We start from the raw sequence: 125,307 nt of genomic DNA, 5'->3' as shown, positions 1-125,307 counted from the left end.
TGATCTAAGTTATTGATAAAAGGGAGAGAACTTAACCTTCTAGGACAGCATGAAAAAGATTCAAGGCCCCGCCATAAGCAGGTGTCTCTACTAGAAAACCAGTCAGACATCATTTTAAGCTGAGCAGACCAGTAGTAGAGCTGCAAATTGGGTAAAGATAAACCTCCCAACTGCTTGGGTTTAGTAAGAGTGGAGAACCTAATCCGTTGATGCTTATTGTTCCAAATAAAACGAGAAATATGAGAATTAAGGGATTTAAAGAATGTAAGGGACAAATAGCAAGGAAGGTTTTGAAACAGGTAGTTTAAGCGAGGGAGAATATTCATTTTTATTGTATTAACCCTACCGAGAAGTGATATAGGTAAAGTAGACCATTTCGACAGATCATTCTTAATGTTCTGAACTAGGGGGGAGTAGTTTGATGGGAATAGGTCTTTCAGATCAGGGGTAATAAAAATGCCCAAGTACTTGAAACCTCTTTTAGATGTATGAAAAATAGGTTGTAGCATCATATCTTGGGGGATATTGAAAGGAGAAGCGACAGACTTGCCTAAATTAATTTTATAACCCGAAAGAGCACCAAATTTATCTATGGAACTAAGTACAGCCGGGACCGATTTATTTGGGTTTTTCAGGTATAAAAGGACATCATCCGCAAAAAGAGAGATCACATGGTGATCTTCACCTATCCTAATTCCAGATATGTCTGGGTTAGATCTAATAGCCACAGCTAAAGGTTCAATGAACAACGTAAACAACAAAGGAGACAAGGGGCACCCCTGTCTACAACCCCTCTGAACAGAAAAGCTGTCTGACAGCAAACCGTTGGTATTTACCATGGCTACTGGACTGGAATAGAAGGCTTTAATCATGTTAATAAAATTAGGGCCCATGCCAAATTTCTGTAAAACTAGGAATAAAAAGGGCCATTCTACCCGATCAAAGGCCTTTTCTGCATCAAGAGAGATAAGCAAAGCAGGGTCTTTATGTTGATTAAGATAATGAATGACGTTTAGAGCACGACGCACATGGTCTGTTCCATATCTAGATTTTACAAAACCTGTCTGGTCGGGGTTTATTATCTTTGGAAGAATTTTTTCTAGTCTCCGCGCCAACACCTTAGCAACAATTTTGTAATCAACATTAAGGAGACTAATAGGTCTATAGGATGAGCAATCTAGGGGATTTTTATCTTTCTTCAACAACAAGCTAATAGAAGCAAAACTCCAAGACGGAGGCACACCTCCTGCTAAGATATCGTTTATAGCAGGTAAAAAGATGGGATGGATCTCGGGCCAGAACTTCTTAAAAAATTCCAGTGGAAATCCATCAGGACCAGGACATTTTCCATTTGGCATCGATTGGATTGCCACCCAAACCTCCTCAGGTGTAAAAGCAGCATCAAGGGCAGAGCGAGCCTCCTCTGAAATTGAGGGTAAGAGAACACCATCTAAATAGGAAACAATATCTGATTCTATTTTACCAGCCGTGTAAAGGGATTTATAAAAGTCTTTGAAAGTGTTATTAATAACAGATGGATCACAGGTAACATCCCCGTTGCAGGTTCTTATCATATTGATAGAGCGATCGTTGATTTGGTTCTTTAATTGATAGGCAAGCAGACGGCTTGACTTGTTACCGAACTCGTAATATTTCTGTTTAGTATAGAGTAACAGCTTCTGGGCATGGCGAGTATAGTCCATATTCAGCTTGGTCCTAGCAGCAACTAATGTCTTGAGATTCCCTGATGTAGGAAACTGTTTATGTATATGCTCCAACCTAGACACCTCATTCTCCAATTGTTTTCTGTTCTCCTCCAAAACTCTTTTCTGAAAAGAGCTATAGGAAATGAGCTGCCCTCTTAAAGTGGCCTTGGCCGCATCCCAAATCATGGCAGAAGAAACTGGAGAAGACTCATTATCAGACCAGTACTGTAAGAGATTATTCCTAACAAGGGTACAAAAAGAGTTGTTGTTCAAGAACGAGGTATTAAATCTCCAAATGGGAGTCCTCACAGTATTAAATGAAGATTCAAATTGTAAATAAATAGGGGCATGGTCTGAAAGGGCAATTGAACCCATAAAGCAAGACAGAACAGAATGTAGGTAGGATTTTGGGATAAAAAAATAATCAAGTCTAGAATATGAGTTATGAGGATGTGAATAAAAAGAGTAGTCCTTTACTTTGGGGTTCAGCTGACGCCACACATCGATCAACCCAATGTCTGAACACAATGCTTTAAGAGCAGATGAAGCTTTGGGGTTGGACACATGTGCCGCGGAAGATTTGTCTAAACCGGCATCCATTATACAATTGAAATCACCAGCCAGCAAGCCAAAACCGTCACAACACTGACTAAACAATAAAATTACTTGCGAAATGAAGTTAGGTGAATCATTATTAGGGGCATAGACATTGAGTATGGTTATAGATTGACCAGCAATTGAACCTTTAATCAGACTAAATCTACCTTCTGAATCGCTTTCCTCATGTAAGAGGGTAAAGGGGAGATTCTTGTTAATAAGGATGGCTGTGCCCTTTTTGTTCTGTGGATGAGAGGAAGAATAAACATTGCCCACCCAGTCTCTTTTGAGTTTCAGATGTTCTACCCTAGATAGCCTAGTCTCCTGAAGAAGAGCAATATCAGCTCCCTGCTTCCTCAAAAAAGTCAAAATTTTCTTCCTCTTGATTACATGGCCCAAACCCTGGACATTCCAGGAAATGAGATTAAGTGGCCGAGGCATACTGGCGTAAGGTATTATGAATGATGTTAGAAGGAGATGAATGAAATACTGAAATCAAAAAGAGACATGAGGAGGAGAAAACCAAAATTGTTGTGGAGTAACAAAACAAAAAAGAACAAGACAAAACCCCTTGACAAGCAGCACATACCCTCCCGACTCCTGCCCCCAATTGGCAGGAAAGAAACATCCCAAAAGAAGTCACCAAGAAGTCTAAATATAACTTCACAATACTGTATCTAAACAGTGTGATCACAGAAACAAACAGGACAACAAGAAACCGCATCGGTGCCCCTGGACGAAAATTGAACACCACCTACAATCCTCCCTCCATAGAAAATTGGAAAATATAAAATGTAATAATATTGGTAAAAAGTGAAATAATATTGATACATGAATAAGTGAATTACAGACCAATATTGGCATGCATTGCCTTGCTTATATTCGTTTCCGTTCTCTCTAATAGAAGAGAGAATGAATATTTAGATACAATACAATAGTTCAAGACACCTTTAAGTATACAAAATGAAATTGTTCGTAGTGTAGTCACGCTTTCATAGTCCAAAACTTGGCGTGAGAGGAACGAAACGGTCAGAAACGACTCGGAGAACAGTCAGACTCTCTACAGCGCCATCGAGAACAAAAACAACAGCAATGGAGAGCGAAAGAGATACCTCACTTTATAGAGTCCAAAAACACAGCAGCTGACTCCGGAGTGTCAAAAAGGTGAATCCGACCCTCATGCAGACAACGGAGGCGAGCTGGGTAAGCAAATCCACGATACTTGTTGAGCCGAGCCAGCGCTCTCCCCACAGCATCAAACTCTCGTCGCTTACGCAGGACCTCAGAGGACAAATCGGGGTAGAAGCGCAGCTGGAAGCCGCCATGTCGAATATCACGTTTCTTCAAAGCGGCCCTGAGCACAGCCTCCCGTTGAGAGAATCTTAAGAACCGAACCAGAACGCTCCTCGGAGGTTTGCCCGGATCGGGAGCGGGGGCCAAGGCTCGGTGAGCCCGCTCGATCTCCAGCGAAGGAAAATCGGCAGGAAGATCAACCAGAGCTGGAAGAGCGGACTGGAGAAAATCCACCAAAGAGGTAGAGCCCTCCGCCCCCTCGGGGAGATTGATGATTTTCAGATTGTTGCGGCGGCTGCGGTTCTCCAAGTCGTCAACTTTCAGTAGAAGACGCTCCACTGTTTTTTCCATGGCGGCTAAGCGAGAGCTGTGGTCCTCCGAACGGTCCTCCGCAGCGGAAATCCTCTCCTCGGCCTCCTCCGCTCGCTTCTCCAGCTGTGACGTTCGGTTGGACAGAGACGATAAGGATTCCTCCACAGAGGTAATGGATATCTTTATCTCACTCAAAGTGCCATCGATGCCATCTAGACGGGCACCGACAGATTCATCCATTCCATTTACCCGGGAGGCTACGGATTTTACCTCGGCCAAAATCTGCTCCATAGTAGCTTGGTTAGCTGCCGCTGGCTCCGAAGGGCCAGCAACAGTTAGCTCTGCTTCGCTAGCCGCACGTGTGTTCTGTTGAGTGGGTCTTTTTTTGCCCGTCGATGAAAAAATAGGGAATTCCTTGTCACGCTGCGACTTCGGCATCTCCAATGGACCGTTTAACAGACAGAATGCAGATGTCAAAAGTAGAAAGTTATAAAATTAATAAGGTCCTGGGGCAGAGCAAGCTCCTAAGCGTCCATACTGGTCCGGATCACGTGACCACTCCCCATGACAAGCATTTTTAAGTCTCTTCTGCAGCTATTGTCAGAAAACAGCTTCTGACTGTGTACTTGCTACAGACAAACCACTGATCGAAGCCCCTACAAGTTCCAGTTTTGTGTTATTGCGTCACAGATCAAAATCCAAAACCTCGTTGGCCTTATTAGACAGTGGAGAGCAAACCGGAGCTGACTTTTCTAGGTCAGCACTATGGTTTTCTTGGAGTTCAGATGAGTATCCCTTCGGTGTTCTACAGCTTTTCGAAGTCACTTTCTCGAGTCATTCTCGACATTTGCAAAACTGCAAGTGCATTTCTCAAAACGGTGCATAGACAAAACACCGTGGATTACCTGCAAAAGCCAGTCTCTCGCTTAAAATCCTTACTCAATAGTAAATATTGGTGTTGTTGAGCATGTCAGTGCCATTGGAATAACAAGTCCCTTGTGTAACAGTGTATGGATAAGACAGTCAAATTGCTTAGTCATGTTGGAGTACTGTGTACTTTGGAAGGGTGTGGTGCTGTAGATGCACTGGTGAGTAAGAAGACTAATTTTATACGGTATTCTGGCAGTGATTGGTAGCCAGTGAAGATGGTGCATTACAGGTGTAATTTCATCACAACTTTCAGTTTTTGCAACCAATTTAGCTGACATGTACATACTAAGGTTTCTGAAGCTTGCCGCTGGAAACACCAAAGAGTCAGTTGCAGTAACGTAGCCTTGAGGGAATGAATGCATGGAACAGTTTCTCAGCATTGGGGTGGGTGAGCAAACTACAGAACTTGCGATGTTTTTGAGATGTAAGAATGCAGATTTACAGACACGAGACATGAGAGTTAAATCTCACACTAAGGGTACACCTCGAGTTGAAGAAAACTTGCCATTTTCTGTGCCTTTATTGCCTGAAGGCGTGAAGTGAGGTTGGAGGTACTATCGGTGCTGGCGTTGAGATGCTGGAAGAGGCCGATGGTGAGTGGTTTAGATGTAGAGTTGGGTATCATCGGCATAACAGTGAATTGAGATTCCGTAGCCGGTGACCACATGTCCAAGTTGAAGCATTTAGAGCATGGGTCTGCAACTCCAGTTCTGCAACTTTTATATGTATCTCTACTTCGACACAACCACGTCAAGTAATTGGAATTTGGAGAACTTGAGTGCACACTGAGGAAGTGATTCAACCATTTGATTCAGGTGTGTTAGACCAGGGACACTACTAAAAGTTGTAGGACACCAGCCCTCGAGGACTGGAGTTGCAGATTCCTGGCGTAGAGTGAGACCAAACAGTGAGCTTTGAGGAACCGCACAAGAGCATTCCATTGGGATTCTCCAATTGAAACGTATTCAGTCCTTCTGGTAAGATAGGACTGATACCAGTCTAAGCATAAGGTACTGAAGACAGAGGAGGAGGACGTTGTGATCAGTCGTGTCAAATACAGCAGAGGGGTTGAGGAGGATGAGAGGGAACAGACAACATGAGTCATCTGCCATCAATGAATTGTTGGAGATCCAACGCAGAGCAGTTTCAGTCGAGGTTGTTGGCCTCAAGTCTAATCTGGAGCTTTTCAAACAGAAGGTTGGATTTGAGACGTTTCAGCAGTTGGACAGCTCTACTATCATTTTTGAGAGGAAAGGGCGACAGAAGAAGGTAGTTGGATCAAGTGTGGGTGTTTTAAGTAGAGGCAGATTTCAGATTGATTATGGTGGTAATCAGTGGAGAGATGGAGGAAATGTATTGCCTTAATCAGCATGGACTGAAAAAGCAGAATTTACTCCAAGGTTTTTTAAACGTATCAACTGGGGGTAATACGTCCCAAAATGAGTGCTTGTTCCCTGAGACTGTGCAGCACTCTGGAAATGAATGGACTCGTCTTGGGAACACTGTGATATCATTCTTCCTTAATGAAAGCCGCATTTCAGGGCTGTACTTCTCAACCAGAGTCATGCCTTAATATTAACAGCAAAGCAAGAATAATACTGGAAAGCGGAACCATGGTGGAAAGCTTGCTGAAGGACTTAATGGACGGATAATACAACAGCTGTGTTTTGTGACACTGTGGGAGAAGTTTTCCACTCCATTCATCAGCTGTGGAGGAAGAGAGACAAAGAAAATGTGAGACTACGATTTAATGAATGAAAAAGAAAAGGGATCTGTAAGAAATACGAAAACAAGAACAGATGAAAGACAAGGAGTAATAAAAGACAAGAGTCTGATTCAGAATTTCAAAGGGATGTGATTAATTTACCGGCACTGAGACCAAACCGAGGCTAATTCGCGTGGCTGTACGTGACCCTTTCTGGAGCATATCAGTGTGTGAGAGTGTGTCTATAGCTAGGGATGCAGTGAAGAAGACAGAGTGCTCTCTTTTTAGTAGACAACTGAGGTAGAGCAAGTCCTACTTTCACCTACAAAAAGCCCGACTAACACAAATTAATTTTCATTCACGCCTACACACACACACACACACACACTAAGACCTCTGTATCATTATCGTTGGAGGGGAAGATGATTGATGATCTTGCTGTTGTCTATTCTAGATAACTGCCTCATCATCAACCAAGCATGCCACCCAGCTGATGAATCATCTTAATGTAGGGAGATAGGCTTTGACTGTTTTAACCACCGCAGCATTGGTGACAATGATCGCTCCTTTTGGCTTTCTCAGAGCTCCTCCTCTGAATGTCATTGCATTCATGAATGCAGAAAGTCCCTAGCGCCTCAGAAATTATTTAAGTTACCTTAAAGAGTGATTATTCGGAGAGACAGTTGCAGCTACTGGTATTTTCTCCTCCCGTAGGGAATAGTAAATGCTTAATACTGCACATTAAAACCAGAATCAGAATGCTTTTTTGATTGTTGCTATACAGAAGCGCAAGATTCATTTCGGTTTTAAATAATTTCCACTTTAATAAGACATTTTTAAAGCGATTGCTTTGATTTTCTGCAGTAATGTTCCCTAGAGCAAGTAGTTTCCTTATCATAACCAGAACATTTCCATTATTATTTTATAGAAACTATGCAAAATCCCCAGAGCATGAGAAGACAAACTCTCCGTTTTAGCCAACCAATTTCGACGCAACGTGACATTTCCCAATAAACCGTTCAAAAATTGTTACTGGAATGCTACCAATCAAACCCTTCATTTACTTACTGACCACCTTTTTGCACGTTCCCACTGCTACTTTGACTGTTTAATGCTGGAAAAGAGCTGCAATTCTTTAAGGTTGAAAAAAAAATAGTTTGAACCATCACACTAAAGGGCACCAAAGGTTTATATTCATTAATTCCATGCAGATTTGGTGGAATATTAATTTGGCCTTAACATCTTTGGTGAGCCTCTCTCGTTGCATTGGTATTCAAGGCTCAAAATGTACCCGACAAGAAAATAATGAGATCATTTATGTCACATTTGCATATGAACTGCAGATGTTTGCAGTCATGTTGCATTTGGCCATTTGTATTGTTCCAGCAAGCTGATAAAAAAAAAAAACGAAAAGAGGTGGAGGGGTTGGCGGATTAATGGAGGCAACAATCCCCGGTGGCATTTTTGTGATACATGTTTGCGCCGAAGTCTCTGCACTCACCGTGGAGAAATAAACAAAAACACCTTAAATCAAAACATGTTAGGCCCATTAATTGGCGTTTTCCAAATGACGTCATTCAGATGAACTTACTAGCTGGTTTGCTGAGTGTATGCATGGAGAATTGTTAATGCAAAGATCTCACACGCACACACACAGCCACTCAGCCCCTTCCCTGAGTGTGATTTTTCTGTTTTTTTAACAGAGTGAATCACCAACCTGCCTCTCTTCCTCAGGGTCTCCATCCGGATGACTCATCCCTCATCAAACCATAGCCTGTAGGAAAAAAATCAGCACTCCCTCATCCCCCCACCCATACACACGCACACACACACACCCCCACACACACACACCTTCGGACGTCCACTCAGCCTGCAATGAACACAAACATTTTTAGCAGACATGCTAGAATAAACATGCACTCCCACGCAGGCAGATATGCAGGGTTTCCCTCTTTTTTTCTTTCATTCTTTCTTTTTTTGTTGTTGCTGGTTTTCTTCCAGCGATGTCTGTAAGCAGTGGCGTGCAGTGTTGTTGGGGAGGGAACCCCCGTGGCAGATAAATGGAGCCGTATGAGTGTGAGCGTGCATTAAGGAAAGGATCACACGCGCCATACGATGACTCATACACGGGCTGTTTTGCCAGGGAGCGGCTGGCTGGCTGACTGGCTGGTTGGAAGCTCTGAAGCAGGAAACTCATCAGCGATGCGCCGCTGAGCCCCAGACTCCAGCGAGACGAGTACAAGGCTCTCCCACTTTCTTGTTAACCGATGTTTGATTTCCACTCGGCCAGAAAATAGCTGCCTGTTTCATGTTTTTCGTGCTGCTCCGCTATGAGGTCAGTTGGGGTCGCGGACGTTTGTAACAGCCAGTTTCACATCTCATTAGCTCTTTTAATGCACTGCAAGACGGGTACAGACGGCTTTGGAAACCGGGCCCGTAACAAAAGACCCCGGCAAATGTCCCGCACGTGTGTGTGTGTGTGTGTGTGTGTGTGTGTGTGTGTGTGTGTGTGTGTGTGTGTGTGTGTGTGTGTGTGTGTGTGTGTGTGTGTGTGTGTGTGTGGGTGTGGGTGTGTGTGTGTGTGTGTGTGCGTGTGTGTGTGTGTGTGTGTGCGCCAGTGCCGTGTCCCTTCCTCTGCTCGGTCGGGGCGGAGGTTAGTGCTGTTGTAAGGGTGCGCATAATTTGTTTAATGACTTAAACGTGTCACAGTGGGTGCAGAAGGGAACACAGAGAGCAGACTCGCAAAAGGCAGGGAGGCAGTGAACATTAATGACTTGAATAATGATTGAAAACCACACAAAGCAAGGCAGGGAACTGGGCTGGTAAGAAAATGGGCATATGTCAAAATCATCATTGCTCCTGTTGAGTTCTCATCCTTCTTCTTCTTCTTCTTCTTCTTCTTCTTCTTCTTCTTCTTCAATAAACAGGGATTAATCGTACAACAAAGAGAGGAAAACAAACAGTTTCAGGCATAATTTAGCACAACAATTTCTGTATTTTTCCAAGAAAATGATCAACAATTAAATCTTTTGGATTTTCTATTAGTAGGCATAGAAAAGCCCTCACCATGATACATTCTTCTTAACCACTTACATTTAATTTCCCTCTATATTAGAAAAGAAAATAGCTGTGAAAAATATTCCTGGCGTGAGACGGTTTGCTTCTCATATCGCGTTTATCCTCTGTAAACCTTTGTTTCCCCCCCCCACCACATTTTATCATGTTCTAAACACAAAACACAAATTCAACGTATTTTATTCGACACAGCAACACCAAATAATGTAGAATCGTGAAGTGGAACGAAATTGATTCAGATAAAAATCTGAAAAGTGTGGCGTGCATTTGAATTCAGCCCACCCGAGTCAGCACTTTTGATTCAGGTGGTCTTCGAGACGGAGGCGACCTTTCAGTGAATTTACAGCTGCAATGGACAATCTGGAAGAGATTGGATGGAGAGCGTCAAAGCACATAACACAAGTACGTTTTAATATAAACCACTCCATTGCAAAAGGGTCATATGCTTAAGGTCGTTGCCGTGCTGGACGGTGAACCTCAGTTCCAGTCTCAAGTCTTTTTAATTCAAAACTATGCGCCACCCTGTGTTAGTCTATCAGATCAAATTTTGTGATGGCTGAGAAACTTTCAATTAAAAAAAAAGCAATAGAAACAATTGAAACGCACAATCTGGTGAATAACTGCACATGCACTGCAGTGCAGCAGCTACAAAATCATGAGACCACAATACGAAATCATCCAGTCTCTTGAAATGTGCTTTTAGGCCGTATCCATACATTTGTGTGTGGAATATATTAAGCCAGATGTAAGAAGAAAAAGAGAGAGAGAGAGATGGAAAGAGGGCAGGTAATGTATGCATGTCCATCTCAGTTAGGAAAAGATTGAAGAGATAAACAACCAGATGAAGCTGGCAGGATAGATAAATGGTCACGTTGAAGTGTGTGTGTGTGTGTGTGTGTGTGTGTGTGTGTGTGTGTGTGTGGGTGTGTGTGTGTATGTGCACCAGGCAAGCGCATAAAGAGCTGCCAGATGAGCGACTTTGATGAAACAGCTGCAGGCAGTGGCAGGAGAACAATGCGACACTGGGTCAGTCATCTCTTTGTTCTACCTTGCAACTTAGGGTGTGCACTTGTGTGTCATGTGGATTGCACTAGCTCCAACTTCCTAGAGATCAAATGGAGAAAAGAAAAGCAACAACCCTAGTGCAACTGCAAAGCAAACCTCCTCACTTCAAGTCGATACCCCGCTGCAGATCAGATCCGGTTCGGCTTGCTACGTTTGTTGTCCTCCTTCACTTCTCAGTCACTTTCTGGCCTTGCTTTCCACAGAGTCCTTGATATTCTGCTCTCCAGTGGCCTAGATAAGAGGGAATATTGCTGAGCACATCATCTATCTGATCGGTTGGACAAAATTGCAAGTAAAGCACATAAGCTACCTGATATTTAATGAGCCACAACGGTCCATATCCCACCGGCTGAAAGAAATATTCTTACTATCAGATGAGGAAAATAGACAATCTGACGGAGCCTTCAAAGTGCAACGTATAGTCCCCATCCCATCAATAAATATTTCAGTGCAAATTTGCCTGCGATTACAGTGAATTCTGCAGAAAGTGTGTGTGTATTCTTTTGTGTATATGTGTGTATAACTCTCTGTTCTCCCTCCCCCCCCCGCATTTCTGTTCCAGATGCAAAAGAGGATGTGCATGAGTCATAGCCCTGTGGTGTAGAGTATCAGTGATCCGACTGTCCCCTCAATGGAGAAGAAGAAAAAAAAACATAGAGAGAAAGAGAAAAAGAGAGAGATGTGGATAGAGGCTGTGACAAAAACTGCTTGGTTTCCATGACAACCGAGCTCTGCTGGTGTCACCGGGAACACAGCGTTTTCGCTCTAATGAGGCAAACTGGATCATTTTGTCCATTTACCTGTGTACCCAGCAGCCGCGCGCCGCTCCTCGTGTCTTTTATCACCCGTGCGCGTGGAGGAGAGGCTGGCGCCGCAGCCTGTGTGTTTACTTTGTTGCAGCGCTGAGAGGGTAAATTGCCTCTCTGTGCTCCGATGTGAGACTCGGCAGACAAATTTGGAAAAGATTGGCCGCCCCGACTTACTGATTTGCACTGCAGAGGGAAAGTCAAGGTGACCCCTCACACACACCCATCCCACAGAAACACAAACAGGTATGCAGTGGCACAATGACACCAACTGATGACTTCCCTTTTTTATTTGTTCCGGAGCAGATCCATGGATCTAGCTCCAAGGAATCATTTCCGACTTCGCAGCTGAGCTGTGAAGGTCTAAAAGAAACTGGAACCTGCAACAGTCAGAACAACCTGTGCCAAACTTACCAGGAGGCCAAGTACCCGACCTTTCTGAATCTTCCAGACACTCGTACCAAATCCTCCTCTGTGCATTGCTCGGCCAGAAGTGGTTTGCTTGCACCATATATTTTTTATGGATGTGCAGCACAGCTCTGAAACACAGTCACACTAAATGTTTTTGAATGTAAACACTGACATAACTTAATGTTACTTTTGTTTTTAAATTACTAAACTTTTCCTTTGACCAACACACTAAGGATGATACCTGATTATTATAAGGTGTAATTGATTTATGTTTTTGACTGATTGCTATTAAACTATTATTAGAGTATTCAAAAAAACTTGAAGAGTCTCTACAATTCCACCTGAAAACATAGCTATATGTTAAAATGCCCTAGTCAAAGTCCAGAACTCAATCTAATTTAGAATCGGTGGAGACATGTAAACACTATCATTCACAGATGCTCTCCATTCAATTTGACAAGGCTTGGTGAAAATTGTTGTCTTTAGACGTACAAATCTGGCAAAAGAGCAGGCATAATTTTAGGGAAAAGGCTGAATGCAAAAGTACCATTCACTTTTCTGATTTCTACTTGTACAAATTTTAAGTCCCATGCATCCTTTTTCATTCAAATCAAAATTACAGGCTTCTCTACTTTGTGTTGGTCACATAAAACACTAACAAAACTTATAGTAATGTAGCAAAATATGAAGAAAAACAATCAAGAGGTATTAATGTTTTTACACGCGGCCCCCGGCACCAAATGTTGGGGAAAAAAGTACTGATTTGATTCTGTTTACATTCCTCCCAAATCCATCACCTTTAGATCAACAAATTTCTTGTGCACAGTGCCGCTCCACTCCATCCTGTCTGACCAATTCCCATGCAGTTCAGGTAAAGACGGCAGCAGTTCAAGCAGAGCTACCAGAGCCTCCGTCCCTTTAGATCTGCAGCATCAGAGACATAATCTTCCGATCCTGTCCTGGATTTGCCCTCTGGTCATTTACTAGTCGAACATGCCTGCATCGAAGTTGAAAAAAGGTACTGTGGCAGTATTCTTGACAGATCCCCAAACCTTTTCCACTTGCTCCTTTTGACACAGAGGAGCCTCAGCTCTACTTTGTGAATCCTCTCCCCCCCCCAACAAATGATTTGACTGCGCATCGTATCTTCCGGGCAGAGCCCAGACACCCTGCCAAAGCTCATTTGTGTCAGCTCTCTAATTCCTCAGTCACTACTCACTGCTGACAGTGAAGGTTAGCATGAAAAATAGCCTTTAAAGTTACTTCTGTGCTAAACTTTCCCCCTCATTATGATATAACAGATTGGGCATTGCTGCAAAGGATGTAATCTCCTGTGCTGTTGACAGTCTGAACTTTTTCACCAACTGATATGGCAAAATAGCTTTTTGGTTTTGCACGGTGTGATATCAAACACTCCGCCAGATGCGTTTCTGTCACAAAGTATTGCAGAGCAGCTACTATTTCTATTTGCTAGACAAACTTCCCCCCCCAACCATCACCAATATTTTCCATAAACACCCAACATGTTTTAAACCCACGTTCACCTTGAATGTTGGGAACAGACACAATGTCCGGATCCTGCAGTGGCTGGGTTTTTCTTGTGTTGTTTTTTCCTTCTCTTGTCTTCCTTTTCTGTCCTGGCTATTTTTCTTGGAGTTAGGGGCAACACCTTCTGTGATTCACATCTACCCGTTTCCGATCACATCCTTAAATTACACATTATAAGCTAGGATTCCCCATCACTGCCATATTGTCCTAATTCCCAATTTCTTCTTCTTCTTCTTCTTTTCTATGCTGCTGTAGATCTTTGAGGATGCTTCTACCCTTCTGCACACTCACCTCTACCCCATCATCTCATGAAGCCACATCCTAAGAGAGCAAGTAGCACTCAACACCAATGTCAAAAATGCAACTTGGGAGTTTCCTTATGTCCTTGAACTACCAAGCCTCAGACTTTCTCATTGATCCTTTGTTTACTTCCTGGTTCTGACCATGACTCTAATGCTGCGTTTCACTTACCTCAGAAGTCGGAACGCTGCGCTGGGTTTAATGTCGGACCAGAGTGAACAGCGTTGTGATTACGAGGTCAGAATTTCAACATTTCATGACCCATGAAAACTGCCTGCAGTGCCTCTCACAAACATCATTTAAAGTCTTACTCTCCATAACCAAACATCACTTTTAATCGTGGTGCTTGCAGCCACTACATGTACCGGTAAATGATTTTTGATGCACTCTTACATGTGTGTCTTATAAAATAAAAATGTTTCCACCGCAGCTTACTACCATCGACGCAAGTAGCAGACACATTGAAACGCAAAGTTCGACTTCGCAGACAGATGGAACAAATGGAAATCAGCTGAGGTCTTTAGAGGCTAGGGCATCCAGAGACATTGGCTTTCCTTTTTGAGAATGTCAAAGAAAATTAGCAAGCTGCCGTTTGCGATTAAACTTAGAGACAAACCAAGTCTGCGGCCCACAACACTCTCTGTCCTGCAAAAACCCGCGCGTCTAATGATGGACGATGATCTCACCGTTATGCCCACGATGAATGCTGGATCATTCAATTAGAGAGCAACACAATGAATCATTCTCCTCCCCTCTGACAGTCTCCTCCACACTCAGCTCATCTGACACCACCAAACCACAGAAGATGGCCCTGTTATCTCTGTAATATGGATAAACAGTGACAGTCGTCTCAGACGGAAGACCATTTTGATGGGAGCAGATCAAATGGGAGCTCATTATGGAAAGAGTGACAAAGCATCCGAGGATTACAGTTTTGGGCTATGAAGAGATGCCAGTCCTTGCTGTGGCCCTGAAAAAAAACTCCTATTCATCCTGGTTGGGGCAAAATAAGTTCTGGTAACCTCAGTCAGCAGACAAAGCCGTACAATCGGTCAACCTTTTCAGTTTCTGTATGTCAGTGCAAGCTTGACAGGGAGTCGTTTACTTCCATCTTGTTCTTGGCGTGTCTTCGTCTATCAGCCTCAAACCTCCACACTGCTTGTCTTGTTTCACAGGAAATGTGTCAGTCACGGATCTCAAGGCGGGAATGGCCAGGAAAATCTTTTCCCTACACCCTCGTTTTCTTTTCCTCTCTCAACTCCATATTTGGACTTTTCCAGAGGGATTTATGGGAAGCAGAGTTCATACTGCGGGAGAAAAGGTGGTACTTCCATTAAGGCTTTGCTCCTTTGGATTATTTGGATCTGGTGGTAAGCCGTAAAGACTAAGATGGGACTGGATCGCAATTGTCTCAAAGCAGACGCTTGTCCGTGCTCACTAACTCAAATAAAATTCTGTAGCAGAAAAACAATACCAAATCTTTAAATTAAAGTGTGCATTTGTAAATCTATAATTCAAGAGCATCTTTAAGGTTTTGACTGTCTTTTCAGTATGAAACCTCCTTAATTTTCCACTAGGCAATCTAAACTCTAATCCACTATTGCCATAAATTCTTATTTTTATCTTAATGAAGGTACTAAAAATTAGATTTTCAACTTCAGGCTTGTTTCAGAGCCTACATGTGTTATCCCATTGACTTTTCTTCCAAGATTATCGATGATCTTTTTTAAAAATCAAACTTTATTTATATTTATGACTGATATAAATCACCTATCAGCCCCTTATTTTATGTTTGAGCAATTTAAGCTTATTAAAAACGTCATAGTGGCACTACTTAGCTCAGAGCATGCACACAATCTGCAGAAGCCACAGCCTTCGACACGGTTATCCTGTGTTCAATTTCCATTGTCAGGCCATTTGCTATACATCTTCTGACACTCTCTACCCAGTTTCTTGTCAACTTAATGTTAAATAAAGGCCAATAGTGCCAAAAAAAAGCTCCTTATAATATCTTGTAATGTCAGTTTCATGTTATAAAGTGACTTTATGCTGGAGATGTTGAGCCGGCCAGGCTGTATGTTTGGGCCCCACTTTGCAAAGGTATTTTCATATCTGCGGTTTCCTCTGTTTCTGGGAGGCTACCCAAAGAAAATGGACAAATGCAAAATTGAGAACGTCGACCTTTCGGAGGCAACCTTGAAGTTAATTTGACACTGTACATTTGACAGCCAATTGCATATTTGAAAGCCAATCTGTTTTCAACAGTTGTATCAACAAGCCCAGACCGGGCAGTGAGGTGCAGCCCTTACCAAGACGTTTATGTGGTTTATTTTACTGGGAGACTCTTTTCCCCATGACAAAAAATTTTTTAAATAAATAAAAATTAACCTGACTTAGAAATTCTTTTCAAATCACAAACCTCTTAAAGCCCTGGAACTGATCTGACCCAGCTCAAACCCAGACATATTAACAGGATATTCAATATGCCGTGGAGACCTTGTATGACGAAAGTGTTCAAAGAGACTGGAAGTCAATAAACAGTTACAAAGTTTGTTCTAGCTTGGTTGAACGATAAGTCCAATGCTTCATTACATTTGAATTGTTAAAAAAATATTTACTTCACAGGATGTATTATTTTAGTTGCGATTATACAACTGCGTTGTGGTACGCAGTTCCAATACAAGCAAAGTTGGGGGTATAATTCCCACTAGCATCATAGTGTTAGGTCATATAAGGCATAGACTCTTAAAGATCAGGTTGTGAAAACAAGGCATGTCAATGTTATGTCACTTAAACACTGTGTTGTGTGATGTAGAGTATGTACAGGATGTACTCTACATTCAGGATGTACCCTACATATACCCTGGAAGGATACGTGGGTAAGGACAAAGGATGGATGATGAGCAAACATCTTTCACCCAGATAAAATCCAAAATAGTTAGAAAAAAACGCGTTTTTGACAAATTACAACTTTGAACATGGCATACTGAAGACGGAGATTTTCCTTAGACTCCCTTTCATTCGATTTACATTTTTTAAGACCAGGAAACAAACAAATTTCTATAAATTCCAGTTCCTAAATCAAAATCTGTCACCTAAAAAGTTGTAACCCATCCACCCTTTGAGTGTTTTAATAAAATCCATTAGCACATTTCAAACTTGATTCTTTGAGTGAGTTGGGGGTTTTTTCCCAGGACATGTCAACAGATAAAACATTCATACAATATTCATCTTTTTCTAAAACTTTTTTTTGTTAGGATTTGAGATTAAAGAACAATTTTTTGGCTTGATTAAGCTAAAGATAATACTGACTATTTGCACTTTTTCGACGTTTAAGTTTCAGCACTGGGAATCAAGACAAAAGTGATGATGGGATAAACGCTTTCTTTGGAGCCAGCAGAATTTTAATACTTTATACTAATCCACCACATCTCACAGACTGCATCACATTTTGGTGAAGGGCCCGTTAAGGTTTTGGAATTTTGAAAAAGATAAAATAAAATAAAAAAATCTATAATTTGCTCTTTATATGACGCGCTGATGCAAATCCACACTCAGTCGGCCAAATCTTTACCCTCACAAAGTTGATGAGATGCATAGGACTGTAACTTTTCAGACCTCACGGGTATTGTAGAACTACAAAAAGCTTGTTTCATGTTTCACAAGTTTTGTTTTTTTTTCTGTGGGGGTACTACGTTTTGGAGATGCTTTTTACGAACTAGTGAGGTCCAGTCCTGTTGTAGGACGGAACCTACAAGGTGTTCTTTTAGTTATTACACAAGTCCTGGGCCTCTGCCATGTTGCACAACTCTGGCAAAATGTGAACCCAAAGTTGTTGTTTTTTGTTAACCTGCAGGACCATAAGGAACAATGAAGGATCACTCGTTTTCTAATAACAGGATGACCAGATTTGACCGTGTTTAATATGTACAAATTCTAGCACCCAAGGAATGCGGTCATTTCCTCTCCATTATAAATGTTACCCACCGGATAGACCTGAGCAGTCTGCTGTTGGGACCGCCAGTGCTTTCCGACGAGCTTCCTGTATGGGAACGCTTAGTGCGCTTACAGTACGTGTGTCTGTGTGTGGATGTGTGTTTGAGCGAACACAAGAAAAAGCGAGAAAAAAGAAGGAAGGGAGAGGCAGAGTGGGAGTCAGGCAAAGGCTGATATCCAAGGGGATTAAAACCTAAACCGCTGGATATTTCTGACCTTGAGGGCAAGTGGGTAAAAAACAAAAAGGAGCCAGGAAAGAGAAGGAGAAAAATAAAGAGATGGAAGGAGAAAGAGAGAGAGGGGAAAGAACAGAGCTTTCAGAGGGCAGCTGGAAAACCTCCAGAATCCTCTGCTCAAACCAACCATAAAATTCCAGCTGAAGCCACAAAACCAGGACGAGGACTGACAAGGGTGCCTCCTGCCCGCCGTGGATGTGTGTGTTCGCAAGACTGCGGTGTGTGCGCGCGCATATTTAGTTGTGAGAGTCGTTGCGTGTGCCAAATGTGATTAAAGGGTCCAGAGCAAGAGGAGGCCAAGAAGCAGACGAGTGATGCAATCCATGGAAGCAGGAGAGGAGAGGACACGAGGGCGGCAGGAAGGAAGGGAGGGAAGAGGGGAAGGAGGAATTGTTGCTTCTGGGGATCCAGCTCTCCAGGAATGTGCTGATGGTCAAATCCCACGCAATTTAGAAAAGTGCTGCGTTCTCAAAAACATGCCCCCCCACCCCATCCCAGGCCCCCTGCCTCCCGCCCTCAAGAAAAATAAAACTTTCGAAGAGGCGACACCTGTTTTAGATCGCCGCGGATGGCAAGCGCACGAATAACTCACACATCTCTAAAGGGGGGACAGACTCTGAGTCACCGCAGTCGATTTTCAGCGACACAACAGGCAGTTTTCCTGTTCAAACTGGTATTTCTCGCTACATGCTCGAATCCGCCCTCACACGACAGCAGCGAAGTCTATTTCAGTGCGAGCTACACAATGTCCACAGGCACCCACACAGGCTCAGTGGGTAAGGTGCTTGGTAAGCCTGGACAAATAGTCTATTTATGAGCATCACAAGAGTGGGCGGTAGTCCTTGAGCTGGTTTTCTGCCGTCTGAAGTGCTAAGTGCTGTATACAGTTACAATAGACAGAACATTCACAAGGACAAGTGAAGGTGGGGAGAGAAAGAGAGAGGTAAGGGGGGCCGAGTGGAGGAGAGGGGGGGAGACGGAGAGAGCACTGGGAATAGAGATGGTGAGTCAGAGGCCATTTGGAAAGTAATTTCATCTCTGAATGCTGTATATCTTTTCATCAATGAAAGGAAAGTATTTTCTAAACCAGGCAGGCAGAAGACAGAAGAAGAAGGAGAAGGAAAAAAAAAACACATCTCTGTTTTGTGAAACCAAGTCCATTCAGTGGGCGAAGAACAGATGCCATTCATAGGCTGTTCTTGCAGCTTATTTAGTCAATATTGATTAAATTGTTTGCTAAACCGCACCGCTCAGATAAGCTTACTAGCACAATTGCAAAGGTGCAATGCTAAAATTGCACTTACACTGGCTTACGTTGCGTTATCTTTCAAGTCTGACTCCGTCCGTCCGTCCATCCATCCATCCCTTCCTTCCTTCCACTTATCTCTGCTAAGTAGCAGTGATAGAATACGACAAAAAGGTAAAAATAAAAACAACAAAAAACTGGATTTTTTTATTGCTGGTTAGATGACTGGATGCCATATGAACTATGTGAGACAAACCATTTGAAATTTAAAGCAGCTGGATGAGGGACTAAACAGAGGAGGTGAAGCGATAAATAGATACGATCACAGGGAACTGAAACGAAAGGTTGTCACTGAACTCTAGATAACTAACTAGCTAACACTCTATTCTAAATCTAATAAAAATACTCAACAGAACACAAGAAGGAGCTAAAAATCACACTAAAACTGTCAAAAAACAACCTAAATCACTAAGTCACAAAACGAGAAGCCCTACAGTTCCTAACAACTTGAGCAAACCTAATAGCTTGACAGATACAGCAGCAAACACTGCAACAAGTAGTCCTGTTTAGATATATCCAAGGTATGCCGTTAACTATGTGGCTATAGATAGACAGAAAAAAGAAGATATTCAGCTAAATAGCAAACAAATTGCATCAGGAATACATCTTGCTATTAAAGAGAGCCGCTCAGCTGTTGCTATCCTACCAAAAGGTTTTCCATAGATAATCTTAACTCAATAAAACGTTGAACTACAATATCTGGGATTCTCATGCAAATACACTGAATGGAAGACACTGATGTGCACCACCCTCAACGTGTTATACAACTTTTATTCTGCTGAATAATGCATTCCTCTAATGCTCTTCTTACACTCAGAAACTCTTGCTATTACTGCTTCTACTTTGTATCTTATCACTACATCACTTTATGCAATCCAAAGCACACAGGTTTTTGCTATGCATTAGCCAAATGCAATTGTTGGCTTAAAAACACATGTTCACTACGAAAAATAAATAAATCTGATTTAATAAATGCATCAAAATGTTCTGTGGTGACCTGAAGATAGATGGTGGTTTAAACTTGTATTGTTTTTATCTTTGATCTAATGTACGTACCATGCGTCAGCCCGTATGTTTAAACTGCACCACAGCTCACATAACAATGAACAAGTTCAACTTTTTGGATTTGGTTGCTTAGAAAAAAAACAAACAAAAAACTTATTTCCCCTTTCTTCACCCTTTCACCTTTACTTTCTTTATTATTTATAGCTTCCAGTTGAAAATATGAAGTTGGGATTGAATACCACACAAAGTCAACGCAGAGAAAATTGGGCCTCGCTCCAGCCTCTACAAAATTTTATTGGTCAAAAGGTTCTTTGCCATCGATGGAGTCACCGAGCGCGCATATGGAAGCTTTTGCAAATTTTTTTTTTTTTTTGGCAAATCGTTGGTTTATTGCATTTCCATGAGGTTTCATGGATTCCACCAGTAGTTTGGACTGGTCTGCTGTGGCGAGGCATGGAGCCAGCTTCAAAATGAAAGCGAACATAGGAAAAAAGTTAGTGTGTTAAGTTGGAGAGGTTCAGGATATACATTTATAGACACACCTGGGATCCTCTGTGTAATCTGGCAAAATAAACTTGACCTCCACTGGAGTGCATAAACAAGTGTTAATATTTGAATCCTTTTTTCCCCCTTTCTTTTTTTCTCTCCTCTCCTCCTTAAGTAAATATAAGTGGAGATTTTATTTTTCCTTTCGTAAAACAACGGAAACCACTCTCCGGTTCTGGACCAAATGAAAACCGGAGCACTTCGTTAACAACAAGAAAAACACTGATGTCTGTTGAAACAAGTCAGAACGCATTAAATGTGTTTTTCTGCTAACAGGGTTCACAGAGTGAACTGGGGATGGGATGGATACCACAGAGTGCTGCGTTGGACTGCAGCGCGATGGTCTGGCAGCGACCGTGCTGTGATTTGGGGCAAGCACAAAGAGGAGACTGAGGTTATTCTTGGGCCTCCACTGTCCAAACTTCCATAAAATGTGCTGGTGTTTACTGGTCGAGTTTGTCTGCCGCGACTAGGAGCCAGTCCTGTTCAAGAGCTGCCGAGAGGTCCTGTTAGGACACCGACCGTCAAGCCTACCCTCACTGCAATCATGTAGGAGTGTTTTCTTTTGTTGGTGGTGGTGTAAAAAAAAAAAAAAAAACAGTCTGGACACAAACTCAAGCCAAGACACAATCACCAGAAAAAAAAACCATATTGCGTTTTTTCCTTGCTTTTCGTAGCTTCAATTTAATCTGCAGCTTTTCAATTGCAGCTTTTGTTCTGCTGTTTGTGCGACGATATTTTTCAGTAGACCGGATGATTCCGGCAGAGCAAAAGGACGAGAAAAACGCTTCGCCTTCACCTCACCTTGCAGCACGCATTTACTCGCCGCCTCCGTCACATGGCAAACCTCGCGACGAATACCTGGGAATTTATTGGCCCGCTCACACACTCGACTGGTTTCACATATCAAGGGAATATATGTCAAAACCTTGACTTTCACAAGCCAACTCACCTTTGAGTGACCAAAAAGAAAAAAGTCAGCTAATACCACTGCCGAAAGTAAATTAGAAGGGCCTGTTCCTGAAATGACTGTTTGACCTTTTGTTCTCTCAGCGATAAGGCATTATGTTTATCCCCTTGATTACACATGTCAGGCAGCGATGAACAGAGCCGCTTCCTGTCTGTTGTTTTCATTCTGACGATGCACACTGACTACACTGCGGACAGCAAATCCTGAACCAAGATGACTAAATGAGTTGCCTCTGACATTTTCAGGAAGCAGGAGAAGACCTTTTATGTGTTGACAAAAATTGCAAAAGCAAAACCAGTTACTCAGAGCGAAGCACATTTGTTTCGTATTTCACTGTTTTATCGAATAAAGACCCTTCCTAGACAGACTCCCGCCGGCGGTCTGCACCCCATTCACATCCAACGAGAGACACCATAATTCGGAACTTCATAAAATTTGTGTCTGGAGTTATTGCCCAGGAAACGAGGCTCTCTAGTGACCAGCTAGTAAGCTAAGTGTCATCCGTACAAAAATATGTGTGGCATTGGAGTATTCTAATAAACTCTAGTTGCACATGATGTTCCAGGTCAGAGCTAAAGTCAGTACATAGTTGGTCCGGGGAGAAGCATGACTCACCAGAACAGAGCATATTGAGAGTTTGCAGAATTCATTGGGACAAATGGAAAGTATATGGATATCCTGAGGAAAAAAACCACACACACACACACACACTTGGCAGCTCCCAAGCCATTCCCCAGGGACTTCCCCAAGTAGCTTTCCATACACCTTTGGAATGACAGCATCATTTGCAACTCTGCAGATGATATATCTTGGTCTGAAAATATGTTGCCCAATTTAAGTTTGTATTACCGTTGCACTCCCAGTCAGTTGACAACACTGTAACTAGAGTACTTTCGGTGTCGATTTATTATCGTCTTCGTTAGTAAAAACATGTGCTTTCTGTTTGTGCTTTATAGAGTTAATCGTGTTACAACCGGAATGCCCACTGAAGCCAGCATTTTGACTTGGAAAGTCAACCTAAATCTCAAAATTCAGCATGGCCGTCATGCATGCAAGGGTCATAACTGCAGAAATGAACTGTTTTACTGTTCTTCTAAAGTTTTATGCCTCGTTAAATCACTTGCCTACAGTAAAACCTCGCCTAGGTAATGTTTCTACGGTTTAAATGCATAAAAGGCTGAGAAATACACTGGTTTTATAGCATCTCAGAAAAGTATACCTTTTAAAACTTTTTTTTTCTCCTCTCAGACATTAAATCACCCTAAACTTTTCCCTTTTTTTTTGTTTTAGATCAGTAGGGATGACCAAAAGCATTTCCATTTGCAAAATTTCCAAATGATGAGTTTTTAAAAACATTTCCTTTTTTTTGTTTTTTATTTTCTTCAAATACGAGGTTGTCATTGTGTGCTGTAGAATTTGGGGGAATTGCATTTTAAACCAGGCAGAACTGTTGTAGCCGAGTCAAGTTTGTACTCCGCCTTCTTCACACACATACACACACACACTTTTTACCTTTGTGACTTCTCCTCTGAAGCAATAACTGCGTTCCCCCTTAAGCCATGTATTAACAAATTTGGTGGTATGACAGATCGCATATTTAGATCCATCAGCCCTCGAGCATCATCTTCCTCGCTCATGTCTTGAGATGCTCGCTTTAATAATTTCCCATAATGTTCTCTCCTCGAGAGGTTGTGTATTTCGTAAAGTTCACTGGCTCCTCTTGCAACCTCACCCCCCACAAAAACCAACAGCTACATCATGTCATCATTCTTGTCCTTCGCAGATGGAATGCTGTTCTCCGATTTTGCAATTTTAGTTCAATAGAACTAAAACTGACAAAGCCTTTGTCACAGAATGCATTTGTAAACTGCTTATGGTTATTTTCAACGCAAGTGGCCTTTCCATCCACGTTGGGACCGAACTTTTTTCTCAGTGCATGACGACACTCCTACAGCTTCAGGCTGCCTCTTTACAACCGGTTCTATACACGGGCCAACGGGGCCCAGTGCCCCTGTAGAACTAGTTCTGCTCCCTGTGCTGAAGAGATAATACCAAAATCAATTTCTTAAGGTGATATGCGCTGGCTGTCCCAGAAACTGTAACAGAACCATTAGGGAAAAAAATAATTATTGTTACAACAACTTTAGCTTGATGCATATTGATATGAGATCCAGATTGGTTTGCATTAGCTAAATCAGGGATCAGCAACCTCACTTACTATATTAAAAGGATGAAATAGTCCATTTTGTCGTGGCTGTTGTTCTGTGACACTATGAAAAAAATTTTTTGACCCTGTGGTAAATTTGTCCTGTAAACCACAGTTTACAAAGTCTATTGCTTCTATTCTGTGATTACTTTACACACTTTGGACTAACGCTCATCTATCGAACCCAGTTCTTCCTGGCCAATTTAAACAGTTTAAACAGATTAACGCTGCACCTTCATCTGAAAATGGCACCCAATGAGGAAGCATTTTTGTGGAGGTTCAGAACTATCTTCCTCCTATTTAGTCTGATTTATTTGCTTCTTTGGTGACATTCCAGAAGGAAGCAGTGGCTTTTGAGGTGCAAACTGTGCCGCCGTTTCACTCAAAATGTTATAAAATCAGAAGGTGAAGTAGTGGCATAGTCATCTTGGCTTTTCCTGATGTTGTTAGTATAAACCATTACTTTCTTCTAAATGTGAAGAAAGGTTTTGTTTTTACTCTCAGTCTGGAATGTTGGCAAACCAAACCAGACCTGGCTTATCATCAAAATTTCAAAGATCTCAGATGAGGTGCTGAGGAGAAATTCACCAAACGGATCTGACTTAATAGGATTTTAAGTTAAAGGAGGATGGGAACTCGAGAGCAACACAGGTGAGTTTGACGCAGAAGATGAGAGATAAAAAATGACACAGAAGGCACGCGGAACCAGCAGAGAACAATGAAAGCCGAGGAGCTTAAATACTGAAGAGGAGTGGCGGCATTGAAACCAGGTGAGTTAATCAGAGGGACGCAGACACACATGGGGGAGAATACAAAGCATGAACGCCGAGGGAAGCGGACTAATTAACACAGAGTTGAACCAAACACAGAAGGATCTACAAACCCAAAGGGGAAAAGACTTATGCTAACATAAGAGTCTAATCCAGAATACAAAATGAATAGAACAAAAGTAATAACCGAGCAACTCAACAGAAAGGAATTTACTAAATATGGTAAGACCTTAACAACAACAATAAACAACCCAGAAATGTTTAGAGTGCAAGCACAGGCGAAAAGCCAAGTGCAAACATCAGTGGATCAGGACATCTTAAATTGGAGATGGGATCAAACTTTTAGATTCAACAATGATGCAACACACACACACACACACACACATATGCCTAAGAGCAATTAAGAAAAGAATAATTAACCAATCCACATAACATGTGTTTTTGAAGTTGGACTAGGCACCCTTTGCATAGGTTTCTGGAAGAGCAACTCATGTCATGTAAAGAAAAAAAAACTTTATGCTACATTATTTATTTTTTGTTCTTTTTTGCATAAACATGTAACTTACTGAGAAACATAAAAGCATAATGATAAATAACTTGATTTTATTCAAGTTTTATAGCTTTTGAAAAGTAGAGTTTGAACGCAAAAATAAATCGCTGCTCTATAATAATTCCCATGAATGGTTCTCACTCGTCTTCGCTGGTCATTAAGGCATGAGACAGCCTCTCTGCGCAATGCCGCCATCGTGTGGACACTGGGGAGCACTACGTGAAAAACGCCGCAATTTTCCTGTTGTTTGCGTTGAACGTTACGGTAATATCACCTTACTCATAAATTGTTCTTAAAACAGCTGCCGCAATAGTCGGCGCTTCTCTCCTAATCGCCGTCCAAACACGCTTAATAACGACTAGTACTGAAACAAAACGCAATCACATGAAAGAAACGCCGAATTTCTGCACAATTAATTAATTCGACACGAGGCCGAAGATTATTGTATCGCCAAACAACTACAGCTCGTTATTACACGCGCTCGTTTTATTCCGGTTACGAAACGCCATCATCGTAATCGACATATTATATTTTAAAATCAAGCGAAGGAAGCTTTTGTAGTCGGTTAAAACAAAGGACTAATCCAAAACCGGCGACTATGCCACCGGATGTCACTGCTGTGAAAAGCCTGGAGCGGTCTCTTTGTGAGGGACTTCAGCAGGAAGTGCCTTCCGCTGTGGAAGTGAAGGGGCTGCCATTTTACCGAGCTTACGGTAAGAAAACCTAACTCGCGTTGCATGGTTTTGCTGGATGCCACACGGTCGCCGTGTGAGCAGTGTACCGTGGAGTCGGTTGGCGCAACAGCCTACACGTACATTCATTTGGAGCCGAGTGTTGCTTTTGGATCTGATTTAGCTATTGTCTGCGATGCTAGTGCTAGCATTTACCTGGAGCTGCTGTCAATGGTGTCAACTCAGAGTGATGGATTATGAGTGTTTTGCTCATGTGACGATACACCTCGCAGCGAGAGACACAAAATGCCATGAGGAAGGCAACTTTACGGAAATATTTGGCAACCTTTTGCACTTTAAGATACGTCTATTGTTTAGCCGGATTCCTGTTGTGCACGTAAAAGTGTCGAAAGCGTCACTAAAAACGTGTCATCCTTCGAGGAAGTGTGATTTTCTTATGTGCTTGTTTAATAATGTAAAAAAACAAAAACTGGAAAAGTTGAGGATTAATAAAATATAATCAAATTGAGAAGTGTTTGTAAAAACATATATATATATATAAAAAAAAAAGATTCAGCAAAGACCAGAAACGGATAAGAAAAGATTCAGTACTTCACAAAGTGTTCATACCCTTGATATTTTTTCACATTTTGCAGTTTTACAGCCACAAAGTTTAAGTATTTTATTTACCTCCACTCATCTTCCCATCTAGCCATATTTCCTGTCCTTGTTAAAGCAGAGCATCCCCTCAGCATGATGATGCCACCACCATGTTTAGCCATTGTGATGGTAATATTGGAAAATCACTTCCAAACTCGTGTTAAACCTCTCCATGATTTAATCCCTGCTCTGTTTGCTGTGTCCCTTTGTCTTCTTGATGCTCTTGCTTCTTTCATGCGTGTGGAGTGCTTTGGATCAGTATTATGTGGTTTGTCAAATGAAAAAAAAAAAAAAGAAGCCAATGTCACAAGAAAGACTTCAAGAAGTGTAAATACAGAAGTTATTTCTTGTTAAAACATGACCTGAAACTCTGATTTATGGAAATAAAATAAGAAACTTTTCAAGAGTGCTCTTCAACATTTAAATTAGAACAAAACAAAATCTCCCTCTGAAATAATTTAATGCTTTAACATCATTCACTAAAACCTTCTGATTATGATTCTCCAAACTCCCCTTTTGAATTATTTGTAAGTTTGTCTTTGGTATTTTTTACATTCTATCTGAAGAAAAGAAAATTCAGCGTAGATTCCCCCAAACTGGGGACTACTATTGGTATCAGACACTTGGGGGGACACGCATTTCAAAACAAAAAACATACTGTAGATCTTATAGGACATCTTTAGAGTAACAACATGTCCCATATTTGTGTTTTCCCCAGTGCCAGAAGTGATAAATGGGGATCAAGGTGATCCAGCTCACCTCAAAGTCTCACCATGAAAACCTTCTGGCTTCCCTGCATCAAATGAGGATGCAGGGGCAACTGTGTGACGTAACGGTCCAAGTGAACTACCAGGAAGAGGTAGAGGAGTTTCAAGCCCACCAGCTGATTCTGGCTGCGTCCAGCGGGTATTTTCAGAAGATTCTCCTCTCTCAGGACGCAAACCAAGCCAAGTTACAGCTCTCAAACATGCACTCGAGTGACTTCACAAAGTATCTGGAGTTCGTCTACACAGGTAAGATAGAGGTCGCCAGGAATAAGATCGGCGACGTTCAGGAAGTGGCGCGATTACTGGATTGCGAGGGCCTGTCGGTGGTTTGCAGCGACGCCTTGAGCGCTGGAGTTCTGGAAAGGCCCAAAAGGAAATCCTGCGACTCCAAAATCAAAGACGGAGGAGGAGAATTACCCAGCGCTGAAAAGGTCGATGCAAAGAAGCAACCCCTTAAGCGGCAGCTTTCATCGCAGAGCCCCGAGAAACAAGACTGTAAAAAGAAGCAGAAGGCAAAAACCTTTCAAAGGAAAACGACCAAGCAAGTAAAAAAGGTGAAACTGAAGCTGGCGGGCCGCAAGGTGCTCCAGAGGTGCTTGCGTTACTCTTTGAAAGAGGATCCTAAAGATAAAAACCAAACGAATGAATCTGAGGACAGAACCGGAGAAGATTCTGAACCAGAGAATGAAGAAGACTTAAATGAGGAACAGGAGAATATCGAGGACAAAGCCTCAGATGAGGCGCAGGACTTGGATTTTGAGGAAGATGCACAGAGTAACGATCCTCAAGACTCGTTGTATGTGGACGAAGAGGAGGAGGATGACGAAGATGAGGAAGGACAGTCTGGGGAGGAAGTTAAAAGGATATCCAAGGCCCAGTTCAGCTGTAACAAGTGCCAGCGGACTTTCCATTATGAGAAAAGCTACTTGAAGCACATCAGGTAACTTGATTGCGGTCTTGTGTCCTATTAACCTTCACCAAAGTTCCCTTTGGAACTTTGAGCTATGAGCTGAACTGTTCCTTCCCCTAGCACATACCATGGAGTGAAAGCACACGTCATCCACCGCTGTGAGACTTGCATGCAGACCTTCGCCAACAGCAGCAATCTGAAGATCCACGAGAAGCACGTCCACAGCAACGAGAGGCTCTTCGCCTGCGATTCTTGCAGCAAGACCTTCAAACGGAAGAAGGACGTCGTCCGCCATAAACGACAGGTGAGGAGTGACAAAACCTTGCGTTCCCCCTCTTTTTTTTTTTTTTTCTGTCTGCATAATAAGCTCAACATTTCCTGTTGTGTCTCAGGTACACGAAAGGAACATGAGGCATGTGTGCTCCGAATGTGGGAAGTCCCTCAGCTCCAGAGCGGCCTTGTTGCTTCACGAGAGGACGCACACGGGCTTGAAGCCCTACGAGTGCACCGTCTGCGGGGCCAAGTTTACCCAGAACTCTGCCCTCAAGATGCATCACAGGTAGCAGTTTTGACCTCTTTCCAGCTCATATGTAGGATTCCAGCCTCAAAATGTGACTTCTGTTTATCTTTGCGTTGTACTTTAAAGTTACTTGGAGGTATTTGTGCCCATTTCCTAAAGTCTCCTTGAAGGGTTTTGATGAAGTGGATCAGATCACATTTTGCAAGCCCAGTGTAGGTTGGAATCATGAATAAGTGCAACAGACTAGTGTTCAGTAAGTGTGTTCATGTGTGTGTAGGACTCATACAGGGGAGAAGCCCTATGCATGTGATTTGTGTGACGCCCGGTTCTCTCAAAGGCACATGTTGGCCTATCACAAGAGATCACACACAGGTAAAAGAAAAGAAAATAAAAGCATTTAACAAACATTTTTCCAGATTTGAGTTTGACTTTGAACAAAGACGGCTGATTAAACAAATCCTCTGTTGCTTTAGGGGAAAAACCTTTCATGTGTGAATCCTGTGGTAAAAGCTTTGCATCCAAAGAGTACCTGAGGCATCACTCTAACATCCACACGGGCTCCAAGCCGTACAAGTGTGAGCACTGTGGCAGAGGCTTCGCCCAGAGGAACTCTCTCAACCAGCATTTAAAAATTCACACAGGTATAGTTCCTCAGACACATTTGGAGTACAAGGAATTGTTTTTGATCACCCCGATTCATTTTCAAAATTTTGCTGCTCAGGTGAGCGTCCGTACAGCTGCAAGTCCTGTGATAAACACTTCACTCAGCTCAACGCGCTGCAGAGGCACCAGCGGATTCATACGGGAGAGAAGCCCTACATGTGTGGGCTCTGCAAACGCACCTTTACTGACAAGTCCACCCTGCGCAGGCACACTATGGTGAGTATGGCTTCTCTGACCAAACGGCAAAAAAAGAAGCATCGGTGTTTAAGGGGGGAGCATTGATTCTTTTGTTCGGGTTGCTGAAACAGATCCATGGCTCGGATGCGCCGTGGAAGACCTACCTGGTTGTGCTGGAAGGAAACGTGGAAGAGAAGAAGCCCAAGTCTCCTACAAAAGAAAAGGGAGGATCGGAGGAGAAAAGGAGCACGGCCAACAGAAGCTCTTCCTCCGCAGTTGCCACCGTTCACGCCATTGACGATGAAGACAAAAGCAGCACAGAAACCGTGGTGGTTCCGACTGAGCCGGTGACTCTCTCAGCTGACTGGGCCAGGCACGGAGCAATCACTCTGGTCAGCCACGGCGGCGGCGGCACCATCGCCGTCATCCACACTGAGGTCCCGCCGGGGACGCAGATCCAGCCCATCGTGGCCACCGGGAGCACAAACGCCATCACGTTAGACGGTTCGGCCATCACCGTGCCTTTTTCCATCCCGGTATCCGTAGCTCAGACGTTGTCCTCTGAAGCTCCGTCCGGCTCTCTGTCTCTTCCCACGCTCTCCGTCCCCGTTTCTGAGACCTTGTTGGCGTCAGACATCTCCACTGTCTCTGCGACGTCTCTGCTGGAAGCAGCTGCCGCACAGACGGTTTTAGCCCCACCTTTGGAAAACAAGCCAACCTCCGAGAGCGACAAGTTGCTCCCGGATATAGAGACTGTGATCGTTGGGGAGGGGATTCGTGGAAAAGAACAGGAACAACTCCTGGACGATGGACAGAACAAGACAGCAGATTAGCAGAAACCACCAAAGATCAAAGCTCTGTGTAGAAGAAACTTTCTTTGTGCTGCGATTAAGGATTTTGCAGCAATATGACGTAAAGGCTTATGTAAAGCTTTTGGTGTCATTTAAAATCAATATTGTACTGATAACAGCTGTGTATTATTACAATTTATTCTTACTACTTATCAGACTGTAATAGTGGTCAGGTAGCAGGTGACGCTTTGTTCTTTTGGTCCTGGTTTATTTGCCCTTTGTGCAAACTTTTACCTGATTTGTACATATACATTACCATTTCCTCTCCTTATTGTCATATCTTACCTATGTACTTAAACAAATTTCTCTTGGTAGGTAAGTATTTTAGTGAATTATGACGATACATATTTAAAATTGCTTACATTTCATGTATAATTTAATTGTGAGAGCTGACGCAACAATTTGGCCCCAACATTCAAAGGCGATGAAGAATGTGTATCGCGAGGGACCAAAATGTATGTCTGGATTTTAAAACAAAATAAACAGGTGACTGACATGGAAGCTCACAAACACCACAGTATTGAACTTATCTTTATTATTCTTAATTTTAACAGGCATACATTTCATAGCCACAGCCTATTGTTGTTCCACATGGAAGAAGGTAAATACAGAGTTTCTGATTCTTTTTCTATTTCATTTGTAAAAACTTTGGTTTTGCTAACACTAGTGAATGTACACAACACAATGACATGCTAAGCAACCGGATGTTCGGAAGGTGCACTACATCAAAATACACATTCAAGTGACTTAAGGAGGAAGGGGCCTCGTGCCGGTGCTCTTTATTAAAACGTAAGGAATGCTTTTTACATTCAAACTATATATCTTACAGGTGCAAGCAAAGTCTCGTCACAGCAAATACATCCTAGAGTTTTAAGACAACGTAATAAAATCATAATTCCATTTGTTCAGACACAAATGTATAACAGTCAAAACTTGCGCATATCGTTGCCAAGTTTCAAGAGAAGTCACTCCGTTGTGGTGGGGGAGAAAACATGGAAACGGCTTCGATGCATTATTCAGTACTGAGAGCGTGGGTTTGATCGTCTCCTGTAGCGCTATGTAACAAAGGATTCCTGAAAATGATCACAAACTGGCCCGTTGCATAAATCAAACAGGTTTGCACGCCGACATGGATTTAAATACAAAAAGCTTCGTCCGACTAAGAAAGAAACGGTAGAAAACATGCAGAGCCTCCTGTCAGTACTAGCATCGGACTCTGAAAGCCCCTCCAGGAGGATTTCAGCTGAGAAAGGTATGCAGCAATCCTCTGTTCAGAGGTGAGGGCGAGAGGATTTACATTCTGACTGGATTTGGATAAGCTGGTAACAAAAACAACATGTAGTGCTTCTTACAACAGTGAGCAGTGGAAAGGTTTTTAAAAAAAAATGTCAGCGGACGCTCCTGAACCAGTACGGCAACAGCGAGGGGAGTTTGAAAGAGTGCTCTGCAGTGTGTATGTGTGTGTGTGAAAGCATGCGTGATGGAGCCATCCCCTCCATGCTGCAACCCTACCCTGAGTTTTTTTTTTTTTCATTTCAGATCCCCTTCATCGCCCTGGATGGTCTTTTTGATGCGCAATAGGAGGGTGGTGTGCCACTGGTCTAGACGGGAGATCGAGTCAAACTCCTTCACCTGCAAACAGGTTAAGATGAGGCACACAATAACCCACAGTGCCTTCAAAAATCATTCCCAACCCTTTCGAATTAAAGAAGTGAGTGTTTCATTGGGATTTTGCGTGACAAATCCACAAAAACGTAGCAACAACTCTGAAATAGAAATATATCAATGAGGAAATAAAATCTAATTGTCTTGCAAATACAAATGTAAATGCGCAGAGCTGAAATTGCCAAATTGTGATTGTAACGTGACAATATGTAAATTTAAAAAACTGGTTAAAATAGGGAATGCGCGGACTCACCGCTTCTGTAAAGGCCTCACTGTTCTGTTCCTCGTGAGCCTCAAGAAGTTTCTGTTCAGCCGAACACAAGAAGGAAGTTACTATCAGAAGTTGACCAGATAATTCCCTTTGGGATCAGGAAAGTAGTTTTGAATTTGAATCCTTCAGAGGTTTAACTCAAGAGTTACCTTCAACAACTTGCATTCTCTGGAGTCTGAGAAAGCAGGGAACATCTCCTCATATTTTTCGACGGCAATCTGTTCGGGCAGAATGCACATAGCAGCCTCGGCAACACAGTCCCCAAACCAACAGTGAACCTCAGAGGCGTGGACTTACCTTGGCGTTGAGCTCGTCAACAATGAAATGACACAGGGAGGCTTTGAAGAAATACTCTTTGGCGCTGTATTTCAGCAGCGGGTTGTCCATCGTGTTGGCTCCGACCTTGATAGCGTTCAGATCAGACAAACCTCAGCAGAATCGAGGGGAAACAAAGGGAGGAATGTGAAGTACACACCTGCTCATAGATCTCTATGGCCTTCTGGTATTGTTCCAGCTGAGCGCAGTAAGCTCCCACTTTCAGCAGACACTTGTTTGCAGAACTACAAAGAGAGGCGTCACCGATACGTGATCGATTACATAAAGTAGCAGAGTCTAAGTTTGAAAAATCAACTGTTTCACATTGACTGTTTAGACTGTGTTTGACCCCAATGAAAGAATTCAGTTTAAATAAAAAGATCTACAATAAGAAACAGTACCTGTTTGACTCCTCTCCTTTGTAGTAGTCTGCTGCTTGCTCATAATGAGCAATAGCCTGTAAAGAAAAAGAAGAAAAAATAAAAGAATTTACAGCAGATGTATTAAAATGGCTGCCAGAATTTTTTTCCCACATCACTACCACTGACTGCATTACCTTTTCGATATCCACCAGCTCAGACTCAAAGATTTCTGCGATACTGATGTGATGTTTGGCAGCGATGGTAAATCTTCCCTGGAGGAGCATGAGGAGGAAGAGCGAAAACCATTACAGACCAGATCTATCGGGCGACGCCACACCAATCAATGGAAGAGTTCCACGCTTAATCCAGGGCATCATCGGGCAGCAGTAGCTTGTGACTTTGCAGTTACAAACTTTTCTGCATTCTTAACATTGCGAAATAAAAAGCTCAGAGCAATCAGATCCAGATTTTTGGCAGAGACGATAGCCAGGCTGCATGAAAAAAAAAATCTTTTGTGTCAGCATCTGTGAACTTCGAGGTGACGTCACACACAGCGCCGTTTACACAAAGGAAATTACAGGCGACATCCAGAGACCGAAACGTCAAACACACGGAGACGAAGCAGAAACACCGATGGTCACGTTCTAAGTGAATCTTACCATGTCTGTGTATATATCGATGGCAGCATTTAAACACTTGATTGCCTCTTAGCAGCATAAAGGAAAGAGGAGGGAAGTGTTAGACAGTACATTACAGCTCTTCTGGGTGAAATAAGAAAAACTGTTACATATGAATGAAATGGGGTGAATATTTGAAAATCGGATATTTTCAGATATATTAAGAGTTACTTTTTTTGCTTTTGAGATATGTAGGAGAATTAAAGCATGACGTTAATGTTGGCCTTTATCAGCTGAATTATCAAAGTAGACTTTAAAGGACCTCTGATGCTCAATAAGCTGAAAACAGCAACTAGAGCAGTTCTTAAACGTTTTGACTCCACCAATTCAGACTGACAGAATCAGAATTATCGAATTACAGACGCAAAGAAAATCAATGCGCACATATCCGGATTACAATTCTACTGCTGTTCAGTCAGATGTTTTGTGCAGAAAGTTAAAGTTGTTTTATTACTTGTTTCACTTTTAGGAAACGGCTTTGATGCGTTAGTCAGTACTGAGAGCGTGGGTTTGAGATCGACTCTTGACAATTTTCTAAAAAATGGATATATCAACATGAGAGCATCAGGATAATAAAGACTAACAGCTATTATAGCTAGAAAAAGTCTTTTTTTAATACTTTGATATGTTGCAAAGAGTGTAAGAGTTCATCACAGGGGTACAGAGTCAGAGCAGATTTAAAAAAAAAAAAAGAATGTCAGCAAGGTTTCCTCCATGCTCACATCACATGTGGACGTATTCACATCTTACCATTAGGGTCAGACTTCTTGTAAGCATTTCCTGCATCAATGAAACTGGTGGCGCAGTCATGTTTGTTCTGCAGCTGCATATGCAGACGGGCAGCCTTGCAGAAGGCATCTCCAGCAGCTGAAAAAATAGCAAGAATTGGCATTCAAACTGACACACTATAATATCTAGCTTACTCTCTGACTTTGGCATGCAGTTTCTTGGATCTTGACCAGACAAATGTCACATTTATGCCACACCCTTCTAAAGAATGCTTAAAATTGTTATGTTGGAAATCCATTTACCGCTCCAGTTCTTGGCCATCTTGAACATGTTGGCAGCTCTGCAGTACATCTCGCACGCCTCCTCCACTTTGTGAGGTCCTCTAGGGAAATGAAAAGGAAGAGGAAAGCAAATACTGTTACTGTTTATATGCAAGGAGGAGTAAATTTGACATAATTTCCAACCTGCCCCCTGAGACAATCGCAGAACATTGTACGTCTGGAGACAAAAAAGAAGTGTGCCCAAACTGCATGTATTTTGCTAAATAGCACAAGCTTGGATAGGTTGAATGGATAACATAATTGAAAAGCAATTTTCCAATCTGTTCCAACAAGGTTTCTTCAAGGATGGAATTTTACATAGCAATTTTTGCATGTTTTCTGAATGTCTTGCATGGCTTGTAGCAAACTTTATACAGGATTTCTTGTAGCTCTCTTCTAGGCCAGATTTGTGAAATGCAAGGCTAACGGTTGTTGCAACAGATTCTCCCCTCTGATCAGTGGATTTTTGTAGTCCCTCCATAGTTCCTATGGTCTGCTTCTCTGATTAATGTTATTCTCATCTGACCTTTCAGCGTACATGGGCGGTCATGTCTTTGTAGTTTTGCGCTTTCGCCATTCTTAAATACCTACATAGCCTAAACCTGCTTTAAAATTTGAGTGGTGATATTTGAAGGCAGGTGGTTTTTCGTTTGTTCCTTTGTTTGTTTCGAAAAACCCTTTGGACGCCTCATATTATTTTCTCTGGAAGAGAATCTGCTGTTGTGCAGGGTGATGTCTTTATAGCACCTCTAGGGATTAACACACCTTTTGTTTAATCAACTGCTTTAGATGTACACATCCGGGGATCATCTGGGTCTTAAACTGTGCAAGAATTATTTTTTATATATAGATTTAGGATAATGGCTTGCATTTAAAGGCGTTTTATTTTAAAATATCAGCTAATGTAGAGAGAAGCTGCTTAAATGTGAACGTAACTCATTCATTAGTGCTTTTTTTAAACGACTTATTTACATAATAGAGAATATTCCAGCTAAATTATAGCACACTATAACCCTCTGAGGCTATATGATGAGTCTGCTGCGCATAATGCAATAGAAAGTCTTGCTTTACTGCTTTGTTTACATTGATAACAGCTAACTTAGCAAGCTGATTTACGGGGCTTTTCACAATTAAAGTCATATGTCACCTTCTTAGTTGAACAAATTAGTACAATATTTCATTATTAATATTATAATTTGGCCTTATAGACTCTTAAAGGTAGATTTGGGCTTCGTGCCAAGTTTGCTGCTGACACTTGCTAGCTGTTCTTTGGTGCAGTGCTGTCTTACCCTCCAAACATCCCTCCCAAAAAGGAGCCGGAGGACTTGACTTTTTTGTCAGCGTCCGCCATTAGCTGAATGGCTTCCTTTTCTTTGCCCGAGTTGTCCATTTCTTTAGCCTATTTAGAGGAAAACTTGTAGCCGCAGGAAAAATTGAAAATACCCGCAGAGGATTCAGTTGTGTACAGTAAGGATTACAGTCGATTTAGCGTAGGCGTAACCCAGTTTGTGGCTTTGGGAAGCGTGGCATCATGGGAGCTTGAGTTCTCGACAAACCAACAGTGCTTGTGGCCATTGTGACAGAAACTACGACTCCCAATGGAAAAGAATCTGGATTTTTAATCACACCCCGTGTTACGTAACACGTCGGGCAGTTCCTAGTATAGAAATTTCTTACAGTAGTATGAATAATATTTAGGCGTATATATTAATGGTGTGTTTTGAATTTCTCCACAAATAAAGACAACATTTATGGATATCTGGACTTTAAAAAAAAAGGCACAGCTGGCAGTTTTGCAAGTGGTTTATTTGTCAGCAGAGGGCGCTAAAACACCATTAGAGACTTTTGTTTCTGACGTAATGAATCTCAACAGCCTTCGGGTATTTATACACATTTAACTGTTATCAATTTTAATAGCCACCATAATTGCCCGTGTTTAAACTAGTGGCATAAGAATATCCTAATTTTAAGGATTTGGATTTTGATCAATCATCTAACTGCCTGCAGCAAGCCTAAATTGCCATGTGAAATCTGTTTACTACAGACATTTTCAGCATAAATTTGGCTTATTTTGCTCCTCAGTTACACATTATTGGAAACCTTTTCTTCTGGCCTCCATGTACCAGTGCATATTTTTCCTGTTTGCTCTTTTATATTGTAAGTAGGACTATGAAATTGCGAACGTCTGCAATTAAACAGCTGGCATTCCCACTCTACGCATCCCAATATCAATATAACATTTAGTTCATGACTTTGAAATGGCCCGTCTACCATGTGTACAAGAGTAAATCATTACATTTTTTACTGCACATCGGTAGTAAAGTGTAAGTGGTTAGTGCTCCAGGGGATGTTATGACTAATTAAAATAGTGCATTCAGGTGAACAAAGTCTGATGCCATTTCAGATTTTTCAGTACCTGGCAACACAAACATTGACACAATTGTCACAGGAGATAGTGGTTTCGCATGGCTTAAAGACTTCAGGAAATGAAAGCAACCAAGCTGTTTCAATTAGTTAATGGCGCTAGTACTCACATTTTGTGCCACTTTCTTAGCATGCACTGTGATATGTTTAGTTGCATTTGAAAGTTCATTTCTCTCTGCAAACTGGAGATACATGGTGACTATGTTCTTCACATGCTTGATAAAACAGTAAAGCTGGTAGATGTGACCTCATTACAGAGAATTTGCCTAACCATAAACTCTGTCATCTAGATATATGCATTACTGTGGGGGAGGTTTAAACCCCAGGGTTCTCAAACTGCGGTCCATGTGTCACTGTTAGCACTCGTAACGTTGTACTCACATTAGAGTTGCAACATCAAATATCAATATGTGTGCAATGGATTGTGTGGATGCAATATCTGTGAGACTATTGAATTTCAAGTGTCGAGCATTCACACTCGACAGTTATGCAGTTATCCACCGATGCCCACACTCGGTATCGGATTTTGTGACCAGGATCCTAAGATTACAGAGCCTGAAGGTGACAGGAGGATGGTGAATGTTTGACCAGTTATAAATAATGTTTACCAATTATATCAAAATACGTGCTCTTAAAATCAAGCATGAATAATTCATGTAAAATGTCAGTTTTTGTTACTTACAAGGTAAGAACCAAGCAAGTTGATCTGTCCCAGTAAAAAAAATATGCAATTATTTGCATTCAGATACCTGTTTGCATGGCTCCTGCAGATTTTAAAAAAAGTTAGAAATCTAATATTGATCCAAACTTTCCAGAGTTCCCAATCCTTCACATACATTTTGAAATGAAAAATAGTAAATATTGCTTTGGGTTAATGCCAGATATTTCTATTGTGGGAAGGGTTTAGAAAACAGAAAAAAAAAACACCAGAAACTAGAAACAAGTTAAACAGGGAAGATTAACAGAAAGCAAGGAAGAGAATAAATGGAAAAGAAGAAATTAAGAAAGTAAAAAATTAAGGACCCAAGGGAAGGACAGAAAGATCAATAAGAAGAGATAGAACTCAAACATGAAATAACAGAATGAGACAATGATGGAAATGATTAAGAATTCAAGAATAAAGAGATCTGAAAAGGAAAATAGGTTGATGCTGGCCAAATGGGTAGTTCAGTTTTTTTTAATTTCCTTTATTTAACCAGGTAAAAGCCCATTGAGATCTAGATCTCATTTTCAAGAGGGAAATAGGTTTTTAATCAAGATCTTGGCTGAAGATGGGGATTTGTGAAAAAAAAAAAAAATTACATTAGAGAATATTTTGGACTTGGGTAGCTCCTTATGCAGCATCTCTGAAATCTTTAAAGAACCTGAAAATATTGAAAGGTGCAACACAGAACAGAAATGTAACTCAAGTTATGTCTCATTGTTATTGGGAGTTTTTTAGAAAGTGTAGTGTCAGCAGTGTCTGGTATGTGGTTAAGTGCATTCAACATTCAGTTTTTGATTGCACAATGAATTATGCAGCCCAAGTCTGGTTTTAAAACACCCGATGCTTGAAGGGATTACATTTTCAGTGTAAAGAAATTGTAAAAAGAGCGACTGAAAGTCTTGCAAAAACACCTGCAGACATATATTGCTTAAATTAAACCACTTTAAAAACTGTACATGCACAAAACAAACATGCTGGCTCTAGCTTTGCGTTTGCAATTCGCACGTTTAGCGCGAGGACAAGATGGGCTGAATCAGCAGGGAGACCAGAAATGAGGAAATGTGCGAGTTTATTTACATTCCATGTGTTAGTATTGTACACATGGCTCAGTTATTCATCCATATTCAAGTACATATACATTCAAGGAAAGCATTTGGCAGTCTTCACACTGTAGATTAGAGATGAGGTGGATAAGACGGGTACTGTACAAAACATATTACAAAGTTGTGTAAGCCCAAGCAGAGAATATCGGTGCAGAAGTGAAACAGATTCACCAGGAAGTGGGAATGACGATCCAAACTTCTATTTTTTTTTTTTTTTTTTTTTTACACAAGTCTATTTGAAATGACAAAGAGACAGATTGCTCATGCCAAAAAATCCCCCGTAAGGCTGTGGTTTACATGTGCACTGTTGCAAAACATTCATCTGCTTACCTCAAGTAAATGTGAAGCGAAATCATACAGCATATACAATGTGCAATGCAGAATAATAATAACTGAAGTCAACAGAAGCTTAAAGTCACTGAAAAAGGTGGAACAAGTGATTTCAATCACACTTTATTAAGAGGAATTTAATTATTCCTACGGTGGTTTTTTAAAGTGCATCAAGTTGCTCCACTAGAAGTAAAAAAATGGGTATTAAATATTGGCAACCAGCACTGTTTGCAGAATGCTAATGCGACCTGTCACTCCACTGATTTCTAAAAACACATTGTCACATTTTTTTATTCTATTGCTCAAACGATGACGGCTCCGTGCCCGTAAATAGCAAAAAAGAAAATCTTTCAGCATGTAAAGTCTCATCTGCATCATATTTCACTTCGATCCACCACAAACTTGTACACCTGCATGGACTGTTGACGTTTTTTTTGGGCTAAATTTCCAAACGTGGCTCCGTTTATCTCCAGGGCCGTAAAAACAGAAGAATAAATCTGGCCAACAATTGTGATGTGTTTTTTTTTTTGAGCAAACGCCAAGGTTCATTTTTATCAACCAATCACATTTTGGTCATTTCTCAACGGACATGTGCAAAGACGATGTGGTTGGGTTTCTATGAGGAGCTGAGCCCGGAATCGGACTCCACACTTCCGTGGTGGATCTCGGGGGCGACGCACGGCACGGCGGAGCAGGGAATGGAGTAACAGGAACAGGCAGAGCTCTTTAGGGTCTCCTCTGTAATGACCTCTTGCAGGGAGTGCTGCTCTTCTACCTGGAAGATGTTTGGCTGCTCTCCTTGAGCATCACAGATGCTGGAAAGGGGGAAGAAAAGGAAACAATTGCGGAGTTAGGATCGATTCCCAATCATTCCCGACATCCAGAGCCTAAGAAAATCCTCATGAATATGTTGTGCTACATAAAATAGTTTCGCTTTAGATTATTAGGAAAACACAATACTGTTGTTATACATACATTCATCTAAGTATTGGTGAAATTTGCAACTTGTGAATCTACACTGTTGCTAGGCAGATTTAATAACTATATAAAAAGGCAAGCTGGCCAGTTTGACAATCGTCTTATATTTTCTGCAAAAACTGATTGTAAATCATCCATCATTTCTCATGCAGAGTCGAGTTAAAACAGGTGAATGATTGCACTGGTTGCTGTTCTGCCTGCAGGAATGAATGACAACCTTTAATAGCATTCCGGGATTAGTAGGTTTGCTTTGGGCTAAGTGCAATCTTACGTCTGTGTTTTTTTTGGTTGATTAGCTTTTTTACAACCTGCTATTAAGCAGATAAAGTCCTGCAGATGCATCTGAGGGAATCAACGTTTGACTAACAAGGAAAAAAAAACAAAAACCCCTGCAAGTTAAGGCACGCCTATTATAGATGGTTATTGCTCCATTAAAGAGTGAAAAAGCTCAACAAACAAGAGCAGACAGTCCAGAGATTCCAGTGAAATCACCACTTAGTTCAAAGTAGGGCATGGGCCGGTATGAGGTTGTCATGGTATAACAATCTTGCACAAAAGTACAGCAATTTCATGGAATTAACACAAATATTTGAAAATAAGGAACAGCTCAGAATGATCTAATCAATTCATCACAACTCCAACATTTGTCAATTTGGTTTTGTTACAGATTTAAGCCAAAGTAATGAATAAGCATAAGATTCAGTGATTTAAGATGTAGTTGGCACTGCATTAATCTACACCAGCGGTGCTCCGCTCCACTGTTTGAGTCCAGCATTGGTTTAACTTCAAACCCGTAACCGGCTGATGCCTAATTTCGAGAACTCAAACCGTTTTTGAAACGAGTACAGGCAGATCACCCAACTGCTTTGGAACATTTTCGCCAACATAAACCATACGCTCCGACATCAAATCGACTTTCCAGAGGTCGCATTTCATGCGAGAAATAAATGCTTTTGGATCAAGCCAGCTTGACCAGTTGCAAGTTAGCACAAATAGTTTGCTGCACCAATGCTTGTGCAAGTCTGCTTTCTGCAAATCCGATTACAAGCAGCACTCCGTCATTCAGAATCTTTAGTCTCATGCAAATAAAAAGCCATTCGCTCTCTGTGCCACTTTTAGATACAAATCCAAACTGAAAAATCATGACAAACGGCAGCGAGAATAAAAACGGGCGAACTTAAAAGCATTCTCAAGCAGATGTGACAGTAACAGGAAGGGTCCTTGTGATTATTAAAAAAAAAAAGAAACACAAAAGCTCAAAATGATAACCATGGCAGCTGACCAATCAAAGACAACACAGGTGTTGTCTTTGATACAGACAACACTTGTTTTTCAGACTGTGAAGAAGAGTTTTTCAGATATATAATCTTCAAAGGCCTTAAGAAATACGATAAGTCAACCGCCTCATGTATCATTGTCAAGAAACACTGCTGTGCTGCGGCAACATTCGGTGAGCAGGATTCACTCGGGTAGCATGTAGGACGGGCGACCGAAGAGAAGCGGAGCAACGTGAGTAAATTAAAAAAAAACAAAACAAAAACAGAGGAACCAGAGAAACATTACAGGAATCTGGAGAACTTGAGTCAAAATATGGCAGCAAGCTTTCACAAATTCTGTAAAAAAAAGAGGCACAGTTATCACAACGACGTAAGAGACGTTTTTTTTTTTTTTGCTGTAACACATGAAAACGTGCCGGTTCCTACAATTCCCTTTGTTTTTTTTGCAAAGGTCTGCAAACGTCTGGGCCAAAGTGCAGACATAAATATAGAGCAAATGTCACAGCACGAGAGATACAGAGAAGTAAAACTGTCTAGCGAGCGGGCTCTGCTGATGATGCAGTTCTCCCCAGAGGCAGAGGAATCTGTTCAACTCAGATACTTTACATAACAGTCCTGGCACATCGTGTTCGTTCACTTCACGCTATAACTGCTCAATAAACAATCAAGTCTTTCACTCAAAGAGACAAACAGGTGCCAAATGATCCAAAACACTGCCAATGGATTACATAGTTATGTAATCCCTGAAAAAGAAGCTAATGAACAACCCTGCTTGCATAAACCAGGATGAATGGGAGCAGCCACTTGGATGTTGGCTGCTTAGCAACAGGATTTTTCTTAACCTACATTTAAAAAAAATAAATGTGGCACAGGACGCTTTGCTACTCAAGCGATTCTGGATTTTTTTTTTTTTAAATGGGAAATTTGAAACATTGGGAGCAGCCCGTAGCATATAAAGTGGCTTTATGAATATGAGAGTAATCTATTAGTATAACAGTAAAATCTAATTACGTAAAGAAAAATCTATAACTACCAACTAAATGGGAAAAGGTTCATTACTTGATTTTGGAAAAGTGCATACATTTGTAAGGTGTTTAACATTGGAAATAAAGTATAAATGTTCAAATAACAGCTTATATCAAGGAATACCTACTGGAAAAGCGTTCATGGCTGGTCTGACAAACTATGCATATAATTTTTCCTGTGCTGTCGTGCTACATAGAATAACTTTGCAATCTGGCAGAGTTGGAGCCGTGTGGAGTTCTTTCTTGAACTCATCGTTCCTGGGTGGAGACGGTGATCTCAACAACTCACGCCAACACAGCAGTGACTCACCATCTGAATCTTATCTTCATAAAAACAATAAACAAACTGTGATCTTTGCTAATCGTCAACATGTAGTAAAGGAATTATTTTATGATGGAGCATTGCAGGATAATGACTGAGTTCAACAAATATAACTGAAACTGGTTATCTGTAATATAAGAAACCAGATAATCACAGATTAATAGTCAGAAACATTTATTTTCCCCATATTTTGTTGAGTATTCAGTGGGGCGAGAGGAAAGTCCGTGTTCATAAATTATTTTTAACAAAAAAAAATCATTGGTGGCACAAACTTTGGTACACCTAAAAAAAAAAAAAAAATCCTAACAATAAATGTAACTGAAGATTATTTTTATCATCTATAATTTTCTAAGAACTTCTAATTGGTATAAAGGAATGAAAACTGCAGAAGCATCATCTTGGGGTAAACTTTGTCTCCATAACAACCAGTAGACACAATGTACGTGTCAAGTGGCTGTTTGAAGTGTCAAAAAAACCTTTTTTTTTGTATCAGCACAGAAAGGCAACTGTGCTGAATTAGCTAAGTGCTATTGGGACTTTTAACAAAAAAAACAAAGCAAAACAAAAACATCTGCTATCGTCAGATGTGACAGACTTGGGGAAAACAACTCATGCACTATTAAACAGAGAGCATTAACTCATCCTCTAGATGCCGTTTAAGAGTGCATGGCATAAACATTTGATGTGCCCGTTTTAAATAAACTCCAGTGTACCTCAGTTTTTAGACACAGCAGCTGAAGGGAAGCAAGAATCCTAAATAATTGACAGATAGTGTTTCAAATAAGTTGTAATAACTGTGAATAACTCACTATATAAGATTAGCTTTACCATCTGATCTGTAGCATTCTGTGTTTACAGTCTGCAGCATGTAAAATGACGCTGCGTGTTAAACTTTAACCTCACCTGTCATAAATGAGCCCGTCGATTCCCTGCTCCCTCAGCTTCCTTCTGTTTTCATGCTCGTTGTTGTCGTCTCCCCAGCTGAACACCACCAGGCCTTTGGACCGGGCCTCGCCGATGTAGTTAAGGTGCTTCAGCAGCTCCTCGGTGTGAGCGCTGATTCCCTGTCAGGGCAAAACGCCAAAGTCCAAATGCAATCACCAAATAAGAAGATTGCATTTCCCCTTCAGTATATTATTGAATGTACAACCTCCAGAGAATAAAACCCCTCACCAGAATGTTCTCGCTTTGAGCGAAGCTGATGGCGATTTGCGTCGTTTGACAGCGCACGTCCATCAGCTCGGGATACTTTTCTGAAATGCCCTGAGTCAGGAAAAGGATGGGGTACTTGTTCTGCTTGAGTCGCACCCTGTAAACCAGATTACACGGACAGTTTAGCATTTTAAATCGGTCCTTCAGAGGTGCCACTGAAGGGAAAAAAAACCCCAAACATATACTTTAAGTGCCTCTGCTTTTACAGTGATCCTTACGAGACGCAATATTTCAACTGTAAACACGAATGGCGACGCTGTGCACTTACATTGTGCAGATATCTGGGTCGAAACACGAGAAGATGATCCGCCTTTTCCCAGCCTTCTGCAGAACACAGGTAAGAATAATGTCCAGGAAGGTATTCATGTTGAAATACGACGACAAGTTCCCGTCCCACGTTCCGTCCTGTGAGAACAGAGCAATGAGATACGTCAGCTTACATCAACGATAACACTTTGTTTCAAAGTCTGGTTCAAAAGACGTACTTTCATTTGGCTGATCCATTTCAGTTCAATGTTAAAACCAACACTTTCCGGAACAGCTTGGAAAATCTTTGGAGAAGCGCACGGAGAAAGGTGATTACTTTCAGCTGCGGGCTGCCTTTAGGTCAAAGTGATCATTACAACATTCCTTACCTGTGATAGTGAGGGGAACGGCTGATGTTCATCGACTTCATCCTCATCCTCCAGGAGATCTTAAGAAACAAACAGAACGGGGGAAACGTTCACACGTCGTCCAAATTATCTGCTGATCCGATTTCACAATATCGGCCGTTCCACCTCCATGTGATGCAAGGCCACTTAAACAAAGCAGCCTTTGACCAGAAGTGAATTTGGGTCACTACAAAGGGGGATTTTTTTCCCCACCACGTTTTTGTGAGGTATGCACAATCAAATGTTTTCCCAAGCTAAAAGCTCCAGACGTTTGTGATGGGGTCAGTATTGCGGTGTTGAAATAGATTCGATCATTTTTCCTCTAAATCTTTTATCCAGATTTAAGCCCATGGATTTTGCTGTAATCCTGAAAGTAGCATTAAAGACTACTCTAAAACAGATTACCATAAACGTGTGAAAAAAAAAAAAATATATATATATATATATATATATATATATTCAGTCTTCAAACACAGGTGCATTTAAATTTAAAATAGATCTCAGGTTGCCGTATGTTGACCTCTGCACAGTAAAATCACCTCCTATGACACAGGGCTACCAGCCCAACTATTATGTAAACAGCATTATGTTGATAAGCTAACCAAATCTTTTCTGGTTACAAAAAAAAAAAAAAAGTGGTAAGGAACTGCTTACCTTTGTGATCACTTCCTGTCATCGCAGCGACATGGGCCAGCTGGGCAAGAAACAAATATATCCATGTTTTACTGTTACAGAAAGAAGCAACATATTACTCATGTCATCAATGATCCACGAGGCCGTTTCCACTGTCGATATTGTCATCTGATCTGCCCAGAACTCATCAAATAACCCACCTGGTTCAAATGTAGCACCTTTTTCTAATCAACCATTGATCGTATAATCCAAAAAAAAAGAAGTCATTAGATCAGTCCTTAGCTGTGTTGATGTTAAGTCAAGCAGAAAGGGCTGAGGTTTTCACCTGCTGATGTTGGAAGAGGTTTTTTTTTTTTTAAGCTGCAAGTGCATCTTTGCAACAAATTATCAAGGTTACTCTACAGCAGGGGTGTCAAACTCCAGTCCTCAAGGGCCGGTGTCCTGCAGTTTTTAGATGTGCCACAGGTACAAAACACTGGAATGAAATGACTTAATTGCCTCCTCCTTGTGTAGATCAGTTCTCCAGAGCCTTGCTAATGACCTAATTATTCCATTCAGGTGTAGTGCAGCAGAGGCACATCTAAAAGTTGCAGGACAGCGGCCCTCGAGGACTGGAGTTTGACACCCCTGCTCTACAGGAATATGTTGTTGGATTTTAGGTAATAAAATGCTTATTCTCTTATTTTAAAAATTAGGTTTCCTTGTTTATTTGCATCTTATAAAGTATTTCTAATACTGTATTAAAAAAAGGCTCAAGTAGTTAAATGAAAAATCTACAGAATGTAGCAATATTTTTTTTTAAATCTGACTAATCGTCAGAATAATTGATCAAATAAATCGATTACTAAAACAATTGTTAGTTGCCGACCTACAGAGAATTGTTAATCGAACATTACTGTAATAGTCCTAACCACTTCCTACTGACCATTTCCTGATCATCATAAGACCAATGATTAAATCAGCTGATAAACACACACACACGCATATAAAAAAAAAAGAAAACAATTCCAGTGCACAAAGCAGCACAACTTAAAATACCTTAACCATATCTTAACATGACAATAATTGTTGAGTCGATGGTTCCTGCTTCATTACTTGAAGAAAAATCACTAAAACTGAATTCAAAAGGATTGTATGAAGGCGTCTGGGTGCTATAGATTTTCTGTCAGACCCAGTCTGGTGACCTTCCAGCAGGCTGAGCAAATATTGTTTAAAGAACAGGGTCAGTCTGGGTCGACTACCCAAACACAGGAAGAGCTAAAATCACAATAAAACCTCGAATAACCTCTAAACCTACAAGTTGTTAGACAACAGATGTTCATCAAGAAAAAGATAGTTTTTAAATACAGCTCCTTTAAGTGCATTTATCTTCTCAATCAGAAATTCACTTCAACAATCATCCAGACATTAAACAGAATGATGGTGGCACAATGACTACAGGCAGTCTCAACAAACTAGTCTAGCTAGAGCAGAGTTTACCTTCAATAGCTGCAGCTGATCAAATGTCAGGTCTTTGACAGGGACCTCAATGAGCTCCAGAGTCTGGTCATTTTTCTACCAAGTCAGAAACAGGACAGTTAGCGTCACACAGGCTACCGCGACCGTGGAAAAAAAAAAGTTTAACGGACCTTCTTGGTGGAGATGCAACATGTTAGATCGTGGTATACGATTGGCACGGAATCCTTGGAGAGATGAACGTCGAACTCCACAAAAGCTGCACCCTGCGCGTTCAAACACGTTGAGGCAAAATGTTCTGCAAACGGCTGGATTTCTTCAGATATTCGTCTCATTGACTTACATGGTTGGCAGCACTTTTGAAAGAAGCAATTGTGTTTTCCCGGACTTTGTGGTATCTGTCAAATAAGAACAGGAGCAACTGAAAAGACATCTGAACTCATGGATTTTTCCACATTACCCTGCTGAAAATCCTAAAGAGACTCCTCCTCACTTTGTAGCATGCCATAAATTATGCGTTTAAAAGTAGCAAATTGAATGGATTTGAAATATTGTTTTGCTGCAAAAACTACTTCAGCTGTCGGGAAAGATTGACGGATGGTCTCACTTGGCAGCGCGTGTGCTTCCAGCTCCTCGGTGACCCACGTCCACCGTGCTTCTTTTTCTCCAGTGCTTTGTGTACGAGGAGCTCATGTTGCACTGCAGCTTCTGGATAGGGCGGATCACCAGGTAATCCACTGAAGGCATAAGCTGCAGTCAACAAGGCTGGACTCGGCAAAATCAGGATACGCATCATATTCTAAGTACTTTCAAAGAAACGTCACCTCTGACTTTCCCGATCGTCTGCCTGGAGTTTCGGCCCATGATGGGAAGCGTGACTACGCCTGTGTCATTGCCGTTCTCCAAGAACGAGGAAGACAGGAGGCAGGCTGTCCCGACATGTCCGGGATGGATGTCTCCCTGGACCACGTGCTCGCCCAGATCCTCCTGTAATCACAATCCGGATCACTATACGCGTTACAGCACATTTTGATGACTTTTCGCGGAGGCAGAAAGACCTCAAAAAACTCAAAAGTGAGCTCCAGGTTGTCTGGGTCCATGGTGTGGATGCTGTACTCGGTCCACCGAGAGGGCTCCAGGGCGTAGCCGCACTCTGGCTGAGAGTGGCGTGACTTGTAGTCGTTGGCAGTGATTAAACTGATTTCCAGAGTTGTGGTCATCTTGTGCCAAGAGGAAGGGCTGAGTTCCTGTTCTTCCTCTTCCTCCTCTTCCTCTTCAACACCCTCTAACGTAAGTTTAATCCTACATGCAAAATTAAGACAGTCAAAATACAGTCATACTCTGAATCACAAAAAAAAAAAAAAAAAATCAAAACCTGACAAAGTGTTGCTTTACTTTAAATATAACTACATGCACATCCTGTTAGGCTTATGTAAAAGGTCAGTTGTATGAAACATCTCATGATGTACTCAAGTTAAATTTGAACTCTGTGGCATCCTCACCTGAAGCGTGACTTCTTGAATTTCTTCTTGGTGATGGACACCGGAGGCCTCTTGGAATAGTGCAAGCGAAGTCGAATGTCCGTCTGGCATGTCAGCCATCCTGAGTCAACGCATTTCACCCCATCTGCACAAAGAGACGGCCTGTAACTGAGGCAGCTCACTGACTTCCTCCATCGTGAACGAAGCTTTTCCTCATCTCGTCACAAAACAACCAAAAATCCCAAGTTTCATTGGGCGGTACTTGCGTTGGACTTACAAAAGGTAGTTCATAATTGTAAAATTGAAGCAAGATTATACGTAGTTTTGTAGTACAAGCTTGAAAAGTGTCTCCTTTGATTGTATACAGCTCCCTTTACTGTAATACTCAAAAATCAAAGTCAGCAGACTTACTGTGAAATCCAAATTCCCCATCGTCAATGTTCTGCTGTGCAACTGAAATTGAACGAAAGAATTTTTTTTTTAGCGTCTTGCAATACCACATCAGTTGAGGTCATCAAACCAGAGCAATCTTGGTAGTTACAGAAAAAAAAAGAAACAACTTATTTTTGAACTCTTAACGTCAGATTCAATCGCTCTGCATTTGAGTTGCCTCAACTTCACCAAAGCTAACTTAAAAATATATATATATTTATGTTAATAAGAACTTCTATATTTAAAGTCAGCATGGGGTAGAGGATGCTGTAGGACTAACAGAAAAAAAATCAAATAAAGCACATCAGTGATGATACTCAATAGACACTGAACAGAGTGTGGATGTGGCGGCAGCTACTCTTCCTATCTTGCTCATGTTCAAATAGCTTTGTTTGCATAAAACCCAACATAATGGCTGGCTAACTAAAAAGATCTGGAATAACAGGCCATGGATTCTGCTGCTCTGCAGTGTTTCTTCTGTGGCTGTAGATTAGTGCGCTTACTCGCAAAGCATCCACACAGCATGTAAAAAAAAAAAAAAAAAAACAAGAGAGCTGGGAATTACAATGAGCATTTTTTTTTTTAGAGGAAACACTGCAGTTCATTGAAACTTTAACCAAAAAAAACAAAACAAACTTCCTGAGTGGATTAAGCTACAGTGGATCGGGAATTAGAGGTTTGAGTACAGCAGACTTTGCCAACCCAAACCAAATTTATTTTTGTTGTTGTTGGTTTATACCTGTGGGGCTCATCGTGCGAGGCTGATGATGGGTCTCCCACAAATTGACTATCACTTGACATGGGCCACCCGCACTCTGCAATTCCAATGTTGGGTACAATGTTAGGATTTTCAAATCAGATACACATGAACTACCATTCAAGCTGGTCGCAAAGACGTCTTTGGACCAGAGAGTCAGAAAGCAGTTAAGAGCTCGTATAGCCGCCGACCCGCCAGCTGGATCAGGCGCAGACTGCGGATTGAAATCTGAAAGGTGGATTTGTTAGTGAAAGGATACCAAAAAATGTAAAAAATTGTACAAAATCCAAGCATTGAATCTTTGTTCAGATTATGTTTTTCTTTATGTACTTAATCAACAATAGTGCAGGTATATGGATATTATTTTCAGCCACTAGTTTTACAAGTTAAAAAATTATAGGTTCTTTAAAAAAGAAAATGCATCTGCAACCATAAATGTATAGAAAAAGTGACTTCACCCTCCTGTACTGCTGGACAAAGTCACCAGAAACTGAAAGAATCTTCAAATGCATCCGACTTGTTTACGTCCAGTCTAGGGGGAGTACCATGTTCTTCACCCAAAAGTGAAGATCATGCAAAAAGAGGCTTTCGCTAAAGGCTGGGCGAGGCTCCGCATGACAGATTAAAGCAAAGCAGCTGGTCAGCCTGTGGCTGGACCTTCCAAATAACTGACCACAAGCTGTTTCACTTCACATCCCACATGGCTAGATCACAGGGCAGCTCCCAGCATGACACTGCGTTTCATACAACTGATCTGTCAAATCCTACAGATAATAGCTGCATACTGACAGACAGCCAACACAAAGAAGGAATCAACAAAAGGGAAAAAAAAAAAAAAAAGGGCTCGTCTGAGGCTTTGTGGATACGCTCTATCAACTAAAAGTTGCTTTACTGGCTGTTCTGAAAGAGCATGCCATGTACATTTCCACCAGAGCAAAACAAAACATTGAAAGTTATATATCTCGCTCTGTAAGCCTTGCTGTGGAATTAAACACAGAGGGAGGATGAGGTTTTTGGTTAATCTTACAATGCAATGCCTCTCAGCTCCGGTGCAGCTGGTGTTCTGCTGTTTAAACTGCTTTCGGGGCTCAACACTGCCACGTGTGATATAAAAGGATTTGACAACAATCCTACCACCTTACATCGTTTCATTCCAAGTCAGGAGGAATCCATTTCGAGTCAGTGGTGACTTTGAGCAAATCAATCAAAACATTTGACATACAGTAGTAATAAAATATTGCCTTTATCTCTGTTGATGGTCTGCCAAAGTAGAAATTATGTCATGAAGTCATACCGAATTGAATATAATGGAGTTTACATAGAAATGTAAACCTCGTCAGCTACTTTTTTCCCCCCCAAAATTTTTGAAAAGCATCACAATGACGACGACTATAAAAGCGTACATGTACTTGACAAAACAAACAAACAAACAAACAAACAAAAAAAACTCTAAAGAAAGCGAACTCACCTTTGATTCCAGGAAGAAGCCCTTAAAATAGCGATACGTGGAAACAACCCCCCGGGGTACAGAGATCGTCACTGCCCATGTGTGCCTGTGATTAAATCAAGACAACAAAGTTAAGCTAAATACAATATACATACTATTAACTAACTTCAAAGTGAATCAAGATGTAGGTGATATGTAATGTTTCACATACCTTTCGTCACCAATAGGATGTAGAGTCACAGCTTTCTGGTAGCTCCAGTTTCCCAGAGCCTCACAGCTGCCGACAACAGCAATCACCTCACCTAGGAATGGGCAAAAAGACGTGCAGGTTGTCATGACTGCTGATGGATGCCATTATGTTTATTACTTTCTCAATATAACTTTCTCACTTTGTACTAAAAGTTCTTCATGACTGCAGAGTCGGGCGATATGGCTTAAAAATTATATCTCAGATTCTTTCATACCAGATCCGATTTCAATTATTAATTTATTTATTTTTTGCTCGCTTTTCTCTTCTGTAAAGGAAATTACAAATCACAAAAAATATCTCTAAAAAAAGTCTTTACATTTCAGTCATCCCTTCTGTGAGACATACGACAGAGTATAAGGGCACAGATATGAGAATTGTTGTTTGATTACAGCAATATAGTCAAAAGGTCTTAAAATTACAAGAAAAAAGTTGTTTCAAGGAGAACAAAGCTCAAGAATTATCAGGAGGTGACGCGACCAGCTCAGTCTGTGTAGTTATTTTTTCAAAATAGACACTTGTTTGCACAATCATTTCAAAGTCCTGCATTTTAATTTATTTTTCATGTTGGGAGTTCTTATAAAATTACTACTTCATTCTCCTAATGTAATAACTTTTCTTGGATATTATTATGAGTTTATTCTAGAAATGTAAAAAAAAAAAGAAAGAAAGAAAAAAGACTTAGCCTGGCCCTAATATTACATCACAGACTAGACCTGAATTTAAAGTCCACATAAATAGAAGCTTTAAAACACATTTGTCAAGGGAGATAATAGGCCTTAGGCGTGGTGACGGCACTCCCAAAATGAAATTTTCAAAAAAAAAAAAAACCTAAAGAGTTAATCGCCCAGTCCCACAGGATTACCATTTTCTCAGAAAACAAAAAGGTTTTATTCAGACGATCTGTTGAGGAGCAGGGAGTGTTCAAAAATAAGATTACTAAAGGAAAATTCAAAATATTCCTATACGACCTGGGATTCTGTCCTTAAATATTTGCTTCTTCCTTCCTTGTATCCTTTCGTTGATTTTGCTCAATTATTCCTTTTAGTCTCTTCGTCCCCTATTGTGTTGGAGCTATGAAGTTTTAAAAACAACAAAAACCCTGCAGGTTTTCAAATGTAGATTTTTTTTTTTTTTACCTGTTTGAAATACCAGAGTAAATTCAGACATACCCGGAGTGGTCTCTCCCCTGATAGTTAAGTTCACCTGGCTGGTCTCCATAGTTTAAACAGGCAAACACAGACAATGGCGATGCAAAAAAGGCTGCAAGACAAGAAGAGGGTTGAAGTAAAACCACCCCGGCTTTCTTCCCCAGTAAGACCACCGAGCTCTGAGAGGACAGAGATGTTGCAACGCCGGCCACGTGTCTACTGCAGGCTGAAAACAACAGCTCTTCTAGTAATTATGTTCATGACAGCTTAACTCCTTCGACAGCTTCAGACAAACACCTCGCATCCAAACTGTACAGTTATACACAATACCAAATGAGGCGAAAATAGAAACGGCTAGAAAAATACATTACAGAGAGCTTTGCAAGGGGGGGAAGAACCCGGATGTATCGATTACCTTCTTAATTCCTAAAGCTCCGGCCCGGTTCTTGGCACTGTTGAGGGACTTCGCGGCAAACCCCGGTTCTACTATCCAGCAGAGTAGCATCGGTCTGGACCAGCTGCCTCGACCACAGCCATCGCCGTTTCAGTTCATCATCCTTTCAATTCAAGACGGCTTTAACCGAAAACAAATAAAGATATTCTGAGAGCAGATTTGAGCCCCGGAAATGATGACGCCTAATCAAAACCTTGCATCCCCCACGTTTATCCCCGGCACTGGAGCGAAGATACGAAACCAACCGCTTCTTCTTCGAGGAGTTTGCGATAAACATCATCTATTACGTTCAACAATTGAGCCGAGTCGAACAACAAACTTCCGGTGAATGAATTTCAACTTAAAATCTAGCCAAATGGTCACAAATGTGTTTCTGCACTACATGAACGTTGTGTTTATCAAGACGGCGTATAAATATTTTAAAGTAATTTCAAAGCCCATTGAAGACTTTTTTTTCTAGAGAGGAAGGAAATTATCCCGGTGCCTACCTCCAACTCTTATTGACGGGAAACGAGGCAGAGACACACAAACCAAACAAACATTAACCCCCACACTCATATCTAACGAAATTTTAGCAAGAAATATAATAAAATAAAATGAATGTAATGTTTTGAATCCATTCGACTAAACAGAAATATTTTTACTTTTTACGTTACTTTTACTTTGAAAGCATTATCTACACTTTCGATGTTGCTTCCGCTGCGTACTTGAACTGGTTCATACCGCCCTGCTCCGGATCTGCGGCGTTTCCCTATGATGCATTCAAGTTCCTTTACAATAATATGTATGTATCTCAAACAGGATAGTGGTAACACAGAGAAACATACTTTTTTGTTATAAAGGATGGGCATTTTTCCCAACCAGAAATATTGCATTTTCCCCAAAAACGTTCCGCGATATATCCTCTTTTAATAGCATTCGTAACAGTATTTAGGTGTGGACTTCAGATGGCAAGACGGACAAATTAAAATCATGGTTTGGTCTGCAGCACCCCCTAGTGTTTAGACGAAGTTTACACACCATACAACACACTGCAGCATAAATGTAAAATAATCTCTCTTCCAGAGCTTAAGTTTGCTTACAATTTCAATCATTATCTGAAATATAGTTTTTTGGTTTTTTTGCCAACACAATATCTTGCAAAAATTATTAATGGTAATGCAATTGAAAGAAAGTCATAGAAGTTTCATTCACAGATTCTAACAGGCCAGGCAGAAGAACATAAAACAAACTATTTTTGTTAGCTGAGACCCAAACTGACCGTGTTGGCTTGTACACAAAATACTATCTATGGCGGAAAAACAGCCTGTTAGAAGCTGCAAAACATTTGAGACAGGGGGAGAAAAGTTACTTAAATACAAAGTCAAAGCTCACCGAGTAGCTTGGATCAAAGTATTTTCACGTGTTATTATGGCCAAGTCAAAACCCACAATAATTCAAAATGCAACTCGTGGCATTTAGAATGTTTAAGCTGGAGACATAATATTACTGGGACTGATATACCAGCGGTTTAAAGGATCCCTTATGACCTCTTGTGGACAACAGGAGTAAATATCTGCAACAGTGGAGAGTTTCACCTGCAAACTGCAGTATCACAAGAGTCCCAAATATCAGCTTTAAATTCCACAACGATAGATGCGTCTGGGAAAACGTTTACTTAAAACCTTTTCTTCATATTAATGCTACAAAACGTTTGGTCTTCTGTGACCTGTAAATGAAAAACAGGAACAAAAATGCATGAATAATAAAATGCCAGCTCTTGAAAGTATTATGAGGCCAGTACAGTGCTTCTCCAGGCGGATGGGAGTTTTCAAATACAAATCTGCCACATCAGCATTTACACAGATCATAAATAAGACAGAATATGATTACTTTCATGTCCTGGTTGCTGTTTGCAGAGTTTAATTAGAGTTGTGTGGCTCATTAGAGTGCAATGTGGTTCCCGCGGATGATTCAACACTCTGCCTTTTTTGCCAAACAGATATGACTGGTATTTGTTGTTGTTTTTGCCTGTCCACAACTGGTCTGTCTCAGGGCTTCAAAGCCAGCAAGGGAGTGAATAGAATGCGGAGGCTGAACGAGAAAAATAAAATCAGTTCCTGTTTCAGGCAGAAAGACCATTTGTGATATAATAAATTAAAGCTCTCCCAGATTAGCAGGACTCACTTTCTTCATCTCTTTCATTTGAAATGCAAATAGTCGAGTGTTACGTAAAACCCTGCTGAGAATCCTGTTTCCAGAACATCAGCAGGCACAATTTTATATGCTGTAAAATGTTCTCACTGAGATATGAAGCTCGTTACGAAATGATTCTCGCTCCTTACATTTGGTCACATCTGGACACATTACAACCATAAAATACATTGTATGTTGTTAGGATGATAGATCACCGTAAAATTGTGAAATGGATATAATAAAAAAATGGTTGTTTTTTTGACCTTTATTTCCTTTTTAATCTGAAATATGTTGTGTTTTTGTATTCGGAACCTTTGAATACAAAAAGGTGCTTTTGTACCAGAACCATTTTTAAATAGGAACATGTTTAGATGTAAAGTGCGCCGTTGTATGTTCTGGTCGTAGTTGTAGCGTAAAGTGACATTTCATAGCTATCCATCGTGTGAGATCCCGATAAAAAAAAAAAAAAAAAAAAGAAAGGAAAGTTTGTGTTAACAAGATAATAAAATATGAACAACTTTAAGCGATGTCAACGTTTTTGCAAGGTACTGTATGCAGACACATCTGCAGTTCCCCGGTGGTACCACATGATCCAGAAATAACATTATAGAGTGGGCAGTGAACCACTGACCAATAGTCAAAACACACCCTCAGGGGATGTGCATGGCCTCTGGTCCAAACACTACACCATCTCCCACCTGCCTGTCAGATGGGAGATGATGTTCATTTAGACAGAGGAAATGAAAGCAGAGACAAAGAGCTGACAGTGTGGAAGGTAAACAGCAGAGATGGAGATGATGTGTTATCTGTGTTTGCAGAGGAAATACAATGACATTTCGAGCGCTGATGCTGCTGCTTTAGGTTTTTTTAGCAGCTGTCTGTATGTGGAGATGAGGATGTGTGATAATAAATATATCCTCAGGCCGTATTTAATTTCCTTTCCAAGGGGAAACGGAGGAGCACCCTGTTATGCTGTTCTGTTTCAGCACCATGACTTATTTGAAGGAAAATGAAAAAATGGCGCATCACTTTAACACTTTAATCAATCAGTAGTTCACTTTTTTTTTTTTTAAAGTGTTGACAGAGGCTGTCACATCTGCTCCATGTGGAACAGAAACATTATCAAGCTGTCATTTCTTCAAAAATAAACACTGTGATGGTTTCTGGACATTTTAACTTAAACGCAATAAGGACACCATTCACGATTTTACTCAGAACGACATCAACAGCAATTTACAATCAATCAAAGGTGTTATAATTGTAATATACTGCATATGTATACACAACAATCAATGCTCAATGAAAAGTGAAACCACATGAATTATTTCAAATTAAAATGTTTTTTTTATTATTATTTTAAAACCATGATTTTTAAAATTTTTTTTTAAAGTTTAAACTCTTGTCATTTGCTCAGTCCCCTCGCTCTGTGGCATGCCGTCCCCTGACTCAGGTTCGTTCGGTGGGCAAAAGGGGATGTAGCGGACCCAGGACTGCTTTTGAAGGCACGTAGTTATCCCAAACGGGAGACTGTAAACCTCTTCTGACGCCAAGTCGTTACTGGAGTCTTCGGGATGTCCTGCGTTCCAGGTGAGAATGCCACGTTCACGCTTGGTCCCTGAATGAGGTGAAATATATGCTTATGCAGAGTGGCTTACAGTTTTACGTTGATGATTTCAGTAGCACTAAAAGTATACGATGTGCGGTGGGAATGAATTCTAGTCAAGCAATCTTAATCAGAATATTGAAAAAAAAAAAAATAAATAATATATATATATATATATATATATATATATATACACCCCAAACTTCAAATCTCAGTGTGTTTTATGTGAATGTGTGTGATACATTAACACAAAGCAGCATGCAGTTGTAAAGATGAAGAAAAGTCATAATTGGGTTTAATTTCTTTCTTTCTTTTTATTTTTTGCTAAAGAAAATTTGAAATGTGTGGCATGCCCCTAAACACCCCTAAATGAAATCCATCACAAGTAAGTGCCTTCAGAAGGAACTGAATTAGTAGATATGGAGGAGTTGCACAAATAGAATATCTATTTGGTGGAAAACAAACACTTCTCTAGTTATCCCCAAAGTAAAACACGGTGGTGGGAGCATAATGCGCTGGAAGTTTTTTTTTTTTCTTTCTTTTTTTAGCAGAAGCTCAAAAGATGATCAGATATGATGATCAGATGGATGAAGGGAAATGGTTCACCTATCAATCGGACAATAATCCTCAACTATAGTTAATTAGTTAGATCAAGGCATATTTATGTGTTAGAATGACCAAGACAAAGGTCAAGATCATAATACTTGAATGTGCTGATGCCCTCCATACCTTTTTGAGCCGTTTTGGAAGGAACGGTGGAAAAAAATAAGTTTCCATGTATAAAACCGATAGAGTCATATCCCAATAGACTTATCGCAAAAAAAAAAAAAAAAAATTAAAAATTGGGGCTGCTAAATATTTGCCAATGGGCACTGAATGTCCCACTTTTCAGATTTTTTGATTTTTGTAAAAAAAACTTATTTCTATCTCTTTTTTCTTTCATTGTTTCATTTCTGTATTATGCAGTACTTTGTGTTGATTCATTACATAAAACCCTTAAAAAATACAAAGAGATTTGTAGTAATGTGAGAATATGTGGGGGAAAAAACCATTATTACGCTAAGCAATAGCAATGAGGCAACCTACGCTTTCTCCATTAGAGCTTTGCTCTCTCATTGTGATTGAATGTATCAGTGCTGAAAATCAAAGAAAGAAAGAAAGTCATTGTAACTCAGCAACAGCTCTCCACCTCAGCTTACCAGGAATCGTGTTATCTAAGAAGCAGCCGAGGAACCCTCCTACAAACATATGGGTGGTGAACAATACATGCAGAACTTGGTCCACCTCTTTGACACCTGAGTCATACGCACAGAAGACATGACAGTGAAATAACAGCTTGCTTTTGGGAAAAACCTGCTCACTGTTTCCCTGCTGAAAGCAGAAACAGCGAGCCGCATCGTAATCCAAGGTTAAAGCAGCAGCGCATGAACAGTACCTGTCTCTAGAACGCCGGGATTCTTCATGATCCAGTTTGGGATGACAAGTGCCGAAAACATCGAGAACCCAAACACAAAGATATTCCGAGAAGAATTCATGTCTGTAAACTGTCCAAAACGAAGGATTACCAAAAAAAGAAAAAAACCCCGCCACGATTGGAGAAATTTGTCAGCAACAAAAAAAAAAAAAAAATATATATATATATATATATATATATATATATATATATATATATATATATATATATATATATATATATATATATATATATATATATATGTGTATATACAGACTTGTCTATTCACCTGCAAATTGGAAATCCCAGCAGCACATATGACACCAAACATGATCAGAAACATCCCTCCGATGACAGGAGTGGGAATGGTGGTGAAGATGGCTCCAATTTTGCCCACCACTCCCATCAGAATCATGAGAAATCCACTCAGGAGAATCACAGTCCGACTACCCACCTGCCATCAGGGGATTATTTTAAAACTACTTTGCAAAAGCACCCAATCAGCGTTTTTTTTTTTGGTTTGTTTTTTTTGCACTTACCCTGGTGATACCGAGAGCCGCCACGTTCTCGCTGAAAGACGTGGTGCCGTTGCCCGTCCCGAAGGCCCCCGCCAGTAAAGAGCCGATCCCTTCCACGCCGATGCCCCTGCTGATGGCGTGCTTCGGCGGAGGAGGGGCCCCTGACAACCTGGCGCAGGCATGGTAGTCGCCCACAGACTCTGCCATGGAGCAGATTATTCCAGCCAGGATCCCAACCACAGCTGCCAGGTTCACAGTTGGAACCCCCCACCTGCCTGAACGACAAGTCAAACTGCTGATCACTGAATTGGTCTTTTAAATCAATCGACCGATCAAACTGTGTGGGGTTTTTTTGTTAGTAAACCTACGCACCGGGGTATGGCAGTGTGAACCAAGAAGCCTTGCTCACCACATTTCCCTTCACATCAGTGCGGGCCAGGTAGCCGTAGTGAGCAGAACCAGACGGCAGGACATCAAATATGGTGAGGAGATAACAGACAAGCCACGAGATGGCGATGCCCAGCAGAATCTAATTGACATCCAAAATTAGTATGGATAAGAGCTCAGATGTCGACATTTTAGCTTCAAACGACACGCAAACCACAGCAGAAGACATCATACGGGCATGGTTTGGAAGATGTAAAACTTTGAGGTTTTCCTTTTCTTGGTTTTGCAGCACGAGGGAACGGGAATCGGTATGAGACGGAGGTACTGAGAGAACACAATGATCAACCCCGTCGTCCTGTGAGTACGACAAAGGAACAGAGTAACATTCAAACTAAAAACCAGTCCCGAGACAAGCAGATGCTGCTCTAAGTAGCAAACACACATCTTGAAGAGAGATGTCATATTCTGTTTTTAAAATCCGAGCTCTTGAATTAAAACTGGAGCTTATCGGCGTCCTTTGCGAGGAGCTACTTACAAAGCAGAAATGCCCCAGTGGCTGCCAGCTTTTACTCCAGCCGAGTCAAACAGAGCCAGGCCTATCAGAGACACAGTGGGGGCAATGGTTAGGGGGCCAATGAAGCGCATGAGGAACCCGATGAGGCCAGAGAAACCAACAAGAATCTGGAGGACAGAGGCCACCATGATAGAGCCCTGCAGCTGTGGACAGAAACACAAGAACCAGAAGCATGAGCGCTGATGTTTCACTCTTAATAATGGCCACGACTTGTTATAGTTCCCCAGAACCGGCAACATATTCAGTGCCACGAAAGAGTACTCGTCTTTCTTGCTTTGTTTTCACATTTTGTCAGTTTAAACCCACAAAAGTAATCATATTTCATTTAGACTGATGTGACAGACCGACACAGAGCAGCACATCATTATGAAGGTGGAGGAAAAGAATGATTTTTAAATAGCTTTGCAGTGCAATTCTGAAAAGTGTGGTGTGCACATGCATTTAATCCCCTGCTAGTAAATAAAATCCACCTGCAACGGAGTTGGTTGCATCAAAATATGTTACTGAGAGAATCTGTGACTAGACTTGGAAATACTGTATTCTAAATGCATAAATTGCCAGCTAAGCAGGCGGCGTTTCTGTGTTAGAGAATGAAATTGTTGGCGTTGGCTCACTGTTCTCATGCGGCCCTGCCACTCTTCGATAAAAGCAGGGGAGGAGGTGTTGACCAAACTGGCATTCTGCGTCCAAGCCGGGCACTTCCACTCTGGCATCGATAACACGGCCATGGCTGGAGTCACCAAGGCAAACGTGCCTCCCTGCAGGATGGGAAGTCTCCAAGTTTGACGAAGAAAACAAAAACAAATGAAAAGCAATGCAGCCTGCAGTAAAAGTCAAATAGGTCACAACACTACAAAAGAACAAGGTGTCATTTCCAACTTAAATCATTTCCAACTTATGGATTTTATTTTTTTAGGAAAATTTGCATTTAGTTTATTAAAAAGTGGGTCAGCACACTGTTGTCCTGCTTAGCATGGACCTTTAACTATCTTTGGCATAAACTCATTCTATTGCAAACTTACAGGCTTACGCCATCTGGACAAAAACAGATGCAGATGAGCTGCAATTTAACTACAAAATGTTCGAACACTTTGGACCTTTTCCCTCCCAAACCAGGAGTTCTCACCTGACACCAAAGGTGACCTGCAGAACGGTGCAGAGGCCCGAAACAAAGAATATGGTGTTGATCAGAAGCCCCTGGGTCAGGGTGTCATGCTGCAGACACAGACCCTCGGAGAGGATGAGGGGGATGGAAATGATCCCACCAAATGCTGTCAGGTAGTGCTGTGGAGGAGATAAACATGCCCTTTTACAAACGTGACACGCAAACAGAGCCAAACATCGAGTTGGTTTTCAATAAATATCAAGGCTAGCTTTCCACTGTCTACGTTTTTCATTTTTCCTCCAAGCGTATTTTAGCTTGACACACCTGCTGCCCTCCGTCCTTTTCCCGTCATGCATTCATCTCGCCTAGCAACCACGTAACGAACCTCCCTAGCCTAAATACATTCAGTTCATGAGAAATCACTCTGCTACTGTTTTCTGAGCCTCTGTCCAAGTAGCCTGTTGACATTTATGCTTCTTCTTTATTCAAATCTGTAATTATTATGGATCTTCCCGTCTTTATCTTCACAATTTGTTCCGCCAAAGCCAGCAAACACCAGCTTGCGGTTTGTTATGAGCGTCGCCTAACCACATCCAACCACTTTGGTTACCAGGTATTTTCTAAATTGCTGTTCCTCAAAAATAAAAGTATAGAAAGGAATAGCATGCATGAGTCAATGTTTTCATCTTTGCTTTAAATCCCTGAGTAGATTGCATTGAATTGATGAATAGCTGAACTGACCTGGAGCTCATCGCTGACTGAAAACGAGACTATTTTCCAGTAAATAGTTCACTCCACAAGAAGAAGGTTAGTAGCTGATTTACCTTAATTTTCATTAACTGCTATTGTAAACTGCCAACCAGAGTTAATAGCTAAACTACGCTGTTTTGGGGGGGGGGGGTTTACACACTTTGTTATAACATGAGTGGGAAGAATTTGGTTGTGGCATCAACCAGCACCATATGGGATCTGTTTGTCCCGAGAGAATTTTCTAATGCGATTCAAGTTCAGGGTTTGCTGCATAAAACAGTTTTCTTTGTCAGCATCCCCTGCCCTTTACTGCTGTCCTAAATTGTCTTAAACCTTGAAATTGAACCCTCATAATCAATCTTCCACTGGACATCAGACTGTTGATACGTTTTAGGGATTTAATTAAATTGATTCCGATAGAAAAAAAAAACCATCTCATGTTCCAGTTTAGTTAGACAGTATATAGTGTGTAGCTTAAAAGTGGACTTGTTATTTAATTTACTTAATCAATGATGAGGAGACACTAGCAAGTATTAGGGGTAAATTCCTTTCCACCTCTTTGTGAACTGTTACACATCCCAAGTGTTTGTTGTAGAAATAATTAATTTGACCTATTTAAGTTATAACTGATCAGATTTTTTTATATATATATATATACAGTGAGATTGGTTGTCTATGGTGCCCCACCTGAACAGCCAAGAAAATGCAAAGGTACCAAGGAGGGACATCAGTCACACAGTAGGTTGGTTTGTTTCTGTCCTCCTCTGCCACACAGTTGCTCCAGCTGGGGTTATCCACCTTTGTCTCAAGCTGATCATGGATTTGCTCCTGCAACTGTAGTGCAACATCCCCAAAACAAAAACAAAACAAAGCAAGCAAGCAGAATAAATTGTGAAGACTAAGAAATGACAATGAATCACTTTTAACCAAGTCAAACGATTACTCACCTGTCGACTCTGCACTAAATCTACATTACTGTCGATTTTTTATTATTATTTTTTAACACAAACAAGCGTCAAAGCTTACTTGGAGACTCGTACATATACACACGTTTACGGATATCTGCCCTAAATTTGTCACGACAGCACGTTACGTTTCCATGACCTGACAAAAACGGGCAAATCCTGCAGATGTACGTTCCCGTTATTATGCGCGACCGAATTCAGTGATGCCTCTTTCAATAAGTTTAAAGGAGTGAATAAGTTGTTTTTAAAGTTGAAAAAAAAAAACTTTAAAAAGTAGACTATTTGACTCAATAAATCCTTGTAGATTCTGAACATAGAGCATAATACATTTCTGAAGCTTTTGCATCACTAAAGTTTCCTTGAAGAGGTAAATATAACATCTATGGAGATATAAATCTTCATCTTTGTAAAGATATGCTCACAAACACATATGAAAAACTACATACATACATGTGAACAAAACCTCTTGGGTTTTACGTGAAGTAGTAATTGTACTCACATCAAATGCCAGGTTGTCATGTCCTTTGCTTTTCTTCACTGAATCCATTGCAATCGTACCATTAAGCCAAAAACTGTTGGAGGACGTAGTCAATAAAGTGATTCTGTGAAAAGAGAGTGTCCCTTCTGTTCTACACCATTCCCCAGGTGTTAATTAGCGTGCTCGCATCCCAGGAAAAACACACACTGACCACAGATCCTCAAAAATCATTAACAGATCCACCTCAGCTACATGATCTCAGAGGGACAAACCGGTGCAAGTCTCTCACCTTCCTTATCTCCTACCAATTCACAGGGAGGGACGGCGTTCCCATTCCAAACACAGCATGAAACACCGAGGTATGTAACGTAAAAGCAAGTTTAAACGTGGAACCATCTGAAAATAAATGTTAAATCTAAGCATTCGACTTCAAACCTCAAAAACTGCGGGATTTGTTTTGCTTTTCTGCAAAGAGATAACGTAAAACACCTGTGGTAACCTTTGACAGCATGAGGTTTATACGCTTGTGAGTCAACGGGGGGCGGGGGAGGATTTTGATATCACCGAGAGCTGTAAAGTTGTTTTTTAACTGGAACTTATGTTGGAATGATCCCAGGTTATGTTTTTTTTTTATCTTGGAGCTAAACTGTTACTCATTTTACAACCCTGTCAAATTCGCAAGACAGATTCTTGAGTCTGTTTTATGACCGCTGATAAGTTGTTAGAGGAAAATGAGGCACAGCTACAACACAGATTAGTTTTAATCACATTCGGATCTGATTAAAACTAATCAGATACGGTGAGCCCAAACATCACCCTGAAGCCACCGTCCCCATGGTAACACATTGTGGTGGCAGCATCATGCTGAAAACAAAAAATCAATAAGACAACAGTTCAATTCTTTTTAGTTTTAATTGCTGTAAAAGGTGATTTTATAACATATACATTCTGGGGAGCTGAACATGAATTCCTTTGAGTAACCTCAGATTGATCAGACCTGCTTCTATGGATGCAACATAAAAATGTAAAACCTTCCAAAACAGGCAGAACACTTTTCTTTGTAGGACATTGCGTGTTTAAATCGCAGATCTATGCTCTCGGCAACTTCCTGTGGGCACTTGGGTAAACTTCAGGTCAAAAATCCGACGCCTGGATGTTTTCTGAAGCATATTTCAGTGCAGTCCACGGGGGAGTCGTGCACACTCACCTTTTCTCCCTGATCTGAGTTAACAACAGTGGAAGACAGAATACCACGGGCTAAGAGCAGGTCAGAGTGACATGATTTATTCGGGCAGACGTGCAGCAACACACTTGTGACACCTACACTACTGAGTGCCTGGCAGCATTCTCTGCTCACATTAGCCCACCTATAGTTGTGTTTTTACTTACAAAATTCTTGTTGATCCTGCATGTTGAGAGTCATTAATATTCTAAGAGAAAGTCTTTGCAACACACTAAGCTCTAATGTCTCTCGCTGCACTGTAGCACATCATTAACTCTGGGCAACGTGTTTTTTTGTTTTTGTTTTAGACAATGTGGCCGCATCATTTCACAGCCAAACGGCAGCTTAGTTTGTCACGTTTAAGGTTTGTAGCAGTGTTCCAGTAAGAAGTGCTCTTTTTAAAGCAATTGTGTTCATTAAAACAAACTGCAGTGGGCCTGCTAATCTACTGTTTCCTGAACATTAAGAGTGGCAGTGTCTCCTGCTTGCGTGACAACAGAAAGTGCTTTTCTAATAACAAGGCGATTCTGCAGCACTTGGTGCTGCAGAGGTCTGTTAATCAGACCTCTGATTCAAGCCAGGTGTGTGGCAGAAGCTGAAGCATGCAGGGCATGGAGGCCTGAGGACCAGAATTGAGAAACTCTACCTTAACCTAAGCAATACCCAGACACACCTTTCCTTAAAGTACAGCTAATTTATAACTTTTCCTATGTTCTAAAGTCGGAAAATGTCACCGAAAGTCAAATAGTCAACTAAACACACAAAGGAGAGAAGCAACAGCTTCTCTCTAAAGGTAGAAAGGTAGGTGTAAATGTATGTAACTCTGGAAAGTATGCAAACCTCATTACATATGTTCAATTAACAAATAAAATTAATCAATTTAGGCCATTCTGTGAGTGCACTCGCCCACCACCAAGTATACTGAAGGTTAACAATGTAATTGTCACAAGAAAAAAAACAAAACATTCATTTTCAACTATTAGTCATCAGTTACACACTGAAGTGTTTTTTGTTGGCAAAGGACGCAAGGTCTGAACAGGTACAGATGGAAGTGTTACTCTGTTGTGTTACAATGAGATCCGGCAGACATAAAACTGGAGAAAACCCTGTAGGAGTCTCACCCGGCATATCGAACACGTCCTACGTTCTGGGGGTGTTTTCAAATGACTATAATCACACTGCAGCTCACCTGCAGAAGTCCTGGCCTAGAACAAAAGCAAAAATGAAGCAAGTACCTGGGAAGCATCAACCTATGCACCCCCAGGCAGAACACCTGTGGCTTTCCTGCTGAGGTATTCTGCACCGGCAGCACTTCTACTGCTGGATGAGTTCATTTTATTATTATTATTATTATTATTATTATTATTATTATTATTATTATTATTATTATTATTATTGTGTTTAGTAGTCCACTAAAATGTCCTAATAAAATCCACATGGTTGTGGGTGATACTTTGTCATTGCACTTTGATTACACAGAGAGAGACACGGTATTGATGATGCTATAATACTGTAATTTTGCACCTGGGGTTACATTTTTGAAGTGAGCAGACCTCGTCCTAGCATGTTTTTATTGATTTTTTTTTTTTTTCTCTCAGAAACCAACAGTAATCTGTCCCAGGTCACACATCTCAAACTGTGCTGAGCTCTCGTCATAATTACGATTGCAGAAAAAGCAGCGGTGCGCAGCACAAATCGCCATGCTTCAGCTTTATTGTGGTGTTTATGAGGATGCAGTCAGGTGTGGGCACAATTCAGAATGATGTGTGATTTTGTTCAAATGTGAATCATCAGCAGAGAGATTTATCACTGCCTTTGCATTGGTCCAAATTATTTGATCGCTCTCTTTCCTCTTCACTCAGGTAAGAATTCAAGTTAGTCACACATTGACATGAAGGATCAACCAGGGAAGTAGAACTAGGAGCTCCACATAATCAATAGCTCATATTTTCTTGAAACTTGGAGCTCACTTTTCCAAAATGTTCCAGGAACTTACCGGGTACATTCTTGGCACCTTTACCGTACCTAATGTGTATTTTCCTGAAGCTGAGGAGCTGAGCTGTGTCATGAGGGGAATTACCACTGGTGGTTTCCAGAAAAGTACCTGGTAAGTTCTAGGAAAATTCTCCATCAGCTCCTCTTTTGCGTTTTGGAAGCTCATCTCTAGGTTCTGGAACAGTCCCAACAACGTTCCAGAAAAATACGGTAAGCACTTTAAACCCAGTCAGTAAGTCCAATAGACGTTTCAGGAAAGTAACCCTCTGAGTTTCATACATGTACTATAAAGTTTTAAGATAATATAAGTTTTATCACAGCTGACACAAGGTTGTATGGGGCCATAAGCAGAATTTGACTCGCCGCCCTTCTTAAGAACATATGCACCACTAGTGTTTCATTACAGATCTGTTGAAATCTGGGAGAGCTGGGCAGGTTTCATTGACAAAGCTTAAAAGTGATAATTGGTTATAATGTGCTGAGACGTATTTAAGAACAAACTGAGCTCAAACATAAAGAAAAGACACACAATCCAATATTCCTTAGCGTTAGAAATCATGATGCTAAATCTATCCCAAAGAGTTTAATTACAGTTCTTGAAATTGTTCTGGCTTGCTACATTGCTACTGACTCTACGTCGTCATCTATCTTTTTATTACCCAACAACAGAAGGGTGGTCTCACATGACAGGATGTATACAAGTCTTTTGTATGAAGGAAGAAACTGTGGTAAATCAAATTTTAATGGGGTGCAGCAGCATATGCTTTCCTCTTCCCCGTTTTCATCATCAGCACGGAGATATATAGATATAAGAGCACTCATATCTATAAACGTGATGATTGCCCATCAAAGCTCCTCCTGTAGTTTTGATTTAACCATCATCTCTCATTAATTCACACTGCTACGTCGTACACTCCACGTGGTACAGTTGGTGACAGATTGTAAGAGTTGGTACTGAAATGAATGCGGACAGACCCAGAGATCCACATTTAACGTCTCCAGAAACAACATCTTTCTATCAGTCCTACTCTGCTTAATTTGCTCCTTCATTGCCTTCTATTGCTGCCTCATTGTACTTTGCTGCTGCCGCCGTCTGACAAAATTACTTCAATATGTCATTTAAAAAAAAAAACACATTTGGGAAAAGAGCATACATCTGGAACGGAAACAAGAGCACAAGACATCGAAGCTTCCTTCTGATAAACTAACCGTATTAACATGGCTATAATATGTTTTTATGCCTTTCAAAACATTAGGAGCGAGATCAATCTTCCAATATAACAATGGAGTATCTGATTGAAATTCGCAGTGCCTCACTATATTCTCAGGACGGCAAGGCCAGGCAGCTTGTGCTTTTGGCCCTGCCCTGTGGGAGTTTTTAGCTACAAATCAGGAACCAAAACCAATGAAGGTCGTAAAAAGAGGTAAGGCCAGAACAGGGAGCGGATGTCAAGGTTTGAGAGCTACAGGTGCCGGGGGCTAGCAGGGAGCTAGCTCTTTGTTTACTAGTGCAACTCTGACATTGCTGCAAGCAAGAGACATTTAACATGAACTTTCTTGTTTGTAGAAGTTGTCGACTTTTTCCACATCGTGCCACATTGCAACTGTAGTCAGCAATGTGTTTGTGTAAGATTTAATGTGATGGAACAACACAAAGTAGCCCATTATTCAGAAGTGGACTAAAACAGACTCATAAGTCTGATTTTTTTAGAAACATTTTTCGTTGACATTAATATCCAGAGTGTCACGATTTGTGGTGGTGAGGTGGTGATGTAAACACGGTGGACCCAGGTTATGGTGAGAAATTATGATTTACTGATAAGTAAGCACAATAATCCAAAGTCCAGGCAGCACAGAATGAGCCGAAGGCTAAGAGCTCATAACCGGTAGCACAAAATAGACATCTGACGACAGACGAGATGGTAGCATAGACAAGACGATACGAGGGCCGGACAAGGAAACAAGAGACACAGGTGGGTTTAAATACACAGGGAGACAATCAGGAGAAACAAGGAACAGGTGTGACCAATCAAGGGGTAGCCAGGACAACACTCAATTGACATAGAAATAAAAAATAAACGCAGAAAAAAACAAATCCTGTGTATTTTCCTACCGAAAACCCCCCAATTATTCTTTGTAAAGTAGCTTGACCTCCGTCTGATTGCATGGAGAGTGTCAGTAAACATAAATTTTTGAGTCTTGCTACAGATTTTCAGTTAAACTCAGGTTTGGACTTTGACTGGGCCACCCTAACGCATAAAAATGCTTTACTTTAAGTCCTTCCACTAAAACTCTAGTTGATTTCCAAGTGATCCTCCATCCCAATCTCAAGTTTTTAGCAGCCTTTAAATGTTTTATATACTGTATATATGTATATATATATATATATATATATAGCTATATTTATTTATTTATTTATTTTGTAGGATTGTCTCATATTTGGCTCCACCCATTAATAAACTCTGATCAGCTTCCCAGAGTCAGAATGGTAAGGAGGCAAAAGCTGGATTAATAGTTTATTTTTTTTTTTCTTCTCTTAAGCCTGCAAGTGTATATTAGGGTTGAATAAGCTTCTAATTTATATAGAAAAATGCATGTATAAATATCTTTTTTATGTTGAAGAATATATTTTAAATGGTCAAGTCTTATACTGAGTCTTAATCTAACACTTTAGTAGAGTTTGAATAAGAAAGCAGGGATCAGATGCAGAGTGCAAGTTTTCAGAGTAATAAAATATGTCCATTATTTTCAGAAAGATGTCTAAAAACGACATCTCGAAGGTCCGCAGCATTAAGATGACTAATTTTGCCCTAAAGTGCCTTCACTTCTGTGACCTTCTTGTTCTTGGTTTAATTGACACTGATGTTAAACGTTCCTCTCAGGAGTGATAACATTAAGTAGGCTGAAGTCAGCGCTCACGCAGCAGTGAGAGAGGAATTAAATTGTTTTGTCCGAGTTTGCCTTCGGGCTCAAAGGTTTAACTGTTGTCAATCGGTGTAAAGCTTCAAAGAGTCACACTGACCTCAGCTCACTCCCTTAGGGGGACTTCTCTCTTACTTTTAGCGTGGCATTCAGTGACACCTTTGGGTTTGACGTAAACTTCAAGCCTGGATTTCACGAATTCCATTTTTTACAAGTTTTCCAGAAACAAGATTGAATTTTTATTGGATGTGCTGCAGTGGTGTTGGGCTTGACTGCGTTCAGCATGGACATGGTGTCAAGAATATACACATAAAGGATTTTATCTTTTACCATTATGTTTTCCATGCCACATGTATATGTTCAAAGTGAAGAATAAGCTCACATTCTTCACTTCGAATGAAGAAATGTACCTTAGGAAATTTAAAAATGACTAAGATTTTAAATTTGAAGACAAAACTAGAAAATTTCGGAAGAAATTTAGCCGGGGCCTGCCAAGGCGCGGCCGTGGGGTTCGGGCCCGGCGTCGTCGCGCCACAAATCGGCGTCGACGCCAAAGAACGCCGCGACGTAAGCAGTGGCACGCGGAGAACCACAAGAACGTTAAGCGAGGCGGACGTGCACCGTTCGGTACGATTTAAAATGTTGTCGAGGCTTTTATTTTGGAAGTTTTGTTAAACTTCATTTCAAAGGGCCAAACTAATCCCATGCGTAATAGTCTTTGGGTTAAAATAGTTATATAATGCTCAAAACACAAGTAGCTGATGTAAAAATATTCAAGGCTTTTATTTTGAAATTTTCAGTATGCTTCATTTCAAAGGGCCAAACTAATACCACGTGTAACAGTGCTTTGGATGAAAAAGTCAAATAAAGCCAAAAAGAGCAATTACGTCATGTAAAATTATTCAAGGCTTTTATTTTGAAATTTTCAGTATGCTTCATTTCAAAGGGCCAAACTAATACCACGTGTAACAGTGCTTTGGATGAAAAAGTCAAATAAAGCCAAAAAGAGCAATTACCTGATGTAAAAATATTCAAGGCTTTTATTTTGAAATGATTATTATGCTTCATTTCAAAGGGCCAAACTAATACCACGTGTAACAGTGCTTTGGATGAAAAAGTCATATAAAGCCAAAAACAGCAATTACCTGATGTAAAAATATTCAAGGCTTTTATTTTGAAATTATTATTATTCTCCATTTTAAAGTTCCAAAGTAATCCCATGTGTAACAGTGCTTTGGATGAAAACGTCAAATAAAGCCAAAAACAGCAATTACCTGATGTAAAAATATTCAAGGCTTTTATTTTGAAATTATTATTCTCCATTTTAAAGTTCCAAAGTAATCCCATGTGTAACAGTGCTTTGGATGAAAACGTCAAATAAAGCCAAAAACAGCAATTACCTGATGTAAAAATATTCAAGGCTTTTATTTTGAAATTATTATTCTCCATTTTAAAGTTCCAAACTAATCCCATGTGTAACATTGCTTTGGATGAAAAAGTCATATACGGCCAAAAAAAGCAATTACCTGATGTGAAAATATTCAAGGCTTTTATTTTGAAATTATTATTCTCCATTTTAAAGTTCCAAAGTAATCCCATGTGTAACAGTGCTTTGGATGAAAACGTCAAATAAAGCCAAAAACAGCAATTACCTGATGTAAAAATATTCAAGGCTTTTATTTTGAAATTATTATTATGCTCCATTTTAAAGTTCCAAACTAATCCCATGTGTAACAGTTACTGAGTTAAATCAGTTATATACAGCCCATAGCAGCAAGTAGTTGTAAAGGCCAGTTCTCAGTCCTGATCTGTTTCAACTGAGGATAGATAGAACTACAGTGATGCGTATTCGTAGTCCAAATCAGCAGCCAATAGCCTCTTGAGTTCCGTTGCTATGGCAAATAATGGTCTCAGCAGGTGTGAGCTCTGAGCTGTGAGCTCTCAAACACACAAGTGTGTTTGAGCAAACACACTTTACTGAAAAAAAGCATTGGAAACAAATCCTTCTTGTTCGGGAACCGTAATACATATTCGAAAAGCGTTTTAAGCGTATGACAGTTCAATGTGTCTTCTGCGATAGTCCCGAGATTCATATCTGTACCTCACTCAGAGCATTTACAGTAATGAGAGAAAGAAATGTTGTGCCCAGATATGAACCGAGATGGGCTGTCACTCTAATGTGAAGAAAAATGAGAAACTTTGGGTCGCTTAGAGGCAAATTGTGGACAAACCGTAACTGGTATCGACGAGCCGTCTTCACTTTCGAAGAGATCACAGACGTATCTACAAAATGAAATTTGAATGGCATTTCTAGGTGAATTTGTGACGACACAGCAAATCCTCAAAAATAGGGTATTTCTAGGATTTTTCCCATTGAGTTATAATGGGGTTTTTTTCGTAGTTTTTTGCGAATTATGTCGCCACGTTAAGCCCAAATCCCACCAGAAGTAATAGCTCCAATGGCGTGAATTTTCTGCACGTTTTGATACCTCATTTGTAGGTGTGCACCCAGCGGTACGAGCCGCATTAACGGTGACGGAAGAAAAATAAAGAAGACTAGAAAATTTCGGAAGAAATTTAGCCGGGGCCTGCCAAGGCGCGCCCGTGGGGCATGGGCCCGGCGTCGTCGCGCCACAAATCGGCGTCGACGCCAAAGGACGCCGCGACGTGATCAGTGGCACGCGGAGAACCGCAAGAACGTTAAGCGAGGCGGACGTGCACCGTTCGGTACGATTTAAAATGTTGTCGAGGCTTTTATTTTGGAAGTTTTGTTAACCTTCATTTCAAAGGGCCAAACTAATCCCATGCGTAATAGTCCTTGGGTTAAAATAGTTATATAATGCTCAAAACACAAGTAGCTGATGTAAAAATATTCAAGGCTTTTATTTTGAAATTTTCAGTATGCTTCATTTCAAAGGGCCAAACTAATACCACGTGTAACAGTGCTTTGGATGAAAAAGTCAAATAAAGCCAAAAAGAGCAATTACGTCATGTAAAATTATTCAAGGCTTTTATTTTGAAATTTTCAGAATGCTTCATTTCAAAGGGCCAAACTAATACCACGTGTAACAGTGCTTTGGATGAAAAAGTCAAATAAAGCCAAAAAGAGCAATTACCTGATGTAAAAATATTCAAGGCTTTTATTTTGAAATTATTATTATGCTCCATTTTAAAGTTCCAAACTAATCCCATGTGTAACAGTGCTTTGGATGAAAAAGTCATATAAAGCCAAAAACAGCAATTACCTGATGTAAAAATATTCAAGGCTTTTATTTTGAAATTATTATTATTCTCCATTTTAAAGATCCAAAGTAATCCCATGTGTAACAGTGCTTTGGATGAAAACGTCAAATAAAGCCAAAAACAGCAATTACCTGATGTAAAAATATTCAAGGCTTTTATTTTGAAATTATTATTATGCTCCATTTTAAAGTTCCGAACTAATCCCATGTGTAACATTGCTTTGGATGAAAAAGTCATATACGGCCAAAAAGAGCAATTACTTCATGTAAAATATTCAAGGCTTTTATTTTGAAATTTTCAGTATGCTTCATTTTAAAGTTCTGAACTAATACCACGTGTAAGAGTGCTTTGGATGAAAAAGTCAAATAAAGCCAAAAAGAGCAATTACGTCATGTAAAAATATTCAAGGCTTTTATTTTGAAACTTTTGTTAAGCTTCATTTCAAAGGGCCAAACTAATACCACGTGTAACAGTGCTTTGGATGAAAAAGTCAAATAAAGCCAAAAAGAGCAATTACATGATGTAAAAATATTCAAGGCTTTTATTTTGAAATTTTTGTTAATATTCATTTCAAAGGGCCAAACTAATACCATGTGTAACAGTGCTTTGGATGAAAAAGTCAAATAAAGCTCAAAAGAGCAATTACATGATGTAAAAATATTCAAGGCTTTTATTTTGAAATTTTTGTTAAGCTTCATTTTAAAGTTCAAAACTAATCCCATGTGTAACAGTGCTTTGGATGAAAACGTCATATACGGCCAAAAAGAGCAATTACATGACGTAAAAATATTCAAGGCTTTTATTTTGAAATTTTCAGTATGCTTCATTTCAGAGGGCCAAACTATTCCATTGTGTAACAGTGCTTTGGATAAAAAAGTCACATAAAGCCAAAAAGCGCAATTACCTGATGTAAAAATATTCAAGGCTTTTATTTTGAAATTATTATTATGCTCCATTTTAAAGTTCCGAACTAATCCCATGTGTAACATTGCTTTGGATGAAAAAGTCAAATAAAGCTCAAAAGAGCAATTACATGATGTAAAAATATTCAAGGCTTTTATTTTGAAATTTTTGTTAAGCTTCATTTTAAAGTTCAAAACTAATCCCATGTGTAACAGTGCTTTGGATGAAAACGTCATATACGGCCAAAAAAAGCAATTACATTATGTAAAAATATTCAAGGCTTTTATTTTGAAATTATTATTATGCTCCATTTTAAAGTTCCGAACTAATCCCATGTGTAACATTGCTTTGGATGAAAAAGTCATATACGGCCAATAAGAGGAATTACGTCATGTAAAATATTCAAGGCTTTTATTTTGAAATTATTATTATGCTCCATTTTAAAGTTCCAAACTAATCCCATGTGTAACAGTTACTGAGTTCAATCAGTTATATACAGCCCATAGCAGCAGGTAGTTCTAAAGGCCAGTTCTCAGTCCTGATCTGTTTCAACTGAGGATAGATAGAACTACAGCGATGCGTATCTGTAGTCCAAATCAGCAGCCAATAGCCTCTTGAGTTCCGTTGCTATGGTAAATAATGGTCTCAGCAGGTGTGAGCTCTGAGCGCTGAGCTCTCAAACACACAATTGTGTGTTTGAGCAAACACATTTTACTGACAAAAAAGCATTGGAAACAAATCCTTCTTGTTCGGGAACCGTAATACATATTCGAAAAGCGTTTGCAGCGTATGACAGTTCAATGTGTCTTCTGCGATAGTCCCGAGATTCATATCTGTACCTCACTCAAAACATTTACAGCGATGAGAGAAAGAAATGTTGTGCCCAGATCTGAAATTCTATTCAAATACATGGGAGAGAGCCTCAGACAGCCTCAGAAAATCCTGTCGCATGACTTTGCTCTGAAGCACCGTGACAGAAAACCGTACGGTCTAGATAAATTTCGAAAACATTTTACCGGAGCAGACAGGCGTATCAATGTCAGGACCGATTTTGATACTAATCGTGCGATATTTGTGGGCGTGATGGCGATTTCAAAAATGATTTGGGTTGAAAAAGTTGTCTTCATCTCTCACTCTAAGCAGCCAGAAACGCACTCTAACTTTAGGAAAAATGAGAAACTTTGGGTCGCTTAGAGGCAAATTGTGGACAAACCGTAACTGGTATCGACGAGCCGTCTTCACTTTCGAAGAGATCACAGACGTATCTACAAAATGAAATTTGAATGGCATTTCTAGGTGAATTTGTGACGACACAGCAAATCCTCAAAAATAGGGTATTTCTAGGATTTTTCCCATTGAGTTATAATGGGGTTTTTTTCGCAGTTTTTTGCGAATTATGTCGCCACGTTAAGCCCAAATCCCACCAAAAATAATAGCTCCAATGGCGTGAATTTTCTGCACGTTTTGATACCTCATTTGTAGGTGTGCACCCAGCGGTATGAGCCGCATTAACGGTTACGGAAGAAAAATAAAGTTCTATAATAATAATAACTAGAAAAACAAAATTTCTGAAGAAATTTAGCCGGGGCCTGCCAAGGCGCGCCCGTGGGGTATGGGCCCGGCGTCGTCACGCTACAAATTGGCATCGACGCTAAAGAACGCCGCAACGTAATCAGTGGCACGCGGAGAATCGCAAGAACATAAAGTAAGGCGGACGTGCACCATTCAGTATGATTTAAAATATTTGTCAAGGCTTTTATTTTGGAAGTTTTGTTAAACTTCATTTCAAAGGGCCAAACTAATCCCATGCGTAATAGTCATTGGGTTAAATCAGTTATATAATGCTCAACAGAGCAATTATCTGATTTAAAAATATTCAAGGCTTTTATTTAGAAATTTTCAGTATGCTTCATTTCAGAGGGCCAAACTATTCCATTGTGTAACAGTGCTTTGGATAAAAAAGTCACATAAAGCCAAAAAGCGCAATTACCTGATGTAAAAATATTCAAGGCTTTTATTTTGAAATTATTATTATGCTCCATTTGAAAGTTCCGAACTAATCCCATGTGTAACAGTGCTTTGGATGAAAAAGTCATATACGGCCAAAAACAGCAATTACCTGATGTAAAAATATTCAAGGCTTTTATTTTGAAATTATTGTTATGCTCCATTTTAAAGTTCCGAACTAATCCCATGTGTAACAGTGCTTTGGATGAAAAAGTCATACAAAGCCAAAAACAGCAATTACATGATGTAAAAATATTCAAGGCTTTTATTTTGAAATTATTGTTATGCTCCATTTTAAAGTTCCGAACTAATCCCATGTGTAACAGTGCTTTGGATGAAAAAGTCATACAAAGCCAAAAACAGCAATTACATGATGTAAAAATATTCAAGGCTTTTATTTTGAAATTATTATTATGCTCCATTTTAAAGTTCCGAACTAATCCCATGTGTAACAGTGCTTTGGATGAAAAAGTCATACAAAGCCAAAAACAGCAATTACATGATGTAAAAATATTCAAGGCTTTTATTTTGAAATTATTATTATGCTCCATTTTAAAGTTCCGAACTAATCCCATGTGTAACAGTGCTTTGGATGAAAAAGTCATATAAAGCCAAAAAGAGCAATTACATGATGTAAAAATATTCAAGGCTTTTATTTTGAAATTATTATTATGCTCCATTTTAAAGTTCCGAACGAATCCCATGTGTAACAGTGCTTTGGATGAAAAAGTCATACAAAGCCAAAAAGAGCAATTACATGATGTAAAAATATTCAAGGCTTTTATTTTGAAATTTTCAGTATGCTTCATTTCAGAGGGCCAAACTATTCCATTGTGTAACAGTGCTTTGGATAAAAAAGTCACATAAAGCCAAAAAGCGCAATTACCTGATGTAAAAATATTCAAGGCTTTTATTTTGAAATTATTATTATGCTCCATGTTAAAGTTCCGAAGTAATCCCATGTGTAACAGTGCTTTGGATGAAAAAGTCATATACGGCCAAAAAGAGCAATTACCTGATGTAAAAATATTCAAGGTTTTTATTTTGAAATTATTATTATGCTCCATTTTAAAGTTCCGAAGTAATCCCATGTGTAACAGTGCTTTGGATGAAAAAGTCATATACGGCCAAAAAAAGCAATTACGTCATGTAAAATATTCAAGGCTTTTATTTTGAAATTTTCAGTATGCTTAATTTTAAAGTTCCAAACTAATCCCATGTGTAACAGTGCTTTGGATGAAAAAGTCACATAAAGCCAAAAACAGCAATTACCTGATGTAAAAATATTCAAGGCTTTTATTTTGAAATTATTATTATGCTCCATTTTAAAGTTCCGAACTAATCCCATGTGTAACAGTTACTGAGTTAAATCAGTTATATACAGGCCATAGCAGCAGTAGTTCTAAAGGCCAGTTCTCAGTCCTGATCTGTTTCAACTGAGGATAGATAGAACTACAATGATGCGTATTTGTAGTCCAAATCAGCAGCCAATAGCCTCTTGAGATCCGTTGCTATGTTAAATAAGTTTCACACCAAGGTGTGAAGTGTTAGTGAAACAGCCTGAGAGCCTCAGAAAATCCTGTCGCATGACTTTGCTCTGAAGCACCGTGACAGAAAACCGTACGGTCTAGATAAATTTCGAAAACATTTTACCGGAGCAGACAGGCGTATCAATGTCAGGACCGATTTTGATACAAATCGTGCGATATTTGTGGCCGTGATGGCGATTTCAAAATTATTTTGGGCTCAAAAAACCTCTTCATTTCTCACTCTAGCCGAGATGGGCTGTCACTCTAATTTTAGAAAAAATGAGAAACTTTGGGTCGCTTAGAGGCAAATTGTGGACAAACCGTAACTGGTATCGACGAGCCGTCTTCACTTTCGAAGAGATCACAGACGTATCTACAAAATGAAATTTGAATGGCATTTCTAGGTGAATTTGTGACGACACAGAAAATCCTCAAAAATAGGGTATTTCTAGGATTTTTCCCATTGACTTATAATGGGGTTTTTTTCGTAGTTTTTTGCGAATTATGTCGCCACGTTAAGCCCAAATCCCACCAGAAGTAATAGCTGGAATGGCGTGAATTTTCTGCACGTTTTGATACCTCATTTGTAGGTGTGCACCCAGCGGTATGAGCCGCATTAACGGTTACGGAAGAAAAATAAAGAATAAAGAAACACTTTCTCCGACAATAGCAATAGGTTCCTGCCATTGCTTTGCATGGCAGGCCCCAATAATAATATTAAAGAGACGCTTCTCTCCGACAATAGTAATAGGTTCCTGCCATTGCTTTGCATGGCAGGCCCCAATTAAAGAGACGCTTCTCTCCGACAATAGTAATAGGTTCCTGCCATTGCTTTGCATGGCAGGCCCCAATAATGAATGTCCGCTTTTCGTTGTGTCCAAAAGCTGAAAGAATAAACACAAGAATAAATTAATCACTGCTAACTTTGACCACTAGATTTTTTTTTTGTGCCAAAAATTGGCAACAAAAAAGCCAATTTTTGTTGCTCATGGTTGGTTTCCAAAAGCAATAAAGAGTAAAACATCCAATCAAGCGAATACTTAATTAGTCGGTTGAATTTTGAATGGAAAATTGTGGTCAGAATATGAAGAATTTGAAAAATTCTTACAAAGACGACCTGAAAAATGGAAGCAACTGGAAAAAATAAATAAATAAATAAAAATTTTCGTGACACAATCAACAAATGCTATTTTGGGTTTTCACATTGGAGCAGCTGCACTGGCTACGACGTACTTGACAAAGAAAAAACAAAAAACTTTTTACCAACATTGAAAACCTCCTTTGCAGATAATGTTGTGTCAGTAAAAACTCAACAGAATATCGAGTTTATCTAGTTTGGGACTTGATGGACACTTTTAATGGAGTTTCGGTGAACTTGCTGCGTGTCGCCATCCACGCAAAAACGTTAACAGAAAACGGCCTGCTGTTTTCAGCAGCCTAACCTCGCTGCATTATTCTTTAACTTTATACACCGATATGCAGATAGGTAGGCCACTTGGTGATTTTTCCAGGGTCACGTTAATGTGTGCCAGAAGGAGGCTGAGATTGAACCTACAACCTTCCGATCACGAGACAACTACTCTCCCCACAGTGAAGACAAAAACTTCTCAGCAAAATGTCCGTCCAGTAGTTAAAAAGGGCCTGGAATAAATTGGAAATATGCGTCTTGGACCAAAGAGGGTTGCGCCCGCATGTCTCGCCTGCTCTCTTTGGACTGTCATCAAAGTTTACGCCGGGGTTGTTAAAAGCCAAGCACGGAGCTCGTCCTGACCAAAGATCAAAGCTCACCCAAAGCTTTCATGCATCAATAGCTTTGCGTTCATTGTCAGCAGCTTGCCTTTTGTTCGTGGATGAAGAATGAGCTGCGCTAAAAGCGGCTGTGTTGTTCCAAACACAAGAGAAGGCAACGCAAACACACTGGGCCGCTCATCTCAAATCCCTTCTGCACCACCTTTACACGGCTATATGTCTTCGAGGCTCACTAAAATATTCATCGGGGGCTGGAAGAACAGCACAACGCCACAGAGGACCACATGACAAATGCACACATTCAGAGAAGCGCGCAGGACACTGCTGCGTGTGGAAAGTGTCCGATGCGTCGGTTCAGTGGTTTTAATACCGACTAGATGAATCATGTGAGCCGTGACGAGACCTTTTCAAGAGATTGTTATCCGCAGCAGAACTTTACTCAGCTCCTGCTCACTGAACACAGCCCGGAAAACTGAAGTGGCCCTCCTATAAATTACAGCAAAGACCGAGCCTATGTCGACGGCTTCGGATGAGCACGGATTGCTTGAATGCACAGCACGCCACCCAACATTACAGTTGCATGCACGGACCAGTTATTATTTTACCACAGCGGAGGCCGTCTGCAGTAAACAAATTATCTGTAACAGACTCATGGAGCACGTTTCAGCTCCCGTTTTGCTTGCAGCCCCACAGCAGTTTCTGGGCTCCTGGTTTCTAAGACATGATTGAATTTTGTATGCGCACATTCTGGCACAAGGACAGGTCAGTGGTCGCCGTGTAAAACGTCTCATCGTCACATGTTCATCACCACACTCGAGGCGGAGTTATTTTAACTTTTGTGAATGACGGCGCGCACAATGGGGAGTAACAGGCGGCTGCAGGAGGGAGCCGACACGGAGAGCCAAACGAGACGAACATGTCTCGTTTGAGTTCAGCGCGTTTGAGCTGCTCGTTTCAGTTTGTCCCAGTCCGATCCAAATTTATGATGCACGTTGGGAAGAAAAGAAAACTTCTGCCTTTAGATTGAAAACATGCCCTCAAACAACATTCAATTTCTTGCAAAAAATTAAAAAAATAAAATTGGGGCCGATTCGGCTCCTTAATGTGGTTCTTTGTTCTTCTCACTCTTCATCATTCGCATCCACTCTTAATTGAATTAAAAGCGCGGGCCTAATTCCAGCTCATCAGCTTACTAAAGTCTCGTATCTTTATCATTTACAAATCAGCTGCTTCGTGTGGAAGGGCATTGCTTTTGTCCAGGCTACGATAAATTGCGTTATTAATTTCAAACAGAAATAAATCGGCATATTCTTGATTTGCTCAATATTCCGTTCACAATATCCTAAAACTGAGGAAAGTGTCATGACGGGGTTTTTTTTTTTTGTTTCTTAGTCTTGACATGAGGTTGCGCATCTTCTGCTTTTAAAAAGTGTTGGGTTTTTCTCCATCTTGCAATGGATTGTTGCTCAGATTTGTATGCATGATACTCAGCTGAGTGGACAGTTCAATTATTAATATTTTTGCCTAGAGCAAAGCTTGCAGATGTAAGCATTATTATGTTTTCACGTAGCTTCACATGAATATCAAAATCAAGCCATAGCAACCAAAATCCCCAGTATTTATGAAAGAAAAATCATTTTCAATGCTTTCTCATCACCAGAACAAACACAAAAATCACATGCAGACAAATCAAACCCTAGCTGTATTATTTAGTAGCAATTGTGGAGGTTTGAAGCACAGCATCGAGAATTTTTATGTTAAAAATAAAGTCAGAAATCTCAGTGACTCATGAGGTCAACAAAGGTTTTGTACAATGCAATCTGACACATATGCATTAAAAGCAAGTCATGTTATTTCCTTCTCAGCAGAGTATTAATTTCGGATCCGAATCCTTTCTCTCTCCAAATTCTACCCCTCTCGTAAGCAGGCTTATATAGACGTTTCTGATTTATTTTTGATGTTAAGGCCGTAGAATCATTTAAAATGTGCAGGGAGTGAGTCCGCATGCTCCTTTTTCCAAGTTAATTTAGCTTTCAATGCCTGGTAGTTGGCCAGTTTTACTTTTTGACTACAGTAAGAGAGAAAGGGCGAACGGGATGGTGTGTGCAATGACACAGATTAAACAGCGGGTGGCAGTGTCATCGATGACCCGCATGTAGGGTTTATTGAAACAAACCAAGTCGTGCATACACACGAGAATAACTTTTTTTTTTTTTAAGTTCTGGGAAAGTATATTTGAGCGACAGGGGTTGATCATTCCAATAACTAATTAAAATTAGGAGTTATTGTAAAGCTTATTTCTACCAGTTATTGTTTCAACTATAAATTATCCCCTCGCCAAATTTCATTTTCAGCAGTTCCCCTGCTTATGAATCTTCAACTATTCAGGTTATTCAGGGATTAGGCATCAAATTATATAAGTCTTCGTGATGTCTTTTTGTTGTTGTTGTTGTTTTTTGTTCAACACCCCCCGTCCCACCAGGCTTCTCACGGTGAGCACGACAGAAAAACTGCCAACTGCAACATCTACCCAAAATAAAAATAAAAAAACCCCAACAAAAACAAACATGCAAGTTATCACCTGGATGCATCGTGACACTGACTAGATTAAAGAAATTCACTCCCGAATAAATATCGACCTAGTTGTGAATCGACTTTCGTTCAGGTCACTTTCCTTTGCGGGTCTAATGAGTCATGACATCATCCGAGCCCCCCCGAGTCTTCCTCCCACGCTCCCCCAGCCCACTCCCCTCCTTTATTTGAAGGCGCTCCTCGCTCCATCTCCCCAGTCAGCGCTGCAGAGGGACGACAGACGAGAGCCTGATGGTACAACTGGGTCACTTTTTCTCCGGTCGTACCCTCACTACGGCAAAATGAAGCCTGCGCTTATCGTGGTTTTTGCTCTTCTTGCAGGTAAGGGTGAATAGTTGCTTTTTTTTTTTTTTTTACTATTATTTTTTTCTATTTTTATTTTATGTTTTTTTTTTTTTTTTTTTTTGCATCCGTACAGATAGTTGCTAACGAGTTCAGCACCAAGGACAGAGATAAGTCTCGCAGCTTCGCATTTGACTAAATCCTACTTTTTCCATTCCTACACAGAAACTGTCGCGCTCCCAGTTGGCAAAGAGGGGCAAAAAGATGTGGTATGCTTCAATAGTATTTCTTTTTTCTTTTTCCAACTCATAACACGATCACGTCGGTATCTTGAACGGAATAAGATGCTTTCTTTGACTTCTGCAGGTTGCACGATGTCTGGTCGAAGTCTTGACCAAAGCGCTGTCCAAGCCGGACGTTCATTTGGATGAGGAATGCAAAGATATTCTCCAAGCAGGTTTGTTAGAAAAATATAACTAAGTTTTTTTTTTCTTTCTATTATATATATATATATGCTGCAAAAGACATTTTGCATGAACTACATATTATTTGTTTTATTTATTTTATTGCTCTCAATCGGGTTAAATGAATGGAGTTGGAAACTTTAAGGAAGATTACCGTCTGAGGATTCTCCACAATTCAAACAGTGCGTCAATACGCCGATTTCAAGAAGCGGCGTATTTCAACAGTTATGGCGTGAAACACACTATAAATGTGTATATTTTTGTAATTCTTTTGTTAATTTAAGGTCACAGTGACTTCTTTATGAGGTGGGGGGGAAAAGAAAAAAAGAGTACTTTGTTTTCTTAATCATTTTTTATAATGGAAAAAAAAAAAAGAGGCACAAGTATCCAACCCAACTGTTTTGCCAAAATTTCATGTGCAAATCTTTTGGGGGTATTTCTGTAGGGGTTTTGCAAGTGACTCAGTTTTGTCTTTTGTAGATTTTTCTAAAAATAACTCATACTTAGTCGAACTGAGTGAAAAGCATAAAAAGCATGTTTTAAGTCTTGCCACAGATTCCTAAATCGGCTGTATGCTTAAGGTGGTTAATTGTGCTGAAATCTCAACTTTTCTCAGTCCTTTGCAGGTTTCTTAAAAGATTGTCCCTGCATTTAACTACGTTGACCTTTTCCTTAAAACTATGATCAGCTTACTGGCTACTATACTACAACAAAGCATCACCACACCATCATACAGCCACCACCATGTTTCATAGTGGAGAGTTCATAGTGATGTCAGTTTTCCTTGAGCATTTTACTTGAAAGCCAACAAGTTCAGTTGGGTTTCATTGTATTAGAGCAAATTCTTTACTGCATCCCTTTGTGCCAAACTGGAAAAAGGGACGTCTTACGGCTTTATTGTTCATAAAGCTCAGATTTAAGTAACTCAACTTTCTTTCCACTCTACAGAAATTTATCTATTCCCAGATGTTACGCCGTAGATTAAGTTTGCAAGACCCTGTGACATACTCTAGAGGCTGAAATCAGCTAATCCAGTCAAAGTTCACAATTTTATTTTTCTTTGTTTTTCCTTAGGTGTCAAATATGCCCCAGAGAACAAAAAGACTACAGAGGGAATTGTAACACCGGAGGACATCTCTCGTGCGGGGGCCCCTACGGCAAAGACGGCGGACGTCAAAGACATTGAGGCACTGCTGAAATCTGTGGAGGAAAAGAGGGAAACCCCTGAAGATGAGCGGAACCAGGAATCGTGGAGTCTGATAGAGAAGCGGGATGGGGAGCAGGAGGAAGAAGTACGAGAGAAGCGGAGCAGCTGGAGGCCAGGAAGATTCCACCAGAGGAAGAGCAAACGAGGAGAGGAAGATTATGACCGCAGTCAGGAGAGTTGGGGAGGCCTTGAAAGGAGGTCCGATGACGAAGAAGAGGACGGAGAAAGTGAAGAACGAGAGAAGAGGAACTGGAGGCCCGGAAGGCACTACCAAAGGAAAAGTAAACGGGATGAGGAAGACGGGGGAGAGCCAGAGGAGGAACGCAGTCAAGAGTACTGGGATGCAGACAAGAGGCTGGAGAACGAGGAGGAGGAGAGAGAAAAGCGCATATGGAAACCTACACATCGCTATCATCACAAGATAAAGCTCCACAGGCGCAGCGACGAACCATCCGAGGGTGAGGGATACGAAGACCGCAGCCAGGAATCATGGGACGTTGACAAGAGGAGCTGGAAGGCTGGCCGATTCCACCAGAGGAGACACAAGCGCGATGAGGAGCCATCGGAAGAAGCAAGGGAAGAGCCTGAGGAAGAGCGAAGCCAGGAACATTGGGACGTTGACACTGGGAGAGAAAAGAGGGAGTGGAGGGCGGGAAGGTATCATCAAAGGAGACAGAAGCGAGATGAGGAGCTTTCGGAGGAAGCGAAGGAAGAACCTGATGAAGAGCGAAGCCAGGAATATTGGGATTTTGACACCGGAAGAGAAAAGAGGGACTGGAGGCCAGGCAGGCATTCCCAAAGGAGGCACAAACGCGAAGACAGGCTTTCAGAGGATGCCAAGGAAGAGCCTGACGAAGACCGCAGCCAGGAATATTGGGAATTTGATACTGGGAGAGAGAAGAGGGACTGGAGACCTGGCAGGCATTCCCAAAGGAGACACAAACGTGACGAGGAGATTTCGGAAGAAGCCAGAGATGAGCCCGACGAAGAACGGAACCAGGAATACTGGGACTTTGACACAGAACGAGATAAGAGGAGCTGGAGGCCCGGCAGGCACCACCAGAGGAAACACAAGCGTGCCGAAGAGCTTGGAGAGGACGGCAGGGCAGAGCCGGAGGAAGAGCGCAGCCAGGAATATTGGGATTTTGACAAGAGAGATGATAAAGAAGACGTAGAGGTAGAAAAGCGGATCTGGAAGCCCACCCACCGGTACCACCACAAGAGGAGACTTCACAAGCGAGGATCGTCAGAGGAAGAGATGGAGCCGAGGGGCGACTCGGAAGAGAACACAGAAGAGGAAAAGGACAGAGATGAAGCCTTGAGGTATTCTTACCCAATTCTTTTGTTGCGTCCCTTATATGCAGTGGATTGTAGATTTCATAATTTTAGTTGCAAGACACAAATGGACCAACATGAAGCTGTTGGGATGAACTAACAGAATATATGTGGCATCTTTCTAAATGGATCATTATTAGGTACCTGGCTGAGAAACGCAATCCCTGGATTTACAGAGGCTATTACCACCCGGCCTGGTATAAGAGAGACTCAGATGAACATGCTGCAACATCCGCTAAGGTGAGCCTCTCTAATGATCATTTTAGTTTAACCTGTTTGTATTAAACTTTAATAAGATTTTAATGAAGCTTTCAGAAGTTTTAGAACATGCCTTTAATGACCTGAAGTACTGCCATCCCAGAGCTCATTGCTAAGATGTCTAATTGTTCTGTTTCGTTGTTTTAGATGGATGAACTGACCAAGCTGCTCAGTTACAAGTTAAACCAGCTGGCTAACCAGTCCACTAAAGAGGAGGATAAGAGGAGTTCACAGCAGAGAGAGCTTACACCACAGGAGGTTCAGTCATGCTGTTTTTTGATTAATTGTCCAAGTGTACAGCTTTCTTTATGTTTTAATATCTATGCAAAGATAACAACAGAACACATTTTGTTGAAGTGCATCATTTCAACTGTATGCAAGTCATTTGAGACCAGGATGCAGCCAAAATGCAACAGGTTTATGCATATTTGCGTGGCTTGAGCAGAGCACATTTATTTTACACGGCATCTCTGCCAATGACACAAACTGTATTCGGTTGGCTCTGCCTCGGTCTCACTACGGCGCGCCTTCTCGTTCACCCCGTTCGACGTCCCCACGCCGGTGTTTTATGACTGCTGCAGTAATCATACCGAGGAGCGAATGATTGGAGTCTCTGAGAGCAATCAGCCCAAAGATGCTCATAAAAGTGTGGAGGACTTCTGCCTGCAGAGACTTATCTCATCTCGTACATTAGAGCGGGAAAAAACAAATTACCGAGGCAGCGTCAAAGTGATTCATTTGTTCCACGACGCTGCATCTTGCAGGATAAGAAGGGAATATGTAACCCAAGCGAGCGATTAACCTATTAGAGGGGTCCTCCTGACACAGAAACAGGCTTACATAAATACTGTAGCCCACGGGTCTCAAACTCCAGTCCTCGAAGACCGCAGTCCTGCAACTTTTAGGTGTGCCTCTGCTGCACCACACCTGAATAGAATAATTAGGTCATTAGCAAGGCTCTGGAGAACTGATTTACACAAAGAGGAGGTCATTAAGCCATTTCATTCCAGTGTTTTGTAGCTGTGGTGCATCTAAAAACTGTAGGTCTGCGGCCCCCGAGGACTGGAGTTTGAGACCCCTGCTGTAGACAATGTGAATGCAGAGCTGGCCCAAGGTATAGGCAAACCAGGCAAAGGCTCAGGGTCCCAAACACTGGGACACACAAAAGAAATGAGTTCTGACAGTTTTGGAATGGCTCACTTGAAATATTTTCTAAATTTTTCTCATTGTAATGTCAGATTTCTTTAAAGTATAACAATAAATTTGGTACGTGTGCAAAGTAAATTGCTATTTTGATGGCAAACAAAACCAGTTTGGACAGTTGTGGGCAATTATATCTTCATAACTGCCAGTTTTCTGTGGACGCGCGTCGCATTTAAGCCCAACAAATTAAACTCAGACCCTTCTTCCCAACTCAACCAAACTTTTACTGAAGTGCTGGTGAAGTCAAGCTATGCTTAATATTCCATAAACAATGTTTGAATGGCATAAAGTAGCAATTATATAATGTTTGTTGTTGTTCCGGATCTTAAAAATAAATCCTTTATTCCCCTCCACTCCCCAACAGGAGAAACAGCTGGAAAATCTGGCAGCGATGGACATGGAGCTGCAGAAAATCGCAGCCAAGTTGCACGACAAGACCGCATAATCCCGGAGCATTTTACTACAGTCTGTGAACCATGCCAAGTTACTGTGCATCTACCTATTTAATGTGCTTTGTGTTAAAAAAGAAACAAAGAAAATTGCAAGAAAGCTCACATCCTACCTGCTTTATTTGATGTATTTGTGATGTTACGTCAAAATTAAAACAGCATGGGAACGGCTTGGATGTTTATATACGCTTTGTGATGATATGAAAAATATCAACAGAGACAAATTATTTAAATGTATTCGACGGCTCTCGTTCTGTTTGCACTCAATAAAAAAAACCAAAAAACAATTTATCCCTGGGACCAAATTAAAGTCGAATTTATTTCCAGAATTAATGCGGTTCACATTCCACCGTTTATTTTCCAGTGATTTTCATTGAAGTAGATAAAATAAACCTACATTAGCAACTGAATTGTATAGCAAGTTACTAAATAAAATACAACAGCTTTAGCAATAGCTGTGAAGGGATACAACACAAACTTGTCACTTAAAAGAAATGAATTCAGCCATCTCTTACATAAAGGAGCACATGGAGCTGAGATGACGTGTTGTTTTAGGGTTACACTTTACCTCTCAGCTGATCTGAGGACAAAGACAGGAGAAGGTGTTCTGATGAATACAAACCAGACACCCAGTCTCCTTTTCTGCAGAAGTGTCACTTCGGTTCGACAGAGTCTGAAGCAAAATCCCTGCAGGTGACACCAACGTGCCTCGGAGAAGATCTGATCCTTCTGCGTGTGTTTACCCCTCGGAGTCTTTCACTTTTTGTCTCTTTGGAGCTGGTTCCTCAGCCGCCGGTTCGGAGTGGTCCGTGGCCACGGTTGTCCCTGAGAGGAGGTAGCCCCCGCCCCCGCTCATCAGGAGCAGAGGATGGGTCCTGTCAGGCAACACCTGGAGACAAAGCAAGGGACAAGTCGTGAGGAATTAACTCTGGGAGAAACGAGTCCGCCTGTTGTCCACTTTGTACCTCAAACTGGCGCAAAGAAAAGTTTCTTACGCTTGGAATGGAGTATTTACACAAGTGTAAAAAGATTAATGAGGTGAGAGAAAATGAGAAGTAATGATTAAGCTTGATGTTTCATCATATGTTTTACAGTCGATTTGCTAATTCTACCACTAAATGCAGAAATTATTAGGACACTTCGTGATATGCTTACAAATATGACTAACTGCTCTGCAAACCAATGGAGCTAATGTTGGCTTAAACCAAACATCAGAAGTGCAAAATTATACAAATGGAGACCATTAAAAATAACATATTTTTCCTACATATTTTTGATGCAGAATTCTACAATTTATATGTACTCGCACATTTCTCAGTAAATTTTGGTCCATTTTGAAATGGAAATAAAGGTTCACCGTGGCTTACAGTGGATACATGGATTATTAGATATACAAATCTACAGAGGATGGGTAGATGCTCATTTTTCTAATAAAAAAACAATAAGAAAAGCAATCTGATAGCTGCAGGTTCCTATTAGAAATGCTGATTTTGATTTGATCAGGCAGACAACTGCATAGGGAATAAAGGTCCTTACATAAAATAAGTATATAAAGGAGTTCACAAACTCTTTTCATTACATATTCAGATCAGGAAACCGCCTAGAATGAATTGTATGTAGGAACCCTGACAAGTAAAACACTGAATCTGATCCAACTGGATTTTACGCCAAACAATACAGTATTTATTCACGGTGGCAGCATTTACCTGGTAATGCCTGAGCCAGGTGTCGGTGATCATGAGGTTGACAGTCCCACCTTGTTCCTTTAGTTTTGTGTAGCACTCAATAAGTGTCTGAAGACATTGAGTCAGAAAAGAACAAAAACGAAGGATTTAAATAAGAAAATACATGAATTAATACGTTCACAGGAAGTCAAGTGATATTAGATAAGATAGATAAGATAAGATAAATCTTTATTGTCATTGTCACAAGGACAACGAAATTCAAAGGGTGCCATCAGTCGGTGCACATGCCCAAAAACAAAAAATAACTGTCTCACAATTTACACACAACGCAAGAATCAACATACAACTGGCAAAAGAAAGAAAAATAAGAACAGCCACATTCTCACATACATCATTTATGATGATTAATGGTTGTTTTTGATTGCATTTAGTTTTGTTATTGCTATCCAGCCAGACTTCTGAAAAAACAGGCTGGTGTATCGTTTCCATCTGCAGCTCTTATTAGAAATTGTTCTCCTATAGTAAATTATCCTCAAAAGACACAATTACTCATACATCTTGAACTTTTCTGGTTTGTCACATTAGAAATAGAAACCTCAATGTATTTTAATGTGACAGAGCAACATAAAATAGTGTGGGATTTTAACATAGGAAAAAAATAAATAAGTAAAACAGACCTTTTGTGAATAAACCTCTGAAAGGTGTAACTTCAAGTTTTTTGAGGGGTATATCTCCACTAGCTTTGCACATCTAAAGACGAAAAAAATTGTCTCCATTCTCCTCTGCATCCCTACAGCATGACGTTGCCACCACCATGTTCCACACTGAGGATGGTGTGTTCAAGATGATGTGCAGGGTTCTTTTTTTTTTTTTTTTACAATTGCAAAGGGACTTTTCAGGACTTTCGTCCTCCGTAAAGGCCAGTTCTAGTCCAAGGGATACGAATATCTTTGCAACATAAACATTTATTCTTAAGAAGAAGAAACTGAGACATGAATTTTCTTACCTCTTTGAACTGAGAGAAGACTACAAAAGGCCGAGAAGGGGAGAGGAATTTAATCAAGCCCAAGAGAACAGAACATGGGTGAAACTGACTCGCTATCACCAACCTGCAAGCAAGGGGAAAAAAAAAAAAACAGATGATCAAGCATACATGTCAACAGCACATTCTGTAATTGGAAATGTGCAACAAGGCAAGATGGTAATTCAGCTCATCAGTGCTTCAAGCAACATAACACCCACAAACCATCTTACAGCTGCACGAGAAGCCGTCGAAAAGGCTGATTTAGGGCAGCGAGGAAAACTGTGCTCTGTTTATTGTTTATAGCTTCCAGTAAAGCCTGTATGTTATAGAAAAGTCTATGAGCGAACAAGATCAATACTTGTACTTCTGGCAGAGATGTCAGCTTCTTATAGCTCAGCCATCAATCATAAAAGCTATAAGGTCTTTTATTTAACGTGGGAGTTAACTACAAAGCAATCAATTTGTTCACCTTGGAAGAGCACTGCACGGTAATCACTTCGAGCCCAGAGAAAGGCAAATTTTTTTTTTTTACGACTATTATGGACATAGTTAATGATTTAATCATTCATAATTGTTCCCCTGTGTGAATGTGTCGTAATGGCATCTGCTTGGTACGCGGAGCCAGGACAGGAGGAGGAGGCTGCTGCTGACAGAAGCAGAGTGCTGCAGAGAAACGAATCTGAACGCAGAGGCGAAGAATCGGAGACCAACCCGTCAGCGTTTCTGCCTTCCAGCAGGGCAGCTGCGGCCGCCAGCTTCCGGCGCTTCTCCTCCAGCTTCACCTTTCTTTCCTGAGCCTAAAAGTGGAAATGCATTCCAGTTACAAAACACACATCGCTTTTATTTGATAGATAATTAGCAGAATAAGGTATAGCGTTAAAATACTTTTGCTTCTTGGCGTTTCTCCCTCTCGAGTTTCTCCCGGTCTTGGCCGTCGTCGTCGCCGGTGTTTGTCTCCATCCTCTCCTCGGCTGGACTGCCTTCCTGCTGTTCTGCCTCAGGCTGGATTTGCTCCTGCTCTGCAGCCGCATTCAAGCTCTTTTCTTCTGCATTGTTGGAAGAGATAAAGCACAGCAACCACATAAATAAATGGAGACAATTTAGGGCAACGGAGTGAGGATTCTGAACTGGGAAGTCAAGCTAAGCAATACTGAGAACAGAACAATGAAAATGACGCACTTTTACCTTCTAAAAGTAATCAAACCAAAACACATTAGGTAGGGAGGTTTTTAAAAACACGGTAGCTGAGCATCTGCAGTATATTTTGATCATAGCAGGTACTATAGGTTTTAATGCATATCTCTGCAAAGATGGTAAGCAAACAACAGAAGGTAATTCAATCAGTTTGTGTTCTATTTTATGATTATGCATCATTTTGTATTTATAGACAAACATCCAATAAAATACATTGAAGTTTCAGTGGCCACCCCACTGGCTCCCCAGCCAACCCAATAAATAAATATATACATTAATAACATTAAAAATAGAATAATAAAAGTATTAATATGAATAACTTATATATAGATTTTTTTTTCTTTTAGCTGTGCCCCGCCCCTAAAAATTGTACTGGCCTGATCTGGCCCCCCTTGTGAACATTTTCTGGAGGAGCCACTGTGAAGTTTGTGGCTGTGATGTGACAAAGTGAGAAAAACTTGAAAGGTTATGAACACGTTTTGTAGAGCTGCGTAAGTAAAAAAAAAAAAAAAGAAAAGAAAAAAAGATATATAAATCCTGGCTGTCGTTGGCAGTTCAGCTCTAATTTGTAGTAAATCTGTCAAAAATTATAAAAGAATGCCCAACCAGCAGTGGGGTCTTTGGCACTGGTGTCCAGTGTGCTTGCCAGCAAAGCGTTGACGCGGCAGATGGGAAACTCATGCAGCATATCGTGAAAATGTGCGGGGAAGCCGAAACACTCCACCCCCGCCCGGACCGGCCCACCTCCTGGGTACATCTGAATCACCGAGCCGTAGCCTGGACGGGGAGGGAAGAGAAAGTAATTACATAAAGGGCAAAAGAAAGGCTTCGGTCAAAGTCCGCAAAGACAGCTGAAATCTTTACAAGGTGGATGGTGCACACAGCTTGTTAAAGAAAACCTGCCTCCCATTCTCTCCATGATGGCTCCCAGCACAAGTCCAGCACAGGTCTCGAACACTAGAACTTTACTGCCAGCATGGATGTTTCCCAGAGTCAACATCTGTGCCAGTGTGTCATACCGCAGATGGCTGCATCACATGGAAACGCACACACTGTTGCAATCATACCGACATTTAATCCGCTCAAAAATCTGCCGATTTTCAGCCTGCAGTCTCACCAGATCTTCCCTGGTTCGCGGCCGTGGTACATCATGGCTATGATGCGGCAGGTCGGTTTCAGAACCGTCACCGTGTTTTCATACCTGGGAGGGAATGAGACGAGGACAGGCGATGAGACCAGGAACATTAACACATTACACTGATTGATGCCTGCAACCGTTTTGAGTGTGTGTGACTCACTTTTTCTTCTTCTTCTTAATGTACTTATCCTGGGCATATCCAGTCTTATTATTGAATGTTGAACTGTTATCTATGAGCTGCTGAATGATTTCCTGAGGTACACACAAAATAAATAATGCATTAACTCTCATCATTTCAGTTCATTACTAACCAAATATACGCTGAGAAATCAGTTGGTGATCAATATCAGACGATTTTATGCTTGACCAATTCTGATTGGGAATTGATTACCTGGAAAATGAAAGTCTGACCTTTTTCAGATTAGTAAATGTGCCAGACCTTGACAGAAATGGGTTACAGTGACAACAAAATTCTTGGGAGCTGATACTGAAGTACCAAGACTTAAAAATTACAGCTGAATGCTTATGTCAAGAAACGACATAAGCGTTTCGTGACTGTTGTCGTTGATCATTCATTAGTTTTTTTCTGGCTCTTCTTCTACATCTTTAGGTGAGCAAGAAAGAAGAATCGCTGAGTGAGCTATAATCTCCCTCATAAACGAGGAAATGCGATTGCTGTATTTGTGGATTTTTAGAGATGAACGGCTCAGTAACTTTGTTCAAGTTACATTTGTACCTCGTTCTTCAGACCTTGCTCTTTCATCGTCTCAATGTCGTCTCGGGTGAGTTTCTGTGATTTCCCATCATCGACGATGTTTCTGTTGTCTGTACCTGCCACCTTCACATCTAGGAGCCACACAGAGAGACAGTGAAACGCAGTTAAAACAAAGGCTCAACAGGATCTCTGCATTTAAGCACGTTTATATTTACAGAACCTGTAAAGGGGTATTAGAAATAGCTGGATGCAAAGACAGATTTTCTCCATTTTGAATTTAATATTTTGTGTAAATTTGACTTTGTTGATGGAAATTTACAAATTTGGCCAGGTTGTCAATTCTGACAAATGCATCGCAATAATTCCTTCATACTCCTTTAAAACTAAATGAAGCAACCTGATCCTTCAGCATTATTTTTTTGTGCCGTTCACTTCTATTTTATACAGATTTATTTTATTCACTACCAGTCTTATTTGATTTGCATATTTTCTTCATTCCCTAGCTTTGAAATTTCTTCAGAATTGGCAAAAAAAAGGTTAGTGTAAATCTACCAATTTGGATATTTGGCATGGGGAGAAAAATGAAAGTTAGCTAATAATTGTTTGAAAATGGCACACAAAAAAACAAAAAAAAAGGAGGGATGTGAAATAAAAACACAAACCGAAGTGACCTCACAATGGCGGAGAATGTATGGCACACCTGTGGAACTTCCCGTTTCCTTGTCTTCCTTTGGTTGCAATGTTCCTCCGGAGGCAATCTCAAATGTGGTGCCGTACAGATGTCCCACTACGTTATCCAGCAAGATCCACTGCTTCTCAAAGATCACCTTTCTGTGAGTAAACCAGCCAAATCCTGTCAATCGTCATCATTCACTCCAGCACCAGATAAACTCAGCGTACCCCTATCTATAAGAATTTATCATATAATAAACTGAAGCTGTTGCTTCCCAGTTTATATCAACATTTCACTTACTTCTTCCGCTGAATTTGCACCGCTTTGTAGACGTCCCCTCGTTTTAACACTATGTGGTCTCCCTCTTTGATTCTGTACTCATAATCATCATCTTCGTTGTGAGCCATGATAAACTATGTAAAGCAGCTCAAAACACAGCTGCTGGAGAAACGCGGCCTTCAGCTTAATCTTTAAAAGCGCTCTAAATAAGTGGAGGCATAAAAAAGGCACTGAATTATCCTGAGCCGTAAACAAAAATGTCTTAAATTGACATTCACACGTGTTAGCTTTCACTTCCCTAGCCTCCAATGACGTGTAAAACAAACGCGGAATGACGTTTCAGAATAAGTGCCACTGATTGGCCGAGTGAACGCCAGTCATATTTCCGTCCAATAGGCGCGAGGTACGAGCTAAACGGAAGAAGAAGAAAAAAAAAAAAAAAGACCACCGCAGGTTCCTTTGAGCTAAAACTGAATAGAGTAGGAATATAAAATAATAAATCATTTTTCCTATAGGAGAAATACTTTATGTGTAATTTTTCCTCTAGGAAAAATTATTTTTCCAACTGTAATATTTAAACAGGCAAGAGACATTAGTTAAATATATGCTCATTTGTGTTGATGTCCAACAGGTAAATAAAATAAACAAATTAAACTATATTATTTTGGGGGCATTTATTTATTCCTAAATATATAATTACAAAGTTTTCACACATTTATTTCTGACGTTAAATTTGTATATTTCTCTAATAGACTGCAGTTAGAGACGCATTTGGCTTTATGCTGGGGCAGCTTTAAAGTTGATATGAATAAATATAACGATTTTATATTCGTTATATTTTGTTACCCAAAACATTTCATCCAAATCCTTCTGTTAGTTACTATCATGCTCTTTCAACTATCAAATATAAATAATTTTAATAATCCTAGTTGACCTAAAACAGAAATTTATTATGATTTCATGTCAGGCACTGAATATGGTGTATGTCAATATCTTGTTTCAACTCTGTAGTGGGAGAAATAATCAGAAGACAAATAATCTGTTTCATAGTAAGTAGTAGAAGACATTTTATATTTCATCATTGTAAACACAGCTCAACAAAACTGATTAATAAAAGGAAATAAACACATTTTGAGGAAGAATGGAACATAATTCAACTTAAGGCTCTGCAATGTTTTCAAATTTTGTCACTTTAAGAAATATTTGACATTAAAAAAGAGCTAGCTTCTTACACATCAGCTCATCCACGTTTTAGAAAGACAATCCAAACATAATTACATTGACATCATTATTTTGTGCATAAATGACAAAAAAAGTGGCAAAACCCACTAAATGGTTCTGTGAAGGACAATATGTGTCTGTGATGCCGACTGTTTTCTTTTGCAGTAGTTTGTTCAAGGCTTATAGTTAATATTGTAGTGGTAGTTTCATGCTAATGTGAACAAGAACTTCAGTACAAAACGGACAATCATGTATTTCTTGGGTCATTCTTGGCCTCCAGTAAGTTTAAGGAACAGTTCTTCATCTAGTGTTTCATTCTGGTCTTTTGAACGTGTGGAGAGGAAGATATAACCACCAATGAACTCATGGACCACCTTGCAGTCGCAGCTCACACAGCAGAAGGCTATTACCACGTTCTGGTCAAATTCTATGGTCACCTGAAATTACATGCAACATATTACTGATTTATTTTAATCCCATGAAGCAGTGTGAGAGTGTGGGAGTAAACACTTCAAAACGTTAACATTCTATATGAGGAATGAAGTCTCACTTGTCTTATTTCCCAGTTGACGTTCCATTGCTTCATGTTGGCAAACCTCCATGTGGTGACAGGCATGCCAGAGGACATGTCAATACGAATCATGCGGTTATATGAAATCCCCAGAATTTCATCCTTCTTGCTACCTTTGAATCTGAAATGCAAGTAAATAGAATATTCAAAATATATGGTTTAAGTAAAACATGACCCCAGTTGCACAGTCGTTGTAAAACAAAAATATTTGCACTCTACTTGACAATGTAGTAGTTGATGCCAAATTCTGGAAGAGACTGCCAGGCCTGAATAAAGCGCAACTTGGCCTCCATCAAGGACAGCTTTGCTATGTTCTGTTGGGCCTCCAGGATCCGTGCTGTCAGCTTGATGCAACCATGCAAAGCAGATTTAGCAATAAAATTTAGCATAGCTGCTGGTAAAATCAGATAAATTTGAGGCATCTGTCAAGCAAACCTGCTTGGTCTTGTGCTTCTTGGAATAGCGAGGGGAAACGAAACATTCTGCATTCATTTCCATGGCATCAAGGTCTGGAGTCGCCTGACCAGGCGGGGGCGCCAGGCTCTTCATTTGCAAAAAAGACTGGATGTTTTTCACTTCTGTCTTGTAGGAGCTGTATGCCATTGTTTTGCCTTTAGAGGCTAGGATACATGCAGCTTTCCACTTAGCATATTGTGTTTCCTACACAGGAGAGAAAAAAAATCATGAAGAGATACATGCGTAAGGTCCTTTTTTAAAATAGATACAGTGAAACGCTTAGGGAAGCCAGTGGGTTTTTACATTATCGCATCGGATGTACACTTCATTCATCCCGTCGGCGACTGGAAGCAGGAGTTTGATGCCGAACTTTTTCTCTGTGACATTGACATCTGGGACCACCTCACATCCTGTTAATTTAAGTTGAAGAAATGTAATACAGCAACGAATAAAAGCAATGTTTAATAGTTGTCCTGGCAACAAACTTTCCACTTTAGGCATGAATCTCTACATTACATCTAGAGTTACACCAAGCCTAACGACTGATTAAAGCTCTTCTTGCCTTTAATTTAAATATACGACCAATTCTTGGCAGTTGTGTTTTCAGTCTAATGCAGCTTTTATGCCTGACCTTTCTAACGTTTTCTGCAGTGTTCATAATGCTTGTTGTTTACTGATGTTATCTATCGAACATCTGAATCTTTCAAACAGCAGATATTAAAATTCACGAAGGTGGCCTCTACTCAATAATTAGAAAATGACAGCTGATTTCACTGGATTTTTTTTAGGGGTATCAAAGTTAAATGGGTTCACCACAGAATGTTTTAAAAAGTAATTTTTTATTTTGTAGATTTTTTCCTACACTTCACAATTATGCTTCCCTTTGTGTTGGTCTCTCGCAAAAGATGCACACATTGACATCTGCTGTTGTAATGTCTAGTGGTATGAATACTTTGCAAGAAACTGTCAAATAAAGATATGCATTAGGCTGAAATCTCTATGTTGAAATCATTTTTCAAATATATATTTTTCCTAGAATAAAACTGAAAAAAAAAACAAAGCTAGGACTTTCCCAGTTTCTGTGACCCTGCACATCAATGGCATGAATTCAAATTCAAAGTGCTAATAAATTAGTTTCTAATTCTTTTAACCACTGACCTCGGAGTTGCAACTGCTCGATTGGTTCTCCGCTGGCGGCTTCCTTGCTCTTAAAATAGGAGATAGTGGTGTCCTTGAACACAAACCAGTACTCTTTGTATGGTCGCAGGGTCAATCTTTTGGGCCTGTTTTGACAGACACAGACACCAGTGGAACCCAAACAACATGAACAGCTTATAAGATTGAAGTATTTATTTAATAAATCCCAACTGCTTCTGCAGAACATTTACCTAAATGCTCTCAAAGCTGCTTAATTTGTTAAAACAAACTAAGACATGCACGTGAATGATATTTGATTTATCTACAACAGATAAGCAAATAAATGTGACTTAGCTGTACTGCCCCTACAGATGTGTAAACACAAACCAAGCAAAAAATGGTAGCGACACGCCTCAGTAATGATGCTTGAAGGAGATTTTTTACCTGAATAGCCGCAGGGTGTCTGCCAGCTTTGGAATGTCTGTAATGTCCTCCTGGAGGCAGAAAAAACGAAATTCAGTCACTGTTTTACATCATCTCGGAACAAATTAGTAGAGTCATACCTAATAGTAGCAATTTGAAACCAAATGTTCTGATGGAACTAAAGACTAAAATTTTTACTTGGCTTTCACAACAGTGGTTGATAGTCCACAAACATCTATTTACCAGAATTCGGTCCGTGTGTCCACTTTCAAGTGTCACCTCCAGGTTAGACAGGGCAGCCTCTACTTCATCGATTTCTGGCTCACTGGAGTTCTCCAGCGGCTCAGTTGACATGGTCAGTTTGCAAATGTGATACTGAGAAAGATATCATTTTTTTATTAGAGAAATGGAAGAGTTCTCTCATTTACAAAATCCCAAGGAGTTTCTGTCATGGGACTAATGTAGTAATTAAAAAAGACTGGCATGAGTCAAGAGAACTGTTTGTCCATGTCAGCCTTTGTAGTAGCGTGTAGGTCAAGATACACTCTATTAGATTTACTGTTTTCTTAATCTTTTCCATGGAACAAGAGCCGAGGATGGCTGAGGTTTGTTTACAGGGAAGATTAGATTTAAAACTTTAGGTAATTATCGGATTCTTTAAGCACTTTTTGTAGGAGAGCAAACATTATTCATGTACAAGCTTAAGTTACTCCTTTTCATGTCTGCATTCTGGTCTCTCCCTTTGTCTTGGCTTCCCACACAGTGTGATTTAACACATGTCCAAACAGGTCTATTCACATATTTACATACCAAACTCAGTACCCTTCATTTTGCGCTTCAAGGCCTAAAAACAATGTACTCCCAATTTGGTTCAATTTGCTGCAGCCCTAAGGAACAATCATGCATATTGATAAACTAGCATGAAACAGAGTTGTAATAATTTATTTCCAGTGCAAGTTTAAAAGCAACCCCTGCTGTGTAAATTCCATGTTAATAGGTTGTGCCGTGTAATTTTCTATTGTACATTTACATCTTAATAACCCATATTCTGACCTTTTTAACAAATTTGCCTGAATTGTACAAGAGTCTCCATGGATCTAAATGTTGTCTTTTCTTATTTAGCCCATGAGAAGAAGAAAAAAAAACATACAGACCACGAAATTTCTGTTTTTCAATATCAATTATTTTCTATTTGTAACATGTTGGTTATCAAAGGCCAACAAAGAACTCACACAATTCCCCTTTAAAAGTATTCATACCCTAAACCTTTTGCCATTTTTTCATGTTACAATCACACTCTGATAGAACAGCCCAAATGGATGAATTATTGTGCCATATAATGAAAAGTATGCATTAATTTCCTTTTTTTTTTTAACAAACATCAAAAATTAAGTTTGATCCACTGTAATCAATTGCTTTTGTCAGCTCATTTGAACATGGATTCGACTTCTGTTTAATATAATAAATCTCCCATAAAAACACTGTGATCGACAAGTTTTAGTGCTTCTGCAAGGCACTGTACACTGCATTTCTTCCGTTACCTTGAGATGGTTATTTTGTAAGACAAATGGATGATTTGTTAGAAAATAGAAAGAGAGCATTAACGGTGAAAGGTGTTAAGAAAGAAATTTAATCTAAATCAAGAAATATGCAGTAAATTGGGATACCAGATGTACTTTTTCATATTTGTTAAATTATAAAGTGAATGTTTATATTCTTATAATAGTATTTATTTGCAATTTGCGATTAACTACATCGCAAAATGGAAACACACCAACATTCTTCAGCTATTTCATCAACTTGTGCAATTACTGTAATAACTGTGTAGGCATCAGGTTCACCTGTAAAGAACCGAACATCAGCATTTCCTCATCGGTGCAGTCTATCTCCTCCAGCATGATGGCCCACCGGGCCTGTTCATACAGCTGGGTTATCCTGACAGCATCATACTGAAATACAAACAAACACGCAGACGACAACCTCGCGTTTACACATTTCAGTCTTTGTTTCAGGGAATTTCCAACATAAAATGCAAGTTTTTTTTGCTTTTTTTTCCCAATGGAAAACATCATCTTACTTTAGGGTTGAGATCAAAGAAGACATTGTACTTGAAGCGAAGTAACAGCTTGTCGTCATCCTGAATGTCCTGCTCCATGAGTGAGCGAGCCGAGTCGAGCCACCTGTTGATCACAACAACTAGTCAGATGATGTGGGGATAAAAATACAAATATATCGAGCAGAAGGGTTTCTGATTTTACCCTGCGTTGTTCTCTGCTTTGTCCACATGCGACAGCGGCTTGTATATCTTGCTCAGTTCCGCAGGTGGTAGGTTTGGCTGAGACTCAGCTAAGGGGTTTTCTCCAAACCATAGGCTGGTGGCAGACATGGGCATCCCGTTCTCTGGGTCATAGGTTGCCGTCATCGTCTTATTGTACATAGGGCCTAATTTATTAAAAATCCCAGTGAGATTGTGGGAAATAAAGTAAGATTTAACTTAACGTCCTATTAACGTATATTCAAAGGAGTCTAGATTAGCGGTCTGGTGTATGCTAGCAGAAATGAATACGGAAAACAAAATTCTTAATGGAAAAGTAACACTGACAACAAACAATTGACATGAACAGTTCAAAGCATGATGACAATGTAAAGGCAACAGCAACCAAATGCCCAACAGCTGCTTCCTTTATACCTGAAGTTTTCAATTCTAACATCATCACATCAGCTCTAACATACTGTTCACGCTAAACAAAAGCACCCTCACATCATAATGCTGCCACCACCATGTTTCAAGGTGGGTTCAGTTTGTTTAGGGTGCGGTGTGGGGTTCCCTCCATACAAAGCATTCTGCATGTTCAGTTTTAGTCTCTTCGAATAAGACTAGAGTTGAAGTGTACAGTTAATAGCTTTCACGTCAAATGATTCTCCAACTCAAGCTCCTCCAGAGTAACCATGGACCTCTTGGTTGCTTCTCTGACTATTGCTCTCTTTGCTTTGTCTATCAGTTTAGGTTGACGACCATGTCTTGGTAGGTTTACAGTTGTACTTTACTTTGTACAAGTAAATGGATGGAGCAATGTTTCAGGGCGTAAAATACTATTCATAAAGTATTGTTACAAACCAAAACTAAGCTATGGTTGAGTCTTGGTGCATAAACTGTGTAAAGGAAAGGAAAAAAAAAAACCCCATAAAATTCTGTTGATCAGTAACGCTGGATTTAGACACTGGAGCATCAAATCATTAAGCCTAACATTTAGTCAACCTCTTACAAATTTATTGGATTTAAATATATATTTATTGCACTGTTTTGAAAGAAAAGATAACTATCCTTTAGACATAAATGCTCTCACATCGTTTCACACCACTTTTAGATCACTTTTAGATCTAATTGCTATCCTGTTGCACCTGAGCAGAACCTAAAGTGTTCCAGCATATAAAATCTGAAGTACCTGTTCCTCCCTGTCCTACGTTAAGTGCGTCCCATATGTCCCAGATGTCCTCCTCAGGAGAGTTCTTGTCTTTCTTCTTTTTCCTCTTGCTCCAATCCTCAGGAGGCTTCAGCAGAGAGAGTTCCTCTGATCTTCTGATATCTACAAGAAGAAAAGTTGTGAGCGATCAGGAAGAATATGCAAAGTAGAATGTGTCCTGATTTTTTTAAAATTTTTATTAGGACAGGAAAATCGCATGTTCAGGAACCACAAAAACGAACTGAGAATTCTGCAGATTTCCTCCACCGCCTTGAACACCATACTGGAGAAGGAGACCGTCATTCTGATGGTTTTCATATTGGGCAGCTGTAGCAACAGTGGTTTGTGCTGGGGAGTGTAGCGCAGAAAGGCATCAGCCTGTGGACGAAAGTTACACAAAGTTTGGATGAAAAAACAAAAGAAACTTTTCTCGAACATATTTATTGAATTTCATTTTGGAATTATTTGAAATATATGGGTCTGCCATGGTAAACATTTTATTTTTCCTTTATGTGCGCTATTAAACAACCACGGTAAAACAATTGGGACATAAATGTCAACATGAGACGGTTCTTGCGCCACTAAACAGTTATAAATGAGCTATCACTGTTGGAAGGCGGATATGATTTTGCTTAGTAGCCTCCAAGGTCAGCTATAAATAACAACTCCACACATTTCAAGCCTGCAAGCACACACATGATTTATCTATTATGCTTTGACTAAAGAGGCATTCCCAAGGAGATAGCTCTCCGACTGCTTGCACACACTTCAGAGAAACGTCAAGAACTGTGAATTGCCATTTCATTCGGTTTACCTGGATCCCACATTTGTCCAATGTCCAGTGAGTTTTGAGCAGCCAGCATTTCCTCTGTTCCCACCACAGCGCATGATCGGACCAGTCCTGCTGAGTCTCTGTAGGCAAATGCATAATCTAGATTTAATCTTACTATCATGCAACTTTTTGCAGAATAACACGTAGGATCTGAAATCCTTTTATCTCTTGTATAAATGAGGGTTCAGTAACTTAGTTTAGTAGTTCAAATTATTTATTAGCTCAGTGAAATCTGGATAATTTAAACAATCCTTTACAAAACCTTTCCATTTTGTCACATTACTAACTTCAATGCACTTTAATTGTATTTTATGTGTTAGACCAACACAAGGTAGTGCCCATTTGTCAAGATAGAATAAAGGCACACATTGTTTCCTTATTTCCTAAGTCAGTATTCTGTAGAACCACCTTTTGCTCCTGCAGTTGCAAGACTTTTCGGGCATGTCTCTACAACTTTCGCACATCTGCCTTTAGCGCAGTCAAACCAAATGGAAAGGACATGTGAAAATCAATTAACTAACCACAGATTCTAACTGGGTTTAATTATAAACATTGACTGGGCCATTCAAAAACACAGTATCTAGACCATTCCTTTGTAGCTCTGCCTGCATGTTTTGGGTCATCATTGTACTGCCAAAAGTTGCAGCTTCTAACAAGTTTTCAACCAGGATGACCCACTTAGCTTCATAGGGTCATCCTTCATGGACCAACTTCCATATATCGGTGGCATAATGTTGCCACAATATTCCGAGGAGTTCAGATTGGTGTGCAGTGTTAGTTTTCACCCACACATAACAGTTCACATATGTCAAAAAGTTCCCATTTTGGTCTCGCCTGAAAAGAAAACCTTCTTGCTTGGTGTGTCCTGTACTTGACTTGAGGCAGACTTTAGACGAGACTTCTTGCCCAGCCTGCCAGTTTACATGAATTACCACTCTTTATTTGTCCCGCTCATTATTTGGAGTTGTGCTTTAAAACTGCAAGCAGCAGAAATACTCTTTGTACCACTGGTGTGTAGGTGGTGTGGTTTAATGAGTCTACCTGATATCATCTTGTAATACTGGGCTTAAATCCATCTGCTGATGACGTGACGTTTAGTCATCTTCTCATGTCTCATGATTTTTAAACCACCTCACGAAAAAAGTCCCCTCGTACATTACGTTCATGAGCTACACTATCTTTACAGAGGACTGCAAAAAGAAATCAGATAAGGCTCTGAATATACTTTGCCCCCTAAGGCTACACATGCCGATGCATTGTGACTGAACAATGGCACGGCGTTGTAGAGAAACACAGTGCAAACAGAGGCGTGGCTTGACAAACACAGCTGTTGCAACAGCAGCAGCAGAAACAAGCCAAATTCAACACAACATGCACGAGCAGCAAATTAAGTTCTAAATGGTGAACAAAAGCAGTTTTAAAAGAATGTCTATGCTTTTTTTTGTTTTGTTCTTTTTTAGCTGTATAAATATCAACACAGCTTGTTTGGTTTCTTATTTAGCTTAGACACTTACTAATTTTTTCCACCAGCCTAAGCATGAGTCCTCCGATGTGCAAGTCGCCTGTCACGCTGAGTTTGAATTTCATGGACTCGTCGCCGTGTTTCTGATCCACCTGAATAGACAGCTGCCATGGTTTTTCTTCAATCGCTGAACCTTTGATCATGGCCTTGTTATAAAGACATAGAAAAGGCGAAGAAAAAATTATGTGCTTTGGGATTGATTGATTTTTTTTAATTCACATAAAAAAGCACTAAGATTTCAGGTTTTCATCAATAAAATATGTCTTTCCTTGAGCTATTTTGTATGGAAGCAAATACGAAAAGTCTTAGGTTAAAAAAATTAAACAAAATAAAACAGTGCTAGTGGATTAAATGTCCTTAACATTACCACTGACGCATGCAGTCTGTATCCAGCCTCTTGTGAAACAACTTTGTCTCACTGTACTGCAATGTCTCTGCAATGATACTGCAGCCCCCTTAACTACTCCAGTATTAGCCAATACATTTTTAATAGCAGTGTAACATACAAGCAGGGTGGTACAACCACTCACAAAAAAGGAGATGACGCTACAGAACTCCCTTTCCAAAAGAGAACAGATCTACTGGACAATTGACTGATTTTAAATAAACTAAGAGAACAAATGAAAGACTTGAAGTGTGCAAGTAGGGGGAGATGGCTGGAGGTGAGGAGAACAGAGGGCATGGCTGTGGAATGTGACGAGCAGAGACACGAATCTGGTGCAAGAGGGAATGTAGAAAACAACAATCAGCCCACACTGCACCAGGCTTTGTTAATCAGGTGTCTGAAACACTGTGAGTAAACACACACACACACACACACACACACACACACACACACACACACACACACACACACACACACACACACACACACACACACACAGAGAGAGAGAGAGAGACACAACCCAACCTAGAGCAATGTGATCATCGTTGTTTCCGTCTTGTCCCACACAGCTCACTGCAAGAGAGTGCTGCGTGGAACTGTACAGCAAAGAGGCTAGATTTAATCAACACACTCTATTCTCTTTGTGCTGCTGTAGAGTGTGCAGCTGCAGGGTACAGTTTTAAAGTGTGAGCCTGCTGAGGGAAGGCTTGTTGAGATGTGTTAGAGCATGATGAATTGGGACACAGCATATTGCACTAGCAACAGGAAAAGAGCAAAAAAAAAAAAAAAAAAAAAGAGCTTGAAAAGAACATGATGGATTTCCTACTTGGCGATGCCTCCAATACCAGCTTATCAAATGTGTTTGGTTTTATACAAAGCATACGACACACAAGTAGAACTATACATAACAAACCCCGCGTAAGAGGTGTTCAGAACTATTAATCTTCTTTTACAGCTCATCTTTGATAACACTAAAGCTCCACATGAACAATTTTCATTTTCCAAGAACATAAATCTGAAGTTCCAGACGAGGCTTGAAAACTATCAGTAATGCGCTTGTACTTCCTCTTCTGTTGGCCTAACACTGATTCGCGACACCTACGATGGGGTTGTAGCTTCAGGTGTGGAGGAGTCCCGCTCTAATCAAACGCAGCTGCGTATTCCCTGCTTGCACATAACGGGGACGTTATTCCCACCGCGGTTACGTCGAAGTTACTTTGAATATGAAAGCGCTCTTACCTTAGCTTAAGTTTTCGGCCGGTGAACTATTCTTAGAATATTTCTTTTCAAGCGAAATGAATCGGGGAATAAAGGTCACTCGGAAGTAAAAAAAAAGAAGAAAAGAAAAACACGCCCATTGAGACAGGTAGGAGAGCGAGAGGAGGTGGAAACGTAGGAGGAAGTGACCGAATACACACGTTACCGAGATGAGTAACGAGTCACACAGGTGAGTTTATTTAAAAGCAACGTCATTCGAGTCTAAAAACTTTCTGTAAGTTAAGTCAGGTAAATTACTAGATAAAGTTAAATCCTAGCTTGAAACCCATCAAAACACATAGGTAATATGTAGAAAGGAAGTGTATTAGCCTAAAGTGCAATTGACTGTTCATACTGTTATTAAAAACATATTAATTATGTGTGGGTTTTATAAATAGCCCTTACATATCGATATCAATAAACTAGAAAATTGTGACTTCAAAAAGTTGCAGTACAGAAATAAAGTGACACCCACATTGAGCAATGCATTTGCAACATATGTTTCTATTAGCCTATGACTTTTACCAAATAATAAAATAAGTTAAATTTAGTTTTTCAGAAAATGTGCACATTAAAACCAGAAGCTTCATGTTACCCCACCATGGGTGAAACTTATGAACTTACAGATGGTCAGCAGAAAGTTAGTGACATCTTTATTGAGGAGTTTTGTAAAGCAGCTAGTTGTGTGTGCAAGCATTTTAATTGAAAGGGAGGTAGTATAAGGGGTATTTATAGAGGTGGGCAACTGAGGTACTTATTAAATTGGTTCACTTGGTCAGAGTTGCAAAGCAACCTACAAGGTGATCTAAAGTAATCTTGATAGAAAAAAATATGCAGAACGGTTCACTCAAAGAATAGTTTTCATAAATCTTGAGCTTTTTCAGAATTTCTATTCGGTTTGTAAGTATCCAGTTCAGACTTGACTAGTTTTAAGTAATTCAAATTATGAACTGGAGATTATAAAATATTCCAGATACTTTGAAAAACTGTGAAATAGCAAATTTGTGTACTGTTAAAGACAAGAGAGACACCCAGTCTTCATTTAGCAGGTATCCAAATGTATAACAGGCAATTTAGGACTTGTGCAACTAACACATTTCTTTTACTTTTATTTTGTCATTATAAAACTTGTACATTGTGTTCTTTGTGTTGGTTTCTTATATTTCCTATTTTAGCCTAACTAGATGGGTCCCAGTTTTGGACCAAATGTTTAGCTAAACTGCCGTCTTGTCCTAAAGATCCAGTTTTTGGGCTCGACAAATACCAAAGCAGCTTTTGTGTAAGTGATGTAACTCAAACACAGCTACATATGTGTTCCTTGCAGTGTATTTTATATATTTTTTAAAAACTAAAATACAGCTATGATTTAGATCTGATTTAGACTTCAAATTCTAACTGTTTGGATATAATTTTAAAATGATTGGTGTGATGAATCTTTTTTCTTTTTAACAAGTTATGTCTTTGTAATGTAAGATCTCCATTACTGGGATCTTATCTAGTAAAAAAAGACAACACACATACTATTTGTGAAGAAGAAGCATATATTAATTTGTATGAACTGAACATGACTAAATGGCAGCATAAATTTGCTCTGTATTTTAAAATGTGTTTTCTTTGAACTTGAATGGTTTCGTCTTTGGTGTATAGAAAACGCAAAGGAATTAGAATTCACACCTTTAAACTGGAGGAACTGAATTTTGAAAACTCTTATTGTTTTTGAAAGAGAAAAGCCTACAATAGGATGAGTAATGTTTCACTTCAGCCAAGTCAGCCCACCTTCTTAATGCCCACACCTTCTTCAATGAATAAATCCAATGAATCACTTCAGTTAATCCTTTCCATATTATATTGCTTGTTTATAAACTATAACACTTAAGTTACATTGATGCCGTGTGTGCATTTGTTTTCCCACAGATAATCAGCCAGTCATATATTGTTTTTGTCTCTATTTTGTAGTAATTTCTTTTTATGTTGATACATGTGATGAGGGGGCCACCTTCTGGTTTAAGTTGGAAATATCATAGAGTTTATGCATTTGCTTGTACTCAAGTGAAATTTCTACCCTCCCATTAGTGCAGCTGGTTATTATAAAAATTCTGGTGAATAATTAGTTTGTATTCTTGCAAAATACAAACCCGCTTAGTAAAACTTCTCTCTATACATAAATCTGTCAAACATTTTGCACTTGCCCACTCTTTTAGAGAAACCTGAATAGACATTGTGAGTTTATTCATTTTTCAACCACATGGTGGCGTCATTAGCTCATACAAAAGTCACTGAAGGGACCCAAGCATCAACTTTTTAGTGGGAGCTTTCTTGTTTTCCAATAGAAACAGGGAAACCCTGCAGCTTTCTTCATATTCACTGTTCTTGCTTTGAGATGGATTAACAGTTTTTATTCACAGGTTTGTCTGTATAAAGATAATCTTGTTTCTTCCTATAAATCCCTTTGCATTAAAATACAAAAAGTATCGGTTATGGAGATTATGTTTATATACACAAACATATTAACCATCTTGATTGTGATTCTCAGATTAGTCAAGCGTCTCCATAAGCATTATTGTGATTTTTTTTTTTTTTTTTTAAGACTGAACAAACTTGTCTTTATATTCCCTGTACAGGAAGGACAATCTTCAGTGCCAGTGCTGGGGAAAAAAACAACAACTCCTAGAACTGGTGAGTACTCAAGGACACCATAGCTTCGTGGTTGCTGCTAACACACAAACTTCACCAGAGACACTCAAGTTCAAGGACACTTTCTCTGACAATTTGACCATTTTGACCGCACCCTACAGAACAGGAGTAGCAAACGTGCCTGTGGATGTGTCTGAGCTTTCTGCTCTTTGCTATGTTTAGTGCTGGCACATACGGTTGTCTTGAGTGCTTGCGTAAGAGAGGAAATTTAAATTCCATGACAAAACAAATAAATAAACCCTGGACCTCATAAACCTTGACACTGATGTAACAGCACATGGAAAATAGTGTAATTTGGGCCCTTAAGATCTGGAGAGCACGTTCACATCATCATCCCACCAGGGATTCAGCTGGCAACGTGGTACATAGAGTTCAAGCACAAGAATAAGGACAATAGTGTACATTATTTCAGTGCCTGGGAGAATGATAAACTGCACTCTTTGGGATGATGGAGAGCGAGGAAAGGAAAACTTTTGGAGTGTGGTTTCAGACACAATAAATTACATCTACTACCTGAAGCTGGTCTGAACCCACTTGGAAGCGGGTGGGAAACAACATCTGTAGAAGCCTTCGCTGGCGCTCTGTATTTATGGAAAGAGAAACCTCCCGGTGACCTGGGAACACGCTTACCCAATTAGCAGCCTTGCCGACGGATCAAATGGAAGTGAAAACATTCACTGCCGTGACGGAGAAGCATCACAATGCTCCATTCATGCTGCAGACCACTACGCTTTGGGGGTTAGGTGAATTGGGGGTGTTTGTAGGGGGATTTAATCTTATAGGCACATAGTGGATAGGTGGGATGGATGAAACTGAGAAATAAATATATTAAAAAACCCCCACCTTACCTCGCTGTTCTATTTGACACGTGATTGTAGGGCTCTCTATCAAACCTAATGTGGATTTTAGGGGTAAATATTGTCCAAAGGTGTAGTTTTCATAGCGTTACTGAGCACCGCTCACCTTGACCTTTTATATTCGGTTCACGTCAATTCCTGCATCTCCTTGGATACAGTCCAAAATACCCTCACAGGTTCTGTCCAGGGGGATGAAGGCTGAGGGGGTCAGAAACCATGAGAAGCAGTATTTGAAGTGCGGCTCTTGACAGCACAGGGCTCTGGGGAAACAAAGCTACACTGCCTTATGGGCTGGAAAGCGTTACAGGTCGGATTCAGTTTCGTTCTTTGAAGCTGTAAAAATCATTGCATGTCTGTTTCCTACTTTTCTTTCATGAAAATTGTTTTATTCTTATGCTGCAGACTTCTATATATGTTCTACACAAAATAAAGAAAAAAGCTCCATCAATCAAGTTTATAATAGTGCTAGTATTTGCCTGACTTCATACTTCTCCTCAGACGGACTGTGACGACGGACTGTCTCTGGAGAAAGGCTATTTTATTCATTATGGAAACGAGCATGTGTTCCCATACAAAGCCAAGCGCCACCATATTCTCAATAGATTTAAAAAGTGAAGCTAAAACATACAAGTTTTTGCATTTATCTGGGTTTTTCCAACAAATGTAACTTTTTTTTCATGTTGGCCTTATCTTTGCTTGGGAACATCAGATAGAAATAAAACTTTTTCATGGTGTCAGGTCAGATAGCCATAAATACAGGTTGTCAGTGCAGTGTGACCCTCACATTTAAAAGAGAGGCTTTTTTCTGAAGTGTGGTTTGGAACAGGGTATCAGGTATTTAAATATTGTGCTTCTTTCTGAAAAGTGGCTACTGTAAAACAGCTTTCATAGCAGAGTATAGCTTTACCTGCCACTGACTGTATTTCATATTGTTTACGTTTTGCTGCCTAAAGCATAAAAAATATGTGAATGAACAGAGACTTATGGATAGATTGTAATTGTATACCACAGACAGATACTAAGACACAGACATGAAGGGATGACAGCTAATAATTTCAGTGTCCTTTATAGCCAAAATCTCTGTCTATCCTTCTTTGTTAGTTTCAGCAGGTGTGCCTGAAAGTTTGAAGCAGCTGCTGACATTTCCGATCTGAAGACTTGTTGAATAAAGCCAAATGTAGCACCGTGAATTTTTATTTTTTTCTTAGGTTTGTGGAGAACAGTCCATGCTTTGTTTGCTATAAATTGTCTCCATTTGTTGCAGGTTCTACTTAGAAGGTTCTTGAATGGTCACGGAAGCAGTCAGATGCCCCCCAGGTATGGCCTTTCCTGGAAGAAACAAGTAAGCTTGGAGTAACCGTGACTGAATTCACAGGTGCGGCGTAGCAGGAAGCAGGGCGTTGTGCTCCTTTCCTCCCCGCATCAATCTGCAAACTAGTTGTGAATGGGTGCCATTTTGGTATACAAAATAGGTAGCCTTTGCTTGTATCAGCTGATGCAGGTTGGTGTTGTTTTTGGCCCGACCTTAAAGGCCTGAGGACAGAAAACTGTACTGAGAGTTAGAAAAGGTCACATAAACTCTAGCGAGATTACTTTACCAACACTTTCCATGGCTGGGATCCCGTGAATAGATCCATTGTGGGATCTGCTAGCGGAAAGTAAACCCTGTCAGGATCCAGTTCATTAGCACCTAGTTTACTGTTTGAAGTTGGTTATTTTTCCGGTATCTAAAGGGAAATCCCAGATATACATCCAGCTGTGTGGGTGATTGTGTGTTTTGCATATTTCCTTGCGTGTCTATTAATGTGCAGGAACATAGTGTGTACTTATATAAATGTACAAGGTACGTTGTATCCGCAGGGGGTTTCCAGAGCAAATGGTTCAAGAGCAAATAAAACTTTTCATGGTGCAATAAATTGTATAGACAACACACAGGAGGTACATTGGTGCCAGTTTTAAGCTGAAAAACAACTCTGAAAATGTAGTAAAAATATATACACGGGGGCTCAGAAAATATTTATCACAAAAGACTGAAAATATAAGCTTTTGCAGTGTGTAGCAAAAGTATTTATCACCTCATGAACTTTTCAATTTTGTGACATAATATTTTATGTGGTAAACTAACACAGAGTAATGCAGTATGACAAGTGGCAAGAAAACGGTAATTATTAAGAAGTGCAGTTTTAAAGTGTGTCAAAGGGGATAGAACAAACATATGGAAGAACGTGCTCAGATCAAATTAGACCAAAATTAAGCAGATCACCCTGAAGACACCATCTCATTGTGAAACATAGTGTTAGATTTACCCAAAGTTCAAATATAAGGTTAAGTGAAAAATGTGTAGCAGGCTTTATGTAATTCTCTGACCCTCTCCAGTCAAGCTGCCTGAGCATAATTTATTCTACAAACAGCAATGAATACAATTTTGCTAAACTTGCAAAGCTTGCAGATGTACATCCCAGCAGACATGTGGCAGTAACTGCATCAAAATGCAGTTCTACAAAGTATTGACTGAAAGGGCTGAATACAAATGTATACCACGATTTGAAAATCGGGTTTCACTTTCCTTTCACTTCGCTGTTTTGTACTGGTCTGTTACCAACTAATGAAAAGTGTGATATACTTATATTTGCAGCTGTAATTTGGATTAAATTAAATGTGAAAAAGTTTAGGCAGTATGAATACTTTTAAGTTTACTGTATTTATATTCTTAATATGTGTAGACGACATTCTCCTAAAAAGTCAACAAAGCTCAATTGAACATTTTTAACATGTATAGAATTTATTTTTTATTAGTTAACAGTGCTGCAAAAGAGAACTGTGAGCCTCTTGAGTTATTTTGCTGTATTTCTAACTATGATGTGAGAGAGTCCCTGTGTGTGTTTTTGTTACTTTTTCCTTTTGTGATCTGTTTGTTGGTTGGAAGGCGTCCCTCTGCCTCTGGTTAGACAAAAGTGCCGCGTTGAGCAAAACCTCCACTCTACTTTTATGGTCACTGTGGGCCGTCCTATTTGTACATGCTTAAAGCAAATTAGACCAGCAGCTGTGTATGGCTGTCTTATTCAATTTTGGGTTTTCATAATAAGCATGTCTTTTAGAAAGGTGCTCAAATCCAGGAATATATCTTACATGTTTTAAAGAGTGACACCTTTAGAGTTTCACACTACACCGGTTTTCTTTTTCTTTTTTTTTTTTTTACCTTAAAAATACAAATAAACAATATATTTAGCAGTTTTAGTGTTCTGATGGGTACAGAGAGAAAAAGACTTGACTGGATATTTTTCACATGAAGAACAATGGCAAGGTGCAGCAAGAGAACCTTAAGGTGACCGCTGTCAATAGCAGAAAACAAGTGGACCTGAACTAACTACATTTTACTCTGTTTGAAAGATTCATTGCATATAGTCATAAAAAAAATACAAACTTTAAATAAGCCAAAATAGCAGAAAACAAATGGGGACAAAGATACATACTTTAAGTAATGTATTTTTTAAATTCTAGTGAATTGTAGTAGGAAGCTTTTGCACACTCTGGGGGGGAAAAAAAATCACCCAGTCAGAATAAGCAAATTTGTTAACTTTTTATTTTTTGTTCTTTATAAAATATCAGTTTTCTGAAAAAAAACCTAATATTTTTTTTATGAGACCTGCCTCACATCTACAAACAAGGTGAATTCTTCCAAGTTAACAGATGTTTCAAACATAACTAAAATAATATCTCCTTTACTTCTTTGTAATACCAACTGTACCTGAATATCTAAGAAAAAAGTTTGATTTTCTGTCTTGTGTTGTTATTAGCAGATCCCTTAATTTAGTTGAACTGTTAATTTAGTCTTATGGAATCAGTTTGTAATGAATGACCACTGTGTTTAGAACCAGGAGAGACATCACTCTCTGTGGGAGAGAGAGAGTGGCTAGTTTTACACAGAACCTAACATGTTTTATCACAGATAAAATTGGACTGAACTATGGATGTTATTGTAGTAGGTTCAGGGTTGCTTCCAATTTTATCTATTTTCCTGTTTCAATCCAGTGGCAGCCTAGATGAGTTGCTCACATACCTTTGTATTACTCTGATTCCTTTCTACATGCTTGTATCAGCTTTTACTCTTCCTTTGATGTAATTTTGACCTCGGAACTGATTCTTCTTTCTTCAGTAACAACTTCCACACTGAAAAGTGTTGTACTTACTGTGACATGTTACAACTTACAAGTGATATACAGGAAAAAAAAAAAAAAGAATTTTTTTTTAAATTTCTGGCTGGCTGATCACCAATCACTTGCTGGTAAAGTGGAATACCGACTGATTCTGATCACCAGCTGATCCTGATTAACTTGATCAATAACATCTTCTAAATGTTGGGAGATTAAACGGTTGGAGGGAAGGATCGAATGAATCACTTGGATGACATTGCATTGTTTAACAAAACTGTTTTTGACAAATTGAGCAAATTATAAAATAAGAATTAACCATTCAGATGTAGCACCACATTCAAATGCTTTAATCTCAACAATTTGATCCAAATTTAAAATTGATCATAACATCAGTTCTCCATTTCTAAATGTCACATTTTTGAAAGGTAGTTTTTAATATTTAAAATAAATATCACACACCAATGTAATTTCCATGGATCATTCAAGCCTCCTTCATGTCTTGAGACAGTTGGGAAAATGGTAGGTAAATATATTTTCTGACAGTGTGACAGGAATAAGAAATAGACCCAGCTCGGAATTGAGTTCTTAAGCTAATCATGCATGATTATAGGCTTGGGAGCCAAAAAACATGGCATGTGAAAGAGGTTGTTTTCATCTGCATGCTACTGCAGAATGACTGGCTGTCAGTGTTACCTATTCTCCTGAGGGTTCTCACTCTCCTGCCTGTCTTTGACTGGGCTGCAGCAGGTCTTGTGGCCCCTAGGGACTGTCCGAGGAGACCTGGACAACATTGACAGCAGGCAGATTAGCGGTGTCATTTCGCTGTGGTAAGCTGGACAAAAGCATCTCTTGTTGTCTCAAGCTGTTTGTGGTGCTGCTTTCCCAGTCCCGTGGAAAGGAAAGGACAGCCAATGACCAAAGCCAAACAAACCTGGTCCAGCTCACCTGTGCCGTGAATGCAGAACTGAGTGACCCACATTTGGATGGAAACCATTGCAAATATTTCCCAGCAAAGTCTGTGGAAGAAACATTTAACAGGGCCTCTCAGCAGGGAATTTTAACTAACTGTAAATGACTTTGACTGTATTTAGTTTGTGTCATCTGTTCCTATGTAGTAAACATTCACATTACCATCAAATCATCCAATATGTAGCTTTGTGCATAGTAATATGTTGATTTAGGTGTAATTAAACTTTGTTGCTTAGGATTATGTGTGTTCACCTTGTTGCTAGGTACATATTTTATAGTGCAACAGAGAAAGTTATAATTCTCATAACTTTGCATGTTGACTATTTGTGTGATGAGAAGCAACATTGTTGTTGAAGGAAAGTGAATCTGAATATCGCTTTGACTATATAGCAGTGGTGGTTGCAAGACAAACCTCCTTCACCCAAACTACATCTTAGTTTAGAAGCAAAAGCTGAGCTGCAAAATCTTTGGCCTTGCCACAAAAATTGAATTATATTGGCTCAGAATGCCTAGAAGTAAAAAAAACAGCAACCTTGGGAACGATTATGCAAAGCGAAACGCGGTTAAGCCCAGTGCTACTGGTTTTCCATTCCATCCAACAGGAGAAAAGTAAAAAAGGCTGTTATTGCAGAGTTTATCCACCTTAATAAATATATTGAAGCATTTATTCATGCCATGACAGTTGTAGCTGTAGCTCATTTTAGCCATGCTGTATAGCTTCTTTGTGTTACATGCAGCTGTAAGAGTGAACATTGCTTCTGGGGAATTTATTAACACTGGGGTACTTGATGGTCCATTTCAGCCTCAAATTAAACTCCACAACAGATATCATTTAATGTTTTCTTTTGTTTTCACTAAACATTGTATGCACTGACAACGTTGTCAAAATCTTTTGAAATAAACTCTGCTTTATATTTTTGTGTAACGGCGTGACAAAAATATTTCTTCAATGTTTTGAATCATTTTTATTGTTTTGGTCCTATAACTGTATGTAGGAAACAAATCAGAAACTTGTTACATGCAAACAGAGACCCAATAACACATACAATATTTTTCTTAAATAAATAGGATTTTCAAACTTGCAAACCATTTATACTGCAGGATTTACCAGCATGCACACAAAAAAATCCCCAATAGTGTATATTGTATATATATTGTTATATATATTGTATATATATATATACTATATATATATATATATATATATATATAACAATATACACTATTACTGTCTTTTTATTTCTGAAAATATTCCATGTTAAGAATACTACAAATAACATACTGCACATTAACTTTGCATTTGCTAAAGTCTAACAATAGTCTCTTATCGTCTCCTCCGAAGGCCAGCTGACCGAACAGAGAAAGTCCATTGCTCTCAATGACACAAACATAGATACAAATAGCTGACTAGCTAGTTCACCATCATGCAAACCTTTAAGGCTGTTTTGTTTGCTCACAGCTGAGACTCAAAAGAAAGGCAGGACCGGTGCTGAAAAGGCCAGCTTTGACAGTTTTCACACAAAGAGTTCACTGTTGGTTAACAGTGAGCAGCCTGTTTCTGGGAGGTTTGCACTGTTTCTGGGGCCCATTTCATGGAACAGTTAGCAAGGCCAAAGGCAACCCATGAACTGGAGTGATAGTTATGGCCCTCAGGGCCAAACCTGGGACTGGCCCTGTTGCTCTCCCCCTGTTGCCCCCACCCAGTATCGAAGCTTTTACAAAGCTGACTGGGGCACTCGGTGCTGCAGGTGTCCTCTCATAAAGACCCACATCACATGGCCCGTTGGACTGACTCAGCTGGCATGGTTTGGTTCCTTTCTTCACCACAGGTGTCTAGACAATGCTGTGGCAACTTACAGTCAGTACACAACTTGTTCAGTTGTTGCTTGAGACCCCATTTTCTGCACTTTTATATTAACACACCATAGTGCTTTGCAAAAGTATTCATACCCATTGAAATTGACTATATTTTGTCATGCTACAACCACAAACTACAATGTATTTTTATTGGACTCTTATGTGTCTTACCAACAAAATGTAGTGCATAACTGTGAGGGTGTTTCCCAACATGTCATTTGCTTTAGCTTTGTGCGCATGTGATAGAGATAGAGGAAAACAGAATTATTTATTCTCAACAGGATGAATGGTTTAATGTAGTGTTAAGTACTTTGGGATCCTCTTGACTTTATAAGATATTATACAAGTACAGGCCATTTACCAACATTTATGTATTGAATGAATTGTAATTGGCTTTTTCGAGTCTTGAATGTGAAGCATAGCGTGATTCATTTGCTCAAGTTGAAACGGAACAACCTAACAATTATTGAGCAAATTAACATTAAAACATTACTTGGGCATTAGACTGGCATCTGACTATCCTTCACAATAACGGTGCAAGACCAGTCTATTCTTCTTTGCATTTGTGCATGTGTTTTAGAAGTGGAGAGAAACTGTACAGGCAATAGATATTAGAAACTACATTCTCTGCCTTTGTTTTAGTTAGGAGTAATGGAATGGAGGGCCCAGAAAAACCATTTGTGTGGTAAGCAGGCAAAAGAGGAAGAAAACATAAGAGTAAAGACTAGAAAGAGATTAATATACAGGCTTCTCTCCTTCTAACCACAGAGTGGGCATAAAGAGCCCAGCATCTCATTGATGTCAGCTGTAGCTGTGCCTATCCTTTATTTTTCAGTTTGGTTTGGACAGAGCAGGCGGCCTGGTCTGCAGGAGTTGGGAGGACATGGCCCAGGCTTTCCCACATCACTCACAGGCCCCTGATAGGCGGTCACACAGGCCGATAATGACAGGGTGAGAGATTTAGTATTAAAGTCGCCTCTGCTGCCTCCTCTGCTCCTGTCTGACGTCAGAATGTTAAATACGGGGATGAGAGCATGGCATGGCCTACGGGATAGGGAGTTAGACCTGTCTTAAGTATAGAGTTTTGTGTAAGAGAAGCCTTGGCTTGGTTCCACAGGGCTGTTTCCATGGACTCACACTATACACAACAATGGGGCATTTGGGATTACAGTTATAGATGGGAAGAATTGTTATTTGTGATAAACATAAATTCAGTGATTGTAAACGGCAATGGAAATGGGGCAGGGAAATGACAATAATTCAGTCAAAAAGCTCAACCTACTGGGTGGACTTCAAATTAGACAATAACATATTTCTTTCTAGTTTTAGCTTGTTCAGATGTTGTGGCTTGCATTTAGTATTAAAATAACAAGTATTGCATGTAAAATTAAGGTGCTGTTTTTTTTGTAAAGTTATAATTTTGCAGTTTATGACTAATCAATGTAGAAAACCAAAAAACTAGGTTGCTGGAGGCTAGTTTTCATAAATGTCATATAATCACTGGTAAAAGACCTTATTGTCTACACCATTTTGCAGCTCAACCGTACAAGCAATACTCAAAGTAGATTAGCAACATAAAAGCAGCCGAAAGCTGCACCTGCATTGACAGATCATCACACCATTGTGGCATTTAAAGAAAAGGCCTCAGTCAAACACGCCCCCTGACCTTCACTAGCTAACATAAACTAATTAGGGTTCCTCTGAAAGGAATGGTCTGCCATTGGACTAATCAGCTTCCACTGATCTTGACCATGCAATTCTGATCCAGCCTGTTCTCCCCTCTAGAACCTCATTATCACACATTTTCAAAGGAGCGCCATGGTAAACGGAAGGGGGTTGAAAAGATGAAGAAATTTAGGAGGTGGTTGTCCAGGAAGGGGGCTTCCCCAGTTCCTCTCTCCTCACATTGGACTCAGAAGGGAAATGTCAAGCGTGAAGCTCGGAGAGCGGTCAGAACTGCTCAGTCCAGTAGGCAGCACAGAGGGGGCCTTTGTCCACCATCACTTAGCACCAATTACAGCCCGTCAAAATAGTTCTTCTGCTGCGGGGCGACGTGTTAATGGGCCCGGTTGGGTGTGAGGAGCGACCTTGTCCACACACACCAACCATGGGTCAAGGGTTAATAGGGCCCTTTTGATGTGGCGGATGAGATTTTGGCAACCTTTAGCTGCCCAGGGAATGCTAGCACAAAGACGCAGAATGTGATACAATTAGGCAGACAACTAACTGCAATGAATGGAGTTTCTCCAAAGATATGGGATGGCTACCTCAGTCAGGACAGATTGGCAGGCCTATTCTGGCCAAACAGGTGCTTTGGAAGGTCAATGCCCTTCCCAAATGCAAAAGAGGAGCCAGGTCAGGGCACAGACAACAGCCAAAGAACTTTTGCTTGAAGTGAACAGTAATTAAAATCCTGTTGAACAAATGACTGCCCTTCTGGACACAGAGAAGGTCCTTTTGTACTTGTGAAAAGGTCAGAGACCATTGAGTCTTCCGCTGCATTTCCCATCTCAGTCCTGAGTTGGAGCTGGACTCAAACAAGCAAATGGGCCAGCACGCCTGTAGGTCGCCCTCAGCCAAACTTGGAAATAATTTGTTGTACAATATGTGAAACTTGACTTGGCACCACTGATGTCTGACCTATACTGTGTTTCCTGAGTTTAAGTAATCAGTGATTATCTGATTTAAGATGAAAAAAGGTTCATAACACAGAGCTGTATTACGTGTGTTTTGTCTTGGCATGTGAGCATAAACTGAGACCTATACCTCAAGTGTGGGAATTGTACTAAAGTTCTGTATGTTCCTTTAGTTTCTTCACAGTTCTTTGTCAGTGAGGGACTAGAACTTTTGTAAAAATATATGAAAAGAAACAATCTTAACTACACTGAGTAAATTCAACCACATGCAAGCGTGTGGGAACCCGTGGATGACATCCATCTGCTTTCTCCAAAATACTTTCTGAACTTACTGATGTACAGTTCATTACCCTTACCCAATCCTCCTGGAAATGGATGTGGTGATCTGGCTCCCAGCTTCATCTACTTAATGTTGAAATAAAGGAGGTGATTGAACTCAGCCTCCAAATTGGATTTGTGTAATCTGCATCGAGTTTGAACATCCTGTGTAAACACAAGCGTGTGCAGATGCCGGAAATGCCACGGCTGGAAATGAAAATGCCCATAGTTGACTTTGGCAGAAAATCAGGGCAGCAGAAACGGGGATGAAGCATAAACACAAGCAGGAGTATGTCCATTGTTTGTTCAAGGGTCAAAGGCTGCTCTGAATAACTGCAATGAAATTTTATAGATTGATTTAGAGTGATGTGGTGGGGAAGATTATAATAGAGGATTAATAATTTTAGTATTAGTGTTATAATTTGTCCTGTAGCAATACCTTATGAAGTACATAGCCTCTTTGTTGTTTTTTATGAAAGTACTTTGAAAATTAAAAAAATTTTAAATCACATGTTCTTGCATTTACTGGGAACAGAGTCTGCAACATCCGCTCATAACCTTTACACCAAATTCAACTTGGCACAATGATGTGGAAGCAAAATTGAAGAAACACAAACATCATTAAGAGTTCATGTGTTTCTGTTAAACAACCCTTTAGTTATACTCTCATTTCCTTAATGGCTTTGCAGCTGGATTTCACCCCTGAGCTTAGTCACACAGTGTTGGCCCCAAACATGGTTTCTTTTGCTGCTTTTCTCTCAGCGATAAGTAAGAATATGACTTCGGCTCAATAGGATTCATGTGCCTTAAACGCTGCACCCTTTAGAACCTGACTCATTAGAGCATGTGTTTTAGGGAAGGGAGGGGACTGAAGGTCTGTAAAGGTTAATTCCAGATGCACAGCCTTCTTGAAGTGGCATGACAACATGTCTCCTCTGCTAAGATTGGATGCATTTTTATCCATCAAGCTGTCTTGATGACAAGAGGCTCATTACTGAGATGATTGCCTTTATCTCTCACAAACACACATACACGTTTCTGTCCTCCTGCACTTCATGTGCACATTTGTCAGTTGCATAAGCAAAATTAATTCCTGATGAAAATGGTGTTTGCGCAAGTAGTTGTGTTTTTGAAAAGCAAAGCTGATTTCTTTAAACTTAATTCAAAAACTAATTTAGATCTTGACACTTTTATATTTTATTGCTTCAGATGTCTCGAATATGTGGAGATGTTATTGAGCTGCCCTTGTTTATGTTGTTCTGTTGCTTTATCACAACAAGCTATACATCTTTGACTTATTCAAAGTGTTCCGCTTGATCTTGAAGACAGCAAATACAGCAAAGGGGAACAATAAAATGAAAGATGAAGGAGACAAAAAAGAAACCACAGAGTGGTGAAGACAAAACAGCTGAGGAAGACAGAAAACGACAAAAAAGGAAAAGAACATGAGACGTGCTGAATAATAAGAATGCAAGGAAGAAAAAAGAAAACAAAGACAAGAGAGAAAGAGTGAGATGTGGGCCATTCATAAGCAGACTTCTCCAAGGGATCTTAGGCCAGCACACCTGCTACTATTCACTTCAGAGGAAATAGACACTCTGTGGAAGAGAGGCTCTTGGCCTCGGGACAAAACCGCTGCAGCGCCAAATTAGAAACAGGAAGGACTGTGGGTAAGGCTCAGATTAAAAACGTACTCCCCACATGGACTCAATATACTGCAGCCCTGATCCGCTCTGGAAACCTAAAACCCAACAGCACTATTTTATGCCCCAGTCAACAGAACGCCCGGTGTTTGCTCAGTGACACGATGAAGACGAAGTCCAATGTCAACCCCCGAATGTTGGTAAACTGTGGTATTCTAAATACTGCCCATTCTAATAAAGGAAGGAAGTTTCTAAGTATACATACAGTATATTTACTGTAGAAGTAAAGAATCGTGTCTTGTTTGCTAAACTAAATAATTGCATTGTTCCATCAAAAAGTATAGTATACACTAAGAGTGTTTTTCTTTGTACAGGTGATGAGGAATGTTCCAGGTAATGAGAAACCTATGGCAAAAATAAAAACACATTGGTCTAACTTTGTCCTTACATTACACTCAACTCTTTCTACTCTATCATTTATCAAACTGACAGCCAGATGACTTGTTGTGTAAGAATACACTAACAGGGAGGACAGAGTGGAGTGTCCCATAGATAGCCGTTAGGATAGCTTATAATGTCAGCTGACAGCAATCAAAACCAAATAGTACAGAAAAGATAGCGATGACAGTCAACACAATGTATAATTATTTAAAAAGGGGTGGAAAAGAGCAAAAGGGGAAACTATAACACTTCCTTGTAAATTATAATGACAATTAAATGACTTTAGGCTGTTCTTTTCCATAAATGTCTGTTTGATTTGTGTTTGTCACCAAAGTCTTGGCCTAAAAGCATAGGTCATCACCTAAGTTATGAAGGCCCACGCTCGCTAAACGTTTTCTGAAAGATGTCTGTACCAGGCATGCTGATTTACAAGCATAAACACATTCATGTATACGTGCTTATGCACATTTTGCCAGATGGGGAGTGTGCTCAGTAGTAAGACTCTAATAGCAAAACCTGCCATGACATCACCCAGGGGAGTGCAGGTGCAGGGCCGGGACAGGAAGTGAGTCACAGGAAGCTTGGTGAGGCAGACTTTGCCATGCCAATGACAGGCTGTGGGAGTGCGATGTGAAGAGCTGTGAGTTATACTTGGTGGCTTAATTGGCTGAGTCCCCTAGGTTTTGGAACTGCTTTATAGGCATCTGTCGTCTCGGTCCTTCCAGAATAACAGACATGTTTTTCAACAAGGGTGCGTGTGGTGTGCAAAAACAAATGCTATTTACTTTTCAGACATCTGATGTCTCTCCGCATTTTAACTATCATATTAGTTTGGACGTCTAGCATTTGTTTACCATCTGCAATTTCATTCAGAGTGTTTACTTTAAAAGGTGTTTAGCCTCATAAGTATATGTTGTCAGTTCATCATTTAAGTTTTTACTAACCTTCAAATCCCCAGCATGGAGATTTGTAACAAATTGACAGATGGATGGATGAATGAAGGAGATGTGCATGTGTCCTTGACAATGGCAGTCCAGTAGTTTATACAAAGCTTATTACACTAATGAGAAAAGTGTGGGGAATGGGCTGGTTCCATACCACCCAGGGAAGTGGAGTCTGTTTACCCTGGTGTACTGCATCTGGAAGTGGCCTCCTGGTAATCTGCTCTAAGAACAAAAGGTTCAGCACCAGCTTGTTCTCATAGACCACCAAGTGAGGTTTGAACTTCATAACAGGTCTCAGACTTTCCTAGCCAGGATCAACTCTTGCTTTGGGAACTGAGGTTTGTTGACAACTCAAGGTGCTTCTCGAAACTTCTAAATTTATAAGGCCTCTTATTTTCTCTAATTTAGGTGACACTTCAGATTTGTTTTTATCTAAAAGATAGCTGTGGCCACAGTAGCATTGATATATTCAACTTTAAAATTCCACCTTGGAAGCAGCTATAGGATTTAATGAAGACCTACAGTGTCCCAATGGGGTTCTAGGCAAACAGGCATGTGCGACCTCTTTGCACATGCTGGGATTAGTTGGACATCCGGGAGATTTAGTCAAATATTGTAGATTGGCAAACTGTCTTTTCCACCACATGTCAAAATATTCTGTATTTTAATCACCTGCTGTCCACCTATACCATCGGTCTGCAATTGTGGCACTTTGGATCTTCCAAAATAGCTCTTAAAAAGCTCCCCTAAAAATGATAAAGAACCAACTACTGCTTTTAAATATAGACAAATGCATATTTTAGCAGTTTTTTTCATGGAATTATTACACTGAACTTCCAAATCATAATACTAAAATCTGTTTAAATCTATTTTTCTTGTCATTAGGTTGAAAAAGACTTTGTTTTACATCATTTCTCACAAATATCAACATCTTATAGAAGCAAATGTATTCATCTTTTTTCCAAAGTGTTATAGCAACCATAATTACTTTTTAGCACAAAGGGGGAAGCTTGAGAGCACCAGCCCATTTGTAAAGTATAGAGGCCGCACCACATTATGTTTTGTTGCAGGAGAGATGGGTGCACTTCTCAAAATTGACAGCATAATGGGAGAAAGAACATCATGAGAAAATATTAAAGCAGGATTTAAAGACATCAGCCAGAAAGTCAAAGTTTGGGTGTAAACTGGTCTTTCAAATGAGTAATGACAATAGTCTCACTGTCAAATTAGTTGGAGATTATTGTCAAAGTGACTTAAAGGCCTAAAAAAACTGAACTTAATTGACTGAACAACATGTCCAGATGTGACGATAATCAGGATTATCCCTCAAGGCCTTCTGTTAAGGGTACTAGTGAAAAAACAGCCAGTTATCCAAGCTGCTTTATTAATACTACAAGTGTTGATGAAGTCTTCACCTGCTCAGATTATTTTTCTTTTTTGCCTTCTCTATGTACCTTAGAAGCAGGTACATTTGCGCAAAACTTCAAAACTTTTAAAACAAGCAGGCTTTTCCCAGCCAAAACCAAAACGAACAGAGACTGATTGCAAAAGAGTTTAGGGAGGACCACTAGAAGTAAAGGCACAAACAAACTGGAGAACTTTCTTTTTCATAAGCCATGTTCTGTCTGAGGCCTTTTTACACATTGGTTATGCCTTAAAAAAGATGTTTTCACTAAGCCTCCACTGTTTCTCTTTGGTTATACAAACACAGCACAAACTGGGTCAGCACTGTGCCAGTGTGTGCCTAAACACAACAAGATGGCAGTGGGGAATCAGTGGCGTGACAACAGCATCGTTGGGTGCAATGGTGTACTGCGCTTGTTGAAAGAGACTTAATGTTCTATAGCCATGAAAAGTCCTGAGACCTTTGAAATGAAACACCAATCCTTTACTGATGAGTAGTAAAATAAATCTTCCCCATTCTCTATTGGATTATGTTTTGACTGTAAGAATTACAAAAGAATTTAATTAAATCCACAAAATTATGCAAATGTCATCCAACCACTGCAATTTTCATATGAATTTCACAAATGGGTTTAGATTATAGCCAAGACTGTTGGAGCTCAAGACTTTATAATATCTTGGGTTTATGACAACTCTCTCATTATTTAATTGAGTTGCTCTGAACCTCCCATAAAATTCCACAAGACAGATATTGTAGAGAGTTATTAGAGAGGGAAGCTGTGCTGCATCTTGTGAAAGGTACAGAGTAATTGTGTTCATACTTGTTTCTTTCCCTGTGCCAACACAGCTGTCTCAAATAGTGGAATTACTTCCTAAGTATGTTATACCATTCATTATACTGCTCTGCAGAGGCCTGGTAATGAACCACCATTTGTTTCACGTGTGGACCACCTGACCCAGAAAAAGATCTAAAGCATACAGAGTACTTACCCCTGGGGTCTGTTCTTCTATCTTGTGATTGAACCATGTTTGTGTTATTTCTACATTTAGCTTGTCTTCCGTGTCTTTCAGTAGCACAGTACCTTACTTTGCTTAAAACCGCAGGATGTAACTTCTATTAAACAAATGTTTTCTATATATTTGTTAAAACTGTCACTACATTATGATAGTATGGTATGAGAGAGATAATCTGCTAAAAGATTGATCTCCTCCACCTCCTTCCATTACTACTATTGCCTATTGAAGAAATGCAATGCTCCCAGTCAAAAACAACCAGAGCAAGAAGTTTGCTCTTAGCACTGTCAATCAACCTCATGTATGCACTGCTCAATGTGCTAATGGTGAAGAAACAAGTTATCGTTCCAGAAAAACTGTTTATCTGTCGTCATTGGAGTCTATGCTAACTATCCTGAGCATTCATGACAAGCTGTCAGGAAGACTGTGTAGCAAGGGGGAGAGGGAGTCAGCAGTCAATCACAAGCGTGATTGACACCGCTAAGACCCTAATCCTGGCTCTAATTGGTTGTGTCTAGTTAGCACTAGGAGCATTGGGAGAAAGCAGAGGAGTTTGATTTTGTTTTTCCCACACACATCATCAGTCTTATACTATATTGTCACAACATAGTGACAGTTTTACCAAAAATGTAAAAAATGTATATTTTTCTTAAGTTTCATATTCCAACTTTAATGTATAAAATGCTCCAGCCCCACCTACCTAACTTGTCTCACACTATATCGTACACAATCTAATTTTCAGCTAAGCTACCATATGTATTTTGGGCAAACAATTTGTAGCATGAGTGACTTAATGCCCCATGTAGTACGTTACATAATTTACCATATAATTTAAAAGTGCTAATCAAATACCTTAGCAACCAAATAAGAATGTTACAATAATGGCATACAATGTTATAATGTAATAATGGCATGCTTCTCCTCTTACCTTGCAAATATATTTTATTTAATAATTTATTATTATTTAATTATTTACTTTGTATCATTAAGTCAAAACAATTTCCTAGCCAGTGAACTGGGGATGGTAATAAAATTTTATTCTGATATTGGCATTCATAAAAATCTTGAAAACCACAGGATTGTACAGTGTCTCACATTTATAAAATAAAAACAGTAAACATGCAATGTATTGTGCTGATGTCACACATGTCTGACAACTTTGTGGCCAAAGTCTGCAGTGATTGTGTCCATCTTGCAGAGGCTTAAAGGGACAAATAGGAGCTGAATCGTTTAGGATTAAAGTTGTTTTCATGGTAACAGCTTTCCTTATCAGATCTTTGTATTTCTATCAGACTTCACATCAAGGCACATTTTGCACTGCATCCAAGCTGAGCAGATTGTAGCACAGGGATGGGAGCAAAGCAGAACCAGTCACTGCTGCTGCATACATAGTAAAATACAAGTGAACCTATTTCAGAGCTCTTTTCAACTGGTTCTGGTGCTTCTTAGATGAAAATCAAACCGGTCCTGATCGTATTAACACACTCAATGTTCTGCACGCTGTGGTGATCTGCAGAATAGCAGGTTCATGGTGAGAGAATCAGAGAGAAACAGAGACTCTTTTGCGAGTTTGATTTAATTATATTTATTTATGTGCATCAGACCGGCTGTTTTTAACCCTTGAGTGAGTGTCTAATTTGGCTCTTAATGCTTTAATATTAATGTTTGTATGAAATGCTTTCTTAAGAAGTACCAACATAAACTCACACATAGAAAGGCAAACATCGACATAAATATACATATATAAAACACAAAAATAATTCTATTTGAAGCTGTTTATATTCTTAAACTATTATTTACTAAAAATATTATCCATGTACGACTTTTTTTTCTACCAAATATGATGGTAGAAAATGTTTTACACTAAAAATAAATCCCATTGATGCAGTTTTATTTCTTTTTACATTTTTATTATTTCAACAGATCAGTGTAGCAACACTTTTCAGGCATATCACCGTGCTCTTCATTAGTTGTAGCTACACAGCATCAGGTGTAATTTATTGTCTTTAGAAAACGTTTATCTTCCATGTTTGATGTACAATGTAAAATATGAC

The 125,307-nt window shown here is 40.0% G+C and overlaps 7 protein-coding genes and 1 long non-coding RNA gene across 13 annotated transcripts; 3 read left to right on the top strand and 5 right to left on the bottom strand.

Annotated features, from left to right (window-relative positions):
- Nucleotides 1-25,609: 25,609 nt before the first annotated feature.
- Nucleotides 25,610-31,067, top strand: gzf1 (GDNF inducible zinc finger protein 1). The gene is made up of 8 exons (XM_023347962.1): nt 25,610-26,046; nt 27,383-28,371; nt 28,462-28,645; nt 28,734-28,900; nt 29,139-29,233; nt 29,335-29,502; nt 29,583-29,740; nt 29,833-31,067. The coding sequence occupies exons 2-8, from the start codon at nt 27,398-27,400 to the stop codon at nt 30,532-30,534; spliced, it is 2,448 nt and encodes an 815-aa protein (XP_023203730.1). The 5' UTR covers nt 25,610-26,046; nt 27,383-27,397; the 3' UTR covers nt 30,535-31,067.
- On the bottom strand, nt 31,068-36,396 carry LOC102225024 (beta-soluble NSF attachment protein-like). Of its 2 annotated transcripts, XM_005805632.2 has the most exons (11): nt 36,181-36,396; nt 34,874-34,953; nt 34,593-34,709; nt 33,825-33,871; nt 33,360-33,437; nt 33,205-33,260; nt 32,964-33,048; nt 32,786-32,890; nt 32,638-32,706; nt 32,471-32,521; nt 31,068-32,184 (listed from the first exon to the last, which is right to left on the bottom strand). In XM_005805632.2, the coding sequence occupies exons 1-11, from the start codon at nt 36,279-36,281 to the stop codon at nt 32,083-32,085; spliced, it is 891 nt and encodes a 296-aa protein (XP_005805689.1). In that variant the 5' UTR covers nt 36,282-36,396; the 3' UTR covers nt 31,068-32,082. The 2 variants fall into 2 exon arrangements, with proteins under 2 accessions (XP_005805689.1, XP_023203732.1); XM_023347964.1 differs by lacking the exon at nt 33,825-33,871.
- Nucleotides 36,397-39,073: 2,677 nt separating this feature from the next.
- gpcpd1 (glycerophosphocholine phosphodiesterase 1) lies at nt 39,074-53,290 on the bottom strand. Its single transcript, XM_023347582.1, has 20 exons — nt 52,940-53,290; nt 52,546-52,636; nt 51,338-51,428; nt 51,148-51,232; nt 49,662-49,737; nt 48,902-48,943; nt 48,512-48,635; nt 48,068-48,311; nt 47,834-47,996; nt 47,617-47,746; nt 47,353-47,407; nt 47,183-47,275; nt 47,034-47,108; nt 45,576-45,615; nt 44,904-44,962; nt 44,754-44,819; nt 44,537-44,673; nt 44,230-44,365; nt 43,960-44,120; nt 39,074-40,269 (listed from the first exon to the last, which is right to left on the bottom strand). The coding sequence occupies exons 2-20, from the start codon at nt 52,592-52,594 to the stop codon at nt 40,071-40,073; spliced, it is 2,025 nt and encodes a 674-aa protein (XP_023203350.1). The 5' UTR covers nt 52,595-52,636; nt 52,940-53,290; the 3' UTR covers nt 39,074-40,070.
- Nucleotides 53,291-56,340: 3,050 nt separating this feature from the next.
- On the bottom strand, nt 56,341-63,480 carry LOC102228827 (solute carrier family 23 member 1-like). Of its 2 annotated transcripts, XM_005805646.2 has the most exons (12): nt 63,008-63,480; nt 62,231-62,377; nt 60,815-60,972; nt 60,303-60,462; nt 59,650-59,831; nt 59,349-59,469; nt 59,100-59,256; nt 58,749-59,002; nt 58,499-58,663; nt 58,192-58,300; nt 57,956-58,051; nt 56,341-56,768 (listed from the first exon to the last, which is right to left on the bottom strand). In XM_005805646.2, exons 1-12 carry the CDS (start codon nt 63,053-63,055, stop codon nt 56,545-56,547), a joined length of 1,821 nt encoding a protein of 606 aa, XP_005805703.1. In that variant the 5' UTR covers nt 63,056-63,480; the 3' UTR covers nt 56,341-56,544. The 2 variants fall into 2 exon arrangements, with proteins under 2 accessions (XP_005805703.1, XP_023203018.1); XM_023347250.1 differs by lacking the exons at nt 62,231-62,377; nt 63,008-63,480 and having other exon boundaries at nt 60,303-60,446; nt 60,815-60,898.
- A 2,851-nt stretch (nt 63,481-66,331) lies between these two features.
- chgb (chromogranin B) lies at nt 66,332-86,517 on the top strand. Of its 3 annotated transcripts, none has more exons than XM_023347979.1 (8): nt 66,332-66,413; nt 81,346-81,469; nt 81,656-81,699; nt 81,797-81,887; nt 82,969-84,424; nt 84,577-84,676; nt 84,842-84,952; nt 86,262-86,517. In XM_023347979.1, the coding sequence occupies exons 2-8, from the start codon at nt 81,430-81,432 to the stop codon at nt 86,340-86,342; spliced, it is 1,923 nt and encodes a 640-aa protein (XP_023203747.1). In that variant the 5' UTR covers nt 66,332-66,413; nt 81,346-81,429; the 3' UTR covers nt 86,343-86,517. The 3 variants fall into 3 exon arrangements, with proteins under 3 accessions (XP_023203747.1, XP_023203748.1, XP_023203746.1); XM_023347980.1 differs by lacking the exon at nt 66,332-66,413 and adding an exon at nt 68,137-68,176; XM_023347978.1 differs by lacking the exon at nt 66,332-66,413 and having other exon boundaries at nt 79,986-81,469.
- Nucleotides 86,518-86,718: 201 nt separating this feature from the next.
- On the bottom strand, nt 86,719-93,370 carry trmt6 (tRNA methyltransferase 6). 2 transcript variants are annotated; one of them, XM_023347982.1, is made up of 12 exons: nt 93,076-93,370; nt 92,803-92,933; nt 92,124-92,233; nt 91,548-91,639; nt 91,367-91,450; nt 91,114-91,277; nt 90,856-91,026; nt 89,941-90,101; nt 89,767-89,852; nt 89,038-89,140; nt 88,053-88,139; nt 86,719-87,235 (listed from the first exon to the last, which is right to left on the bottom strand). In XM_023347982.1, the coding sequence occupies exons 1-12, from the start codon at nt 93,180-93,182 to the stop codon at nt 87,086-87,088; spliced, it is 1,446 nt and encodes a 481-aa protein (XP_023203750.1). In that variant the 5' UTR covers nt 93,183-93,370; the 3' UTR covers nt 86,719-87,085. The 2 variants fall into 2 exon arrangements, with proteins under 2 accessions (XP_023203750.1, XP_005805701.1); XM_005805644.3 differs by having other exon boundaries at nt 91,153-91,277.
- A 721-nt stretch (nt 93,371-94,091) lies between these two features.
- fermt1 (fermitin family member 1) lies at nt 94,092-104,400 on the bottom strand. Its single transcript, XM_005805643.2, has 16 exons — nt 104,305-104,400; nt 102,673-102,826; nt 101,141-101,238; nt 100,569-100,704; nt 100,309-100,449; nt 99,121-99,304; nt 98,940-99,042; nt 98,704-98,811; nt 97,106-97,237; nt 96,884-96,933; nt 96,461-96,585; nt 95,606-95,712; nt 95,282-95,506; nt 95,066-95,190; nt 94,826-94,967; nt 94,092-94,712 (listed from the first exon to the last, which is right to left on the bottom strand). The coding sequence occupies exons 2-16, from the start codon at nt 102,821-102,823 to the stop codon at nt 94,539-94,541; spliced, it is 2,001 nt and encodes a 666-aa protein (XP_005805700.1). The 5' UTR covers nt 102,824-102,826; nt 104,305-104,400; the 3' UTR covers nt 94,092-94,538.
- A 33-nt stretch (nt 104,401-104,433) lies between these two features.
- LOC111611462 lies at nt 104,434-109,216 on the top strand. Its single transcript, XR_002754060.1, has 3 exons — nt 104,434-104,512; nt 106,944-106,998; nt 109,138-109,216. It is a non-coding gene; the product is annotated as an uncharacterized LOC111611462 (long non-coding RNA).
- Nucleotides 109,217-125,307: the final 16,091 nt, after the last annotated feature.

This window comes from Xiphophorus maculatus, chromosome 15 (assembly GCF_002775205.1).
Source record: "Xiphophorus maculatus strain JP 163 A chromosome 15, X_maculatus-5.0-male, whole genome shotgun sequence".
Taxonomy (NCBI): domain Eukaryota; kingdom Metazoa; phylum Chordata; class Actinopteri; order Cyprinodontiformes; family Poeciliidae; genus Xiphophorus; species Xiphophorus maculatus.
The sequence above is the reverse complement of the archived record's forward strand: the minus strand, read 5'-3'. Positions and strand labels throughout refer to the sequence as shown.

What these genes read in the sequence shown, in the direction of transcription:
- gpcpd1 (XM_023347582.1), bottom strand. Translation starts at nt 52,594, where the DNA reads ATGGAGACCAGCCAGGTGAACTTAACTATCAGGGGAGAGACCACTCCG. An exon ending in CATCCTATTGGTGACGAAAG is followed by an intron (nt 51,233 to 51,337) that starts GTATGTGAAACA and finishes ATTTAATCACAG; the next exon opens with GCACACATGGGCAGTGACGA. An exon ending in TCACTTTTGAGTTTTTTGAG is followed by an intron (nt 47,997 to 48,067) that starts GTCTTTCTGCCT and finishes TTGTGATTACAG; the next exon opens with GAGGATCTGGGCGAGCACGT.
- trmt6 (XM_023347982.1), bottom strand. Translation starts at nt 93,182, where the DNA reads ATGGCTCACAACGAAGATGATGATTATGAGTACAGAATCAAAGAGGGA. An exon ending in GTGCAAATTCAGCGGAAGAA is followed by an intron (nt 92,934 to 93,075) that starts GTAAGTGAAATG and finishes GTTTACTCACAG; the next exon opens with AAAGGTGATCTTTGAGAAGC. An exon ending in TCTTCTCTCAGTTCAAAGAG is followed by an intron (nt 88,140 to 89,037) that starts GTAAGAAAATTC and finishes CAATGTCTTCAG; the next exon opens with ACACTTATTGAGTGCTACAC.
- LOC102225024 (XM_005805632.2), bottom strand. Translation starts at nt 36,281, where the DNA reads ATGGACAACTCGGGCAAAGAAAAGGAAGCCATTCAGCTAATGGCGGAC. An exon ending in AAAGGAGAGGAGTCAAACAG is followed by an intron (nt 33,049 to 33,204) that starts GTACTGTTTCTT and finishes CTCTCTTTGTAG; the next exon opens with TTCTGCAAACAAGTGTCTGC. An exon ending in GAGAATGCAAGTTGTTGAAG is followed by an intron (nt 32,522 to 32,637) that starts GTAACTCTTGAG and finishes TCGGCTGAACAG; the next exon opens with AAACTTCTTGAGGCTCACGA.
- chgb (XM_023347978.1), top strand. Translation starts at nt 81,244, where the DNA reads ATGAGTCATGACATCATCCGAGCCCCCCCGAGTCTTCCTCCCACGCTC. An exon ending in GGTTTTTGCTCTTCTTGCAG is followed by an intron (nt 81,470 to 81,655) that starts GTAAGGGTGAAT and finishes ATTCCTACACAG; the next exon opens with AAACTGTCGCGCTCCCAGTT. An exon ending in ATGCTGCAACATCCGCTAAG is followed by an intron (nt 84,677 to 84,841) that starts GTGAGCCTCTCT and finishes TCGTTGTTTTAG; the next exon opens with ATGGATGAACTGACCAAGCT.
- LOC102228827 (XM_005805646.2), bottom strand. Translation starts at nt 63,055, where the DNA reads ATGGATTCAGTGAAGAAAAGCAAAGGACATGACAACCTGGCATTTGAT. An exon ending in CGGCTCTCGGTATCACCAGG is followed by an intron (nt 58,664 to 58,748) that starts GTAAGTGCAAAA and finishes CCCTGATGGCAG; the next exon opens with GTGGGTAGTCGGACTGTGAT. An exon ending in CTGGGATTTCCAATTTGCAG is followed by an intron (nt 58,301 to 58,498) that starts GTGAATAGACAA and finishes CGTTTTGGACAG; the next exon opens with TTTACAGACATGAATTCTTC.
- fermt1 (XM_005805643.2), bottom strand. Translation starts at nt 102,823, where the DNA reads ATGATCAAAGGTTCAGCGATTGAAGAAAAACCATGGCAGCTGTCTATT. An exon ending in TGATGTTCGGTTCTTTACAG is followed by an intron (nt 97,238 to 98,703) that starts GTGAACCTGATG and finishes TATCTTTCTCAG; the next exon opens with TATCACATTTGCAAACTGAC. An exon ending in GACACCCTGCGGCTATTCAG is followed by an intron (nt 96,586 to 96,883) that starts GTAAAAAATCTC and finishes CTGTCAAAACAG; the next exon opens with GCCCAAAAGATTGACCCTGC.
- gzf1 (XM_023347962.1), top strand. Translation starts at nt 27,398, where the DNA reads ATGGGGATCAAGGTGATCCAGCTCACCTCAAAGTCTCACCATGAAAAC. An exon ending in GCATTTAAAAATTCACACAG is followed by an intron (nt 29,503 to 29,582) that starts GTATAGTTCCTC and finishes TTTGCTGCTCAG; the next exon opens with GTGAGCGTCCGTACAGCTGC. An exon ending in CCCTGCGCAGGCACACTATG is followed by an intron (nt 29,741 to 29,832) that starts GTGAGTATGGCT and finishes TTGCTGAAACAG; the next exon opens with ATCCATGGCTCGGATGCGCC.